Source organism: Xenopus laevis, chromosome 1S (assembly GCF_017654675.1).
Source record: "Xenopus laevis strain J_2021 chromosome 1S, Xenopus_laevis_v10.1, whole genome shotgun sequence".
NCBI classification, from domain to species: Eukaryota; Metazoa; Chordata; class Amphibia; order Anura; family Pipidae; genus Xenopus; species Xenopus laevis.
In genome coordinates, this window is record NC_054372.1 from 152,091,080 (window position 1) to 152,235,258 (window position 144,179).

Below are 144,179 nucleotides of genomic sequence, written 5' to 3' on the forward strand. Positions count from 1 at the left end.
TGATCATAATGCACACAAACAAACCAAATAAGCCATACCTGCTAGGTCACATGAGCCAACTAACACACTTCTTCCTATTACGGTTGGAGCTGCAGTATTTCTGGTCAGGTAATCTCTGCGGCAGCACAGAGGATATCATAAAACTGGGGCTCAAGGGGAAAGATGTAAAAGGGCAATATTTACTCCATATTACACTAGGGTAAGATTCTTTAATATGCCACTTAACATGATGAAAACTATCTTGCTTAAATATTTGTTTTTGGGGTATAGGTTTCCTTTAATCAGCACTGCATTGCTAAAAGGCGGAGAGGAGGAGGCATTTATGCATCCTTCTCCTGCCCCCTACCATTCCCCTAAATTGTGTTTTAGGAGTCATAGGCCAAAACCGGGCTCTGCTGTACCTCCTGACACTGCTGCATCCCACAGGGTGCAAGTGCTAAGGACACTAAAGGGTATGTAGCATCAGGCTGAGTTGTCAGGAACCTGCTGGGCTGCAACCTTAAAGCCCCCCTTCCCAACCTCCGTGCAGAACCACCCCCTCACGAGGCATCTCTTTCTTTCTCTTTTACCTTCTTCCTCAATCACTGTGATTGGGCGAGACATATAATGAAATAACCCTTGTATTTTTTAATAATAGCTTGAATAAAAAAGTAGTAGTTTAAAGGAGAATTAACAAATTAACAGCTGTAAGTCAGCCTGCAACTAAAGCAGTGGTGTAGCTAAAAGCTCAGAACAAAATGATTTTTTATCAGTCTACATCCCACAGGGTCCCTGTATCGACTGGTCCCCTGCAGGCACAGGGTCTGTTTTCACTTCACTTACATCTAAAGAACACATATGTTAAGGTTCATTTTCCCATCTGTTGAAAATGACCCGACACTACTGAAGCCTGTGATAAAAATGACATTGTGTTATAAAATGAGTAATGACACTGTGGTGTCCATTTAATGAACCATAAACAGTATGTCCTAATGAGAGGCATTGTAGAAAATAATGAACATTTATAAATCAAAAATGGTAGTCAATTAGTATAATATGGGTAACTAGTTCAGTTTATTTTTTTAATGTTCTAAGACTGAATTTATTGCTCAGCTATCTGTCATTCTTGGGTTTAAATGTGTAGTGTCAAATCAGTATTGCTACTTTAATTCCCATTTATTTTCTGAAGGCTGGCATTTCTGCTTCATAGACCATAACTGGGGAAGCTTTCTTTCTTATACAGTATCTTCTATGGACATCTAACATGGTATAAACCCTGTCACTTCACGAGAGCGATTGCTACATTCCCTTTCCAGGCATATCAGGCTACACTGTGCCAAGGTCCTGTCTGTAAATGTTAAAGCTGTTTCTCTCTGAATGAAATGTAACATATCATTCATTATGGTTCATTATGTTCCCTGCTTGGTCTGTAATATCATCACCGTTTGTACGGATTGCTGCAGGTGCATTCTTTGGATTAAATCACAGTTGGAGAAGCCGGTAAATGGTAGCCAGTAGTCACAGATTAAACAGGACAACATGGTTCAAAAAACATGGGCAGATTGACAGCTTGTATATCACTCTATTTTATTTCATTATCTGTTATTTTAAATTGACACATTCACACCACACTTTACAGATGTTATACACATTATCATTCAAATCAGTCCCTGCTCTAGTGGAGCTTACAATCTAAGGTCCCTATCACATTCCCACTATGCCAGTGGGAACCCACCATTTTCTAAAATAATAAAAAATGATTAAGCCTATCTATACCAAGAACAGTTCAAAAGCAAAGGCGCAACGTTAAAAACTATCAGTGCAATATAGAGAAACAAACTAGGATTAGAATTCATGTCCATTCAAACAATGTACATCAAATTAACTCAAGGCATGCTTTCATTTAAAAGTAAAATCAGGATGTTAATGCAGCCTTCTGTGTTCTAGGCTTGCGATGCAAGATTCGTAGTTGCGCCAGGCGCAACTTCGCCGCGCTTCGCCGCACTTCGCCAGGCGTAGTTTTGCCAGCGCTCCGCAAATTCACTAAAATCCGAAGTTGCGCACAGGGGTAGTGTAAGGTTGCGAAGTTGCGCTAGCGTTGATTCGCTAAGTGAAGCGAAGTTACGCTAGCGAAGGTTAATTTGCATACGGCGCCAAATTCTAATTTCAATGGAGGAATACGTAGAACAGGGATCCCCAACCTTGTGAAGCCGTGAGCAACATTCAGAAGTAAAAGGAGTTGGGGAGCAACACAAGCTTAAAAAATGTTCTTGGGATGAAATATAAGTGCTGTGATTGGACATTTGGAAGCCCCTATGTGGATTGTCAATTTACATTGAGGCTCTTATTGGCAGTGCACCTGATTTTTATACAACCAAAACTTGCCTCCAAGCCTGAAATTAAAAACTAAGCACCTGCTTTGATGCCACTGTGAGCAACATCCAAGGGGTTGGAGAGCAACATGTTGCTCACGAGCTACTGGTTGGGGATCACTGACGTAGAATCACTACAAATGCCTGGGAAACCTTCAAAACATCAAATAAAAATTTTTTTTTTGCCCTACACATGTGCCCACTGTATAGTTAAGTTGCCATGAGTTAGGAAATGTAGGGGGGAAGGAGGGGAGCCCCAAAAAATTTTTCGATCTTTTTCAGCCTATCACCCATAATATAGAAAACACGCCAGCGTTTTTTGGGACTTAGAAAAAATGTCAACTTTTTTAGAAGCAATCCCTATCTACTCTATTGCGCTTCGCCTGGTCTGAGGTGGCGAAGGAAGTCTAGCGTAAAAGGTAGCGTTCAGTACACTGCGCGCGTTAGTGAATTTGCGTAGTTACGTCCGTAGCAAAAATTCGCCAGGTGTAAGGGTGCGAAGTAACACTAGCGAATCTACGCTAGCGTTCGGCGCTTCGGCGCTTAGTGAATTTGCCCCAATGTGCCCAGAATTTGGGAATAAGAAAGAAAAAAAGAATGATGATATCCTTTTAAAAAACACATTTTCGTGGGAAGGTTAGAAGTAGAGTGTTAGCTTGTATATAATTATTATAATGAAAGCTCTGAGACAGTGTCAATACAGCAAGGTATCTCCATTCCCCTTCTGCCACAAACACAGCTGGTTTCTAGTGGTTATGTAACTGTATTCCTTTTGTAAGAGATGATAAAAATTGTAAAGTGAACTGGTCAAGGAAATGACAAGGTGCTTAGTGCCTCTTTTTGCAGAAGCTTTCCCTTCAACAGAGTTCCCTTTCTTGGCATTTGATGTTCACAATACAGACATTATTCTCGTAGGTTAGGATTTTTAGGTTGTTGCAGAAAAACAGATAACACAAAAGATTGCATGGCATTGATTGCTATCACAGAGGCAGCCATTTGGGAATCCATTAAGGAAACTCAATATTGGAGGGCCTATTTATGAAGCCTTACTTATTTCTGGTCGAGTTTTAAAAGGGGGAAAAAAAAATAGAATTTTTAGAGGGGATAAAAACCTCAACTTTTTCTAGATTTAGTATGCCCTGAAGCTGCTAAAAAACTGAATTCAAAAATACTCCAGTTAAAACCTGTCAAAATCATGTAGAAGCCAATGGCAGATGGTCCCTTTAACAATTGGAACATGTTTTGTGCCCTTATGATTCGCAGTAGTCTCGGGCTGTTTGACGCTGGTTTTCTTAAGATAATCCGATACATTTCAGTTGTCAAGGCGACAATTTGATAAAGTTGAGTTTTCTGGGCTACAATTCGAAAAAGTTGCACGATTAGATTTGGCACACGATTTTGACACAACTTTTTCCCATACCAAATTTTTCAATCAGATTTATTGGTAAAGTAAATCTGGCCATACACAGGTTGATAAAAGCTGCTGACAGACAGAGACGGCAGTTTATTGTCCCCGATGGGCTTCCCCGATCAATATCTGGCCGAAAGTTAGCCAGATGTAGATCAGGCAGGGTTAAAAATCCCATTGGAATGTGGCCGCATCTGGTTGTTGATGCGATCCTGCAATCCAACCTCCCGTAGTGGATACATTATGATTCAATTGTTGGGCTCTAGGGCCCACGATGGATCAGCCCGATATCTGGGAGAGATCCACTCGTTTAGCGAAATCGCCAAATGAGCGGATCTCAGCATGTATGGCCACCTTAAGGGAATTCAGGTTTGGGAGTTGGGGGGAGAGATTTTTTTCATTTTTATTATAGTGTGAAAAAGTCGGGTTTTAGTCAATACCCCCCTAGATTTTGCTCATCCAAATGTAAAGAATGTGCATGTTTTAATATCATTGTGTTTAAATGTTAATGTTTTCATGGGCAGTAATCTCACCCCTCTTCCACTGAACAGGGCAGCCCCTTTAATAATTCATGATGACCTCAATGAAGTTAATCATCAATATATGGATTTTGTTTATGCACTTCACTGCTTGAGTTGAGTCATTTGGTTACAACTCTTTAGTGCTTAATGTCGTTTTTTAATATAATAAAAGGCAAAAGTAGTAACCAGTAGTAATTATTTGCTTTGAAACAGTAGATTTGTCACAAATTCACAAACCATTTTATTGAAAAGCAGGGGTGTAACTATAGAGGAAACAGAAATCACAACTGCTGAATGCCCAGAGGGACTAATCAGTTACAATAGATGTTTATGGAAAATGTCTTGGTCCCAAAGTTTAGGGGCCCAATGATGTCGCTGTGGGTCATTCCACTGCTGAAAATTTCATGTAGGTAATAACTCATATAATTAAGTGAATAGATCACAATGTAAACAGCTGATGTTACCCCATACTTCATATAAATAGATCTATTAACTTATGTGCTAATAAGCCAGTCATTTCTTGAGGGGGGTCAGTGGAATATAATATTTTCTAACTAATTGGGGAGCAGTGGAATTTGCCTTAAGTTAACCCTTACACACACCTGCCTGTCTCTGTCAAGTAGTAATTGTTTGATATGTCAGTTACGTAAGTTTCTATTGAAATTATAGAAGCTTATATAAAATGTATACGCAAATTATGTAATTCATGTAAATTCGCACTACGTGGCTGGGCCCCGCTTCAGTCAAAATTTGATTGTGTCCAGGACAACAGTTCCTCCTGTAACCCCATGATGGCGGCCCTGAATATAGTTTCACTGTTGTGGCAGGAAGAAGTACCAACGATTTTATTATTATTCTTAATATTATTATCCTTTATTTGTATAGTTTAGATATATTCTGTGGGGCTTTATGAAGATTAGGCATCATCCACATAATTCCTACTATTTTAGTACTGTTGTGTGTTATCTCAATAATGGGAAATTATGGCAGACCAAAATGTAATAATGTCCTCTAGCATAAAAACTGCTTATAGCAGCATGTATAGCATATTAAGGACAATCCTGGTTTTATTTAGTTTAAAGCCTGCTCATCATTACTGGCCATAAACTCAAAGACTTATCTGCACACAAAGAATGTGCAGATAAGTCATTAAATTGGTAGATTTGCCAGGAGTTTATTTTTGGTCAGTTACATGGAAAGCTCTGACCTGAGAGACTTGTTGTGTAGTTTCATCGGAGGTGTTTGCTCCTCGGTAAATCAACAGAAAAAGCCAAAACCTCATCGACAATTACTATTTATGCTGTATCCGACTATATTCATGGTGAAATCAATAACCCATCTTCATAAGACTAAATGAATAACATTGAAATCATAAGATTATAGAGTTAGGTAAAATAACTTTTTATAATTACCAGAGGAGGACTTGCTCATTGCCTGTGTTGTCTGATTATTATTTTGCCCTATTAAATTGCATTGCTATATAAAGTATTTCTACTTACTTTCCCAAAGCAGTGCAGTGTGCCATATAGTTTCTCATTGAAGTACACATAATGTGGGATGTAGATGTATGAAAACATGAAACCACGTGATCATAGATCAGATTTTGTAGCATCCCATAAAACCTTGTGCTGTTCCAAGACGAGATGAATAGTTCAGCCTGTATTTTAATTATGCCATAAGAATAAACAACTAGCACACAGTGGACTCAGCATGCAATGCAGCTGATTCACCTGGAGGGAGAACTGCAAGAGGAATCATATACAGGTATAGGGTCTAGTATGCAGAATGCTTGGGACCACAGGGCTTCCTGATAAGGGATCTTTCTGTCATTTGGATCTACTTAAACATGAATAAGTCCAATAGGATTGTTTCGCCTCTAATATGGATTCATGCAGTACCAGGTACTGTTTAATTATTACAGAGAAAAACTAAATTGTTCTCAAAATTTTTAATTATTTGCTTAAAGGAAAACTAAATCCTACTAAAGAAATAGGCTTGAAATGTTTTTCCTATGTTTTAGACTTCTGTACCAGCCCAAGTCGACCACAGCCCTTTAGCAGGGAAGATCTGTGTCTCCAAAGATGCCCCAGTAGCTCCGCATCTTCTTTTCTGCTGATTCACTGCACATGATCTGTGCTGCTGTCACTTACTGAGCTAGAAATATCACAATATAAGGCTGATTAGTAATTGATTAGTAATTAATACAGAAAAGACTACATGTCAGCACAGAAACCAGTGAAACTAACATCAGAATTTAATAACCAGCCCTTTAGCATCAGTTTATATTACAGGGGGAAGCTCATTTTCTGCTGGATAATTAGTGACAACCCCTAAGCTTAGCTTCTCAACAGCTGCTCAGAGCCCACTGAGCATGTGAGTGTCACAGACACTTTCCAAGATGGTGGCCCCCTGTGACAAGTTTGAAGTCCCGGATCATTGCTGCTATTGATAAGCTGAAACTTTAGGCTGATGCAATAAGTTCAGTATATAAAATATGTCATTTTTTGAACCTTATTCATTTTAGGGTCTAGTTCTCTTTTAGGGCTATTCCACACGGGGAGATAGTGACGCGTTTGCGGTCGCGGCGACAAAGCGCCGCGACAGTCGCTGCGACCGGCGCAGGCGACAGTTTTGTATGGGCGCCTATGTAAAAACGCCTGTGCTAACCACACGAGGCGATGCGCTTTTCAACAGTCGCCTGAAAATGCCTCGCCAATTTACACCATATTTTGGAGAATTAACATTGCAGCTTAAGGGGCATGTTTATTATGCTGTGTAAAAAATGGTGGGATAATACACCGCACATCGCCATGTATATGCGCTTTTTCTTATGTGACTCTGCCGGAAGCAATGTAAAATAAAGGCATCAAATCTGGTATTTGCATGGCGTAAAATTACACACACCTTGATAAACTCACCATTTATTTTACACAGCATTTTACAACATTTTTTTTTACAGTGAATCTAGTTTTACACAATATGCCCCATAGTATGCCTGGGACAATCACCTTATACGAGCCAAGGCTCTGGGAGTCCTAATTGGCTGTATTCAGTTCAGGATGATGCCAGGCTCTTCCTTCCCACACATACACAGAACCTCTTCTTATTCCCTAGCATCTTCTAGTGTCATGTTAATTGCAGCTTATAGCTCAGTTAAGCAGCATGTGCTATAGACAATATGTACAGAATATCAACAGAGGATACATTGGGGAGGGGGGGTATATTCTCAGCTCCCGTTGTCAGATGTATTGTGGAATAAACAATTTTAGTCATCCATCAGGCTGACACAGCAGGATTAATAACAAGGCAGCATACATCTAGCATGCTGATCATTTGTGAGCTAACACAACCGTGAAATTTAATTTTAATAGCGTTCATTTATCTTTCACTTGAGCCCCTGTTCATCTCAGGTAAGTAGAATGAAGGGTACCTTGTAATGGCATGCAACATACAGCCCAGTGTCAATAACAGGGCAAAGCCAAGCCTTAGTGCCAGGCCGTCAGAAAACTATTGTGGTCTTCCTGTTCTGTATAAAGAGTATTTAATCAGATCTGTAATTAAGTACTGTTAATTAACTGGACAGTTGTTAGCGCCATTTAAATATACACCCTATTTTATGTAATTACATATGAAAGATAGGTTAGCCTCAGCAGTCCCCTAAAGATTTATTTTCCTGTTTTCCCCCCACATCTGCTGCATCTGTGGATGATTAGTTTGTTTCATAGTGATCATAAATGAATTATGCGCCGTCCCTGGGGAACAGGGGAGCAAGAAAGCTTTTCCAATGCCGCTCACATATTTTATTTATTTTTAGCTCCTGCTAGCTGCGCCCAATCATTAATATAGATCAGGAATGTCCATACTGTGACCCCTCTGCTGCCATTGTACTACAACTCCCAGCGTCCCCTGAAAGCAAAAGGACATTAGTAGTTGTTGTTGGACAAGAGCTGGAGGACAGCGGGCTGTGCACCCTTTTATATTATGGGATGCTTTTTTAGATCCTCTGTCTTTAAAATTCCCCATGCTGAACAGTAATTTACTGGGATACAGGCTGGAAACAGCCTTGATTGCTCTGGATGGTATGCAGTGAAATCAATTCCTAATCAGCCTTTACAGCGTTTGTATTTTTGCAGTTGTCTGGTTTTAAGATGATGTTATGGAAACCCAGTGAGAGGGACTGTGAATGGTGTGCGCTCTCCCATGAGGGCTAATGGTGTGAGAGTCATTCATGCAGCATGGCTAGGCTCGCTCTGCAGTACACTGCTGCTGCTTATGCTGCTACTGGCAGGCTCTATTGATTGTATCACTGCTCCCAGCCCAGGAGAGTGCGCACACATTGCCTGCTCAGCAAACCCTCCAGCTCAAGCATTTGTTGCCTTTCCCAGAGTCAGCTGCAGACCTACCCAACTGACATGTAGTGCTCTAGCACTGATACTGCTCTGCTCTCCCTTTGTATCCTGAATTGCCTCCAACTCTGCAGAGGTTCCTGGTGTTCCATCCAATCCAGGATCCATAGGAGAGGGGTCTGCTGCTACAGATTCCACTGCTGCTGCTCTGCATTACTTTAGGTAAATACAGTCTGCATTCTAGTGGTGTGTATGCTATGGATTTGCTTGCTTATTGTACTATGAATGAATAGGTTAGGGTTTCGTGGCATAACTGGGGACAGGCTATTTTGTGTGCTTTAGGGGCACAAATAGATTTTCAGACTGCAGGACTTAAGGCAGTTTCTCTGCAAACTGACATGTCTTTACAATTTAACGCTGCATGACTTAGAGAGGAGTTCATTTATACCATAGCATACACTTCTACATGTCTACATATAACCCTGATGAACATCCTGCAGAATTGTTACATGCATTGCACGGCAAGATTTTCTACTTCATTCTACCTAAACACAATGAAGTAATATGTTAGACGTATTATGTTGGTTAGTCTATGGCTATATATCTGCTTTAATACAGAGGGTTTGTTGCATGCACTTGTATAATTCCCAAAGAACAAAGCCATACCTTTGCTTGGGTAAAGCTGTTCTTTGGGAGGATAATGAATTAAAACGATAAATGTTTGGGGTATACCTACTTAATACACCGCAGTGGTGATATCAAAAAGCACTTGACAGCCCAATGGTTTTGTCAATATAGTAATCTAAGTTTGCTAATCTCTAGTGGACGTTTGAGCAAAATAAGGAGCCAGCCAACCCCTTTGTCTCTGAATGCCAATTATATAATCTTATTACACCAAAGAGTTAATAGCACAAAGCCACTGCATTAGAACAGGTGAAATGAATTGCATCTATCCTGCCCTTTTGTAAGAGAGTGGGGGGTAGAACTCCAATGCTCTCTGTACTACGGACGGACGCCGATCGCTCATCTCTCATTCATAATGACTTTGTAAACTGTAAACTCCCCTTAACAAGGTTTTTCGCTTAGTGAATATTAAATATTATCACCTTCTTTGGCATAAAAGCCTATGCTGTATATAATAGCCCCACATATTCCTGTTCCATTTCTCCAGTTTTTTTTTTTTAAATGTTATCTAATGCTGTTGTTGCAAAGCCAGTTTTTTTAAATTGTAATGAGAAATAATACCTTTGACACTGCCCTCATTAATGTGACAACTGGTGATTCACAAGTCGAGTAATAATATTTACTTTCAGCTGGTGAATTCATTGCGCTGAATCAGAGAGTGAAAAGATGTAGCTTCTCACAGTTAGAAATGTGCCAATTGCACTAAGGTTGGGCAGTCCTTTTCCTTTTTGCTGCAGAATTTAACACCCTCCCTTAGTTTAACCATTTGCTCTTTACTTGCCCCCCCCATGAGAATAGATTATAGAGCCAAGAGAGGCTAACTTGCCCTTTATTAGACAGTTGCATTTTTCCCATTCAGCCCTGAAGAGTTTATGAATGAATGACTTTTCCAGTATGGATGGCAAAATTGCATGAGATGGCACATATGCTTTACAATTTATTAAGATGATGTTAGAATGGCAAAATGGCTGTTTTGCCTAAAGGGAAATATCTAAAAACAAACAGCAATAAAAAATTGAGCAATTGTAAATCAATCTTTTTGTCTCAGAGTACCCTAGGAAGGTGTGCCTTGCAGCTGATCATAGTAGGGAATGTGGGCCATGGGGTGGGGTTTTATGATGAAGAAGTGAGCAATTTGCCATCAGTGAAGTCCCTGGTGTTGCTTTCTGTCTTGCACCCTTTTAGACTGCAGTGCAGATGTACCTTCCCATGTGGTGAGTGACAGCCACGGGGCAGAATGTAGACCGTATGCCTTTATAGCGCAACCATTTTCCAAAAGTGTTTTGTCTAAAAACACGAATCAAGCCCTTTTTATTTATAAACAAGCATCCTTAAATACAGTAGGTCTGCTGCTGAACTGCTGATCATGAAAGGTCAACTTAAGCCATGCCAGAATATGTGCTACAATGCACAGGAATTATGAGTTGAGGTGCAGCACCCCTAAATAGGCTATGTGCCACCAACCTGACCACCTCTTTAGGTACTATACTGACTGATGGCTCAGACACCCCCTGCAGTCATTTCATGCACTTGCCTGGGTAAATGTGCACTGGGAACCCACAACTTGAGACTGTGCTTTTGGTAGAGAGATCACAGGCATAACTCAGTATTCATACACCTGGGGATCATTACAGTAACCTTATTATTGCAGCTAAATGTTCAAATATTTCATACCAAGATTCCTTGTCAGTTAATAAATACTATCTAATAACTAAACTCTAGTCTGTTCAGTTGGATGGAGGCTTAATGCTGGCAACTGGGCATAGAGGTTCATGGAGGTCCAAATAGTAAAAATCCAAGTAGGACAGTGCCACTTCATGTCGGCAGTTTACCTTTATGGCTAGTCCTGCAATGTAGGCCAAATAGAAAAGGGGGCCCAAGAAGGTAAAGTAAATGCTCATTTGTTGTTATTTATCAATACATTTACTTGAAAAAATCTGATGCAGGAAAAGGCTTGGTAAAATTGTGAAAAAATATGAATTTGTGAAAAAAGACTTTTTTTCGGATTATCACCCGAAAACCACAAATTGACCAGATTATTTACGAAACCCAGTGCAGATCATTATATCTTCCAATTGTAAACGGGACATCTGCCATTGACGTCTACATGACCTCGCCAGGTTTGAGATGGAGTACTTTTTTATTCAGACAGATTTATTTTAACAGCATCAGGGTTCAATAAATCAGCAAAAATTCAAGGTTTTTTTATGAAAAAATTGTTTTTCCCCCTTTAAAAACCCGACCAGAAATTCAGAGTTTAGTAAATATCCCCTTGAATGTGCCCTCTAAGGTGTGAGCTTTTGTGGTCGCACACAAATTTTGAGGGCAGCGCAAACAAAGAATTTTGTGTGCAAAATTGTGTGACAGTACAAATTTTTTTATTAATTTAAGGAATTAAAGGGATTTAGTATTGAAGTGGTTACACCGCACACCTGGAACTTTACTCACTTTTTCTGCTTAAGTGGTGCTGGTTATCCTCCAGCCTGACGAGGCCCTCCAATAGTAGCAATTTCAATTATGGATCCGTACACACCAATTTTCTGCAGTTTTCTTTAATTTTTATTCACCACCAATATCAACGTTTCGGGGGGTACAACCTCCCTTCGTCAGGATATCCTGACGAAGGGAGGTTGTACCCCCCGAAACGTTGATATTGGTGGTGAATAAAAATTAAGGAATTAAAGGGAACATTTCCTACCTAAATAACAATGCCCACAAAATCTGTTTTGCACCCCATGTGTGTTGCTATTAAATATGGCTGTGAGAGTAGATTAATATTAAAGTTATAGTAGCTGTGTGCTTGCTGAGGAAAGAAGATCCCTGATCATTTAACCAGACCACTTATTTTTAAATATTTGCTGTCATCTTTCTAGCATTCAAATGGGGTCATTGACCACTGGCAGCCAAAATGCTAGTGCCCTGGTAGACTACCATTTTCTCATTATCATTAAATCTCTCATTCTCTTATTGAAACCACATGCTGGTTACTAAGGTATATTGGACCCTAGCAACTAAATAGCTGCTATAATTCTAAACTAAAGCCTTTATCACTGTCTTAGTAACCATCAATTTAAAAGGGAGCTACCACTTAAGGGGCTTCCTCAAGGACAATCCTAGTACTAGTTAGTTTATATCACAAAAACTCCCTCCACCACAATTCCATACAGTCTGTACATCTATATCTTGCTGGTTGCCCTTGGCAACTGTACCAGTTGCGGCAGACTGATGTTCTAAGGTCATGAAAAATTACTGTTTTGGTGGTCAGCTCTGTTCGAAATGCTTGTTTAGAGACCATGCACATGAACTCTTTGAAGTGACGTAGTGTAAAATGAGATTAAAGTGCATCTGGTCTGCTTTACCTGTTGGCCAACAGACTTTACATATGCAAGTGCAGATTGCAAATTGCAATGTTTTTACATGTAATGCAACATTTTCCCCATAGCTCAATCATAAGTGTGGTTGTGCTCTAAGTTGCTTCTGCCATAATTGCGCTCTCTGTGCTCAGTAGTGCTTGCATTTTGACACTTATTGGATGCAAATTACATCTAGTATTTTCAGGGCAGGAGCTGACTCACTTTTGTGCATGAAATATGGCATTTGCAGTCTTGGGAGCTTGTAACCTGGGAAGCCTGGAGCTAGTGCCGGGTCCAGGGTTCCTAGCATGAATAGGTATAGTTTTGCACCATTCATCTGAAGATGCAGGTCTGATGCAATGGCAACCATGTGAAAGTTCAGGAGTGTGCTAAGACACAAGTATCTAATGTGGCTACTCACATACTCTCAATTCCAAACTGGCGCACAATTGCCCAGGGGCTCTATCACAACTACTCACTCCTCGTGCCTAGCTTGTGCATTTCCTTTTATAGGCTCCTGAAGGGGTTTTACCCTACAGGTCAAACATATGGGCTGAATTAAATATTGCCTGAACTATTTACACTATTTTGTATTGAACTAGTTACTTTTTTTAAAAAGTTATTTTTCACCTCCATAAAAGTACCTTAATGAATTGTGTCAATTTATACTCTCCATTGTGCTCATTATGTGCATTTGGTTCTCCAAGTTTTACTGACCAGTGCTTTTGTATTTATTGGATTCCTTTGCACCCTTTTATTCCTGTTTCTGTCCTTAGGCAATGACCCAAATGACTTTCTTTCCTGGCTATAATAAGTGTGACAAAGCACCAAGAATTGCCACACATCGCTTCACATTATAATGACGCAATGACACATGATACCTGAGGTTACAAACATTATTATTATATCGGAAATATTGACTTACAAGTCAACAGCATGTGTTTATAAAGGGGCCTGTGGTATGTTGCCATTTGGCAGGCCAATTCCCCATTGATACCCCATCATGCATAGAGACTGTCCTATTTGGTTCTTGAAAAGGAATATTTAGGAATATTTAGGTCCTTGAGAGTTGGATAGAAGTTTATGGCCAACCAGACAGACAGTAAAGCAAGTAAGCATGGCATACTGTAAACTGAGCCAGTAACAGATAATAAATGAAATGCAGTGGTACAGAGGTCCTTTCTAAATGTTACAAGGTCATAATCATTGAATTTACATTTTAATATGTAAAAACAAATTAGTAATTGTGCTGGAAATTCAGGGCTGCTGCACACACAATACGGTACTGTGATAAATGTTCCAACTCTAGTCAATAATTCCGATCGGCACTACTGTACATTTCTTTCAGATGTATTTTGATTGATGGTCTTTCAGCCTCACCTTCTTTCTAGTAGAAAAAAATCCAAGGCCAAAGAAATTGGCAGGCTAACCACACAAGTGAACTCTGCTGCCTTTGAAAGAGGCCAAACCATCTATCATATTTTGACTTTCTCTGTGTTTCACTATTCTGAAAAGAACTTTATTGTAATTTTGCCAAGACCTTGTTCAAATACTTTGGTGTTTTATACCTGACTATTGTGTAAATTTTTTTAGTAACTGGTATTTTTACTACACTTTCGAAACGCTGTTTGCATTTTTTTTTTTGTCATGGCAACTTTTATTTCTTCCAGTGACACCAAATTTTCGAATATAAATATGTATTTACCGTCTAAATGTGTCCTACCAAAGGCTGTAGCCTGAAACACCTGCAACTTTCCCAATGGATTTAGAAGGTCTCCAACAAACAGTCTGAAATTCTGAAATGGAAAGCAATAAGTGTAATTTGAATTGCACACAAAATTTGAGATCCTCAAAGAGATTTCAAAAATTATTTCCTTTTATCTGTAATAATAAAACAGTGTCTTGTACTTGATCCTAACTAAGATATAATTAATCCATATTCGAGGCAAAACTATCCTATGGAGTTTAATGAATGTTTAAGGGATTTATTAGTAGACTATAAGTAGTATGGAGCTCTCAATTACAAAAAGACCCTTTATCTCAAAACCCCCAGGTCCCAAACAATCTGGATAACAGGTCCCATACCTATACAGGTAATCCGATGTTAGGTGGTTAAAAAGAAGGGAAGAACTGAGGGTCAAAAAATCACATTTATTATAAATTGACTGGCAATTTATTAGTCTCTGGGCCTGACTACCCTTGTATATGTGATTGTTTGTGCTCATTGTCTGTGGATCAGTTATCTTCCAATCAGGAATTTCAGGCAGCTATGGATGCTATGGATGAAAGAATTTGCCAGTTTAGATTATAATTGTTAACTGAAGGATGCTGGCCGAAATAAAAAAGCAACAGGGAGTAAAAATAAGCTAGGTAGACAGAAAGGGGGTAACATTCTCTAAAGAAGCAGCCAGCTCAAATGTGCATGAATAAATGAGATGGGAGAGGAAACTGCTGGGAATTGAGCTAAAAATACAGAGCGGGATTATTTTATAATAAGAAGAGAATAAGTGGAAAGCGTGATGCAGCCATATGGAAACTTATGGAAGAAGAAGGATGCAGATGAGATAAAAGAGATGAACAGGGGAATTAATAGAGGAAAATAACAATGATGGTTAATACCACTGTCATGCAATTAAGGGTATTGTACTAGCAGAATTATATATATTATAAAATATACATTCCCTTTATGATGCCATTAGTAGGTCTGAGTGTGACGGCAGTAATGTAACTACTGTGGGCTGGGCCTGAGTGCAGGATGTGAAGCCGGGCCCCCCTCCCGACACAATCTTCGCTCCGGATTTGGAGAAGATCTGGCGGATTTGCCAAAGATCCGAGGCTCCAGCAGGCCCCAAGGGGGTGCAGGCCTGGTAGTTCCGACGCTGCATGATAGTTGTAGTTCACAAAATTCCATCTTCACTTGCCCATTAACTTATCAGGCATCAGATTTTGCAGGCTGGTGACACAAAATTTGAACTAAATAGCCTTCAGGTTTAAACTCAATAAACCCTGGAACTGCACATGTTCCCTGCATTCAAATACTCATCCATTTGCAGGTCGGATTTGTGGAGAGGCAACCAAGGCCCGGGCCTAGGGCAGCAGGATTTTAGGGGGCAGCATGCTGCCCAACAGGGCCGGAACAAGGGGTAGGCAGAGTAGGCATGTCCCTAGGGCGCAAAGCTGCTCTGTTGCCTACCCCATTGTCCGGTCCTGTCTCTCCCCGACTGCCGTGGATATTTTTCCACAATTGCGCTTCTGTTTCCATGCGCACCATAGCAACAGAGCAACCCTAGGTTGCCTAGGGCGCCTGGCTGGGTTGGCCCGGCACTGCTGCCCAGACACACCCACATTGGTTCAGAAACACTGGGGATGCGCAGGAGATATGATAGTTTTTTAATTTCCCGTGTGCCAATCCCCATTGCTCCAGTCCCAATGATGAAAATTTGAGCAAATAAAAGAGGACCAGGGTGGCAAATGACGGGCCTAGGGGCGCCCGCTATGTAAATCCGGCCCTGTCCATTTGATGTGTATTTTTCAGTTGTAATGAATTAGCCAGGCATGAATTATCTTAGATTATTCATTCTCTGATTTTCTTCCAAAGCCCAGCACGTATGAAGCTGTCAGTAATTCGCAGGCAGTTGCAGATACAGTGGCTGGGAAGGGAAATAAGAAATGCGTGACTGAAAGATTTCCCCAGATTCATGAAGCGCTACCTTTAGAAAGATATATTCTAGTACAAAGGCTCTCATAAAATACCAATGAGAATATATTTTATTGTATACGGACTGTTCACTTCTGAAACAATTTTACAGCTATTTCCTTGCAACTTGAGAGATGACTGTGTAACACGAGCAATTTTTTTTCCAAACCTGTATTAATTTACTGCGCTTATGGTTATTATTATTTTATTATTAACATGTATTTATATAGCGCCAGCATATGTCGCAGCGCTGTAAAGTAAATATGTTTTTTACAACTAAATCACATTAATTACATGCATAACACATATGGAGTTACATACATCAGAACCAATACCGGTACAAAAGGCGAGGAAGGCCCTGTGCAAAGGAGCTTACAATCTAAAGGGAAGGGGATAAGACATTTATTAGCCATTTAACATTTTTTACTGGATTCCTGTCAAAAATGACTGCCCCAAAGTGTGTGAACATCTCGCAACATCTCACTCACAGTGTTGCACATGGTAACTATATATTGGTGTGCCTGCTGCTCAGTTCTCTGCCATTATGGTTCATAAAAGCTAAGCTTTTTAGAAAGATTTTAGAGAAACCCTAATTCCTATTGCACAAATCTGTCAAGATTGGAAACTGTTAAAGGAGCAGTAACTTCAAAATGACCTGAGATGGCTGCCTACACAAAATAATACACTTGCTGGTTCAGGAATTAAATTTTATATTGTAGAGCGAAAACATCATAAAAAGAACAGAATCCCTTTAAGATGAATTGCGTAGATATAGATTAAAGGACCAGCAACGTAATTTTTTTTAAAAATTAGTTTGTATATAACGAAAAAAAACACCAAGACATATTTAACTTTAATATCGCAAAGTCTATTAAAAAATAAAATTTCCTCTTTAAAAAAGGCAACAGGGCGATGATCCATCGTGCGGTGCTCGATTTTTCCTCCCTGCCTTCTATAGGAGATAGCCAGGGAGGAGAAATCAAGTGCCGCTCTGTCGCCTTTTCTGAAGAGGAGCACAAGCAGAGTTTCGGTAAGTTATTTTTTAATAAAGACTTTGCAATTTTTAAAGTTAAATATGTCTTAAATATGTGTTTTTTTTCTTAATATACAAACAAATTTTTTATAAAACAAATTTTTTATAAAAAAATGTTGACGTTACTGGCCCTTTAATCTATATCTACACAATTCATCTAAAGGGATTCTGTCATGATTTTTATGATCTTTTCACGCAACAATATAAATATATATTAAATATATATATTATAAAATGTAATTCCTGAACCAGCAAATGTATTTTTTAGTTGTAATATTGGTGTGTAGGCAGCCATTCCCATTGTTCTGTTGTTAGCGTGCAGGGGGAAAGGGAGGGGCTGATATCACTCCAATTTGCAGTACTGCAGTAAAGAGTGACTGAAGTTTATCAGAGCACAAGTCACATGACTGGGGGCAGCTGGGAAACTGACAATATGTCTAGCCCCATGTCAGATTTCAAAACTATATATAAAAAGATCTGTTTGCTCTTTTGAGAAACAGATTTCAGTGCAGAATTCTGCTGGAGCAGCACTATTAACTGATGTATTTTGAAAAAAAACCCCTTTTTTCCCATGACAGTATCCCTTTAATTCAGTTTAATTGTCTCAGTTGGCATCTCCTGCCTTTAATCTACAAAAAGTGGATTCCATGGCATAGGCACAATTCAGTTTGCTGTTTGGGGCTTAAAAGTAAATTCGCTGCTCTTTCTAAAACCTCTGTTTAGGTACTTTCAAATTTGCCACAAATTCAAGGCACAAATTGGCATGCTCTCTCCTGCTTTGATCAAACTGCCAGTGGAAGAGAAACACTCTTTCTAAAACAACCTACAAAGCCGATATCCAGGCTCTAACATAACCTGATAAGGCTACACAGTGATGTACAGTAACGTAAAGGGGAACTATTGCAAAAATGAAAATTTAAATACTGTATAAGCTTAAAAATTCTGTATAGTTTCTGAAATAATCAGGTTTATCTTCTTTATCCCTCTCTCAGCATCTAATTCTCTTCATTCTCTTTTCATGTCAGAGTTGGGTGTCAGTTATTCATTGACAGTTAGATCCATTTTATCTTATAGCGGGGATTTCTTTTCCTAGCAGATAAATTAGAGCTCACTCAAATAACTGATTCCAGTACAAACAAAATCTAACAAAATAACTGCCTTTTGCACAAATTCTGCATGTAGAGAGACACGATGTCTGGTGATTTTAATAGAATAAGTTCTAATACACCTTCTAGGTAAAAGGAGCCCCCCATAAGATATATTGGATCTAACTGTGAATGATTATCTGGCACCCAACTCCTGCATAAAGGGAGAATGAAGAGAAACAGATGCTGAGAGAGGAATAGGGAAGATGAACTTGATTATTTCAGAAACAGTACAGAATTTTTAATTGATTATATTTAGAAAACTTCTGATTTCAGTATGCTGAAGCGTGTATTAAATTCTCATTTTCGCGATAGTTCCTCTTTAATGACTGTATGAGACAGATTAATCCATTGTAAAGTTTTCTATCGGCTCTATGCAACCCCTTTAAACCTCAAAGCAGTAGGCAAAAGGGCCAACGATACTTGCCCTAGGTGCGGAACCCCCCGCGGCTAACTTTCTACATATGATTGGGGCCTGCCCAGTAATAGCCGCCTTCTGGTCTCAAATAATGACTTTCCTAGCAACTACGCTTGATTTCCCACAATTACTTTCCCCACAGTGTGTCCTTTGGGTATAGTGGACCACTTACTGTAGGTTGAGGTTTCGTGTTTTACTGTTTTAAGCCAAAAAATGTAAATTAATGCAATTAAGGCCCTCTCCTCCCACTTAAGACTCCTGGATTAACCTGATGAACTTGGTAATATGATTAATGATTAGGGTCAGTTATAAAGCCAGAGGCAACGCTTTCAAATTTGGAGTCCTTGGTAGGAATCGGGTCCTGGTACACAAGCAATGGATGACAATATCAATGAATACTTTCCTATACCTGTACCGATTATTACTGATCTTTTAAACTGAAAACACTGTTGTGTATTAATGGAGTAAGTTATAACAAAACCAGTGACATGCTTAGATTTGACAGATATGTTCAATGTTTTGTCTTGGTTTATACAAAATAAAAACATTACTTTGCTGGTACAAGCAGTGTAGATGGAGGCTGTGCTTGTGTAGGGGCTTTCCAAATCTAATCAGCAGTATTCTCTAAGCTCCTAACATTTGCAGATCCGTGATTCAGTCATCAGAAATCTGGAACATCTGGCTGGTGTGTAAAGTTATCCCATCAATAGGCACAGGTGGCTGAGTCCAAAAGGCTGAGCTAGTGACTGCCTCGGTGGTGCACAGCTTACAGGCCCAAGGGACATCTGCTTTAACATGAAAATAGCCATAATCTTTTTATGCTACTTGCAATAATTAAACTGTACAAATCAGTCGGGGAGACCGAATCATGTTGTGCTGCGGCTGCGTTTATTATTCAGAAGAGGTTTTTGATGCACCCTTACAGGGAATTCTGGAATGCAGCCCTGACTGTTTGTTTTGTATCTGCAGCTGAGCCTGTTAAACAGATGGGTACGCAGAGTGTTTCCACACTTTGGATTTATATCATTGTGAAACACACCATCCATTAATAATCAGCATCATATACTTCAGTTAACTATCTAATGTCTACACATACAAACACACATCACACAAAACAACAACAATAATATCACATTAATAATTCACAACCAAAGACAAAAAGAAAAAACTTTTTGAAAATGAAAAATCGTAATTGTATCCGTCTGCACAACCTAAATTACGGAAAAAGAACAGACATCAATATTCCAATGCAGTACAAGTGTCTTGCTCTGCCAAAAAATGTCCTCACGCACTGCTGATATAGCAAACAACTGAAAATGCATCAATAATGGGAGAATTACAGGCAGACTTGCATTTTGTTTGTTAAAACTGGATTGTATTTTCATATTTTTAAAATCTAAACATAACGTTGGCCCCAAAGGCAAGAGGTGATGGAAGAAGGCATTTTCAGGCAGATAACACCCCTGTGTTGCACTCTATCCCCCCCCCCTAGTGGCTTGGGTACTACAAATAAACTTATATTTTCTTAACTCTATTTGGACTTATAGTGGCCAACCTAACTCATTTCACCTTTTCCCATTATTTTCCATTCATCATAAAATATAAGAAACCAACATTTTCAATTTACATAATTTCACAATAACAATCAACATTGGTTACTAGGTCTACCACGTTAAAAGTGTAGACTGTGATACAGGGTCTTCTTTCGCTGTAGGGTCGATTTTGTTAAGAATATTAGCTCTCAGGAATACAATAGGTTCAGTAGTTAAGTACTTGCTTCTTAACCTTGGGACCCCTTGGGATGTTGACTAATCCCAACATGCTTTAACCCTTGATTAATTAACCCTCCTCTGATGAAGCGCCCAATAGCGCGAAACGCGTCAGGAGGGTGTGGCTAACAACAGGTAGGCAGACTGGGGGGGAGACACTGCTTTGTGGTGTGTGTGATTTGAACATTGATATGTCATTTTTTGTGGTATATATGCACCAATAAATGTTTTTAAGCGAGAAACTGTGCATGTCTTTGATATTTACTGTTGATTAATGAATTCTAGCATTTGTAGTCCAGCCACATCTGGTGACCCAAAGCTAAGAAACAGGGATTTAAGTGGGGGATAAACAGGGGTCAGATGTTCTTCATGGCTATTATATGAAAATGCAGGACTTTTGCTTTGCAATATATCTACAAATGCATATAAGATGATTTCTTCTTAGCATTACTAACCCTTTACTGGGATTAAGAGTTTCCATGTTTATGTTAATATCCTTACTGTTCTAGACCAATAAAAACTCACTGAGTGCTTATTATTTGTTACGTAAGCCAAAATGAACTTATTTAGGGATTCAAACCAGGCTTTTGAGCTTGAGATGCAGTGTTACAAACACAACCTCTAGGACAATGCCTTCACTATCCATTTTCTTTCAGAGAACATTGAATGAAATGCCTATATATTTTGTTTTACATACATGAAGATGATATCCCCCACATCTTTATCTGATTTAGCTACCCAAGTGGTTGGCCAATTTGTCTGATTCAATAGTTAAACCTTTAGTCCAGTGGATGGATCATATGGGAACATGTGCTGAGCCATCAGCTGCAGAGTAACAGCAATATTTGGACACCAGAAAAAGTATTAAAAGTATAAACACAATTATCGTTATCATCCCTAATACAATATTGCCTCTTTGCTGTGTGAGCTTTCATAACCTTAAATGTACTTTATTAAGACAGTTTGGAACATATTTTAATGGGTAACAATTTGATTATTCTTTTTAGCTACAGACCTCATGCATGGCCAAATGTGATTCTTGGTCAACATTACTTTCTACCCGTCTGATTTTTTTCAAGCACCAATCAAATATTGGTAGGGGATTCCAGTGGCCATTCTGAATTCAAATTTTACCTTGGCACTGTTCTGAACAGTGTGTATGTTCTCCATGTGTCTGCATACTCTTCCTCCAAGTATACAAAATATCATATGGATCCAGTGACTTCTCACTTCTAGAAGGCTGGACTTTTTATATTGGGAGTGGTTGGCTGTCTGTTAATAAGTTCTTTTTGTCAGAAAGGTTAATGGTTTCTGTCTGAGAATAATCAGGTTATATCACACATCTGTTCATACACTGCTTTGTTTATATTTCAGTTAAATCCCAAAACTTGAGCTTTGATATAAAAAGTATTTAACAAAGATTTTGACATCTCTAGTTGTCATTTTTCTCAGTTTGAAGGGCATCAAAACTGAGCTAGCGGCTGCCTTCCTGCAATGAAAACAGCTCATCGTATTTCAAACAGCAGGATCTGCTGTAGATCTTATACATTCCCTAAATAATTTCCAGCAAAAGAGAGTAAAAATGGCATGAAGACTGACCTCACCTTAAGCAAAGGACTCTACTCTAGGCCCATGAACCCAGTTACCATGGTATGTCATAAGTTTACAAAGTAATTTTTATTATTTTTTCAAATTGGTAAGCGCACAATTGGTGCAAAGTTTTGTGCTATTTATAAAGGTACTTGAATGCATATGAACTTCATCATAACATGAGATGAGCATAAATGCGCCTCTATATGAGGAGTTATACATAGGTATATGCATCATAGCAAGAGAACCCTGGAATTAGAATCTGCCAGGTAATTTCCGAATATTCGAAGTGGAAGGATTTACATTCGGCAGTCGAATATCGAGGGTTAATTAACCCTCGATATTCGACCCCATGTAAATCTGCCCCTAGGTGTTGTGCATCATTATATCCCATTTTACAAGCACTAAACATGCTTTTCCCATGGTATGCTATAGCCTAAATTTTTCCTTCAAATTTCAATTATTTCCATGATGGATACTCCCAAGAATCCAATATTTGTTTATTAATGTTTTGTAGTTGTAGTTTTGTGGAAAACAAAAAATAACTTTTTTAAGCAAATATCATATTCTACAATACAACAAGGTTTTCCGGACAGGTTCTGATTCAAAACTATTTAAAGAAGTGCAACCAAGTGTACTTTATTTAAATGTATATGCAGCTCTACCAGTGTTTGACAGTTATTCTGCACTTTATTTATTTCTTTTTTAAATTCAAATTTGCTTGTATTTAAATACAAACAAAAGTACATACATACGTATCGGGTACATTGTGCAAGGACTTTTACATATTCCGACAAGATCCCTTTGCCATTCCAAAGCTTAATGCAAAGGTGTTCCATTAATGTATTGCTTTGTCGCGTTTTGAAATCCAAGGTTATAGAACATAAAAAGTGGGTGATTTGGTTATAGGCATAGAGTTGGTTTTGTGTTAATCCATGCTTTTCCACAAGATCCTCAAATCATCTTAATGTTGATGCGAAATAGAGATCCCTCAGTTGGTATATGTCAGCATCTATCCAGCTGTTGAGAGATATCGATGGTATGAGATATTTAAATGCAGTTAATGGTAACAATGATGAGGGGAAGGTACCAAACTTAAGTTTTGATCCTATTTTATTACAGATGTTCAAAGTTACTATTGCAGTTGGCAGTTATTTATCCGTCGACGGTCTATATTTTTTAGGCATCCAGAAATAGTGAGTTAGGGTTTTATCCCGACCATATTGGTCTCCATATCCACCCAAGTTCTGTGTCCCTTCTCCGCATGCAATCTAACCGCTGATTCAAGTATTGCAGCGATGTAATAAGCTTTCATCAGGAGGGCTGGGTACTCCCAGCCCTCCCGATGCCCTTGAATATTGTGTTGTGGTGAAGGCCATTCTCGGGGGTTTTTGTTCCCAAATGAATCTATTTATACCTTTTTGGAGATTTTCCAGGTATTTAGGGGGAAGTGGTATTTGTAACATTATATACACATATAGTATCCTCGGGAGGAGATTCGTTTTTATTGACGCTATGCATCCAAACTATGATATCATCTTCTTTTGCCATTTATTGCATTCTGATTCTACCAGCCTTGTCAGGGGTGAGTAGTTTAATTTGAAAATTGTTTCCGGGTCTTTGGGCAGTTTAATTCCCAAATAGGTTATATAGGACTCCCTCCATTCAAAATTGTGATGTTGAGATATCCCCTCTAGAGCTTGTTTAGGTATATTGATAGGTAACGCGTTTATTATAGCCATTAATATATCATCTGCAAATAATCCTAATTTTTGCTGTCCTATAGGAGTGGGTATGCCTTTAATATCCTGGTTATCCCTTATACTCTGTGCCAGTGGCTCGACCATCGAAGCAAAGATCAAGGGTGAGAGTGGACATCCCTGTCTTGTCCCATTTGTAAGATGGAAGACGTTTGACAGGGCCCCCTTTGTGCAGACTTTAGCTGTTGGATTAGAATATAGTGGGTATATAGCTTTTAAAAAGGAGTCCCCTAACTGGAATTTTGTTAGTGTAGCTTTCATATAGTCCCAATTTACCCTGTCAAACGCCTTCTCTGCGTCAAGGGACAGCAAAGGGGCTGGTGATTTAGAATTTTTAAGTATGTGCAGGACATTTTGAAACCTCCTGGTCTGCACTTTATTTTTAATGTAATACTGTCCCTTAAGAATTTTAACAGATTATGGAAATTTATCAGACCAATAATACACATACCAGGATTATATGTATGTCAGGGAGATAGACTTTTTATAGACTGAACAGTAGATCACAATTTCTGTAATTAAATGTCCTAGCATCCTTTCATGTTTGTTACAGTGAACTGCTTCTAAATGTTGGTTTATATGTAGTAAATAGATATATTTATGCATTATTTATAAGTAATTTAAATGTTCTATCTATAAGGGTCACAAACTTTGATGTGGCTAATGATTTGATACTTAAGTAATCATTAAAATCCCAATTCTACATCCCAACAAAGGTGATCAATGCCAGTATTCTTGCTGCTGCTGTAACCCCTATACAGTACAGGTTTGGGAAGCAAGGATTACTCAATAAAGCATTCTCCATGGATTGCTACACTTAAATGTACTGTAATGCAGCTCTAACCGATCAGGCCAAAGGGAAAGGAGGTTAATATTTTCAGCTGACTGCAGGGTGTATGAGTCATTTTGCTTAAGCAGAACATTGGACTTAACGGTGCAAGAGGAATTTGTAAAGGGGAATTTTTAAGGGAATTTTGAGCAAAATATTCTTAACTAGCCCAAAGCACCCACATTTTCAATTGCCTGAAAGTGCTTCTGCATGTGATAGTAGCCTGAAAATGTCACTCTCAAAATGTCTGAATGTACCCTGTGTGCCATAACTCTATAGCTGGGTGCCAGTGCTAAACCATAATTCAAACAGTAAGCCTGAGCTTACCCATAAAGCTTGCTTGGCATGTGAATAATGATGTTCCTCCGGGCACTGGCATGGCAAGCTGAAAACCTGGTAGTTCAACTATGGCTCTAGCACACCCTTAGTAAATTAGAGTAACGACACCTGGTGCACGAAGGTAGAGGATCGGCCACCTCCCAAACAGTCCAGCAGAAAGAATCCCAAGGCACACAGGATAATTGCAAGCAAGCATTGAGAAAGGGGCGTGACCCCGAAACGTTGCACTTCGCAATAAACACGCAAGGCAGCTTGCTTGCAATTATCCTGTGTGCCTTGGGATTCTTTCTGCAAGCTGAAAACCTGCCCATGTTGTATAATACATGTCATGCAGTCACTTCTATGTAATAAACATGCATACTGTAAATACATGCGGATGCTAAATTGTGAGTTTAATGTTATGAAAATATATTTCAGTAGATAAAAACTGATGAAGTGGTAAAAATTTAACATAACAATAGCACATTAGAGATACCATTTAAGATTGATGAGAGGAGTAGATCAGCAAATAACAAACAGCCAAAGAAATGCTTTTGACGTACCATGTACAAAACTGAATGTGGCAATGAATCAGCAATGAAAAGGTCACTTCCAATCGTAGCAAATGATGAGAACACTTATAGGGTTTCTGGTCATGGTAAACATAGAAATTACATTCAGTTTACTAATGGGAATAATGCAATGCTCATATTCTCTATCAACAAGCCAGCAGTCTTTCATGGCTAACATGCTAAGGAGATAAAGAGATTTGCTGGTAGAAAGTGCCACAATTGTGGTGACCTGAAGAATGTACCAGGTATTGATAAGCTAATAAATTGTTCATATCAGTGAAAGAACCACTTGTTTGGCAACATTGCTCCCCTATACATAGTCAGTAATTTACAACTCCTCCAAATTTCAGTTTTATAATCCAATAATCCAATATGTACTGGTGATTAGGCAGAATTAAAGCTGAATGTACTGAAGAATGGACCACAGAGTCATAAACTTTAGCCTTGTTTTTCTTCTAAACAATTAGCTAGTAGTAGGGGGTTGTACCATGTTTGCCATAGTTCAGAAAGTTAGTGATTTACTACAACAGGAGGTGTATTAGTGAAAATCAAAGGAATTCCTAATTTGCACCATGAACATAATACCGTTCATGCATTGCTCTCTGCCATTCACTGTCTCAGTTACACAGAGTACTAACTTACAACAAGAGCAGTGTATGGATTTAGCCTCTGCTAACTAGCAGTCAAGCAAATTGGGATTCAAACAGGAAACCTTTTTTAACAAAAAATGTAAACTTTAAACAATAGTATTGTTGTCTTTAGACTGTCCGCAACATTTTTTCTAATGCATTAATGAAAGGCTAATGGAAAACACTTGCACTGGGATTGGGCACTTTTAGGCAATCAAGAGATTTTTGGTTTTATTGGGCTACTTAAGTATATTTTGCTCAAAGTGCCCTTAAAAATTCTGTGCTGAAGGTAAATGACTCATACACCCTGCAGTTTAAAACTTTCCCTTTGGCCAGTTAGAGATGTAATACTGTAAGTACATTTAAGTGTAGCAATCCATGGAGAATGATATATAGAACAATCCTTGGTTCCAAAATATGTACTGTATGGGCTTATGACAGCAACAAGAACACTTAGGTTGGGCTGCAAAATTTAAACAAACATCAGTGTGGCTGCATTGTGGGGAAATCGGTTTAACCATGGATTGTAAAGATAGTATCAGATTATTAGTCACATCACATTTTGTGACCTGTATAGTTACACTCAATTGGATTGGTTTGCTTCCAATGATGATTTATTATATCTTAGTTGGTACTGTTTTATTATTACCGGAAAAAAGGAAATACAAATACGAATTATTTGATGAAAATTGAGTCTATGGGAGATGGCCATTAGTGATGGGCGAATTTATTCGCCAGGTGCGAATTCGCGGCAAATTTCGCTGGCGAAAATGTCCAAAAACGCCGGTGTCAAAAACAGATGCCGGCGTCAAAAACGAGACACCGGTGCTGTTTCGCAAATTCGCCCATCGCTAATGGCCATCACATATTTTGGAGCTTTCTGGATAACCGGTTCCCTGATAACAGATCCCATAACTGTGTAAACCTGTGCAGCTAATTTTTTCAAATGGTAAACCTAAAGGATTCCTAGCCGTTGGATATTACCAATTCATCCAAACATGATACCTGAGTCAATTCATAAAAATGGATTCAACTACATTCTAACGTATTAAGTGAGTGCTACAACCTATCTCAGAATTTGCTGCCTGAAGCATACAGGGAGAACAAATCAAAACAATTATGTGCTGGAATGAATTGGAAAACAAGTTGTTACCTCCGAAGTCGTCAGAAACGTTTTATTGCAAATAAAATTTCTGCATAATGAGAAATCAATTATTGGGTTTTAGAGTTTTGGCCAATGGGTGGCAGCATGAGCAGAATGTGAACTTAGGAGAATTTGAAGACTCGTTGCATTTGTCTTTTCTTAGTTGGTTTTATAGACTGCGTATACATTTTTTTTCCACAATTTTTTTCGGAAACCCAGTGCACATCAAAAAATCATTGGGTTCTCCCCTTGACTTATATGCAACCTCGATGGTCTGAGATGCCAAATTTTCTGATTCTGACTTTTCCATTCTCGGAATTTAATAAACTCCAAAAAATTGGGATTTTTTAAAAGTGTGATTTAATAAAAAAAAAAAATCATGAATTTTTCATGATTTTTGCGTTCTGAGTTTAGTAAATAACCCCCTTAGAATCCAAGGTTATTTACAATGTACAGTACCTGTATTTACGTATGTGAGACATAATAATCACTATGGTCAAAGGCTATTTCTAATACTTGTGTTTACCTACAATTTGTAATGCATTCTGAATAGCATAAGCACTGTTATATAGGTGTTTGGTTACTACTACCGTTATCTTACCATTATATTTTACGTTTACAGTTGTAAGATGGGACCATCAAATTGCTAGTAGAATGGATCCATTATACACATGCATAATTCATTGCATGCTCAGTCACACTATCATTCAAAACACAGTATATAGATTGCATAATGTATAAATGAATATATAAGAGCAATGCTGGGAAAATAAAATGGATGTTCTCTGGGGAAAAGTTACTGGAGGAATTCCCTTGTTCTCCTAGTAGACTAATGGAAATGTCTGTCTTCACATATGGGATACAGTTGTAGTCTTTGAATATATATTGATCAGTTTAATTTCATTCCAGTGGCTTCAATTCATCATGGTTAAATTAAAGTTGAGTTGCAGTTCATTCGACTGAATTGCTTCATTATAAAAGTAAGGACTGCCAGTAAGGACTGCCTGGGGACTCTTTTGGACCCAAATTCCTATAGGGCACTCTTTACCTTTGTCCCTAACACCTGGTTGCTGGAACAGGGACAGGGATACTCTGGATTCCTTTTTGGAATCTCCTACCATTGCTCCATGAAGATTGCCAGTAACTTGGAGGCAATAATGAGAATGAGTGACGGTCAGGAATAGGCTTAGCAACAAACCTTCATATAATTCTGGACATTATGGCAGGGGTCCTCAGACATAAAGTACACTCTTCTCCTTGTCAGTAGTCACACTTTTGGGTGGCTTCAGGATTTGTAAAGCTACTTTAACAATAATACATTTTAAACAGATGGGTATAATTTGACCACTTTTGTGGGTAGAAGTTAGTTATAATGATGTCTTCCATTCACAGGTAGGTTCTCCTATGGCATCATGATTGATGCTTGTCCATAAGGGTGTCTAATGGGCTTCCTGTGATGAACATGCTACAGTCTAAAGTTTAAAGCCCATGTGAGTTCCTCCTGTCACTCCAGATATGTGTACACCATTTTGCCTGTAACCATTGTTAATCAAAATTAATATACCATTACATCACAAAGAAGCCAGTTGGCAAGGTTCTTCAATAACTGACCTATATAAATATTTTGCATGCATTTCTAAACGTAATGCAAAAAAAAAAAAATCAGTGATGTATAATTTGATTGCAGCTCACAGAGCATTCACTGATACACTGTATATATATATATATATATATATATATATATATATATATATATATATATATATATATATATATATATATATATATATATATATATATATATTTTCCTTATGCAAAGAGCAAGTCTTTCTTTTTTGTTACATACTTCTAACGATTGTTAAGTTGTGTAGTGTACATTGCTTATATTTGGTTTTTTGTAGGTACCAAATATCGATTTTCTAGGATCTCATATTGTCTTGTTTGTTTTGGCTGACAGTGCTGGTTACAAATGCTTAGCATTGTCAGTGTAATAGTAATCTACCTGTGACTGCAGATCACAAATGACTGCAGTGTAAGTTTATCCCATAAATGAACAATACAGTCGGAAGTGGAATGTTTTTAGAGCGGAATATTTTCATTATTTCACTTAGAAATACTTTAGTTGTAGAATATTTTTTTTTGCATCAAATAATGCCTTGTATTTTCAGCTCTAATCTGAAGCTCTAAAAGTCTCTAGAGAAAATGAGGGATGCAGTATGGAAAATTCAGCATGTTCCTGAGTACCTAAACCTCTTTAGTTACAGCAGATTATTATTTTCTACTTTTTGTATGGATATGACAGATGGTTAGAAAACTGGTTTGGATCGTATGTGTTTGTCAGTGGTTTACTCTTAGTGGACTAAATTATAGAGTGGGAGTACAAAAAGTATTTATTTAGCTGAATCTAGCTGTGGAGTATTGGTCTCTCATTCACAAAAGACATTATAAAACTAGAGAGAACATAGAGATTGGTGACAAAGCTCCTACAGGGAACGGAAGATCTTACTTACAGAGATAAGTTGGGATCAACTGGAATTTAATCTAATGGGAGATACTTGATATATATACTGGCTATATACATGTAAATGAGAGTGCAATAAATTAACGAACTGATGTGATCCTGCACAAACGAGATCTGGCTATCGCCTAGATATCAATCATGGAAGCCTGTTGGACAGCCCTATACGCTGCCCAATAAGCTGCCAACTTAAGCTGTCAGCACCTGACATTGGTCCATGTATGGGACCTTTAGTTATGGGCAATGCATGGACTATGAATGCATTTGTGTTTCTTTGTCATTAAAATACCATATAAAATGGATGAGCTGTAAAGCTGAAAGAAACATGAAAGGCAAACGAGTGGATCCGATGTTTTATTTAGATTGGTGCTTGCAGTAATAGACATAATTTACAAATGCTTTACATCATTCCCTTTAAAAAAAACATACTATAATTTTTATTGGAATGCTACAAGCAAGCTGTGTCACTGTTTAAAATGTTAATAATGTTTTTAGAATACCAAACATTCTCAGCCATGTCAGCAAGTCCAATTTTGTCTCGTAAATAATAGAAATGGCTTACCCTTTGGTTGCATATACTGTAATCTGTAGCGCATGCAGGAATTGATCAGTGTCTTGCTTCCTGGTCCAAACGATGGTGCTTGGCATTAAAAGGTACAGCCAGCATGTGCAATGCCATTTGCTAGGTAAACATTCCTTTCTTTTCTTTGACAGACATGAATCTTTTGTACCCATTTCTCCTTCAGAGCTGTGAACAATATTTAAATTCGAAAAAAGCATTATTGGGGGAGAAAGACTGAATCAATATTGCTCTTGCTGTGAGTTCAATAAAATGAAATGATTACTACTTGGAATGGTAATTGACCTGTTATTTAGAAACCTTTAGACTTGGGGTTTTCTGAATAAGGGATCTTTCCACAATTTAGATGACCAAACCTTAAGTCTACTAAAAAGTAATCTAAACAATAAAAAAAACAAACCTATAGGCTGGTTTCAATTTCAATAAGGATTCATTATATCTTAGTTGATACAAGGTACTGTTTTAATATTACAGAGGAAAAGGAAAATCTTTAAAAATGTTTAATTATTTGGTTAAAATGGGGTCTATGGGAGATGGCCTTCCCATAACTGGGAGCTTCATAGATAAGGGAAGGGGTTTCTGGGAAAGGGATCCTATATTATAATATCGCCATAATCGATGTAATTATGTATAACAATTAGCTTTAGGGCAGTGGCAGACCTACTGCAGTCGTACATAGAATTCAATTTTTGAGTTGAAGAGTTAATTGTTTCTGCTAAAATGTTCATGAGATACAAGCCTTCAGAATGACTTCTTTCAATCATGAGTACTCTTCTGGTAGCCAAATGATTGCATTAGGCTTTGTGTCTAAGTGAAAACCCCTCATTAGTAGCATTGGCAAATGCATGGACTTGAGGCAGCAGACTTATTCAGTGCTAAAGCTGCATTGCAGAGATTGGAACCTTGGAGAGAGAGTTGTGTGACATAAATTACTCATTTAATTTTTGCTGTGACTTTTGTATGAGCCTTATGTTTCTAGAAGATTATATTTTTTTGTTCATTGCCCTGTTTCTATTTATTCAAATGGCTACGGAGGTTCCATCTAACTATTTTGAGGGTTTTTTTACAGTGAGAGCTGTGAAGATGTGGAATTCTCTCCCTGAATCAGTGGTACAGGCTGATACATTAGATAGCTTTAAGAAGGGGTTGGATGGCTTTTTAGCAAGTGAGGGAATACAGGGTTATGGGAAATAGCTCATAGTACAAGTTGATCCAGGGTCTAGTCCAATTGCTATTTTGGAGTCAGGAAGGATTTTTTTCCTCCTCTGAGGCAAATTGGAGAGGCTTCAGATGGGGGTTTTTGCCTTTGTCTCGATCAACTGGCAGTTAGGCAGGTTATATATAGACTTAAAAAGTTGAACTTGATGGACAGGTGTCTTTTTAAACCTAACTTGCTATGTTTTTAAAGGAGATATTTTATGTAAAAAACAAGAATGTACCAGTGCCTTTTACTCTTTTGGAATGTGCTTTAAAAATTTTTATTTCTGGTTACTTTATTGAAAATTTCTTCAAAAACACTACCAGCCCTGCCCATCTGTTCCACCTCCTGCTGCCTCCTTTACTAGGCTCTGCTGGGGAGCAGACAGCACTTAGCTCACTGCACTGTAGGATAGGAACCAATCAGCAGCTAGGCTGACCTGATAGGGAACTGAAGCCTGTCTTTGCCTGTGTGACTACAGGGCTGTGGTTGGCTGTCCCCCTCCCACTGTGCTTCTGGCAGGGACCTTTAGGATATGTCCACCCCTTATTTGAAACAGGGATAGGGATCAGAGAACATCTATGGGGAGCTCCAATAAAGGGGCCATTTTTAAAGATAATCTAAATGTTAGCACAATGTGAAACCAGCACCATATATTATACATAATCGGCTACAAAAGTAGTTTTTTTTGGTTAATCCTATATGTCTCCTTTAACTTAAATTGAAGAGTTATTAGCCCAGATACCCAATTATGGCAAATAGCATTTTATGTTACTGTGTTTCTGTTTTTTTAAGCTGTTATGTATTCAGGGTTGATTTCAGAAACAATACTGTATTTATTCAAATTTTCCCTGATTTTATTAAAAATTTCAATTTGAATAAACTCCCATTTATTTACTAACTATTTGGACTGAAAACTATCCGTGCAGGAAAAGTCTTGACAAATTTTTGGATTTGGATTTTAGCAGCTTTGGAGTGTAATACATCTAGAAAAAATTGAGGTTTTATTTCCTCTAAAAATTCACTCGACTCATCCAGAAAAAATTGAATAAATAGGCCCCATAATGATACCAATTCTGAGTTTGTGAAATACACCTTGGTATTAAACTAAGAATTGCAATATGGTTTCCACCAACTGCAATTGTTCATGTGCTTTCAAGGTTCCAAGTTCTAACTTTAGAAACCATGCACTAAAAAGAATCTGACTGATGTATGAGGCTTCCAGATGGATCACTACAGTAAGCCCTTTCCTCTCTTTATATTACACATAATAGGATTATACTCAGTAACAATGGCTTGTTAATAATATTTGTGAGAGGAAATTAATAGCAAGAATATTCTAAAAGTTATTGACCTTCTATGAATTGATTGCTATTTAATGCTCATTTAATAAATAAACTGTAATTATTTGTGAGGCAGAAGTGTGTGGTCAGGTTTATAAAGAATTTAGAACATTTTATTCAGAGAAGGTATATAGCTGATTCTGTGATATTATGTGCTATGAAATGGTATGATTTTTCGGTTTTAATATCACTCTGAAGGATGCTCATATCTTTCCCGTATTATTTAAATATTAGAAAGTTGCTAGTATGTTCAAATGTTATCTTTAAGTGACTGCTTTGGGGGTTAAAATGTCCTCGTTTGCGCCATGTCTATATATTGGGCTCTTTCTTGTCCCGAAGTTGAGTCAGAATAATAACGTTAATATGTGCATGGAAGGGGATTTTTTTATTTTTTACTTCTGATGGCACAGGTATGGGAGGCGTTATCCAGAAACTCATTATCCAGAAAGCTCCAAATTATGGAAAGACTCCATTTTATCCCAATAATTCACATTTTTCTCTGTAATAATAAAACAGTACCTTGTACTCAATCCAAACTAGAAATAAATAATCCTTATTAGAAGCAGAACCAGCCTATTGGGTTTATTTAATGTTCACATGATTTTCTAGTAGACCTAAGGCATGAAGATCCAAATTACAGAAAGATACATTATCCAGAAAACCCCATGTCCCGCACATTCTGGACAACAGGTCACATACCGGTATTATTTTCGTAAAAATTGCGTTTGGCTGAATAAATACTATCTGATTTCTCTGTCAAAATGTAGCTGTGCAATTTAATTATTTCTTAATCTATATAGACAGCTATTTCCCCCTCTCTCTCGCAGCAGTGTGACATCCCAAATGAGCTGCAGTAATGTAACTGGAAAAGGGAGAGAAAACGCAATGGCCAGGTGAAACAAGAATAACAGTACATATACTTTCTACTATGTTTAACCCTTTCACACAAGAACATGACTACAGCCATTTGCTTTTCATTGCAATCTAAATTTTGTCCTAGCGCACAGCATCATTCAAATTCTATTTTTCTGTTCTTTCATTTTAACATGATCACCAAAGTGTGTCAAGAGAGAGAACCCTGCCAGGTGCATCGGATCATATAATTCTTCCATTATTGTTTTTATTTGCTCATCAAGAAGTAAGAAGCTTCTAGATCAGGTTGAGCCTTTGGTGCAGTAATGCAGAATGACTGAGATTTCATGCACTGCATTCACTCTCCGATTGTTACCATTTAAGCAATTTGCACGGTCCAAATAGACACTGCATGTGCATTTTGTTATGTATAAAGGCATTTTTTATATTCTGCTGATAAACTCTGTATATTTATATTTATATAACACTACTTATATAAGCAGAGGTATAACAAAGCCAAGTGGTTTATACAAGCCTTTATTTATACACTAATAATAATAATTTACGGTATATTCCTTTTAGGATTATCTTGCTACAGACATCCCATCAATATAAATTCCTTTACTTAGAAATATCTTGTTGTGTATTGTATCTTTGTTATTCAGATATCTAGATCCAATGTTCTTAAAGCCTAACTTTAAACAAAAATTGATCTAGATGTGAGATATATGTTATGCTTTACAATTACAGGTATGGGAACTTTTATAAAGAATGTACGGCACTTGGGGTATTCCGGATAACAGATCTTTCTGTAATTTGGATCTTCATACCTTTATTCTATTAGAAAAATCATGTAAACATGAAATAAACCCAATAGGCGAGTTTTGACTCCAATAAGGATTAATTATATTCCAGAGAAAAAGGAAATTATTTTTAAAAATGCGGATGAAATGGAGTCTATGAGAGAGGGTCTTTCCGTAATTCTGAAATTTCTGGATAAAGGGTTTTCCGAATAATGGATGTACTTACAGATACCTGCAGAAGGAATGATGAGAATAATGATACTGGAATCTGTAACTTTATGAAAGGAAAGATTTAAAAAACTAACCCTTTTATGCTTTAACTGTTCGAGGGTTATGCTTTGTTGTTTGATATTCCAAGAGAACTCTTTTAGAATAAACCTGAAATGATATAAATATATACACATATATGTTGTATGCTTATATTAACAGTGAATGGAAATGTAGCGCCCACAGCTTAGATTTAAACACACACAAAATAATACAATAAATTCAGTGCCGAAAAATGTAAGAAATTGTCTTCATTTAACATCTTGAAGCTTTGAGCAGTTTCAATAAATTTGCTGGGCTTTATACAAATTGGATCAGGAATAAGTGTACAACTTATTTTCACTGTCCTTTCATAATATAATAAACCCTCTATGGTCAACATTATGTGAGAGATGATACTTTTCTAACAATATTATTTCCCTTAAAGGAGAACTAAACCCTAAAAATGAATAGGGCTACAAATGCCGTGTTTTATATACTGAACTTATTGAACCAGACTTAAGTTTCAGCTTCTCAATAGCAGTAATGATCCAGGACTTCAAACTTGTCACAGGGGGTCACCATCTTGGAAAGTGTCTGTGACACTCACATACTCAGTGGGCTCTGAGCAGCTGTTGAGAAGCTAAGCTTAGTGGTCGTCGCAAATTATCAAGCAGAAAATGAGGTTGGTCAGTAATATAAGCTGATGCTACAGGGTTGATTATTAAATGCTGATGCTAGTTGCACTGGTTTCTGTGCTGCCATGTAGTAATTATCTGTATTAATTACTAATCAATGATTATTTATTCTATTATTTATTTATATTCTATGGGTACTGTATATTGTGAGTGGGTCCCTAAGCTCAGTAAGTGACAGCAGCCCAGAACATGTGCAGTGAATCTGCAGAAAAGAAGATGGGGAGCTACTGGGGCATCTTTGGAGACACAGATCTTCCCTTCTGAAAGGCTCTGGTTGCATTGGGCTGGTATAGCAGCCCAAAACATAATTTATAACATTTCTAGCTACATCTTTAGTTTAACTTTCCTTGTCCTTTATGGGCCCACAGTTGGCTGGAAAGATTTGCTGTATGTTTCATGAAGATTTTTCATGCTTATCAGGACTGCCTGAGAACATACATTAAGGGGCCTACGGAAAAGTTTTGATATTTCTTTTTAGTGTTTTCTCCTGTGCCAGGAGCTCAATGTTCCCTATCTGCTGAAACAAGCTTCCTGCAGTTCTTTGCTACTTCAAATGATACCATACTGATATCATCAAATTTCATACTAGGAAATACAAGCTGGCACTAACAACTATCATTTTATGACTGAAAGTATCTGTAGTGGGAGTTAATCATTTCCATACCGTGAGTAATCCCCAACAACAGACATGCCCTGTGGGAGGTAGGTAATCCCAGAGGAATTATGGGTACTCTTAAATGTTTAACAGGGAGGGGTTCCCAGGCCAAAAACTACAAAAAAGAAACAATGAAAACAAATTGAAAAGTTGCTTTCAATGGGTCATTAACATACTACAAGTTAACTTGTGAACCATCCCTTTAATGTATGCTTTCTGTGGAGCCATTGCCCCTCCTACACCAATCTTTACCATTGACATTATGCATTCAGGCAAGTAGAGTGGCATCTGCTGGCATCTGGCAAACCCAGACTTTTCCCTCTGAATGAAAGATGCCATTCATGACCACGCACTAAACTGATGGACATAACCAAAATGTCAATCCATACTCTCAGGCAGTGTTGGACTGGGATGTCAGGGGCCCACCAGAAAACCTTAGACTGTAGGACAACTTTCCAAGCTATCCTCTCCTCACTCAACATATTTATTCTACTAGTCTTTTATATCTACTTACTATAGTCTTCCATTATTAAGATTCCCATGAAGAAATAGGGAATGACCATGAAATAGGCTAAATGGTTAGAAGCAAGAGGGCCAACTGACACCTGGGCCCACCGGGAGTTTTCCTGGTATCCCGGTGGCCAGTCTGACACTGCTCTCAGGCATAATTACAACTGGAGATGGCAGTTAGTGAAAGATAGGAGCAAGAAGTTGAGAGAGGATTTTATAGGTTATTTCAAAGTCAACTTTTAGACTAATGGCACATGTTTTGTTACTCTGCTGGCATATTTCACCATTAATAATAAAAAAAAAAATGAATGAAAGCTTGCTGTCACTTCTTGTGAGGGGGATTTCTGCCCTAAATTGCAGGCAGAGGGGGATTTCTGCCTGGGCTGGAAACCACCTCTCCCCATTGGTTTCCATTCATGAATGGCAACGACAGGTTGAATGGATTTGAAATGCTGTGTGTGCCATTATCCTTGTGAGAAGCTTTGTACTTTACACACTCATAGATTAAATGACATAAGGATAGTTGTTGGATAGAGAACCTTTAATATTTTGGAAGCCCTTTCCATTTTCTGGTGTTACTGGCCCTTTAACATATACTGTAGAACAGATAGCTCATTAGGATCGCAAAAATCATTGATCCCGGATAGGTCTAACCTACTATAACTCCAGATTTAGCTTTACATCAGTTTGCTGTTTTTATTTTTACCACAATCTTTTTTTTTTATTTTTTATAAATGATCAGTTCTTACATCTGATTTATTTTGTCATATTGACTAGAGCTGACAGAGCTTGTCAAAATCCTATAGACCTTCAAACTACCCCAAAGGCTCTCAGCAGAGCATTAGGGATGCTGACTGTACTGTATGTGTCTCCAACAACCTCTTTCCTGCTGCTTGCCATCTTTTCACTGCACACAGATTCAAGTTTAAATTGGGAGAAGAGCATGCAAATGATGTGTTTTATTCTTAAAGGGTAAAAACTCTGTTTTTCTTTACTTCCTTCTGCAGCTTTTTAGTTTTGAATTTAAACGACTATATAGTGGCTTTGGGGACAGAACAAATGATAGAAAACAGCATAAAGGGGTTTTTCACTTTTGAGTTAACCTTTAGAATGACATAGGGAGTGATATTCTGAGACAATTTGCAATTGATTTATATTTTTTATTATTTGCGTTTTTTGAGTTATTTGTCTTTTTATTCAGAAGCTTTTCAGTTGCAGTTTCAGCAACCTGGTTGCCAGGGTCCAGATTACCCTAGCAACCATGTGTTAATTAGAATAAGAGACTGGGATATGAATAAAGAAGGGCCTGAATAGAAAGATTGGCAATAAAAAAGTAGCAATAGCAATAATTTTGTGACATTACAGAGTACTTATTTTTTAGATGGGATCGGTGACCCACATTTGAAAGCTGTAAAGAGTCAGAAGAAAAGGCAAATAATTAAAAAAACTATAAAAAAAAATTAAGGAGACCAATTGAAAAGCTTAGAAATGGCCATTCTATAACATACTAAAGGTGGCTATAGTGTATAAAAGTCAGTGATCTTACTAACCAGATTGGCCGATCATGAACCTGTGTGTGAAGTCAACATGAGAGTATTTTAATTTAATGGCCAGTCTGGACAATCAGAGGATCTGAGGATAACAATGAGTGGTGTTTGAATAAGTTTTGAGTGGGGAACCACCGTAATCAGAAAGAAAAGTCTTAATAGATTAGATTTCAGAAGTGACCCAAAGAAAATATATTAGAAAACAACATTCTTCTATGTACAAATAGAAAGAGAAACAAAAAATATATTTGTATATGAGTGAGTAAAGTAAACAAGCAAGTTGTAGTCACCCTGCCATACTGTTCTATCGGAATTCCTATTGTACAGGACTAGTGATTAAAGTTAAAGTCAACGGGCGTCCGAGTGTTGCTATGCGACTGTTTTGACGCAATCGACTTTTCTGATGCCCGTCCAAAATTGTTTGATGCGGGCAAATTTTCATGGGAGTTTTGTGAATTTATTCGCCGGTGGCAAAACGAGGAAATTCGACACAAATTCGTGCCTGGCGAATTTATTCGCCCATCACTATACAGGACTGAAGCCAGAACTATAGAATGTATGGGAGTTAAACTAAGGAACATATCCTTTGATAGCAGTCTAAATATAAGGAATATCTAGGCACTAGGCATTAAGGGGTGCACCAAATGTGCAACAGCAATTAATTGTAAACCACATGATTATTTGGGGCACTCTTCAAACTAAAATACAACCTTTATTTCTTCCAGTAAAATGTACAGACTGTACAGTAAAGTATACAGCATACAGGGATAAAAAGCTCAATCAGAGTAAGTGTAGGAGTTCACAATATTTATTTCATCAGCGCTATGGCCTAAGCCTTTTCCCACCCCTTTAGGCATCATGATAAGGCATCTGATAATATGTGGCAGATCAGTGGTGGATACATGCAATGCTCAGGTTACTTTATTTCGGGTTCAGGAACCTTCCCTCTTAGGAATTTCTGTCTATTAAAATTAAGGAATATTGTGAACACCTACACTTATCCATATCATGCTTATCCATAAGCACTGAATGCTGAATATTTAAATATACAATTATTTTAATGAAAGAAATAAAGGTTATAATTTAGTTATAATTTATAGGTTATAATTTAGTTATAATTTATAGGTTATAATTTAGTTTGGAAAGTGCCGAATAACACATACTTTACCTTCTAGTTTAAGTTCTATAAATATAATCATGCCATACTATACTATAACTGTACTAATTAAATACTTGTAACAGGTACAGAATAAAAACTAGCCATATTAATGATCAAGACAATAAAAAGAATTATACATGCAAAAAGCTGTTTATTGTATATGTCCATAGCAGCTGACATATGGAAATGTAGTGTTTTCCAGTATCAGCAGCAGTTTGAGGCCATTTAGTGTCAGCCTGTGCTGTGGGACTGTATAATATCACCTATCATGCTAACACAATAAAGTATTCTTATCCAACTTTACAGTAGATTACAAAATGAGCCAGTGCTTTGCTAAGACTAAATTCAATCTAAACCATTAAAGTTGCAATTGATAAAGTAATGCAGATGAAATTGGATCAGGACCACAGATGGACTTTTGCAGCTGTAATGCTGAACACTAAAATGACTTAATGCTAGTCATTCCCTTTGCAATACGCCCTGCTTCTGCTCATAACTGAATTGTACACTAGTAATACAAGCATGTATTCTACTGTGTTCTTGGAATGTAGTACTGGCACTTTACCGAAATGTTCTAAGGTATAAATTGAAAGAGCTTTGAACAGAGGGGGTAGAATTTCCTTAGTCTCTGGATAGATATTGAAGCAGGCTGAGTGACTAAAGAGCACTTTAATACTTTACAGCTAATAATAGGAGAACAATAGGAGAACTACACCTATTTTGGTGCTGGACATGGTTGTGGTCAGGGTAAAATATTACATGATTGTTCTGTTGATGTTTCTAAGGTTCCCTCCACAATATTTATGTACTAATTGTCCTCGTGTAATGGTTATTATGCAATCAAATATGTAAAAAAAAACAATTCCACGGCTGCATAAGAAAAAATAACCTGACAAATAGCAGTGCTGTGTCTGGTTGTTCATACATGTCTCTGGAAATGTTGTTTTAATGCTATAACACTTTTGGAAATGCAGCAAACTGAGATTCAAAAATTTTTCTGTGAATGCTGAACAGCGCATATTCAGTCATATACTCTTTTTATGAATACTGAGTGCCCAGAATGTATGTATTCTTTTAAGGGGCACTCAAAATACCTAACAAAATAATTTTTTTTACTGGGTCCACAGGGGCGGAGGGCAGATTTTTTTTTTGCTGGGTTGGGGTCCTGGGCACATATAGTTATCCAGAAAGCTCTGAATTATGGAAAGGCCGTCTCCCATAGACTCCATTTTATCCAAATAATCTACGTTTTGAAAGGGGAACTATCGCGAAAATGAAAATGTAATATAAGCTTAAACTGAAATACGAAACTTTCTTAATACAATCACTTAAAAATTCTATACCGTTTCTGAAATAATCAAGTTTATCTTCACTATTCCTCTCTCAGCATCTATTTCTCTTCATTCTTTCTTCATTCAGGAGTTGGTGTCAGATATTCATTGACTGTTAGATCCAATATATCTTATAGGGGGCTTTTTTAAGATGTATTAGAGCTCACTCTATTAAAACCGCCAGACATCATGTCTCTCTACATGCAGAATTTTTGCAAAAGGCAGTTATTTTGTTAGATTTTGTTTTTTACTGGAATCAGTTATTTGAAAATTATCTAGTGATTGGCTGATCACCATATCAATCTAATAGCGTCCTGCTCGGTTTTCCTTATTTAAGAACTGGGCAGGCACTTTTGACCTGGACAGCCCTGTCTGGGTGATAACCGGACAGGCCCATTCATTGGCTGATGTAACCTGGCACAATGATGCATGCCATTGGTTTATCAGTCAGTGAGCACAGTGGCTCATATGAGTCAGGGGGAGAATTTATCACAGTGTTCCAATTAAGGATTATCCAAAGGCACATACTAATAGATAGAAAATAATTTTCATTAAAAAGGCTTTATATCAAATTATGTGTTTATGTGTTAAGGTACAGTTTGAGAGATCTCTATCATGCTTAAGATACTACATCTATTTTTTGGGGGGTGAAACACCTGTTTTATGTATAAATCATATTATATTTTTGTGCATTAAAATAAAAATAATAAAACCTGGGAAAAATGCAAAATTAAATTACTACTGTTACTAAAATGCCATATGAAATCGTGAATGACAATGCAATATTCTGCCTAAAGAGGTGTGGATTTTTAAAAGGATTAGGGGAAAACACCGAGGGTAAACACTGTCTTTTGTTATAGAACAATTTCCTTATTCCCATACTCTGTGAGGCTAGATTTCGGTCTTACATGAAATTACAGCTTGCTTTCTATGTGTTTTCTTCTAACAGAGACTGAAATATCAAGGATGACAGATACTGTGATTGGAAACAGTTCTAATCGCTGGATGTGCCCCAATGACAAAATGGCACTTCGTTCCAAGTAAGTTTAATTTCAGGGCCTTAATTAATGAAGAGCTTATTTTTTTTTTTTTGAAGTGATGTATATCAAACATATTTCTACTGATCCTAAAAGACATATATATTCAGTATGTGCCCAAAATACTGCTCCAAATACTCTCTGTGTGTTTCATATTCCGTTAAAGTTTCCATTTAAAACAAATGGTGCTTTCATGAAAATATTTGATTCTATTATGGCTATAACTCAAGTGATTTTCATAGCTATACAATTTCTCCTTTAGACCTAAATACAATTGGATTTCAGGTGAAGCATTCCCATAAGCTCTGTGAAATGGATCATAACAAAATTTATTTGGTTTTTAACTGTATTCGAAAACACTTTTTTTGGAAATCCATATAATGGTCTATTTTACTGTAATGCAAACATCATAACTCTGAATGAATGCAAATCTGCAATAAATTCAATGCTTTCTGTTGAATACTGCAAACAATGAGTGATTATAATGAACGAAATTGGAGCAGCTTTGCAGCTTTAGCATAAATATTGGCATATTTTTTACATGTACTGTAACCCGTTATAGTTTCCAGTTAGTTTCCGCGTAGCAAAAAATAAGCCAATAAATTACTATTACTACTACCACTACTACTACTATTACTATTACACAGCTCACCGGGCCTGAGGACGGGGCCTGGCACTCGCCACAATCCCTTCCATCCCTCCTTTCCCCACGCGCTCACTAGCTTGTCTCACTCCCCACCCACTAACTCTCAGGTAGGAAAGTGGAGGATCTTTACAATCTCTACAGATCAAACAGATCCTGCAGTCCAGGTCTGCTTCCTCTATAGTTACGACACTTACTAAAGTAGTCCCCAATTTGCCTATATTGTGTATTTTGTAATTTAAATAATATCATATGTGTCTTAAAGTTATTTACATTATCTGACCATACAAACTCTTCACTGAAAGGAAAGAATTACCCCATTTTAATATGTGATTTTGTGTTCTCTGGTTCCATAATATTGGTCAGTGCATATATTATATGGGGATGCTGTTTATGGATCAATGCATACCGTAGCTCTGTATTTACTATATTTGTTGAAACTCTACTGCCCCTTAGATTGAATTTGTCCAACGCCCTACAACTATGATGCATATTTTAGGGATTATTTATATGGCACTGTATGAAAAGCCTTGCACGTGGTCTGTAACATGGCTCTGCCTAAATTCCTACTCAAATCATGTTTGCCACTATTTTATTTAAATAACCTAAGCAGAAATACAATATTATTAGACAAAACTGTTATAAAGCTCTCCCTCTCAGCAATATTACTGTCAATAATAATGTCAAACCTGCAGGACTGTAAGTTCTTGGATGAAGATATGGGATCTATTAAACACAGTTTCTCTGGTCTCTTGTGTGTTGTTAACCATGGGCAACAGCCTGTTTGCTTATGGTCTGCAGTTCATAACAGATAACTATATAATGTTAACATATAATTTTTTGTTTCTGTGCTTTTCATTCTGAGAAAATAACACCTCAATTATAGACAGTTTGGACATGTAGGGTTCCATAGGGTAAAGTTATCCTACATAGTTGGAAATCCCCTAGCCAGCTAACAGTTGGACCTAAATTGGATAAGGGAGGGGGAGTGATTCCTTTGTCCCTGTGCAGCGTGCCACGGCAGAATCCTGATTTGGCCAGAAGGTGTCACTGTTGAGCCATTTCTTCAAATAGCTGTCAGTCTACTTCACTCCATTTCACTCCAGTCGGGAGTGCAGGGACTATAGCCAAGATGTAAGGGTCTAAGGAGTTTGAGGGGCCCCTGTAGGTCTTGGGGTGCAGGGCCCCAAGCCTGAGTGAGCTCACCCTGGAGGGTTTAGAGTCAGTGGAGAGACTGTGACAGCAACTGCCTATGGATGGATGCTGATATGAAAGGGGCTTATGAGGTGCTTGCACTATGGATAGTGTTGGACCTGTGCCCTGAAGAATAAAGCAGGTTTGTCATACTTGGCTAGGATTATTTTGGGAGCCAGTCTGAGGATTAAGTCGCTGTGGGTGCCTGACCCTCTGTTTGAGTCCCTGGTGAGTTATGCCTGAGGGAGGGTATTGAAAGGCTCCAACATGTCCCCTGTTTGAGAACAGGCGTTGTTTGTGTGCCTGCTACATACGAGCAAATAGAAACCCAGAAACCCAGAAAAAAATTGCTGTGTGCCTCAAAAATCACAGATTATTGACCAGTTGCTCGACTGGGAACACACCGTTTCTGGGGATCTGAACTTGTATGCTGATGCGAGCAAATACCTCTGTCCATCTGGAGAGGTATTTGGGCAGGTAGCGCTACCTGGGGAAAGTTAAGAGTTCTTGGAGGAAAAGGGACCTTGACTCTCTTTATCCACCAGTAGTGGAGTGTGGGACTTTGCCTGGTAGGGACTGTGCCTGGATTGGGACTACCACATGGGATCCCCGGGGCAGGGGTATTATTACTGTAATTACAAATTGGGTTTCTTGGTTCAGGGGTATTATTAATGTGTAAATGTATTTTACTTTGCATTTTCCATTTATATAAAGTTCTATATTGTTGCAGCACTGGTGTGGTTTAATACTTTGTTTCCTAGTGAGGCCACACCCCATAGGTGTATCCCCACTAGGTGGAGGCACTGCCATAGAGAGAATTTCCCAGTATCCTTTCATTTAGCAAAGGGGATTCAGGACCTGTGGATGGTAAGAAATTAATGGTGTATAGCCTATGGCACAGGGAAGTGGCCAAGATGGGGTTACAGACAATTTACATTTACTTTGCTAATAGCACCATTTGAAACATATTCTTGGATGCTGAGTTAATGGTCTTATCTCTACACCACCATATGTCTTTTGGTCTGGGAGAAAGGAAGGAAGGTTTGCTGCATGATATTTTCCATGATATAACAGTGTTGTGCAGAGAAATGGTGCCTGAATAGAGTCAGGCCACTATCTGCATGGAGTTTGTATGTTTTGCACACAAGACAGGAAAAATTGCGGCTCAATCCCACGAGTAAAGAATTTTAAATTTCCAAATGTGGCTCACCCAGCGTAAAGTTGGACCTGGGTGTACAATCACGTTCAGGTGCAGCATTAACACATCTAAAGCATGAAGTGAAAATTATCGCGGTAAATGACCACACTCACCGATGGCATCTGGTGGCTCAGGTGCAGCGTTTTGCTATGTTTGTGGGGTTTTCCTGTAGGTGCTCCAGTTTACCCCATTTCAAAAACATATAGGCAGGTTAATTGGTTCCTGATGAAAGTGACCTTCGCCTGTGTTTGTGTCATTGTGTAGCTGGGAAAGGAAAATTACATTGGAAATTCCCCTGGACAAGGACTGATTCTGATAAAAGATATCTGTAAAATGCTGCGTTGACAGTGCTATGCAATTATATATATATATATATATATATATATATATATATATATATATATATATATATTAATAATTTTAAAATAGTAATCATGCAATTAAATTTAACTGCCCTTTATATTGTTAACCAATTTTAACTGTAAGCAGCAGTTAGGCAAGTTTAGTCAATATATATAAATATATACACATGAAATACATATCATGCACATTTCATTACATGCATCAGCAGTTTATTAAGTGCTCATCTGTATATTTTGTATTGCACTAATTGCTACTGATTTCTTCACAGAAGAAGCAGCTGTATGAGATGAAGTACCTATTTTATTACTTTCAGAGAAACCTAAGGTTGATATTTCAGGAGACATTCTGTTCCGCCATATTCGAATCTATTTCTACCATATACAAATATCGTATAAATACATTAGTTGTTTGTGCTTTAATTCATGGATGCTCTGCGGGTCAGGCGGCGTTATCTTAAAAAAATGTTTTTCATATTATGAGCAGTAACACTTTAGAAAGGAGCAGAATATTTAATAAGCAGACAGGAACCTGTTACTAACAGTCATATCATTTATTGTCCCAAATATATATATATATATATATATATATATATATATATATATATATATATATATATATATATATATATATATATATATATATATATATATATATATATATATATATATAGAGGTGAGGACATGTCTCATTAGTAACCTGTGTCTTCCAGCTCTCACACTAACTTGCACATCTGAATGACGCAAAAGTTAGGAGGTGGGGTGAGGAATTGCGTAATGCTGTCTTCAGCTAAATAAGATATCTAGTAATAGTCCAATATAAAAAAGGTAAGGCTTTTTGATGGCAACTGAATAAAGGAAAACTATACCCCCAAAATGAGTACTTAAGCAACAGATAGTTTATATCAAATTAAGTGGCATAATCCAGGATTCGGTTCGGGATTTGGCTAGGATTTGGCCTTTTTCAGCAGGATCCGGATTTTGCCAAATTCTTATGCCCAGCCGAAGTGAATCCGAACCCTAATTTGCATATGCAAATCATCAGCAGGGAGGGAAATCGCATGACTTTTTGTCACAAAACAAGGAAGTAAAAACGTTTTCCCCTCCACGAAAGGTTTGGTATTTGACCAAATCTTTCGCAAAGGGTTTGGGGATCGGCCAAATCCAAAATAGTGGATTCGGTGCATCCCTAATATTAAAGAATATTACCAAACTGGTATATATCTTTAAGTAAATATTGTCCTTTTACATCTCTTGCCTTGAACCACTATATATATATATATATATATATAGTAGTAAAGGATGGACCCGCACTCCACAGTTCTTGGTGAAAAAAATGATGTGTTTTATTCACAATGCATATCCAACGTTTAAATCCTCCCCAGCCAGCAATCAGGATTTTAAAGGAAAGATATTCCCAAACAAAAGCCCAATTTTAAAAGCATAGGATCACCACTAGTTTAAAGGGGGGTATGGGGTGCTACAACCACTGAATGCTAGAATGCACATAAAAATAAAATAAGTTAGGGACCACCATTCGGGGTTTACCTTGACGTGGTATGGTGGCTTATCAATTTTATGATCATAACTTTGTAACAAAATAACCCCTGTTTTGGGTACATGTGCAACAGCATTTATTATACTTATATATATACTATAAAGCCTTTAGAGTGCTCCCACAACCCCCCTGTTTTGATATATATTATATATATATATATATATATATATATATATATATATAACAAGGGAAATTAATCTTAATGAATCAGATGAAAATTAAGCGTAGGACTGGCCAGATATGGGATGACTTTGACGTAGTTGTCCAGCTTAAATATATTGCAATATATGGACAAACAATCCCTGTTTTGTTTAAAGGGTAAAGCATTTTTCAGTAGCAGTATGCACAAAATGTCGCTGTCTTAAATATATTGATAATGGGTTGAGTGCAGAGGACTCTTGTATGTGTCTATATACATATTTGAGTTAGTAGAATATCTTTGGGTTAGCAGTATTATATAAATACATGATCGGATTAATATGCAAACCCAAATTAAATTTTTTTATGTATATGCAAAATTCATTTTTTCGAGAACTGGTGAATTGTGATGACAATAATAATGATCAAACAATCAGTGATTTATAAATCCATTCATTCTCTTCTGCATTGATAAATAACTTTAGTTTAATTGAATTTTAACTTAATTGATAGTTGCATTTTAACTTAATTGATAGTTGAATTTTATTGAGTGTTGTAATTGAAACAAGGCATTATTCATGCCTAATCATGTATAGAATGTCTCACACTCATGAATTATTACTTGTAGTCTATTAATCTAACAACATGGAAGAAATGGTCTGCTTTATCCCCACCTGGGAATCAAATATTAATTATTAACCCTAGCTATAAATAGGGTTTCTCCAAATATTCAGTAAAACATATGCCCATGGGTTATTCTGCACAGACTGACATTTATCTGTATAGAATCTTCCCTAGGGTTTGCTCTGTTTCTGTTAAACTAAATATAATTTATAGACTCCAAACTAACAGTGTTTTATTACAATAGCAGTTCACCTTCACAGGACTGGATTTTCAAATTGTACAGGTATGGGACCTGTTATCCAGAATGCTTGTAGCCTAGGGTTTTCCGTCTAAGGGATATTTCCATAATTTGGTTATCCATGCCTTAAGAATACGCAAAAACGAATTATTGCATTGCTCCCCATCTGCACAATTTAAAGAGCAGCACTATGTATACGAGTATCACTATTATGTCTTAATGGTCTAGTGTAAGAGCTTGGCAATATGTTTATTGGGGCATTATAAAGTTTTTCCATTTGCTGTGCCACTAGCATTTTCAAGCTCTTGTTCCGGTTTCGGTCTCGAAGGGTAACATTTAGTGAAGCCAATAAATACTGTTTTTACTGATGCTATTTTTCTCTTTTTTTCTTTGCTTTCGCTTAGTGAACAAACACAGTAAGTATCAATAAGTTTCCTTTCACTTCCTTTTATCATGATTTTAAATACGTTTATAATATAAAGGGTAAATTATTATTTATGTATTATTAAATATTTATTTAAAATTTTTATTTCATTTTTTAAAAGGTATGGGTAAATGATTATTAATCTTTATTTATACAACACCAACATATTATGTAGCACTTTACAGAGCTATGATGAGTACTCGGTTTAATAGGGCAAACAGTCATAAAAACCTGCATGCCATGAGCTGCTAATTACAGATTACTAATTACAGATGTAAATTCCAGCAGCCAGCTACAGAAATCCTACAGTTCCACACTCCAATCAGATGAATTTAAAAAAACCAAATCGCTCGGCAATGGTGGCAGGAAACGGGTTTAAACACAGTTGTTTCTCTACATTCCAAATGTCAGTGAAATCATCTTTGAGCTACATTTATACTATGGCTTATAAGTGATTTACATGGATACTCCTCATCCCTCCTATACTCCATAAACATCCTAGATTTAATTGGCTTCTAATGAATATAAGCCTTGTGTGCATGTATGGTTGAGTGCTAGTGATGAGCGAAACTGTCCTGTATGCAAATAATGATGAATTTCCAAATTCATTGGAGTCCATGTTTTTTTTTTCTTGCATCAAATGCATTAGAGTCAATGGGATATTTTCTATGCAGTTTTTGTTCAGTAAAAAAAAACTCCATAGACTGTATCAGACAAAAAATGTGCTTGTGCCTAGTTAGGTTGTTAGACTGAAAGCTCTACTACAGCAGTAACTGATGTGAATGATAAGCAATCGTTGTTAAAGGAGAAACAAACCCTTAAAAAGAACCCCCCCCAGCTAGCTTCCCCCCCCCAGGCAAATACCCCTAACTCTTTACTTAACCCTCCGCGCAGATTCTGTCCAGTGGAGTTCATGGGCGTCATCTTCAGCCGTTTCAGTAATCTTTAGAATGAGACTGGCTCTTCTGCAATTTTCGTGAGTTTCGCAGAATGCACAGGTGTCGCGAAACAGAAAATGCGCCGCTTCCCCAGTCTCATTCCGAAGAGATTACCGAAGAGACGAAGATGGCTGCCATGAACTCTGCATTATAAATAAAGAGTTAGGGGCATTTGCCCGGGGTAGCAGCTAGGCTGGGGGGGGAGTAGGGAGGGGCGCCTAGGTAGGGTGGGGGGGTAGGGTTTTTTTTAATTAAGGGTTTGTTTCTCCTTAAGTACTGCACATACCTTTTGGCACTATATAAATAAAGGATAATAATATGGTTTGACATCTGTCCCTGCACCATTAGCGTTTCAAATTGAGGTCACTACAATGCACAAATGGTTTAATTTATTAATCTGCTAAGTGTGTATCTAGCACGTATAGAACAGCAATACCTAAAGTACAGGGAGAACATACAAACTTCTTGCACTAGGCACTACACCATTTATATATGGTGCTCAAGTGTTACAATCAATCTGTATTTATTTTGTGTTGGTTGCAACATGTTAATGAATGGTTGCTGTTGCCAGTTTACACTGCACTTTTGTGGATCCAAATTTAGAAGTGCCAATGAATACAGGTTAAATAACGTTAAATGACACAAGTCTAAACAACGCAGCACAGTCAAATTCACCTGTGTGAACGTGGCCTTAGTAAAGTGAAAGTAATTGTTAATATATCTTCCTACTCAGAGCTGTATATGGGCTCCTAGCATTTATTTTGATTTCTTTTCTTAATCATTGCACTATTGCTATATTGAAACACGTGCAACATTTATGTTTTGGTTGCCAGGAGGACCTCTAAATTATAGATTTTTTTAATTATTTTCAAGACAATTAACTTATAGTTAAGTTGTGTTTTGCTATATTAAAAGATAACTAGTTTTTTTTGTGTATGAAAATTGCATGACATTCCTGCATTTCAAGACAGTCAAAATAATCTAGCACCATGCATAATATGCCGCAGCCACAAGCGACAATCCTTTGACTATCCTTTGTATGCATTATAATTCAGCACACCATAAGGCACAGCGCCTACAATTTAAGGTATTGTAACAGTACCAATAAGGAGCTTAAATGTCAGATATTAAAACAATATACTAGTAAGCAATTACTTTGTAAAAAACAATTTGGGACATTGTAGAATACACCACACACCCCACAAAACCATACATACATGTACATGTGACAAAAAACCAAGTCTCTAATAAACTTCTCTATTCTCCTGCCCTTCAATACACTTCACTGGTCTTTTTAATCCTGTTTACACTTCTGGATCTGTGTGTATATGCCTGTTGTGTCTCAGTTGCACAGTCACCCAGGGAAAGAAGTCTCCTAACATTAATGAATGGACCTGTATTTCAATATTTGTTGGGATGGACTTGATGGGTAGGGTAAGAAAAAGCTTTATAAATAAGCGAGAGACTGCAGAAAGTAAGCAGTTGGCAGTTCAAGTTGAAGCAGTAAAATCAATACTCTGTAGGGTGTAATACCCTCATATAAAGAACATGTTCTGCAACTTATATAAAGAATTTGCAGAGGCTGCCATGTATAATGTTGTAGAGTAGCCTCCCTGGAAGGTATATTAACCTACATGCAACAGCCAGTGGGTTAATATAACATGCAGGTGGTGTCCTCAGTGAGAAGCCACTCTGCACATTCTTTGATGTGGTCCTGTTACCTACCCTCACTTGCTGTACATAAATAATTTTCCAAGGAAGAGGTAATGAGTATCAGATCCACTCCACTTCTTCAGATTACTAACAGAATCTGATTTAAAGTGACAGGGTTACTTGCAAATCTGTGCTGTTTAGGAAGGAAGTTGTTTCCTCTCTCCGGCTGTTAACACAACTGGAAAAAGCAAGTGGGTCATGCACTGGATAGAAAGCTATCGTCTTTCCTGTACCTGGAGAAGATGGGCTTGTGCTTAGGTGTTTTACTATTGATAGTATTTATAAAAATCTATGTTTTATTGGTATTAAATCTTCTGCGTACAGTGAGAGGGGTCAAAAGAAGAGATGGGACTGTCTAATGTGAAAAAAAACAATCTGTAGCAGTCAGTTCACACGACTGACTAAAAGAAAAATTCAGAAATAGGTGGGGTTGCTTCTTTGTTATGTAGAGAACTGATTAATGTATTCCCATTTACAGTATATTGGACCCCTTAAAGTTTTCCAATTAAGGGCCCCTCAGTAAAACAGGAGCTAGACTCAATTATCCCAAGATTAGCCACTAGGTGACACTGTGTTACCATATATAAGATGAGCACACGTGCTCAGAGTCCATTTTTGTTAGATTCCTTACCTGAACAGGCAGGAAGGGTGAAGTGAAACCTAGACACGGTCAGGTCTAGCAAGTGAAGGTTAGCTCACTTTCATAGGTTACTCTAGGAGTAATAGATAGTAGGCTATTTAGCCAAGCAGCTGAGGCTCCACTGTTGAGTGGATTGTGAATCCTGGTTCTAATTGCTCCAAAGTAGTGACTAAGCGTTAGAATTTGCTCCATTTAGGGAAAAGGCTGAAAGCTGGGTGTCCCTTCTTAGACGCTGTGCAAGTTGATGTTCCTGCAGGACATATACTGACCATTGGTACTTGTAATATTGGCACCATTGGTACTTGTAATATTGGCACCATTGGTACTTGTATATATCTACTGCTGTTATATGTTCCTACTTTTTTTTGACTGAATGTGGATTAGCTTGTATAGAATCAATCAGTTCTATAATTACGTTGCAAGAACCACTGGTGCCCAATTATTGTGCATTACTGTATACACAATTATAATTGCACAACGTCCGGCCTCCACAACGTTGCGAGGGCTCACTCCCTAAGGAATATAGTTCTAATCGGGAGCAAATATCAGGGTAAAGCTACTAGCTGAGAGTAATTGTGCAGCCTATTTACTATAGCCTAAAAATGACATGCAGCCAACTTGTCTTTGTGTCTTTTCTGCATATTTGCACTGATGCTTTTATGTTTAAGGTGCCTTTCATAAAATTCTTCTGTCTAGAATATCCCTTTAAAGTGAATCCCAACCCAAAAAATAAAATTTTCCTAATAATAGAAAATCTAATTCAAGCAACTTTGCAATATTCATTCATTTTCTATGGTTTTTAATCATTTGTATACAGTATGTCTTGCCACTGAAAGCAATGCTGGTCTGTCACTTTCTATTCTCTGCCCTGGTGGCTCAGACTGTTAATACAATGTAAGGCAAGGCAGCTGATTAAGAACCCAGGCTCTTGCAACATTGTTTAAAAAGTAACAACCAGGAGTTTGCTGCTTTCAATAGCAATTATGTATGTATGTATGTATGTATATTTTTATTTGTAAAGCACTCCTTGAGGGCAAAGCACTGTACAACAAAACAATAAATTAGAAGTAACAAACAGGGGGTCTTTGGAATAAAAAGTAACAATAAGTGCATTATTAGAAATACAATTCACATAAATATAAAAAATATAATTACAATACAGATTAAGTGCTCCGTGTCAAGGAAACAAAAGGCTAGAGGACCCTACCCCGTAGGGCTTACAGTCTTACAAATAACTTTAAAAGCAATTTTAAAATTTCTAATAAACATGTATTGGAAAGTTGCTTAGAATTATGTTTTATTAGACAAATTTTTAATTTTGGGGTTTGACTTGCCCTTTAACTTGACCGATGCAATTTAGTAAAAAGCAGTAGTAAACCTGGCTCATCTGCTATTAGCCACTTCTAGCCTCTTGTATACCACTTTGTAAATCTCTGATTATAGCCAGGACCAATACCAAAATGGTGTTATGAATAGAGCTAAACTTGTAGTTATTAAACCTGTAATACATTGCTGTGTGCATTGTCTGTAAATGTTGAGGTCTTCTTCAAATGTCAAACTTTGCCATGTCTGCAGCCTGTAGATAAGATACAGAACTAATTGTACTGATTCACGAGCTTGTCCACAGAGTGAACTGCTTTAAAATTTGATTCCACTTGTCTACTCTGCCCCTTTAAAGTTATTATAAATGGGAACCAAGTAGACTGACTAGTGGTTAAACAAGATGATATCACTGGGTAATCCAATATATGGTATATGTGGTACAAACTGGTGTATAGATCAGTCAGACACCGGGAAAAAAACAGGTGGGCCCCCGACAGCCCTGACCTGCTCCCCCGGCTGGCCCACTAAAGAAATAAACCGGAGCGACGTGTCAGCACATACAATCGCTGAGTGCCAGGGAATTGGAAGTTGGAAGGGGCCCCCGGGACTGCCAGGAGAGCACTTCATTTACAGCCCCGGTAGGCCCCCAAGGCTCCAGTCCAACCCTGGTGCCTTTTATTACATAACCCCCTAAGTTAAGTCAAAATGATATCTTCATGAGTATACACAAGTCATATTTTTCAGATGCCTATTTTGTGCTCCGGAATATATATAAAAATTCTTTTTCTTTGGTGATAGTTGATATTTAAAAATGTTTGATTCATTTTGTAACTGTCACCAACAAAATATGTGCCTGGTCTAATAGTGTTTTTTTGACCTCCCCCCCCCCACCACCTACTGTATTTGGTGCAGATTGCAAATATTAACATTAAATTATTTATTTCTGTAATGTTATATAAGGTTGTAGCGTACAAAGCTGCAATGTTATGATTCATTCCAAGCATGAAAAAGATAATTATGAGATGAAATTAGGTACAATTATAGAGACAGCAACCAAATGTGTTCAGAGGAGTGAAACTAATGTTTTACGCTCGATTTTTTAAACTCTTATGGCAGTAAAGCAAATACATTATAACAATACAGTTACATTTTTCTACTCCACAAAACATTCACATTATATTTTGCAATAGAATAATGTCATAAAAGACACTGCTATTATTTTAAATGACCCCATTCATGTTTTTTAAAGAACACTCGGTTAAGTCAAAGACAGAATACTCATATTAAACAGGTTTATATACTGTAGTATCACTTGTTTTCATACTCGCGGTACTGCATGAAGAAAAAGTAAGGGTTGACCTTAGTTGGCCTTAACAGTGCCGTTTCCAATGCCGGAGCCGCCTGAGGCCCCTCATCACTTACCTTTTGCTGCACCGGAGTAGGTTTGAGGGGTGCAGAGAGAGCGGAGAGAGCATCGAGCTTGCTTGCACTAGAAAGCAGATCTTTCAGTTTAAAAAACAGAGGCAACTTTTTTGCCTTCCCTGGTACCCTGCTTGGCACTCTCGCCTGAGGGGATATTTTAAAATTCGCCTCCTTGGAGCAGTGCCCCTGGTTGGTGAGAACATTCAAATATAATGTTGCATGCAAACACATTTTTATCACAAGTACAAGGCAAAGATATAGACATACATTCCAGGCCAATATACATAAGCCAGCATATATGTTAAACATTTATTTACTCTTCAGACTATTTAAAACATAGGGGTTGCATACTGTATTAATACAGTAGTATATCATTATGCACATGCCTGAATGATTCTACTACATGCCACAGGCTGTTTTATAGTAAATCATAATACAAGTATGTGACCTGTTATCCTAATTCTGTAATTTGGACCATCATACAATAAGGCTAATAAAAATGATTTAACTACTAAATGTAGCCAATATCATTGTTCGGCATCAAGTATACAATACTGTTTTATTATTACAGACTAAAAACAAATTATTATTAAAAAAAAAAAAATTATTTATTTAAAATGAAGCTAATGGAAGATAGCCTTCCTTTAATTCACAGCTTTCTAGAGAATGAATTTCTGGATAATTGATCCTATACCTGTATAAGCAGTTTGTAGCCCTCCATTTCAGAATTTGTGCAGTGGTAAATGGCAAAACGAGGGGCAGATTTATTAAAATAGGGGAAAATATTTTTTTCTATGAATATATTTTATACTATATTACTATATTATATTATATTAAACACTATAGTATACTTTGTTCCATTTTATTACATCACACCTCCTCCTCAATTCTGACTTTTATTCCACTTGCTCCCAAAAGACCTAGTAACTCCAAATTGGACAGGTAGTAAATAAAAAGTCGAAAACAAAACATTTTTCAATATTGTGAATTGTCTTTCAATACCTTTGAATCTACATATTGCTCAGAGTTAAAATGTAAACTGCCCTTTAAAACCTGCCTTACCTAATATATGTAATTACTGCTGCATCTGGCTACTGCTTTCTATAGAGGGCTGGTTATTATAATGTGAATAGAAAGTTAAAAGTCCTATCTCCACAATGCAACCACCATTTATTCTCACTGTATACAGGAAGGGAGAGCAAGGCAAGGTTAGTTAGAGAAGCATAACTTTTAGAGATGCTCTGGGCTGCAGTCTAACCTCAGTTGAGGGCCATAGAATTATATCACATGATGTGTCTTAATACAATAAGAAAATATTTGTTAGTGTAGTGGCTGGTGGGCTTGTGTATTCTGGGCAAATATTTTTTATGCCTTCTTATTTCACATGGCTGTCCTGTGCATATGTGCATGCCCACATTTAAACTTTATTTTACTGTAGCGCTAACTACTATAAATGGCTATTTATATTATAAGATTCATGAGGAGATTATTACCTTGCTCTGTTTTGCTCGGTTTTTTATAGCCATTTAAATTTTTATAATCACAGGATTTTAAAGATCGTACGGCAGCAGCAGGCAGATTACTGTGCATTGTTGAACTGAATGTGTCTGGGGATAGATGAAAAGGACCTGGACAGAAGTAATGCCTTGTTACACACAATCAGTTGATTTCTCTTTTCAAACGTCAACAGCTATTTTCATGCTGACAGATCTTACGTAAGGACTGGAAATAATAGATGCTCTGGGCAAAGTAATGATGCAGGTCAGCCTGAAAAATGTTGTGTTCTCTTTGTTCCATTAAAAATAAAAAAGACTTGTAATGTTGCTACTCTGGGCTTGAGTGGATTTTTTTCCCATCTATATCTGCATGTAGCATTGGAAGAATGAAGGTGGGGCGAGGGTATCTGTTCTTTTGCAATATAATATTTAGAATATCATAGCAAAAGTCAATGCGTTTGAGTGTAGTACAGAGATCTGATTGCATATGATTGGAGTACAGACATTTTAAGCATACCGATTTAGTAACATGGGCAGTTTTTTGTCCCTACTGTAGAGTTGGTTTATCTATATTGCAAAAAAGACTAATGCTAGTAGGAAATGATTGCCTCAAATTTTATACAAAAGGCAGTAATGTTTAGCATGGAGACACTAGACCTCACTCTGCTCAGTGGTGGATGCCAATATACAGATCAAGCCAGCAAGCAGGCAATGCTAGCTCTCAAAATGTCTCTGTGACCCTTACTTATTTTTTTACTAAAATTATACTGTATTATGGTGCAAATTTTGAAAAACACTTTGATGTGCTTTCCTTCCCCCTCCTGTTTGTTTTCTTGTATAAAAAAATCCTGAATTTAAAAACGAATACTGAAGTAACAATAAGCCAAAACAAAGTAAATTCCGTAACAACAAGCGGAATATAGGAAATATGTCTTTTTCCCACAACATTTTATGCATTGCTGAGCAGATATGGAAACAAGTGGACATATTAGCCCATGGGCTGTACCCAGGAAAGCATAGAGACCATTGTAAATATTTTTCCACACAATATTATGGAAAGGGAGTTGCAGGTTACTATCTGCTGGTGAAGATCTATACACTATATGGGCAAAAACATTGGGGCATTTCATATAAGCCAAACGTATCCAGACAACCTTTCTATAATCATATTCATTGTTTTTGTTTGGGATGAGCAGCTGCACACAAGCCCAGCAAGACCATTGGCAATGCCATGTACAGTTGTGAGTGCTTTAAATATCTAGGCTATTGGACTCTGGAGAGGTGGAAACAGAAGGAACAGATGATTGTTGGTTTGGTCTATATCAAAAGAACTTCTTTCTGCCTGAAACCATGCGGTCTACTGTAAAGTTTGGTGGAGAAGAAATTTTACTTTGGTTACCATATCGACATTCATATTTTGACACATTTTTGCAATGGTCTTCGTTATTTGACTGTTGTGTTTAAACTCCAAACTAGCTGCATTGTAAAGTTCACATTTTCTAAGGATAATCATTTATCATCCTCTTTTCAAATGTGTCACCTTAATAAATACCTAAGTCATAAAGATAAAGAAGAGTATCTGCGAGAGAACAAAGTGCACCATAGTGCCAGCTTTTCTAAAATTGTTCCTGCTTGACTAGTTTTCTCAGGTCAACCATTTGTCAGTTGATTATAATGCAGAGTTGTTGCACATCACCTACTTTGTGACTAATGCTTTAAACTGATTTTCAAGATTCAGTTTCCTTTGTGGAGATCCATTTTTTTTTGGTAACATCTGGCATAATGTCTGGCCCAGTGTAGCTTATACTATTAACAATATAGATTGTAAATAAAGCAAAAAGAATACTAATGGCAAATACTTATTTAGTAAGTATAGGGGTTTTAGATACCCCATCCCCAACTGCTGGAAATGCATTATCCATGTATTAATTATATTTACTGTTAAAGAATTAACAATTCTGAATGTATTCTCTTCTCTTTTATTCATTGTAACCTTCTAGTAAGTTTGAAATGACAACTGTACAGTATCTACTCATTTCATGAAATTGTTTAATAAAATGGACCAGAGTGTATTTATGTGTAATTTCATTGCTCAACTATGAATTGTTCCTCTGGTATTTCAGGCTTGATGCTGGATGGTCAGTACACCCAAATAATCAAGAATGGCAAAGAAAACATGAAGAACTTACAGATGAGGAAAAGGAAATCATTAACAGAGTTATAGCCCGTGCGGAAAAAATGGAAGAAATGGAGGAAGAACGTATTGGGTGAGAACATTTCTTGTATTTGAGCTTAAACATAGAGAATTTGAAAAAAAACTGGGAAATGTGTAAGAATAACGTAAATTTTTTGTAATGATGATGGGAGGGATAAAGATAAAGGTTAATGTTCCAACAGTAAGGGGCAGATTTATCAAGAGTCAAAGTGAATTAGAGGGAATTTTCGAAGTAAAAAACTTTGAATTTGGAAGTAATTTTTTGGATACTTCGACCATCGAATAGGCTACTACGACTTCAATTCGAAGTAAAATACTTAGAATATTCGACCATTCGATAATCGAAGTACTGTCTCTTTAAAAAAACTTAGACTTCAATACTTTGCCAAATTAAACCTGCCTAAGTCCTATGTTAGCCTATAGGGACCTTCTAGAGCAGTTTTCTAAGTTTTTGGAAGTCGATTCGAAGGATTTAATCGCTCGATCGAACGATTTTACTTCGACCGCAAATTGCCAAATTCAATGAAAAAAAAATTCGACTTCGATATTTGAAGTAATTCAATTCGATGGTTGAATTTCGAAGTATTTTGAACTTCGAAATTCGACCCTTTATAAATCTGCCCTTTACGGTTGCCCCAGATTCGAAATTTGATTTGTTATTACTACAGTGATGTGTGACAGGGTTTTATATGAGAAGTGAATAAAAAAAATAGGCTAAGACAAAGCAAGCACTTATATGACCAGTTAATTGATTAAGAAGCTTTAGCAAAGAGAGGAATACTTCTCAATCAGCAATTATGGGATTTATTTGGTGATAAAGGCTCATTTTGTTGGCACACATATCAGTCTAATTAGATGTTACAACAGTCAGTTATCTGATATGGGTTTAGCAAATATTGTTTCTGTATTAAGGGAAATCGTATGTGTGAGTCTCAAGCGTGTATTTCTGCAGCACAACTCCAAAATGGAGATGGAGGAGAAGCTCATGAATTATAGCGGAAAGAAATTGTTTGACTTGACTTTTATTGCTTGTAAGATTTGCCGATATGTCTTTTTTTCTGTGCAATAGAGCATTCAATAACATTAAATTAACTGTAAATCATTTTGAGAAAATCTTTTGCATGCTCTGTGAAACTGTAGTTAATAAAAAAAGGGAAATGAAAAATGCATGAAATACAGTACTGGTGGGCAATTGTTACAAGTATCAGTGGAATCTACACTAGTTATCCACATAACCTAAAGGGGCAAAATATAACAACTGTGATACTTAAATTGCAAATTGTGTCATTTGTTAATAAAACTGATCCAATGTAATAAAACACACTTTTTGCTGTAAAATGATAAGTATAAAACATTGTGCCACCAACTATTCTGCTTTTGTCCCTAATGAAACAAATAATAAAATTAAATTAATTATGTGAAAAATGTAGAAGTCCCAATACAATTTAGTGATCCAAACTTCAAAAATATGTAATTCATACCCATTATTATCAAAGTTCATCCAGTATGCTCATATGTTTGATTAGAATTCAGAACACTACTTTATCACAAATATGATCACAGTTCTATAAATACAATAAATAAATAAAACACTGACAAAGCCAGTGACAGATGGGATATCCCCAATATACTTAACTGTCTTGTATGGGGAGCTCTAAAAGCAACAGGAATTTTGCTGTACTCAAGTGCTGAGGCAGTTCAATGGGTGTGCTAATAGAGTAATATGAGTATTGTGGCAATCAGGCAGTAATTTAATAGTTTTACTAGGAGGATCTACTGAAGTGCAGTCAATCAAGGTTACCTTTGGTTAGAGAAGTAATTAGCAGCTACCATATCAGTTAACCAGTACTCTGTGAACTTCTTAGGCCTTAAATGTTTAGTAACTTCCCACAGGCTAATTATCTGTTGACTTGACCTATGCTTTCTATTTTCTAAGTTAATTTAGCAAGCAGCCATATTTCTTTTATCCTCGATGCTCTGGTAAGCAGCCATATTTCTTTTATCCTCAATGCGCTGGTGTTTTTATTGGGTCTTTGGTTTAATGGATTTCTTAAAAGCACTGATACATATTTGGTTCGGCATACTGCTAATAATGCCAACTCAAATGCTGGCACTTGTCCCCTGTTATATTGTGTTTAGTTGGTTACTGCTCAAAAGGTAGATTGTGGTCTATTAGTAGATCAATAGTTGGTGAGTAGAAGATCACAGCAGCCCACTGTGGTCCAAAAACAACTAAATTAGATGGAGTGGGTATTTTTATTATTGAAATTTTAAAACAATGGCTTCACACACTTCTTCATTCAAAAACAACATTTGTTGTAATGTAATGTTTGCATTTCCAGGACTTTAAAATTCATGAAAACAATCCCAAGAGCATGCATGTTTGTAATAAATATATAGTTTATTAATACATGTTAAAAAGTATCAAAAAATGGCCTCACGCATTTCATGCTTACCTAGCACTTAGTCATAGGCAATCAGGACTTTGTTATCCTTGAGATGGTTTAATCTCTGTAAGTATGAGCATAATCAAAGAAATTTTGGGCTGTTAGTAGCTGTTGTTCTGGTGGCATCTTATAAAATAGTTGTTGCAGCCAATATAAATCTGCTAATGAGAACAAATTCATAGACATCAAAAGCAGTGAGACAAACAAGAGTAGTGAGCGTTGTGGTGTTTCATTAGTAATGTGTCTAATTTTGTTGGAGGGGGGAAAATTGTAACATAAAAATATGAATGATATTTTCTCCCCTTATTTTAAGCATTAATCACAATAATTAACACTTTATGATTATAAGTGTTCACCAGACTTACAAATATTATTAAAACATAAAGGCACGACAATGCTGCTGACCTAAATGATGGTGGTAGATGCCACAGGCAGCTATCAGGCTCTTCCTATGAGATGTATGAACACAACTTATAGAATTGAATCTATGTTGACATTTAGAATGAGATGATGGGGGATTAAGCTAATTACCCATGAGAATCTTTGTGGCTGGAAGGTTATTTGAAATATATGACTGTGAATGGGACCCCATAATATATAAAAAGCCGCAATGAGTATTTTTTTTTTAGAGTTTTTTTTTCCATTGGAGGCTCATAGCCAATGCAGAATAGTATAGAACAGAAGCAAGTTTTAACAATATACTGTTCTGCAGCAACATTCAAAATTGTGAATGCATAAACAAAAATATATTTGTATTATTATGTAATCCATTTGTCATTGCCTTTGTATATGTTTGGGTATTTCGTTTGGATATCAAATATTTTCATCAGTTACAAAAATTGGCAGGGAAACATAACTAAAGGGTAAAATTCCACCTGACCTACCTGCATTGCAGCAGATTTGATTGGAAAGGAGCCTAGAACAGCTTTGCCAAAGATGTTCCAGTGTTGCCTATGGGCATTTATAAACAAACTATCACATATAAAATAAGGTCCCAGAACAATTAAATCCATTCCTGCGCTGCAGGTTTCCTAAAGTATATGACAGACCAAACTGCAGTGAAAGAAAGATCATAAATTGACTTTATTAAAAAGCAAGAAGCCACTGACAGCCCATCTCTCCAGGCAATGAAATCTTTCTGCCATGTCTTAAAGCTTTGCAGTCTTCACCTCACTGCTGTGGCTATCATATATTGCTCTAATACAAATGCAGATTTTAACCTTTTCTTTGTGAATGGCCAGTGTGGGTAGAAGTGTGATCCACAATATATCTTATCTCTTTGACAAGCAGAGAAAATGGAATTAAAATGACTTTAGTGTATTTCCACTAACACAGGCATATGCAATAATTTCAAGTGAATCCAATGTAAGAAAAAAAGTCCATTGTAAAATTAGCTACAGGCACATATGAAGCCAACACTATTTGAAGGCACAAATATTATCATGATTGGATCAACCAATTTTGCTGAAATAAACTAAAATTAGATGCTGTTAGAGTAGAAGGTGTCTCTTGTTAATGTTTTCTAGAAACCATTGGTCATTTGGTTAAAACAAATATATTTGGTGTCCTATGACTGGACCATTCCAAGATGCTGCTCTTCAGTTTGTAATGTTTGGCCATGCTTAGGTTATTATTTATCTACCCAATAATGACCTAAGGACCTTCTTACAAACTTTTATAAAACAAGGGTACAGACTGGATTTTAGACTTTTTTTAATTCCATGCTTTTCAGCTCAAGAGAAGACGCATCCAAAAATGTATCTAGATCCTGGCAGTAAAGCAGTGCATTATTTTCTGCTTTAGAGCGCTTAAAGGAAAACTATACCCCTTGAACAACGTAGGTCTTGATTAAAAGATATTGCATAAAACAGCTCATATGTAAAACCCTGCTTCATGTAAATAAACCATTTTCATAATAATATACTTTTTTAGTAGTATGTGCCATTGGGTAATCATAAATAGAAAATTGCCATTTTAAAAACACATGGGCCGCCTCCTGGGATCATATGATTCACAGTGCACGCAAACAAACCAAACAAACCATACATGTTAGGTCACATGAGCCAATTAACAGACAGAGTGTCTTTTGCTTCCACACTTCTTCCTGTTACAGTTAGAGTTGTAGTATTTCTGGTCAGGTGATCTCTGAGGCAGCACACAGACCATCACGAAATGGTGGTTCAAGGCAAGAGATGTAAAAGGCCAATATTTACTTAAGTATATATACTAGTCTGGTAACATTCTTTAATATGTCACTTAATATGATGTAAACTCTGTTGCTTAAATATTCATTTTGAGGGTATAGTTTTCCTTTTCCCATGCTTTCTCTACTGACATCTACATTTCCAGTGAAGTATTGTGAATTGTAGGCTTCTCTATTGTTTTGTCTTCTAAAGTACTCTAAATTAATAAAATTATGTTTAGGGAATGAGAAAATGTTTGGAAATCAATTAAAAGAAGTACGTACATAGATAATACAAAAACTACTAGATGCGAGAAAAAATGCAACAGACTGGCGGGTTGACCAAGAAGAGACAAATAAAAACAATATGAATCGTAACTGAGAAAAAATAGAGAATAGCAAACTTAAGGATATGACAGGTGTTGCAGGGAATAGCATCTTGCCAGTAATTTAGGGTGGACTGTAGTAAGTATTATATGAAATGCAGGACTACCACATACTGTAATAATGAATCATTTTAGTGTTGTGCCATCCTTGGGCCCAGCAGCAACGGTCTACATTCTGGTCTGGTTCTTTAGCTACTCTTATACTAAAACTTACAGTGCTAGAAATGTTATCCCCCAATTCACTGATTGAGGCCTATGTTTTTCTTTTGTTATGAACTTTTTAGGTTTTTTTTGTGTACACCCATAAAGTTACCACTCTAAGCACATAATCTTGGGGGCCTGTAGGGTAAATATTCCCCAGCCTAATTTATGTTTCTGATAGGCTATTTCCTTTCTGCTTTTATGTAGCCTCCCTATCTCTAATATGAGCCTTGTACTGGCTCAAATACCAATACAAAACTCCACATAGAGCAGGCTAGAGTCATGCAGGAACAATGAACTGTGGCAATATGTAAGTTACCAAAATATACCAGAAAAGACTTTATATAAATATATTATTAACAAGGGGAGTTTATTATTTATGACTTCCATGAAATTGTATTGCAGTGTAAGGAGTGGGTTGTTTCATGGTGTTAAATACATTCTGCCAGTAACCTAGATACATTTTCTCTGCTTCCAGTGATGGCATTTACTCTATAAAAAGCAACTGCAATATGTATACATTATTAATGCTGGTATTTTCCAAAGTAGTGGTTATACATTATGCGATATAGTAAGCAGATTGGCGACCTCACTTTCTATTATGTATAAATATATAATTTCAAGGCTCTCTCAGGTGCAGTGTTGGTGCCAAGTTTGAAGAGAGGAAGTTTAGGCTATAAATTGGTCTCTTAGAGAATTGTGCATTTTTCATGTTCTCTTACCAGGGCATATTTCTGCTCCTTATATAAAAATAACTGTGGCTCACTGAGCCTATTACTGTATTTATATCTGAACTCATCTACATGGATTCCACATTTCTTTATGCCCAATTAGAGGCAACCAGAAACCTTATTGGACTAATGCAAAACACTGGAGGGATTAATCTTGCAATATACAGATAACAGTTGTGGATACATTTTTTTTTTAAAAACAGCAGTAGATAGTGCTTCAAAAGATTTTTTTTAGATATGTCTTTGCAACTTACAGATAACTCTTAGGGGCAGAATTATTAGAGTTAAAAACTCTAATAATAAAAAAAATCAGTTAACTTCAAAATTAGACCTTTGATAAATCTGCAGCTTGATCATTATGTCATTTTCATTATCCCTTTTATTAAAAATAATGTACTTACTATAGTATAGTATAGTATTGGATTTTAGTATAACTGTTGTGTATCCAGCTCAGCTGACCAATAATTTGTCTCACCCACCCTGGATTTGGACCTTTGGGTTACTAAAACTAGAGAAAACTTAAAAAAATAAACAAGATACACATGAAGTAAACTAGAGGTCACCAAAAGGCATAATCTGCCAGTAGAACTCATGCCGGTAACCTGTAGATTCCAGCAACTCAGTATTGTCCTTTACAATTCCATTGGTTCACCATATTGGGCAATTCCCATTATTATGATTTTAAAACAATGGCCTCTGACATGGGTTTTGTTTATTCAGGTACATCCAATGAAGTTACATTTTCAGTGGAGTGTAATGCCTTTACAGACTGTGACATGACAGTTTCATGCAAAAGTAGAACCCATGTCAGTAATTATGGGCACCTCTGCAGTAACAATAGTAATACATTATATTGCAATATTAATCAGAACAAGTAAATGAACAGATGATCATTGTTACAAACAAAAGCAACTAGAGTCACAGGAGTACAAACAAAGGGTTCAAACATGGGCTGTAGTATTACCACCTGACAAGTAAATGCAAAGATTCTGGAGGCTGTTACACCCCTTCTTCTCTTGGGCCATTCATAACTTGGTCTTTCAGGCCACCAAATAAGAAAACAATAATTAATTGCAATTTTATATAATATAAACTAGTAATGCATAAAAGAATACATTTTTATTTTAATAATTGGAATACCAACATGAATGTAGAAGCTCTTAAATTCAGAGATACTAAGTGGGGCTCATTTATCAACACTGGGCAAATTTGCCCATGGGCAGTTACCTATAGCAACCAATCAGTGATTAACTTTTTAAAGCCAGCTGCAAGCAGTACAATGAATGCAGCAATCTGATTGGTTGCCATGGGTTACTGCCCATGGGCAAATTTGCCCAGTGTTGATAAATAACCCCCACTGTATGCTTTAAAATGGAACTAAAGTCCTAAAGTTCAGTGTTCAGCTCCAACAGTGAGTCCTATTAATGATTGAGTTTTGAAAAATTGTTGAAAAACGAATTATCGCTGCCAAGAGGGTTCTGCACCTACAACCGATGCATGAGCCTTATACAGTACATAAGACAAATTACTACTAATCTAAAGTTTGGGACCTTTTATTATTTATTTTGCCAACCCTTTATATGCATCCGATTTACAATGAATTAGTGTTTCTGAGCCCTCCTCCTTCATCATTATATTGTCCTTTGCTCATTTGTCGAATGCACTCACTCTAGAGGTACAGTAAGCAAATGTCGGACAATCAATACTATAACGTTTTTAACCTCAGTCTTGGTAGTAGAGTTGAGCAGTCCTGGGAAAATGTTGTCCTTGTTGGAGAACCAGTAAAGAAAGCTGTTTTTGCAAAATAGATTATTATTTGGCCTATTTAAAGGGTTATATAGAATATGGTTTTCCAACCAACCAACCAATTTTTTATACTGTATTTTTCATAAAGATTTTTGCCATTAAAATGCTTTTCTACCCTAATGTTCAACCAATGACGCACAAGCTGTAAGTAGGTGAACACGTTTTTATGACAAATTGAACCTTATTTTGATTATTTGCCTGTTGTTTGCTTTTTTAATAATTTCGGCATCATTGTGCTTCTAGCTTCTGCATTTCTAAATTAAGATTCTGTCTTGACAATAGAGAGCTATTGTTCTGTATTGCACCTTATCTCGTTCAACAGACCTGCTGTGAATATGTTACACATATGGATTGGTGGGAGCTGGAAATGGGCTAAGTGGGCTCATCACAGTATTTTCCATTTAAAAACAGACTGCAAGCACAGTGGTATCTTTTCCAGTATGCAAGTGCTACACTAATCCAAAATAAAACTACAATATCCAACAGCATTTTTTTTAAATTTGTTTCTAGGGTTGCCACTTAGCCAGTATAGTACACTAAATAGAATTTTCACCTTTACTAGAGAGCTTAGGGTGATTTTAATATAAACATTTTTGGGGGTATTTCTTGAAGAACAACATTTCAAATGTCATAGCTAGCCCAAAGAGATGCTGTCTGGTCTGGGTTTGAAACTAATGGAAGTGGATGTTTTTCATCTACACACAATCACCTGTCTTCGCAGAGGGCATGTAAGGAACATTCTCTTTGATTTGTATTTTAATAGATATCGCTACTGTAGTGGCAGTTTTAAATAGTACTAGCCTTTTCTGTCTGATCATTTTCAAAAGAGTGAAAAATACATTTGCTTATTTAGTGCTGTTACTAGTTGCCTGCTGTTTCTAATTGTACAGTTCCTGTCCGTGAAACACAAATAGCAGTTGGGTTACTAGCAGTTTCCCATCTATACAACAGTTAAATCTTGTATCCTTTTTTTGAAAACCATTAGCTATTCCTGGCATTCAGTTTTGCACAGTATAAATTTTTAAAGACACATCTGGCATGCTTCTCATTTTTTTTTTACCTGACAGGTCTGTTGATGTGGTCTAGCATGGCCTTAATAAAAATTCAATTTATATTCCGCATATTCATCATACAGTGCTCAAAATAGCATAGGCTTTTGCTGGATAAAAATATGCACCCATGTTAGGGCCATTTGTACTAGTTTGTTATTAATAGCACAGCTTGATGTCTTCATAGGATAAATTGAATTGGATAAATTGGATTCTTTTTATAGGGAAATTCAAGTTTCTGCAAATTACCTGAAATAGAATAAGATAGAGTTATACTTTTTGTAAATTCTTGTAAATTCCAGCAGATCTTTGGAAGGAACTGCATTATACAGAAATTATCCTGTAATTGAATATGTCTCTAGAGACTTCTAGGGTCTTTGCTGCTCCCCAGCACAGTGGTCTCCCCCATGAATGACATTAATTCTAGCATTCTTGAAGTGCTGGGTTCCATCAGTTGCTGTAACAAAAACATACCCTGGTGGTCTAGTGGGGGGAATTCGGGGACGCCCGCATGAGCCGCTTCCTCTCCTGCTCCTACCCGGTAACTAAGGGCGCCTGTTTATATAGGCGCATGACGCCAGTGAGCAATGGCGCGAAATTCAAATGTATTTAAAGAGGTATTTTGTATTTTCACACTGCCCGTTATAGGAGTTTGTTCCTGGTGCTTCTGAGCGTTGAGCTACTTTGTATTTTTGTTTCTTGATTCCTGTTGTGACCCCTGTCTGACTTTTCGACTATTCTGACTTCTGGATCCTGACCCCTGCCTGAAATCCGACTACCTCTTCTGCTAATCCCTCTGATTTACTTCCTGGTTTGACCCTTGCCTGCCTGACTTGGTTTCTACTCTGCCTGCCCCGACCCGGCCTGATCTGACTACGATTCTGTCTAACGCCTTGTACCGCGATCTTCTGCCCAAAGACTTTTGCATTCAGTTGTGCCCCTTTGCCTGTCCAGAACCCTTCGCCTTGCACCTCTCATTAAAGACCTGGCGGCATCTGAGTAGCCGGGGGCTCCTCCCGAGGCCAAAAGGCAGCTGCTACAGGCAGAAGCACGAGCCAAGACCAGGGTGCTTGACATCGGTTCTGGATTTAGGGTGCCAACCCTGACAGTTGCAATCTCTATGTTCCTTAAATCAACCTTACATTTTACTTTTCGCTTGCTATTTTTAGCAGTATGTTCTTAATATCCATTGTTAGAGGTTGTACGATAAGTGAGCCCAGAATGGATGTTCTTTGCCTAGACATTCTTAGTGCTGTCAAATGTTCAGTGTTTTAAAATGTCTTATATGTCCAGATTTATAAAAATGAAAATAATAAAAATACAAAATATGGTGGCACTATATTTCAAGTGAAACAGTTGAATAAATTGCACATCATGGCAATAAGAAACGTTTTAAACACAATCACTTTAATTATTATGAAATAGTAAATGAATCTTCACTATCCCCCTCTCAGACAACTTCCCTCTTCACTTAAAGTACGAGCCAGATCTTTATTGATACTGTAGGTGTAATACAGCATTAGGGGTGGAGGGGCTCCTTTGGTTTAAAAGATACTGTATATTAGAGCTTACTCTTCAAAAAAAGGGACCCCGGCACAAAAAACATAAAGGATTTGTGTCGGAATTGTTACTAATATATCATTCTTTGAATGAGTATTTACAGTCTAACACGATGATATACATCTCCCAGTCATTAAATCATTAAATCAGCTATTAAATCTTATGATCTTCCCAATTTCCTACAGATATAGCACTATATTCCACTTTGGTTCAATCGCTGCACTTAACCATACTTATGACTCACTGTGGCCTTAGTCCCTTTGCGGCTCTCTATCACCCTACATGCACTTATTCTACTACTCAGAGGCTGTTCACTTTATGAGCCCCATGATACATTAGTAACACTGGTAATGTGTCTGTTTCCACTATTGATTATGTAAGAAAATGTTAAAGGATGGAAACAAGTAGAACAGTGTTACATTTCGTCTTGTTTATAACCTCTGTTTGTTGCTATGTGTACAAGTAATGATGATGTATATAGGTGAGGATTTTAGTATATGAAGTGTGTGTATCTAAACTAAATGGAAAGCATGTTGAATGTACTTAGCTTTTTAATAAATAAAATTCTCTTATAATTTTAAGACCTGTGAGTGCGGATCTTTCTTAATGGATGGAGGTTTTTCATTGACCCTGCACCCAGGCATACAAATAGTTTTTTTTCAAGAGTGACAGCATCTTGTTGAACTATATATATATATACTACTATATGTATTATATCAGAAAAAATACACTCACATGTCTGTCATGCAAAAGCCACAAAGGCTGTGTTTTTTTTCCTCGACGTTTCGGGGACAAAACTTTAGCTGTCCTGATGACGGCTAAAGTTTGGTAGCTGAAACGTCTATACTACTACAGTATATATATACTAATATATATATATATCGTCGCTGTCTAGGCCCAGATGCAGCAAAATAGGCCCAAACAGAACACTCCCACCACCATGTTTTACAGATGGGATAAGGTTCTTAATGCAGGGTTTTTCTTTCTCCAAATTTAATGCTCCTCATTTAAGCCCAAAAGTTCTATCTTGGCTTTATCCATCCACAAAACATTATTCCAGTATCCTTCTGGTTTGTCTACGAGATCTTTAGCAAACTGTAACCGGGGAGAGCATTAGCTTTCTCCTTGCTACCCTGCCATATACACCATTGCTGCCCAGTGTTCTCTTGATGGTGGACTCATGAACATCAACATTCACCAATGTGAGAAATTACTCTGGGTTCCTTTGCAATCTCTTGGACTATTAGACACCTTGCATTTGGAGTTATATTTGATGGGTGAGCACTTCTAGGTAGGGTAACAACAGTCTTAAATTTCCTCCATTTGTCTGACTGTTTATGGGTGGAGTCCAAACTCTTTAGTGATAGTCTTGTAACCTTTTCCAGCATTATGGGCATCTGAGATCCTCAAATGCCTCCTTTGTTTGAGCTATGATACACATCCACAAATGTGTTGTATGTTTGATCAGGCTTTGCTGGATTCCTGTTCTTTAAATAAAACAGGGTCTCTCACTCAAACCTGATTGTCATCCTAATGAATGAAAACCCCAGCCTCTGATTTTGCCTTCAAATTATATGATAATTACAAAAGGATTAGGATTAAAAATGACAGATTTTGAAGACTGGCAAATTCACATTCTGGACAGGGAGGAGGTTCAAACTTCAAACCAAGTTTGAACATAGATGGGGGGAACAACAACTATTGTCTGCAACATACAATGCTATTTTAGCACCTCTGCCTAGATAGTTTAATAACACCTCTTAGTTCTAATCATGCTAATACAATCAACACCTTACATTCATGAGGTCTCTGATTCGACATACTGGTTTTACTACAGATTATGCTGATTGGAGTAAGACTCCAGCGAATAAAACCACAAATATTCTTGGACAGGTCATTCTGAATTGACAAAAAGCCAGTTGGATGACTATCTTCAAGTGAAAAAGAAAAATGTTAAATTGCAACAAGCGACAAGGCACTGATATGGGCTACCCCTCCTGCTACTCCTAAATCAGAATGACACAATGTTCTGTATTTCTTTAGGAAACTTTTATTGCCATGTAGGGTTGGGTAAAAGTACTCCATCTTGTATGTTGTGATTTGATACTGAATTGGAGGTAGTGATTTCATTTGAATAGTGCTATATTTTTTTCTTTTCTATGAGATACTGTAGAAGTACAATTCACAAGTCCGCGAGAAGCCAAGTCAAAATGTGTTTAAGGATCCTTGGATTATTTTTCTTGTGGATTAACATGTCTCAGAGCTTTATTTTGCTGTAGCTCAAATGGTTCACTATATGGTAACATCTTACTAAGCCGTTCTGTGCATCATTTTATTGTTCTGCTGGATGTAGGTCACAATGCACATGAAGCACAAAAAGCATCTGTGAAATTGTGATTTATACTTTCATCTCCAGAGAAATCCATTGTCAATTAACACGCTGTTCAATTTTGTTTTTCATTTTTAATATTTTTTTTGATATTTTATAGTGTCTGGCTTGCAGTGTAAATATTCATCTTTCACAACCTTTTCCAGTTAAATCGATAAGGACTTGTCACTGCCATTTATTATTGCAATGTAGGTTTTATGAGCGAACTATAACAACTGCTATATTACTTCTTAAATGTGTTTATATCTCTTGACTTCATATGTTTTCTGAAGGCCCCTTGTTAATATTGGTAGCTCAGAAGATTGGTAGTCTACTCTATTGCTTGTACAAAATTATTATGAATATCAGCACTAGGTTGTATAATTTATAAAATGCACTTCCTACATTAGAATAATAATCTCATGCACATATTAATTAAGTGACATACAATGAATAGTCAATATCTGTGAAAAGTGGTGGCATGTAAGTGAATTAATTTTTTATCCCTCTGTTCAATCTATGCATGCTTCTAGATCAATAATAATTCAAGATGTTGTGTGATAAAGGGTTCTAAGGGGTAAATATGCTGCAAGTTATATGCTAGTTATATTTATAATCTTAAAAAAATACACCAGCAGCAGAAAATTGTCCAAGATGGCAGCGCCCATGGCGCATGGGTTTGGGGCTCCGTGTTTTGGCGCCAAATTCAAAATAAAAAGACGCCCACGATGTTGGTTCAATGCCCGACTATAGGATTTGTTTCAAGCACTCCTGGGTGTCCCTAAATACATGTTTATTGTATTCCTGGACTTTTGACCTTGCCTGAACCTTGACTTTGCTAATTATCTGCCTACCTATTGAACTACTGCCTGGATTTGACTACGCTTATTCCTGATCCCTTGTCTGTTGCTGCAAACATGGACATTTACCTGAAGCTTCCTCCTTGGTCCAGACTTTCCCTGCTGGGTGCCGATGGGCCCCTGACATTCATGTTGTTTTTAAAAAGGATTATGTTTGAACCCATTCTCATTGCTTTATAAATTGCAAGCTTTTATAAAATTGCCTTGCTGTGATATTTTATGACAGCCTTTAGCAAATGACCGTGTGCAGCCTCAGGGTACACTTAGAGACAGCTGGAATTTTGTCCAAATACATATATAGATAGCCTGGAAACTCTGCATGGATTTGTCATGTATATAGAGATAAAATCAGAGACTTCATAAAAGCCTAGTAAAATTAGAGGTAACAATCTGAAAACAGGCTGCTGAATCAAATAACTATATCTATGGAAATACAGTGCAATATGCATACTTAATAAAGCAAATCCTAGGAAAGTTACTGTATTCAGGCCTTGCAACTATTCCTAACTGAACCAACACAGCTCTCTCTGTATACTCCCATTACAGCTCTCTGTATAGTCTGATGAATTGCAGTAGCAACAATTTAGTGTCACAGCCTGGATTTCTGAATAATACAGAGGATGCCTTTTTTGGCCCAGGCTGACTTCCATGCTGCCTAAGTGAATGACTGCTCTAAAACAGCTTATATACAGCTAGAGACAACAGGCAGCCTGCCCAAAACACCCCACAAGCCAGCAGTATTCTGAGGAATTAATGTGTATATACTGTAGCTAATAACATTATATTACAGAGAGAGCTCTGCCTCATGTTTCTACCTGCTCAAAAGATAAGGAAGGGAACTGCTCCTTCCCCTTACATCACATCACTTTGTTTCTCCACCTCCAGCCCAGCTTTACCCTGCCTTAACTCATCGTTTCTCACCAAATTACAGCTTCATTTGATTCTGCCAATCTCTAAACATAAACCAGTGCACTCTGGCTGCTGGTCATTCAGAGCCCTTGTCATACAGCCCCATATGTTTTAGCTCCAGGGCTTTAACTTTCTCATTGCTCTATAAATTGCAAACTTTCATGAAATTGCCTTGCTGTAATATTTTATGACAGCCTTTGGCAGTTCCTTTGAAGGATCTCTAAGCTTTATAGTTATGTAATGCTTTCCTATATTTTTCCTCAGCATCTTGCCCTAGTGTATGCTCTTAGTAACCTACTAATATTCCAATACTCATTGTGGCACATTGATGAACACAAACTCAAGTACTAATAACAACTTGTAAAGAACAGTTAACTTAAAATCAAGTGTGAAATTGAAGTGAGATGAACAATATAATGTCAGATTATTGTTGGGATAAATGCCCTTAAAGGGATTATGTCATGATTTTTATTGTGTAGTTTTTATTTCTAAATTACACTGTTCCCACTTTAAATCAGTCACTGTACCGAATAAAATTTCATTCCTGAACCAACAAGTGTATTTTTTTTAGTTGAAATATTGGGGTGTAGGCAGCAATCTTAGGTCCTTTTGCCTGGTCATGTGCTTTCAGAAAGAGCCAATGCTGCACTATGGAACTGCTTTCTGACAGGCTATTGTTTCTCCTGCTCAATGTAACTGAAGGAGTCACAGTGGGACATGAGTTTTTACTATTGTGTGTTGTTCTTATATCTGTCAGGCAGCTGTTATCTTGTGTTAGGGAGCTGCTACAGTATCTGGTTACCTTCCCATTGTTCTGTTGTTGGGCTACTGGAGTAGAAAGGGAGGGTGGTGATATCACTCCAACTTACAGTACAGCAGTAAAAAGGGGCTGAAGTTTATCAGAGCACAAGTCACATGACTGGGGGCTCCTGGAACACTGGCAATATGTCTAGCCCCATGTCTGATTTCAAAATAAAAAAAATCAGTTTACTCTTTTGAAAAATGGGTTTCAGTGCAGATGTCTGCTGAAGCAGCACTATTAACTGATACATTTAGTCCCATGACAGTATCCCTTTAATGTCTAAAGCAATATTCCCTCTGTTACCAATTAAAACAGGTAATTATTTTTATTGCTGCATTATATTTTATGAGTGTTAGCATGCCATTATATGCCAGACTAGTGCATCACAGGTAACTATGGATGGAGCAAACGTTGTTTTTCGCACACATGATGAACTATATAACAATATATCACCCTAAATTATCACCATAAATTTCAGTGGAAAAGGGTATAATACTTATTTATTTGAATAGCGTGCCACTGTGATATGTGGTGGTCTTTGCTTTATATGTAGGTTACACACTGTAGGGCTTTCTGATTTACATTATATATCTCAGGATTTAGAAAAGAATAGGGAGAAAGGTAGGAATACCTATGCAATGATTATTATTGTCGAATTTGTCCTTATATTGACATACTTGGGGAGCACCCCCTTTTCAGGGTAAGCACCATATGCTGGGATACAGATTTTTTAACTAGTGAGCATTGCTTGACAGACTCCAGTATAATCAAAAAATTGTGCGTTAGACCATATTAGAACAGAAAACTGGAGACTTTCATCACTAACTGGGCAGTGTTTTTCAAGGGCAAGTAATTTGTTTAATTCCAAGACTAAAGGGTTAAAGAACAATCTATCTGATTTAAATGAGTCATTTATTTTTATTAATGGTTGTAATTATGTATAATATATACTGTACATTTTAGCTACAACGTTATTTTTTCTGCCTATTACTTTGTAGGTTTTGGGACATTTATTCCTGATATCACTAGCTGAAATGTTTGCCTTTTTTTCTGCAGTCGATTGGTTGACAATCTTGAAGATATGCGGAAAACGGTGTCTGGTGATGGGGTGAATCGTTGTATCCTCTGTGGGGAACAATTAGGGCTGCCAGGAGCAAAGTGTGTAGTATGTGAAGATTGCAAAAAGGTAATGATAACACATGCCATCTAAGAACTATCCATCTTTTTATTACATGTTAAATGTCATTTAAGGATATGGAAGATCTCAGTGCAGCAAACTAAAAGGACATAAGAACCACGCATCAGCACAGAAGTGTAGTAGTTATCATTGCTGGCTTGCCTCCGTTTAATTCTGATTAAATCTTCATAGAATTGATATGTTCTCCTTGTGCATATATTAAGTAGATCTCAAGCAAATCAGCCCTAGTGTTTGTATGTGCATGTGTTTTATGGGTTGTATGAATGTGATAGGAGATGAGATGATATTGTAAGCTCCACAGGGGGCAGGGACTGATGTGAACAGTATGTTGGTACCTCTATAATTAAAGGATAATAATGCTCTTCTTTTTCTTCTTCATCATCCGTTCTCTTAAATCTACAGTACCTCCTTCTCTCTGATTTACACTGAGACCTTTACATTTATTCCTGTTGTTGCACTCATCCATTTGATTGGATGTATAATGATATTTTGTCAGTCCTAACTGTGTAATTCCAACCCCTCCCTATGCTCAAACATTTCTATATATTTAAGGGATAGAAGACAAGGTTGCTAGGATACCTTTTCCATCCAGCTTTACTGCTTCTTAACCTTCCTAACCTTTCCTAACTAGTTAAAATGATGATTCTTCCTCGTTAATCTTTATTCTGATAAAGTAACTTTCGCTTGGCATGCTCCCTTACAATAGGATCACACTCCCTTAGACCTGGTACTTTTATCTGCTTGTAACTTGTCAACCTGTGAATTCTCTGCCGAAATTTGGGATTTTACAGAATCAGAAAACTTTGCACATTGAATTTTGCTATCCATTGAATTCACAAGACTTTAAGGCTTAAGATTCAAATCCAAACACCATTAAGGTGTTGGCTGAATTTATATCTCACATAAAAGTGTTCTTATTTGTCTAAATGCTAAACCAAATTCTGGTTTCCATGTATCTTATACTTTATTAATTACAACACCTACATTTAACTACTTACTGTATGTGTCTTTCAAATTCATGGCCCTCCAACTGTTGTGAACTACTGAACATCTGTAAGCTGTTATTGAATGCTCTGACTTGTAGTTTCTAATAGCCACAGATCCCTAACCTTAAAATATCACATAATATGAGAAATAAAGCTTTGAAAGAAATAAAGCTATACATTCTGCATAGTAGCACCATGAATACTGAGCCTGGGCTGATGCTTTCCACAGTGAGGTTGACTCATGGATAATGAAGATAATTTATTAAAATGTCAACATAGATTAAACCCCTTTCCTTAATGCTTTTGCTGTATTTGTGACCTAGAAAATGTCCCTTAGCAGAATATCTACATATACAGCTAAGGATTTTATTATACAAATGAAATGCAAGGCTGCAGTTATGTAATACAAATGAAAAACTGTTGACACTAATGGGGTTATTTATCAAGGTCCGAATTTATCTCAGTATCGGCTGCTACAGACTCTGATCTAACCCCCTCGGTTTTCCACGCTTATTTATTATTACATTTTCCCGAAAATTACCTTTGCGGAAAAATCTCAGAATTTCACGTTTTTTTTCGTGAATTTTCACTGAAAACTCAAAATTTTTCGACGTTTTCCTCCGAAAGCTCCAAAAACATTGTGAAATTGCCCAAAAACCCCCGACACAACCAAAAGTCAATGGGACTGTTCCCATTGACTTTTATGCAACCTCGACAGGTTTGAGATGCTGTAGTTTTATATTCGGGCTTTTTAGCCCTCGGGGCTTAATAAATTCCGAAAAATTTGTGATTTTTATTTTAAGCCTATTATAACACAATTTGGAGCTTAGTAAATAACCTCCTAAGGGGCATTTTTTAAGACAATTGTGGTTGTGCAAACAAAAGGAATAGCAATTCATGTACTGATTATTGGAATGCAGAAATGTTATTGGCCAGATCTCTAGATCTGCAGCCAACCTTTGTTATGAGCTTAAACACAAATTCTTTTCTTCTTTATCGTATTGCACATAAATGAAATTAAATATACCTAAAATGATTGTTTGCTTTATTGGCAGAATGTTTGCACAAAATGTGGTGTGCAGACCAACAGTCGTCCTCATTCCATATATCTGTGCAAAATATGCAGTGAGCAGCGGGAGGTCAGTATTGATTTATGTGCAGATGGGGAAGACAATGGTTTTAAAATATCATGAATTGGTAGAGTGTTGCAGAGTATTTTGTGACTAGTTTATCATTTAAACGAGCCTGTGCAAATATCTATGGCTATACCCTTTCTCTCTATGATCAATCAGTTTACCCCTATGCTTAAGAAATGTATTGGCCCGACACTGAAGCAATGTTTTTGACAAAATAATATGGGTGGCTAGTGATGGGCGAATTTGTTCGTCAGGCGCGAATTCGCGGCGAATTTGCGCAATTCGCGAAACGCCCGCGAAAATTCGCCGGCGCTATTTCGCAAATTATACGCCGTTTCGCGAATTTCGCTAATTTTTTGGCGGAGCGAAACGGCGCAAATTCGCCCATCACTATGGGTTGCGGGTTTGATGTAGTAACCCAGGCAATGGATTTCACAAGTGCAACATACCAGGAAAACTCCCAGTGAGCCCTCCTCCTCACCCTATCATCTGCCTTGTATGCCCATACCATGTCCATTCCTCATTTCTAAATGTGAACAAAGAGGGAAGTTTAGATGGCAGTAGGTAAGGAGAAGCAATTAAGAGAAAACAGAAAGTCAAAGAAGATTAAATAGTTTGGAGAGTAGGCCTGCAGTCAAAGTTTTTATAGTTGGCCCCTGGCACCTCAGTCAGATACTGGGGAGCAGAATGTTCTTACTAGTAAAATATTGTTTTGTGTTCAGTACACCATTGATGATTTTAAAAGCTACATAAGCTGGACAGCTAGACAGATAGTTCAGTAATTTGGCCAGCACTATCCAAAAACTTCTCTGTAGTTATAAATCAGTGCCTTAATGGTATGATGGTATGTAAAATGGCATAATCCAATACTAATAGAATATATAAATTACTTTTATGTTTAATGTTGTGTACAGCCTGAATTCAGAAAGATCCTTTATTTGGGATAACTCTGGGTCCCGAGCATTCAGGATAAGGCATTCCATCTTTTTTGCTGCCACTCTCTCTCTCTCTCTCCCTCTCTCTCTCTCTCTCTATATATATATACTGTATATAGGCTCCATTTTCATTTAAGATTGTAAGGCTAGAGTGATCTATAAGCTTTACCATACATTTGCTTGGATGAGACTCAAGACACTCAGGTGTGGGCCGGGTGTTACAACTGTATACGTATAGTTAAACAGTTAAATCGGGTTGAAAAAAACAAAGTCCATCAGGTTCAACCCCTTCAAATGAAACCCAGGTATCACAATTGGCTGATCGCTACATCAATCTCGGGGAATCCTGCCCAGTTTTCCTAATTTGGAGAAACAGGCAGGCAGTTTTGACCCAGACATCCTTCCTGAAAACCGGGCTGTCCTGGTCAGAACTGGACAGGTGACGTCACAAACTTGGAAACTTGGAAGTTGACAGCTCTGCCTTCAGTTGCCAAATCTAGGGGATTGCACAATAAATGAGGACACTATTCATCAATCCCCTATAATTGTAAATGTTTGAAATAACCTTACTTTCCTACATAAACAGTTAAGTAGTAATGATTTTTAAAAGTGTTTAATTGGTCTAATTTTCCTTTCTAGGTGTGGAAAAGATCTGGGGCATGGTTCTTTAAAGGTTTCCCCAAGCATGTTCTACCACAGCCAATGCCAGTGGACAAGTCAAAGACCCAGAAGGCTTCTGCTGTATCAGAGGAGTCTGGTCCAGAGCCGAAACGCTATCCTCGCACTCAGAGTCGAGGTGACTGATTGCTGTTATTATTCCTGGTAACATGTTCTATGCGTGGAAGGCTTCGCAACAAGGAGTGCCATGTTGATGGTTTCAATCACTGGGCCCTACTTGTGAAATATTTGCCACAGAAGATTTAGATACTGAGTGACATGCTGCAATTGCTGTGTGTGTATTTACAGTATATATATAAAATATATGTAGCTACACACCACTCATGGGTGTATATATAGTATATTTGTACCTTGTGAGTTGTATTGCAGACTAACGCAGGCTTAATAAACTGCAGGGTGTGTTGCCATAAATGAATGCAGTTCAGCTAAAGTCGATATTAACATATAGGATGGGAACACACAGTGCAGATGGGGCTTAAAAAAGTTCATTCATAAAAAATCTAGCTAGCTATGAATAAGAAATATATTAAAGCATGGCTTGCCTCATTGTGTAATTTATTTTTTTTAAAGAACACAATCATAGTTTTTTTTAATAGGACGAATTAAGAAGCAGAACTATTTTTTTTTATAGCCTCTAATATCTTTGTGAGACCTTTTGTATGGTGAATTATTTGTTGTAGCTATGTTATCTGTTCACAAGTTATTTTGTATATAACACAAAACAGAAAGGAACTGGGTTAATATAAGTAATTAACGTTTGTTTTGCCTTAACTTTTAAAGATAAACACAGGTTTATTGGGTCATAGTGGCTCACCGCAATATATGTCAGGGACACTGACATTGGAAAGTGATTTGTTGTCTACATTGTACAAGAACCAGTAAATCCCATGTCGTTTGCATTAATAAATATCCCCTGCTAGACATGCCTCACAACCCAGCTTTGGTGTGTGATCCTGATGTGACATTTGCAATATAAATACAAAAGATTTACTGTGGAGTGTAATGATGCTAATTATTTGTTTTACTTTGTTTCAGCCCAAATGGAGCTTGCTGCACAGCCAGACCAAGAACCCTATGGTAAGTGGAATTAGTTTGCTTACTGTACAATACAGAAAGCGGAAAATCTTTAAATGTAAAACCAAATACATTATTAACTTCTGCTTCCCACTATTACCATGGTAACCAGCTCTAAACCTAATGTGCACGCTTTTGTGTGATTAAATCTGTCGCTGCTCATTGAAGCCTTATCGCATATCGGTCTGTTCCGTACAGAAAAACAATTGTGAGGATTGGATTATGCATTTCTGGGGACTCTTTTTTTTACTTCCCCCTTACTAAGAAATGTTTACCATCCTGCAACTGTTGTCAATTTGCTGGTGCTTAGACAACTAAGAGGACTGAGTAGTATAGCAATGAATCATATAATGCATGTATAGGGAAACACATGGCTTTTTATTATGCCGGAATGCAATGTTTAGCAGAGGGTGCACAGAAGGTAAGCAGTGAATGGAGAGAAGGAGGCAAGCAATTTTTCTATGCTGACATGTTTACTGCAGTTTGTTGCACAGTATGATTTTTTAATATTATGACCTACTTTTATGCCTGAAATCAAAGTTCCTAGTAATGTGTTTACCTTATCGATCAACATGAAAGGACCGATAGTTCTGATGCTAACACTATACATGAAAGAAATTACACGGCTGCAAATCAATAGGAATGGAATGAAAAAAAGTCCAGTATGAAGGATATGGTTATATGCACACAAATGTATTTATTTGAAGTTTTTATGTTCTCAAGAAAACCACTTTTCATAATATTACAGTCGGCTCAGCTTTTCATGGCAATGGCACTGATGGAGGCAGTGTTTGGTGCAATAATTATCCATGGGGGGGGGGGGTTCAGCACAGCATTGTCCATTAAAGGGAAGCTATCCAAGGTGGCTAGCAGGGGTTATAAGCAGCTTTAATGAAAGCACTTCATGGGTCATGGACCATAAGGGCAATTAGACACAGGCATTTTGTAGCTCTGTGGCCAAAGGAGAAACAATTGAATGTAATTTACCTATAGGAACAATGGCAGACAGGGCTCAGCATCAACCCGGTTATGGTTATTGCTCAACAAAGCTGAATTCTGGTGTGCGGATTGAGTATAACATTTCCCTCGCTTGCACCAAACCTCAACCCAGCCCAATGTATTAATACTTCCTTTATGGTTTCCATAAAATCTAACTCTTCTTTTTTACTGCAGTCCTCAGGTCTTGTGGTAATTAAACTCCATGACAACTTTTTGTTTCTCATTATTTTGACAAGGTTATCAGATTCATCAGAGGTCATATATGAATTATAGTAATCCATTTAATAAAAAAAAGGCATCTATCACAACACATACATCTACCTCATGCTGCTATTGAGAAAATGTAATCCTTTTAATCCCCCCTGGAGAAACAAAAGGAATTTCTTAATTATTTGTCTTTATTTTATCATGGAAGGTATGGACCTGTTCAGGAGATGCTATCTGTGGATTAACGCTTGTTTTCAATATCTGTTTTTGCCTCTGTTCACCCAACACCCACATTAAAAGAAACTTAGCTGTACAATAAAAGTTATTTTCAAATGAAACATGAAACCCAAATTCTTTTTTTTATTAAAATATCCATACCAATTATAAACTTATTTAATCATCCCAGCTGTCAATTATATGTTGCCTGCCCCTCCTCTATGCCCAATGCATAAATGTGGTGCAGGCTATTAGTTTCATCTCTCATTCTGCACTTCCTATATGTAACTGCCCTCCATTGATTCTCCCTCCCTTCTTACTATCTAATTGTATAGCTAGTGTATAGGCGCGGGTATCAGTTGCCCCTTTCTGGTACATACACAATATATTTTGTATATAATGCAAAGCTTGACTTATTAACAGTATCCACTAAATAGCGCCTGCCTGCTTTCTGTGATTACGAATGCCAAGTCTAAAAAAGAATTTAATAATGTTTAAAGTGTTAGAGTTGGAATTATTTCTTAAAGTGAGTCCCCTTTAACCTTACTTGTATCACTGAAATGTAAGAAATATTCACAATAAATCCGTTCCGTTCGATTAAGCTATTTAAACGCTAGAATGATCAATAATACTCTTGAGAAATGGTTGCCAAAATTGACTTTCTGGTGCTAAATCGTTTAATGAATTCGCTGTAATGGCATGTAAGTGATTAGTTTAGTCTGCCTATTTTCCTTTGCAACACATTGATTGCAGTTCTTATTTCTCCACCATTTGATGACAGTGTTTCTGAGACAAAGAATTGGTTAAAATACTAGCAGGCAATAAAGCAGAGCAGGGCACAGATTCTGTGTGTTTCACATTCAGTATTTTGCAGTTAGTTTGCCTTGCTGGATGTTGTGTACTGGACATAGCATTCCTTGAATAATTTGATATGTTTAGGTTTGCATATTTCTGGCACATAGCTGTTCTTGCACATGTAGCTGGAGCAGAAATAAAAGAAAGCATGTGATATTGTATTCTAGTATGTACAGTATGTTAAGGTTAATCCTCAGTCACTGAGAATATACTGTATATAATGTTGTTGTACTGTTTGCCTATTGCTGGCTTACTTACAGTTGCACTTATTGCTCTTTGTTAAAGGAGAACTAACCCCCCCTACAAAAAGCCCCCATAAACTGCCAGCCATTGCCCCCTCCCCTCTCCCTCCCTGCAATGTGCTTTAGTGCTTAGGAGAACTAAACCCTCAAAGTAATGACAACCCCTACCCTCCATAGTCCCCCCTCCCTGTTCCCCCCACACAGGTGGTAATACCTGTAAATGCCCCATAGTCTTTAATTACCCCTCAATGCAGAGTCAGTGCAGCGGAGCTCATGGGCGCCACTTTCACTGCCTCTGGAAACTTCAGTAAGTAAGAGGTGTATCGGCGCATTTGCAGCTGCAGCAATTTTCCGGTCCCTAACAACTGTACATGCGCCCTCAGCCACAGAAACTGTGAAGGGACCTGAAGATTCCCAAAGCGGTGAAGATGGTGCCTGTGTGCTCCGCTGCGCTGACTCTGCATCGAGGGGTAAATAAAGACTTAGGGGCATTTACATATATTAACATTTGTGCGGTAGGGGGGAACAGGGAGGGGGGAATGTGGAGGGTAGGGTTTTTCATTAGTTTGAGGTTTAGTTCTCGTTTAAATGCAGAGGAGCGCAGGGGAGCTCCCAGGCGCCATCTTTCAGCTCTTCTTATAATCCTTGGGTCTCAACGCCGATTAGTGCAAGCGCAGTTGAAGCTGATTCCTGACTTGGCCCTACTGCGCAGCTTCTCTGCAATTTTAGGGTCAGAATTTTTTAAAGGTTTTTTTTACACTAAAGCACATCGCAGGGTGGGAGAGGGGGCAATTCCTAGAAGTTTAGGGGGGCTTTTGGTAGGGGGGGTTAACTCTACTTTAAATACCTTTGCAGATGACTGATAACAATAGTAGAAGAGGGTTGTGAAATTAAAATCATGTGATGGTTGTCCCTTGCTTTTGCAGAAGCTTTTCTAATTCTGCTGTGCCTTCCCCATAGGAGCCATTGTTTTCTTTCAGCATCAAAGTTATATTTTTATCATCTCAATTGCCTCTTGTCAGGAAAATAATTGTAGAAAAAGTAGGAAAGGTGCATGGATACCTCTAATTTTCATCAATTTTTAAATATATTGGCTTTCATTCTTAAAGGAATTGTTCAGTGTAAAAACAAAAACTGGGTAAATAGATAGACTGTGCAAAATAAAAAATGTTTCTAATATAGTTAGTTAGCCAAATATGTAATGTATAAAGGCTGGAGTGATTTGACTTATAACATGTCAGTCAGAGCACTACTTCCTGCTTTTCAGCTCCCTTGGTTTACACTGACTGGTTACCCTGGCTACCAGGCAGTAACCAATCAGAGACTTGAGGGGGGGGGCCACATGGGTCATATCTGTTGCTTTTGAATCTGAGCTGAATGCTGAGGATCAATTACAAACTCACTGAACAGAAATGTACCATGTGGCCCCCCTTCAAGTCGCTGACTAACTCAGAGTTATAGAGCAGAAAAGCAGGAAGTTGCATTCTGGCTGTTTTATTAGACATCTGTTCACTCCAGCCTTTATACATTACATTTTTGGCTAACTAACTATATTACAAACTTTTCTTATTTTGCACAGGCTATCTATTTACCCAGTTTTTATTTTCACACTGAACTATTCCTTTAAATAATTCAATCAATATTTGTAAAGAGAGTATCATAAAACTGAACTAATACAATTTAATGAACAATTATGAAGAGAATATACCGTATGGGAATGCTGCAAAAAAAAAAAAAAAAAGAAAAAGGAACACTGTGTATGTATGTAGACATACAGTATAGAGAGTATATACTGTAGATGTAACCTTCAGACCAGCAGAAAATCAAAGTGTACTGAAGGAAGAGCAAGATGGCGCATTGCATAGTTGGTTTTGAAAGGATACTGATACCATTATTTATGAAATATAAGAATATATCTGTATAACTTCACAAAAGTTAAATACAATTATTCTGTATTTCTATTTTTTCAGGAAAGGAATCAACTGCTACCAATCCAGGAAGAACTAATTACCCTCCTCCTGCTCGTAAGACAGAGACAAGAATGGCACCAAGTGGTAATGAATATGAATATGAGGGAGAAGAAACCAGAGACAACTCATACAGTGGTGCAGACAATGACATAAACAGAAGTCCAGGAGGTGAGTAAACTTATAATTTTTTTTTTTTACAATCTGTTAAAATAATTATCTTATAGGAGCAAACGTTTTAAAAATGTAGTTAACTTGAGTTCTAAAGTTGTACAGTGTAACTCATTTAAAGGGTTTGCTATGGTACAAATGTAAAAAAGAACAAAAGATTAGTTGCTAGATGTTTTGAATGGAAAGACCACTGGATATGGAGGGGCATCTCCGCCATACCCATACACTAAGGGGCAGATTTACCAAGGGTCGAAGTGAGTTTTTGAAGTTAAAAACTTTCAAGCTATTTTTTGTGTACTTTGACAAGGGAATAGTCCAACTTCGAATCGAAGTTGAAAAAAACGTTGTAATTCGAATATCGAAACTTATCATGTACTGTCTCTTTAAAATTTCGACTTCGACCATTCGCCACCTAAAAGCTGCCAAAGTGCTGTTTTATCCTATGGGGGACCTCCTAGAACCTATATGGAGGCAATTAGTGGAGTTTGAGAGATCAAAGTTTTTTGGGGGAAAAACTTTGAATAAAAGTAGATCGAAGGCGCTATTCCTTTGATCGAACTATTCGAAGTAGGCCGAATACAGACCACTTCGACCCCCAAAAACCTTCAACCTCTATTTGGTTGGTCTTTTTGAATTCGAAGTTCGAAGTTTTTTTAACTTCAAACTTCGACCCTTGATAAATCTGCCCCTAATTGTATATTTTAGTATCACAGTAGCCTTTGATATTATGCTTGTTCAAGAAATCATTTAAACCCCTCTTAAAGTAAAGCCCTCTTAAACTAAAGCCTAAAAATTAATATGGCTAAAAATGCCATTTGCATATACTGAACTTATTGCACCAGCCTAAAGTTTCAGCTTGTCAATAGCAGCAATGATCCAGGACTTCAAACTTGTCACATGGGGTCACCATCTTGGAAAGTGTCTGCGACACTCACATGCTCAGTGGGCTCTGAGCAGCGGTTGAGAAGCGAAGATTATGGTTTGTTGCAAATGAGCAGAAAATGAGGTTTCCAGTTTGGCAAGATTCTTTTATATGCCACTTAATTTTATATAAACTGTTTTTAATCTGTTGTTCACCATAAACAAATACTTTTATTCAATTGCTTTCCATCTTTTATTTTTTAACGTAATGTAAGTTTAAAGTATAATTTTCCTGTTTCTAGTGTTTCAGTCTGGCACTAGATTAAATTAAAAAATTTAATTTACACTTCAATATTAGAAAAACAGTCACAAATAGAAAGTAATTGGAAAAAGTCTTTATTTTTGGTGATCTATCTGAAACCAACTTAACTGAAAAAATATTTTGAAGGTGAGCAACCCCTTTAAGTATTAATTTTGGGGTATAGTGTTCCTTTCAGCTTTAGTTCTCCTTTTAGGCATTAACACAGCCAGCCATCACAATATTATCCGGTAGGGCATTCTACAACATCAATGTGAAGAACTACCTATGCAGCTTCAAATGAAACGTTATTTTCCTCTAGTTTAATGCAGCAACTTTAAATTGTCATGTGCTTTGTTATAATATCTCTCACTGCGACATCAACATTTTTTTCTAATAAACTATCGCCATCAAGAAAGGAAATAACTATTCCTGTGCTCTATAAGGCTTATGAATAGGGAATTTTTTTCTCTGCTGGAATCTTGCAGATGGCAGAGAATTGCCCACACCCAGCCAAGGAGCCTGCAAATACAGTATAATTAATAGAAATAGCCTGTCATACAGTAGTGACAGGCCAATTACAGCCAGAATATTCCTGCCTGTCACTTCTGATGAAAGGTGTTTGCACTTCCACTTCTTCTCAGAAAGATTCAGCTGCATCTGTAATAGTGAAAAAAATGTACCATGAACTTAAATGTGCAAAAGAAAGAAACATTTATAGGAAACCAACATAAACAATTTCGACAAGCCCTAATCAATAGCAGCGCTAGAAAGGCGTTTTTAAAACTCTTTATTAATATATGTGCAAACTATAAATCAGTTGAGCCCATCATTGAGATAGAATCAAACAAACTAATCAAGACAGGCAGCAGAGAATACCAAACTCTCTCCACCTTTACTAATGCCAGAACTAAAACACTTTGGTAAATACAGTACAGGTCCGGAAACCCGATATCCAGAAAGCTCCAAATTACGGAATGGCTGTCTCCCATAGACTCCATTTTATCCAAATAATCCAAATTTTTATAAATGATTTCCTTTTTCTCTGTAATAATAAAACAGTAGCTTGTACTTGATCCCAACTAAGATAGAATTAATCCTTAATGGAAGCAAAATCAGCCTATTGGGTTTATTTAATGTTTAAATGAATTTCTAGTAGACTTAAGGCATGAAGACCCCAATTACGGAAAGATCCGTTATCCAGAAAACCCCAGGTCCTGAGCATTCTGGATAACAGATCCCATACCTGTATAACCATTTCGACATAAATCCAATAACAAATGGAGATGAATGAAACCACTCATGATTTGTTTCTATCTATTAAGTGGAATAAAGAAAAAGCTTCTTTCCCTATTTAAAAACTGCAAAAAATGCAACTTGCTTTAACCTAAATCTCTACCATTTTGTTCAGGAAACAGTAAACACAATTTAAATGAACCAAGATTAAGGGGCAGATTTATCAAGGGTCGAATTTCGAACTTAAAAATACTTCGAAATTCGATCATCGAATTAAAATATTTTGAATTCGAATATCGAATTCAAATTTTTTTTCATCGAATTTGGCTATGCTGTGGTCTAAGTAAAATCAAATGATCGAACGATTAAATCCTTCGAATCGAACGATTCGAAACAATTTCATTGTACTATCGAATGATTTTTACTTCGACTTCAAAAACTTAGAAACACGTTGTAGAAGGTCCCAGTAGTCTAACATAGCACTTCGGCAGGTTTAATTTGGCGAAGTATTGAAGTCAAAGTTTTTTTTAAAGAGATAGTACTTTATTTCGAATCGAATTCGAAGTCGTAGTATCCTTTTTGATGGTCGAAGTATCCAAAAATTTTTTTACTTAGAAAATTCCCTCTAATTCACTTCGACCCTTGATAAATCTGCCCCTAGGTGTCAGCTATGGAATATACAATTAATGATATACAATGAAGCGTTTTACCTGTTGCCTATGTTTTCCAATCAATTACTGTATTTCTGTATTTGAAATGAATGTGTAGCCGGCACAGGAACTCAACATGGCCCTTTCTTCTCACCTACTAACAAACTGGACAGATAAAACCGAATATTTATTAAAATGTGACACAATGAAGAGAAAAAGAATTATTGATATAGTGCTATTCTTCCATGGGAATCAAAGTGCTTTAACAGCAAGCAAGGCAGCCATTATAGGTGCACTAAGTAGCCGTTACATCAGGGTAAAAAGGAAATGCCATAATTGAACCAGGGTCTCTAGCATGATATTGCACATCGAAGGGTCTGCTCACATAGGGGCAGATTTATCAAAGGATTGAGTGATAGAGGTTGTTTTTTTTTTTTTACCTCAAATGACCTTAAAACTCAAATGATATCTTATTTAAGAAAAATCGTGAACATATAAAATTTGAACAAGTACTACCGACCTGAAAACGTGAATAGAATTCGAACGCAATTCGAATCAAGTTTTTTCCGAAGAAAACCTTAACATCTTCAAATGGGTCAACGGACCTCTGCCATTGACTTCTACATGAACTCAGCAGGTTTTAGTTGGCGACCAATCAAATTCAAGTTACTTCCAGGATCGAGTATGATAAATCTAAAATTCTAATTAGAGTTTGGATTATTCCCAACTCAAATTTGTGAGTTTTTACCAAAAATTCAACTCGAGAATTTGAAATTTACTATTCAAACCTTAATAAAACTGCCCCTTTAAAGGGGTGGTTCACCTTTAAGTTCATTATTAGTATGTTATAGAATGACCAGTTCTAAGAAATTTTTCAATTGGTTTTCATTATTTATTTTTTATAGTTTTAGAATTATTTGCCTTTTACTTCTGACTCTGTACAGCTTTCAAATGGGCGTCGCTGACCCCATCTAAAAGCAAGTGATCTGTAAGGCTTCTTTTTATTTCTCATCTTTCTACTAAGATCCTCTCCTATTCCAGTCTCTTATTCAAATCAGTGCATGGTTTTTAGGGTAATTTGGACCCTAGCTATTATTTCTTTTTAGTGCAATGATCTGAATGTTATAAGATGAAGCTATAGGTTCTTTAGCACTGAATAAAATGTTAAAGGGATACTGTCATGGGAATTCTTTTTTTCCAAAAATGAATCCGTTAATAGTGCTGCTCCAGCAGAATTCTGCACTGAAATCCATTTTTCAAAAGAACAGATTTTTTTTATATTCAATTTTGAAATCTGACATGGGGCTAGACATATTGTCAATTTCCCAGCTGCCCCCAGTCATGTGACTTGTGCTCTGATAAACTTCAATCACTCTTTACTACTGTACTGCAAGTTGGAGTGATATCACCCCCTCCCCCCCCCAGCAGCCTAACAAAAGAACAATGGGAAGGTAACCAGATAGCAGCTCCCTAACACAAGATAACAGCTGCCTGGTAGATCTAAGAACAACACTCAATAGTAAAAACCCATGTCCCACTGAGACACATTCAGTTACATTGAGAAGGAAAAACAGCAGCCTGCCAGAAAGCATTTCTCTCCTAAAGTGCAGGCACAAGTCATATGACCAGGGGCAGCTGGGAAATTGACAAAATGTCTAGCGCCATGTCAGATTTCAAAATTGAATATAAAAAAATCAGTTTGCTCTTTTGAGAAATGGATTTCAGTGCAGAATTCTGCTGGAGCAGCACTATTAACTGATTCATTTTGAAAAAAAACATTTTTTCCGATGACAGTATCCCTTTAATAATAATCCTTTCAAAAATAGAAGTGATATGTACTACATTTTAAAGCCATTAACAAGGTTTCTACAAAGATTTGCAAATCATGCTGCTATTTAAGGCACTAATTAAGAGTATAATAATAAAATATAATAAATGTGATTGTAAATTGCTCAATTAAATACTTTGCATTAAACTGTCAAACCAGTGAAATCATCTGCTAAATCATAATTAATAACGTATTCACAATGGTTTGCAAATGACTCAGGAATTGCTAAATTAATGGTTTAAGTTTTGATTCATTGATTGCAGGATATGCTTTTTTAACAGCTCTTTACTGTACCTGGAATTAGAATTATTTCTAAATGTAAAAAAATAAAATGAACTGAGCTTGATGTATAGGATCCATTTTTTAAATCAAAGTTGTTCTAGTTGAGTATGGCTAAACTTATAACTACCAAGGTTATATCCTGTGTTTCTGTTGTTTCTGCTAATGTTGCAAACTTGTAGAAGGTGGCTGCTTTTGTTAATATTCATATTTTATATATAAATATGAATTTGAATTGAATTTGAAGAGCAATTTTGTTATGTTTGTCATTTGCTGCATATAAACATGAATCAGTTATTACAATGTGATTAGTGTTTATTGGTGTAGAGATCCCTGAACTGATTGGCTCACTAGTTTTCTTTCTAGTTTTCGCTTCTTGTCCTGTTAGAATGAAAATAATACTCACAAGATCTCCAACAAAATCTGCAATATTTGTGTGATATGAATGATTCATGGATTTGGAATATAAAGTAGGGGCTTCTTCACTTTTAATTAGTTTAATAGGTTTTTAGATATTTTTAACATGTTGTATGTTAAGAAAATGTTCCCTTTGACTATGATTATTATGATTATGTAATCAAATAGCAAAAAACTGTAATGAAACTTGGACATCACTCATTCTACCCCAGCTAGGACATTCCTTCCAACTTCTCTTTTGTCCTGTTTTGGTGCATTGGGGAGGACTGGGAATGATAGAAATGATAACACAGAAGAAGTAAGAAGCGAGATAAAGAATGCTGTATCTTCACCTTTATAATGACTGTTTCTTTACTTGAAGCTATACATCATGTCAGGTTGTTCACAGTGTTCTAAGGTTGTTCTCATGTTACATTCTTTATCTCTATTTGTAGAGCCAAAAAGGGTACAATGGAATGTTGGCTTGTGTACATCTCTACATATTGTACTATGTGAAAGGCCACGGATATGATACGAGTAACTTTGGATGTACAGAATCCCCCCCTCCTTGAATTGTCTTAAAATCTATAAAAACCTATTTAAGTTTGTTGTTAGATCACAAGTGTCTGTCTGTCTGTATTTTTACTGTGTCATTGCCCCAATGATACAGGGCCAAGGTTATAGAATTCTACTGAATTGGAGAGTCCAGTAAACAGATTTAGTAACTACTTATTTCTCTAAGGATATTTTTACATAAAAATGTTAACACGAATAGCAATACCTCTTTTCAACTTTAAATAAGTAATCCAGTAGGTTTTAGCTGTGAAAATAAAAACTCTTAATCCCAAACACTAAATGAAGCATCCATTGACTGCTGAATGCAATCATACCAAAACACTTATTTCCCAAACCAATATGCTGCAGTGTGATAAACAGCCTTATGCGGCTCCTTTGTGTTAGGAAGAAAAAGGACTTTTGTAAAAACTCCATTAACAAAATCACTCTGCCTGAGAGATTGCATTTGTGGAGGAAGGTTTCATTGTGACTAAGGAAATTGCAGGTATTCCTCCCCGAGCCCTTATTATTCTATAGAATAGTTATGTTTAACCTAAACCACATCATTCTATTATGAAGATAAATGGTGACTGGCCTCTTCTACAGCAGGTGCCCTTAAGGACTGTGTAGGTTAACTGGCAAAATGAAAGCCAAATCCTAATTTCTTAAAGAGTAAAACAGGATACATATTGTGTTCACACACACAAAACCCACACACACACAACAACCCTCTTTGGCTGGTATTCAAGCTCTTTTTTCAGTTTTTCTCATGCTGTTTTTCAAATCAAGAATTTCGAGTTGAGCTGGCAGTGATAATCATACAGCTGCATTCTCTTTAGAAGCAAATGACAGAAAGGAAATAATTACATTTTTTGATTGTAGAACTGTTGCAGTTCTGAACTTTGTCAAGTCAAGTGCAGATTCTGTAACTATTTTTACCATTGTTAAAAGAATGACAATTCCTAAGAAGGGAAAAAAGTCTGAATGCTTTCAATCATCACTAGATCAAGTTTAAACAGAGGCAAACTCTGTGTGCTTAAATGAATTACTAAGTACTGTATGTAAGTGTGACAAGGGTGTTAATATTTTTGTAGTAAATGGACAAATGACCCTTTAGGGGACATCCCACCTTTACAGAGCATAAGAAACTAGTTGGAAGAGAATAAACCTGATTCTCATTAGTCACTGTCACTAGCAAAGATTCTCCCGTCTCAATAGTCCACACAGTTTCTAGTAGAAATAGTAGTAATAGTGCAAGGAGATTATACCTGCATCTTTAATCCTTAAACCAAAATTAGGTTGGAGGGAGAGTTGGGGTTTCTACAAAAGCAGGCTCAGTGCATTGGTCCTCACCAATTATTATGGGTGACTTAAATTATCCAGAGATTGATTGTGGTAATGGGGTTGCCAAGTCAGATAAAGCTAGCAGGTTTGTAAATATGCTAAATGGCAATTTAATTTAACTTGTTCAGGAACCTGCTAGGAACTTTTGAACCTTGTAATAACTAATTTTAATAACTAATAACCAAATTTATCTCTAGCATTTGTAGGGGTGAGCATTTAGGGAATAGCGATCCTAACATGGTCTCCTTTGAGATTACAGTATGTTACAGATGCAACTCTATAAGGGTACAAATAAATACTTTGCCAGCATAAGGGCATTTCTGAACAGTATTAACTGGGAAAGGGTTTTCACTGAAAAAAATGGGAAAAAAATGGGATGCCTTCAAACTGCTGCTTAATAAATACACATCCGTAAATTCCCCTTGTAAGACAAGGAATGTTGTCGCAAAGCAAAACCTTTGTGATTTTATAGAGATTTTGGTGTTGAGGTTGGTAATAAAAGACCTGATTTTAAAGCATTCAAGTTAGCTGGGCAGCTGTAACATATATCAAGTACATCATGGAAAACTATTATCAGACAAGCTAAAACTGAGCTAAAATAAATTATTATAAATTATTATAAAATTATTATAAGATATATGTGAATAGTAAAAAAAAATTAAACAGGAAGGGATGGGACACTTAGGGGCAGATTTACATATGGTCGAATATCGAGGGATAATTAACCCTCGATATTCGACTGCCGAATGTAAATCCTTCGACTTTGAATATCGAAGTCGAAGGATTTACCGCAAATAGTTCGATCAAATGAAAAAGTTGTTCGATCAAACGATTAAATCCTTCTAATTGAATTTTAATCCATCGATCGAACAATTTTTCTTCGACCAAAAAATTGTTACAAAGCCTTTGGGAACCTTCCCCATAGGCTAACATTGCACCTCGGTAGGTTTTAGGTGGCGAAGTAGGGGGTCGAAGTTGTTTTTTAAAGAGACAGTACTTCGACTATCGAATTGTCGAATATTCGAACGATTTTTAGTTCGAATTGTTCGATTCAAAGTAGTAGTCGAAGGTCGAAGTAGCCAATTCGATGGTCGAAGTAGCCAAAAAAACATTCGAAATTCGAAGATTTTTTGATCCAATTCCTTCACTCGAACTAAGTGAATGTGTCCCTTAATATCAGGGAGGGGGGTCAGTTGGTCGATGAGAAAAAGCAGAGATTCTGAACTGTTATTTCTCATCTTTCTACACAACGGAGGAACCAACTAATGAAGGTTTCTTCTTGATACTCCCAATTCTTGTAATACAATTACTTATCCATAGTTCATGCAAGAGAAAATTGAAAAGAGGCTAAAACATGTAAACATAAACAGAGGTCTAGATGGTATTCTTTGCTCTATGATTGCCAAACCTTTTTATTAATTTTTTTAGGATTCATTGAGGTCTGGCATGGTGCCTATTGGCCAATTGCTAATCTGGTGCCACTATTCAAAAAGGGATCCTGTTTTCAGCCTCAAAACTATAAGCTGGTTAGTTTGACGTCAGTGAGAGGAAAGCTTATCAAGGAACAAGATACTTGACTTAATGTCAAATAGTAATGCTATGAGTTTGTGCCAACATGGTTTTATGGATGACAGATCTTGCCAGACTATTTGAATTGCCTTTTATGAGGAGGTGAGCAGAAACCTCAACTCTAGGGTGGCAGTGGATGTAATCTACTTTGACTTTTGATACAGTACCACACAGAAGGTTTATGATTAATTAAGTCTTTTCCATCTGGTTAAATGAAAGAATATTGGCTGAGAACATAGTATTTATACTTGCATAGAGAACCGGCTGAATGATAGACTACAAAGATTGGTAGTAAATGGTAAATTTTCTAATTGGACCAATGTTGTATTGAAAGTACTGTTTCTATTTTTGTTAATTATACTAAATTATGCAGAACTATAAGTTCCATGCAGGATGTTGCCACATTGCAGTGATTTTACTAAATTGGAAAACAAACTGGAGAATGAGGTTTTGTGTTCTATAAATGTAAGGTTATGCACTTTAGCAGAAATAATATAAATGTGAGTTATTCACTAAATGGCAATGTGTTGGGGCTTAATTGAGAAGGAACTGGGGATTTTTGTAGATATAGTCTAATTACAGGCAATGTCATTATGTGGCCACTAAAGCAAATAAAGTTCTGTCTTGCATAAAAAGGGCATAAACTCAAGGGATGAAAACGTAATTTTGCCTCTATAGGTCCCTGGTGAGGCCTCACTTGGAGTATGCAGTGCAGTTTTGGCCTCCAGTCTTTAAGAAGAATATCAATGAGCTGATAGAATATCAATGAGCTGGAGAGAGTGCAGAAACATGCAGCTAAACTAAATGCATGGAATATTTAAATTATGAGGGTAGACTGTCAAGGTTATGGTTGTTCTCTCTGGAAAAAAGACTCTTGTCAAGGGGACATGATTAGTCTTTTACAGTACACAATATCTTTTTTTCCTACAAAACAGATCACCACATCACAAGCCACCCCTTTAAAATAGTGGAAAGAACTTTCATTTCAAGCAATGTAGGTGGTTCTTTACATTATGTACATTGTTGTGATGGCTGATTCTATTAATGCCTTTAGGAGCGGCTTGGGGGATTTCTTGGACAAGCATAATATCCAAGGCTATAGTGATACTAAAATCTACAATTGAGTATATATATATATATATATAGTCAACTACAAGAGGTCCTCTGCACTCATAGTGGTGAGCACAACTTTCCCTTGTTTGTTATAGTCCTACAGGAGCAGTGACCAGCTCCATGTTGTAGCTCCCACCCCTCCCAGCTATAGTCAGGTGATCCCACTGGTGTCTAATAAAAGGGCAGCCAAGTTTGGGAGTTTTACTTTGAAAGCAGCAAGTTAAGTTGCAGGTAAAACTTAGTCCCTTTGTAAAATGTATAATTAAGCAATTGAATTCTTAATGAATCGGATGAAAATTGAGCGTAGGACTGGCCAGATATGGGATCACTTTGACGTAGTTGGCCAGCTTAAATATATTGCAATATATGGACAAACAATCCCTGTGTTGTTTAAAGGGTAAGGCATTTTTTAGTAGCAGTATGCACAAAATGTCTCTGTCTTAAATATATTGATAATGGGTTGAGTGCAGAGGACCTCTTGTAGTTGACTATATGTATTTTGTGGTCACACCCTCATTGCACCCCCGCCTAATGGTTTTTAAAAAATAGTGGTGAGCACAACTTTCCCTTGTTATATATATATATATATATATATATATATATATATATATATATATATATATATATATACATACTGTGGTTTGTGTGAGTATATGGAGGGCTTAGGGTGAGTGTGTGTATCGGTGTGTACTGGGTTTCATTTGGAGTGCTTGAACTTGATGGACTTTATCCTTTGATATAACCCAATTTAACTAACTAACTATGTAACCAATACCCCACAGAATACTTTGTTAATCTACCAAAATTCACATCATAGCTTTGCTAACCTTTGAACATTTGTTCTGGGTCCCGAGTCAACTCTGGGGCATCGCACAGTATATAATTTTCACCTCTGATTAAACAGAGCTAGTGGGACTCTCAGCAGCTTTCAAAAATAAAACTTAGCAAAGAAGGCAATAAGGATTTCCCAAATGTTGTAAACTGGAAAGCATTCAACGCTTGTGCCAAACAAATTAACTTTAACTTACCTTGCTACAATTAGCCCCATCGCAAGGGATAGTGACCTTCTTGCAATATAGACCAAATGAAAATTCAATATATACACCTTTGCGTATCTGCAGATAAGACTAAAGAAGACTAAGACCAAAGAAATAAAAACTCTTCTGGTCTAGACACCTCTGAATTGCAAAATTAAGCTTTGAGGTCAGTGCAACCCCTTCTTCACTCAACATGCTACATTTGCAGGACAGGGCTGCCTTTTGCACAATGATGTTGCATCTCGTGATGAATTGCTCCCAGTGCACCACTTAAGCCTTGAGAACAGTTGCTCAAGAAACGTCACAAAACAATGTCATTATTGACACAGGCCCATAGGAATATACTTGAAGATACTTTGCACTGTGAACCGGGCAATGTGTAATAGCATTACTTCTAGTTAATGTAATCTTTTTTTCAGTGAACTGGCAACTGTTAAATCATTAAAAATCCTTAAATCATAAAAGTGTGTTGAATAAACTTCTCGAAAAATTCTATAAAGTTGGATGTAAGTTTCAGAAAATCTTCTAGACAGCACTGTGTCAATAAGCTAATTTTTCATTCAAGCCAGCCTGTGGCCAAAAACATTGCTATATGTTCATTACAAAAATGCCAATTTCAAAACATCTGCAGTAATAACACTTTTGAAAGGAATAGCTTGCATGTGCAACTACTTACACTGTCATTTGTCTCTTTTTCCTAGCACTTTAAAAACTAATTGTCTAGTTCTACACTGTAAGATTCAGTTTACTGTATGTCTCCAAGCAATTCCACTACAATCAGGAAAGGCCAAACCTGTGTCCCTTGAGTCACATCTTCTGAGCATTGCACAGAAATAGGTTGGATTAGAAGTTTTAATGCTTTTTAACCTGTGTGCTATCTTACTGGGAGAATTAATTTGCTGCACTGGCTACATAACCTCGGCCTATACCAACCTAGACAGTGCCTGTCTGCAGGGAGAAATCATTTTCAGTGCTCATTCAGCTGTTCAATTTATATGCCAATTACTGGATTACAGGATCTCCTATTCCATTATAATGATTTGTTTGCTGCAATAGAGTGCATTCACTACTTTATATAACTAAAGAGTCTGCACCCGATTGAGGGAGGAAAAACTACTGGTTGATGAGATGATCCTTGGAAAAGTTCTGAATAAAAAACATATTTTTATGTTTAAAATGGGGGAAAATGTTCTATTTACGCCATATGGCAATTGTTAACAACCAGTCTCTAAATATAACTATTAACTATACATGTGACAACTATTTATACCTTATGTTGGATATGCACTGCATTTTTTTTTAAAGACATGATTTGATATAGTGAATAAAGTACCCCCTCTTGTAAATAATAAAGTTACCGAGGAGTTTCATGACCATATAAAAACACGAGGCCGAAGGCTGAGTGTTTTTATACAGGTCATGGAACTCTGAGGTAACTTCGAATATCCTCATATTTTGCAACTGGGGGTACTTTATTTATTATAATACACAAATTTCAGTGAGTCATGTGACAGAAATGACATCAGAACTCACCGTTTATAACTGATGACATCACTACTCACCGTTTATAAGGATATAATTTACAAGATATTCATGGCTTTTGTGTATTATATACCTAGACAGATTCACAGGAAGCTCATTGGGTATAAATAGTTGGCACATGAATAGTTAATAGTTACGTATATGTGGAGACTGGTTGTTAACGATTGTCACATGGTATAAATAGTATGTTTCACTTTGTATTAATTAACCTGAAAAAGGCCTCAAGCAGGAGCCGAAACGTTTATGGAAGAAAGCATATGGACAATTTTGTGGATCACCTTCATTGTATGTTATAAACTTAACACACACAATATATATATATATATATATATATATATATATATATATATATATATATATATATATATATATATATATATATATATATAACCTGCCCCTTTAATGCCATGGAATCCCTATACTAAACTGCCCTCTTGTGGCCAAACAAAGCAACTGTAAAATTAATTATAATCCCTCTTACATGGAGTCCATGCCACATTAACTATTAAGAAATATCTGGCAGACTTTTCTGTAGGGATCTGACTTAAAAACGTTATCTTTGACATTACATCACAATAAATATGTCAGTGCCTCAGATGTAAGCAATTATAGTTAATGGCCACCTCTTCCTGAACCTCTTACTTTGCTGCCCCAGTTGGTACACGGGCATCAGAAATTCTGATATAAAAACTTTTGCATGAAAGATCATAATACATTTATTTTTCATACCCATATATTTTGTCGTCTTCTACATATACTGTACCTGTGTTTAACAAGCTCTCTCAATTTATTTGCACATGTGTTGGATTTATTATAAGAGGTTTCCAGCAGTGCACATGGTTGGTAAGTTCTGTGTACTGTTTTTGCATGAATGTATTTGTCTAGTTATGGGAATGAGAGGCCTCCTCAAAGGACAAGGCAAATGCAGCAAGCAACTTGTGTAGCAAAGGCCTTCATGTATAAATGGCCTTCATATATAAAAACACAATTTACTAGATGATATAGTATACTTTTTTACACTTAATGGATTTTGATTATTTGCGTCCTTTCTTATTTGCAGGTGTGAAACGTGGAAGCTCAGTGCAGGGAACAAGATCTACTTCTGCAGTCCAAGGAACTAATATGCAGCCTACCCAGCAAGGTACTCACTGAAGCCAGAGGGTGACTGGGCCAAAAAAATGTAAATTATGTAAATTAAATTATGTAAAAATGTTAAATAACAAACAAATTTATGTGCTTGTAGTCTAGGTTTTACACTTTTTTTGTTACTATCATACATATTATTGTGAGGGTAGTGAGATCATATTCTGTATCAGCAGGTCTAGTAATCTATTTTAGTTTGGGTGGACTTTTTTATTAAAACACTCAATTTGGATTTTGATAAATATGCCTCTTAATGTGCCACACTGGTTTATAGTATTTATAGTTGGTGCATGAAGGAAAGTGAATGCATCCAAGTATATAAAGCAATTTGTATAACAAATATGGGACCCATTATCCAGAATGCTCTGGACCTGGTGTGTTCTGGATAAGGGATCTCCATACCTTAACATAGTCACATAATACCATATGATTAATTATATCTTAGGTAAGAACAAGGGCAAGGTACTGTTTTATTATTACAGAGAAAAAGGAAATTATTTTTAAAAAAATGTGATGATTTGCTTAAAATTAAGTCTATGGGAGTTGGGGTTTCTGTAATTCGGAGTTTTCTGGGTTTATGCATAACAGATTCCATAACTGTACTATTAATGAGCCCCCCAGTTATGAAATGCTATTTCTTGGCTTAAATAAGTGCCCATTTTTATTCTATTAGTAAATAATTCAGATATTGATTTAAAAAAAATTCTCTTATTCAACAGACTTTTTTCTATGTACATATAAATTATATGTCCCAGCAGTACATAAAAATGATTCTGAGTTGTTTGTACATAGTTATAATATTGCTATTATTTTCAACTCCTCCAGCAAGTGGTAGACCAGCAGCAAGGCCAGCTCCGGCACACAGGTTTCCTGAAGAGCAAGGTTGGCAAGTTTTTATTCATTAGATTTTTATTTTAGTGTATATGCATCAACTGTTCAAATAAATCTGAGGTCACAGTTCTGAAGTGTCAATTCAAGTGTTGGGGTCCTCCCTTGTTCCTGGAGGAAAGGATTTAAGATTCAATAAGGGGAAATTTGGGGAATTACTTATTAATGGATGCTTCTGCTAGATTCTTAAGGTGTTCAAGGTTATTAACAAAGGGAGAAATATTACTTTGCTATAATTTAAGACAAACCCTTTCCCCGAATGAATATATTGGCTGGGCTTGAGTATGTTGTATTTTCAATCTTCAACCACTATGTCACTGCTTTTTAATAGTACAGGTATAGGATCTGTTATCCGGAAACCCGTTATCCAGTAAGCTCCGAATTACGGAAAGGCCGTCTCCCATAGACTCTATTATAATCAAATAATCCAAATTTTTAAAAAAACGATTTCCTTTTTCTCTGTAATAATAAAACAGTAGCTTGTACTTGATCCAAACTAAGATATAATTAATCCTTATTGGAAGCAAAACCAGCCTATTGGGTTTAATTAATATTTACATGATATTCTAGTAGATTTAAGGTACCAAGATCCAAATTACGGAAAGATCCATTATCCGGAAAACTCCAGGTCACAAGCATTCTGGATAACAGGTCCCATACCTGTACCAATATAGACTGATTTTCATATGTATGACTTATTGTATTGTGTAATGGTCATATAGGTGGCACTACTATTCCTGCTTCTCAGCCTGAGTCAACCTACTCCACGTCAGCTTCTCGAAATGACAAAGTTGATAATTTCGCACCACAAGGTATTAGACAGGACCGTCCCCTTCGACAGACTGCATCATACACGGCATCTGTGCCAACAGCAGCAGTGGTCCCTGCGAGGCAGCCACAAACACAAGAAGAAGAGGAAGAGGAAGCCAATAGCTACGACTCGGATGAAGCAAGTAAGGAGATAGGTTTTGTTTATGTACATGTACAGAAGAAACTGGCAAGCTCTCAGGCAACCTGTTTGAAAGAAGAACTTATATTGAAGCTTTCCCTGAATTTACTGGTTGCTCTGTGAAAAATAACATTACATTAGCTAGTTAACTAGCTGACTGATCAGATATATTCAAGATAGGGTTTTAAGAGGTCATATTAAGGAGGCAATGTACAATGGCAGCTTGACATTTATTTCACAGTTTAATAGGTATTAAATGTGTGCTTACGCAACATTGCATTTATGTCTGAGATTTTCTTATAATGAAAAGTATTATTTTACTTCATTTGCCTTTCTTAGCCACGCTTGGATCTCTGGACTTTAGTCTTTTCTATGACCAAGAAAATAATTCTTTGCAATGCGGCATTATCAAAGCAAAGGTAAGTGTTAATATTATGCAAAGACATACTTGTCTTCCATCATTACCAGCTGATGCAAAGAGCAGGGCAACACTTTCAATGGCAGGTCCTTCAATAAATACTCTTGCTCTGCGCGGGTAGTTTTTTGTAAACTGATAATGTATTGCGTCATTGTTACCTTAAAGATTTTTTATTGTGTTTTTCATTTTATTTGTTTTTCATTTTATTTATGGGGCAGATTTACTAAGGGTCGAAGTGAATTCGAGGGAATTTTCGAAGTAAAAAAAATTGAAATTCGAAGTAATTTTTTGGATACTTCAACCATCGAATGGGATACTACGACTTAGAATTTACTTTGACTTCGATTCGAAGTAAAAATCGTTCGAATATTCGACCATTCAATAATCAAAGTACTGTATCTTTAAAAAAACTTCGACTTCAATACTTCGCCAAATTAAACCTGCTGAAGTGCTAGGTTAGCCTATGGGGACCTCCTACAACCATTTTCTAAGTATTTAGAGGTCGAAGGAAAATTCTTTGATCGATCACTAAAATCGTTCGATCAAACGTTTTTTATTCGACCGCAGGATTGCCAAATTTGTTGAAAAAACTTCAAATTCGATATTCGAATTCGAAGTTTTTTAATTTGATGGTCAAATTTCGAAGTTTTTTGTACTTCGAAATTCGACCCTTGATAAATCTGCCCCAATGTGTAGCCTATGCTACACTATGTACTTTGCGCTTTTAGGCATTTAAAGCAAGTATTTTGAAATAAAAACATCATAGAGACCAAAACCTCATCTATATCTGCTGTATGTAAAATAAATTGTGGCAAACTAATAATAAACAAGTAGCATTTCTTAATAACTGCAACATAAATTCTAAGAAATGATTGAGCAATAATGTTGAGCTGGTTTTTTTTAATATAACTCTCAATACATGACACCCAGTCTCAGTAAACACAAATAATCCTCTACTTTCAAATATTTGTCTGTTCATTATCTAAACTGTAATTTTTTTTTTTTTTCACAGCAAACTTTGGGGATTTTCTTACTAACCACTAGCATGTCAAGTAATATTGTTAGCTTTAACAAGAACAATGCCACATACTCCTTTCTGTGAAAATTAATTCTGTTGCTATGTGATTGTGCAAATTGAATTAAGCATGGGAGCAGGGAGTGTGTTTGTTTCATTACTGAACATATTTCTTTTTATTACTGGGCTCTCATTGGGGAAAGACACCAAGACTTCTGCACAGGGTTCTAGAGTTTTTCTCAGATAATTAGAGGACCAAATGTACACAACACGCAACACATATCAACAAACTAACAAATTTAGTTAGACAATGTCCTATTGATTACTTTTTAAATAATAAAGATATATATTGTTGGATTGATAAATAATTGTTAAGGCCTTTTTTTTACATTCTGCATTATGACACATCAACAAGTTTCCTACTTTTAAATGCGTTGAAACCAGCTTGTACCTTCCTTTACTGCAAACAAATGCTCCACCTAAAACTCTGATCATTTTATTTTTTCTAGGGCCTAAAACCTATGGACTCCAATGGCTTAGCTGATCCTTATGTAAAGCTGCATCTTTTACCAGGGGCGAGTAAGGTAATTTACAGTGGTTGGAATGCTCTGGTTGGTTAATATACCTTTTAAAATTGTGGGATTTTCTTTCTTTTAAGAGCGCATCAAAACTCAGCTTTGTCTGTTCATATTAGAATAGTTTATGTTTGTTCCATTGTGATAATTAAATTGAAATCAATAGTGTCAATGCTAGCTAGTCGGTAGACATACAGTAGATTGTAAATTTCAGGATAAAATTTTGTCTACTGACTCCGTGTCCAAAGCAGCTGACAGTTCTGCTCATCGCACTAGTTTAAACCACTAGCTGAATTATGTCTATTCTTACAAACCCCAACCCGGTATTAAACCTCAGACTCTACAAACATTTCTAGTTTTATTTTGTTACATTTAAACTGGCCATAGATGTTTAAAAGATTTTTAAAAGATCTTTTCGTTATCGTAGGACAAAGCTAATTTTGAAAGATTGTTTCAATGTACTTTAAACAATCAACTAAAAAGACTATTTCAAGCGCTGTTGTCTAGTTGAAGCCACAAAAACTGTAGATAGATTCCTGCTTTTTCCAGCAAACAATTGGACAATGGATAGATTTCACTGTGAATGAGGAAAACAGAAGCCGGCTGAAAATCATTAGTTTGCAGGATTGTTTGGTGCCCACTAACCTCACAATAATTTGATGAATTTGTCAGATCGCACTAAAATCAGTCATGAGAAAACTAGAGAGAGAAAAATAATTTATGGCCACCTTTAGTGACTACAGAGAACCATGTGTATCATTAGAAAAGAATAAACTCAAAATACATTTGATTTGAGCAAGCAATGACTTTTAGGAATTGGACATTTTATGATATACAGGTATGGGATCCAGAAAGATCCAAGTTATGGAAAGGCCATCTCCCGTAGACTCCATTTTATCCAAATGATCCAAATGTTTAAAAATGATTTACTTTTCTCTTTAATACTAAAGCAGTACCTTGTACTTGATCCAAAGATATAATTAATTCTTATTGGAAGCAAAACCAGCCTATTGGGTTTATTTAATGTTTAAATTATTTTCTACTAGATTTAAGTTATGAAGATCCAAATTACCGAACGATCCGTAATCCGGAAAACCCCATGTCCCGAGCATTCTGAATAACAGGTCCTATATCTGTACCAAAGACCAAAGCAGTATGGAACTCATGATCGCTTCTTTTTACTAAAGGGCGAAGTGGCTAACGCTGGCGAAAATTTGCCAGCGTGAAGTCATTTCAGCACTTCGCCGATTTACTAATGTTCGCTGGCGTAATTTCGCCAAGGAGATAGACTCTGGTGCAACTTTGCACTCTTAACGCCAGCCGAATTTCGCTCTGACGAAAGAGCGTTACTATGAAAATTCACTACGTTTTTGATTTTATTGACCATTACCTCTATTGCCAGACTTGCCTTTGCCACCTCAGGCCAGGCGAAGTGCAATAGAGTAGATAGGAGTTCCTCAAAAAAAGTTCCCAAGTCTATTATTTTTCTTTTCCTTTTTACACCTAAATTCATAATATATCTTTCGCATTACAAGCATTTATAAACATCTTGCATGTATAACTTCATACATGTTTTCCAATGTTTATATTCTCTGCCTTTTCAGATATATACTTTTCTCTTTTTATTTAATCTCTTTTTATTATTCTGTATACAGTGCTCACATTTTACAGAGATCATCATTAATGAATCTCCCCTCCTATCTAGTAATCTAGGTTCATTATAACACAACATACATGTTCTACGGTTTATTTCATCAGTAGTTTTTGGAGTGTGGGTAGAGACTTAAGTACCCAGAGGAAACCACTGCACTGTAAGCACAGTAAGAAGCATCTCTGGCATACTTTTCTACAATTGTCATTTATATTCACAAACACTAATTAATGTTCACATATAAAAAAACAGCCATTCCATGTGATTATATTATACATCACCCCCCCCCCAAAACAGTAGAGCATGATTCATAAAATGCATATACATTTTGCTTCTTTGGAAACATGCATCTACCGGGTAAAATTAAAACTGGTATTCTTTATATTTAGGCTAACAAATTACGCACTAAGACACTCAGAAACACTCGTAATCCTATATGGAATGAGACTCTTGTGTATCACGGGATCACTGATGAAGAACTACAGAGGAAAACGCTAAGGTTGGGAGAACAATTTCTTTTATTCCAGATTATTATTGATCCAGTGCTATTCAGCACAGGGTTTGGTATTAAACCCAACGCAGGCCATGCTTTTTCAGCTTTTCTAATTGTACATGAAGTAGTAGCTGTATTGGATTTATCCTATCAGTTTTGTAGTGGCTTATGTAACTGCTTCAGGCTTTTGTTGCTTTAGGAATGATGAAAAGGTCAAACAAACGATTTGATCACAATCATGGCAATATTTATTAAAGTGGTGCTGACATTAAAGCAATCAAAGTGTTGCCCTGCACAGACGTTTACTGGATGTTCAACTACAGATTTAGAATTGACATGTTCATCAATAAAGTGAAGGGTACAGCAACAGATGTTGCAGCAGTAGACCTTAGGGTGTATAGGGTCCACTCCAGTATTGACTGATCCTTATTTCATAAAGTTAATAATTAAATGCATAAAGACACCATAACATGCAATGGTGTGTCCAGGTAGCTGTTTCCAAGGTAATACAGAATGCAGAAACACTGCTTAAAGTAGCCCACATGACATGTATTGGATATTTAAGACCGAACGAAATACTCCAGCACGTGTTTTCTGCTTAAGGGTTAATACCCGTATTTAATGTCAAGCCAAAAGGTTAGGGGGTACGCCCCCCGAAACGTTGTAACCATTTGGCTTGACACTAAACACGGGTATTTAACCCTTAAGCAGAAAACGTGTGCTGGAGTATTTCGTTCGGTCTGAGTAGTGGAGGTGCCGTCCTCCTATGCCCCAAGTCCTAAAAAACATAGTGAGCATTAACAATATCCTTGCTATATACTCCTAACTATAGTTAACAATATATGCTTCTAATCCAAGTTTTGTACAGCTATACTGGTACATTTTTTTTAAGATTGTTATAATGGTGACTTTCAGACACAGGTTTTTTGGTCAACTGGTTGGAGATAGCTCTACAAATTAGGACTCCAGCTCTAGAATTCATCCTGTGTGTGTGATATTATTTGTCACCATGGTAGAAATACTTATAGATTTTTGGGGGCAAATATAAAACCGGAATATGTGGGAAGTCAGTATTCAGATATTTCTTAGTAGGCTCCATTATCGCACTTTTTCTCAAACTTTCATAATTAGGCATTTGAATATCCAGAATTGTAGACTGCATTGAATCTGGAGAATCAAAACTGGGGCTGCCTGGTGCGGCTGAGGCACCAATGGCTATTAGCTTTATTTAGTAATGTAGCAAAATGCATTCGTTATACTGTAACCTTGTATTTTCTGGGCAGCCTATACTTCCCTCTTTAAATAAATTATTACTTATATTTCATAACTGATTATCATACAACTGAATTGCAGAATCTCTGTCTGTGATGAGGATAAGTTTGGCCACAATGAATTTATTGGTGAAACAAGATTTTCCTTGAAGAAGCTGAAACCAAACCAGAAAAAGAGCTTCAATGTTTGTCTGGAGCGCGTGATTCCGGTATGCTGTGGGGAATACAGAATTGGTCCATCACTCCGCTACTTGCTTCACCTCCACTATCTGTTTTACTGTTAGAATTAACATTTTATTACTTTAACTGCAGATGAAACGTGCTGGGACTACAGGATCTGTTCGTGGGATGGCTCTCTATGAGGATGAAGTAAGGCACCTCAAATGTTGAATATTGTTTCTTTGTAGTGTTTCATTATACATAAAATCAGATATTTACTGAACACATCCGTTTAAAATCATTCTAATATCATATCTGATACCCCAGACAGGTGCTCCTATTAGCAGAAAACTGCACTGCCCTGGTGTATTTCTGTGTATTTCTGTAGAAGCTCTTTTGGTCATGATCTTCTTCCTCAGTAGAAAGAATGAAGCTGGCTTTTTTTAGTCTAAGGGTCTTTTTTAGTCTAAGTTTGGCTTTCGTTCTACTGTGTATGTACCTATAGGACCGGAATGAAGAGAAGATGAAAGAAGCCAAGGAAAATGGCGACGAGGAGCTACTTTAGAAGTACCCTTTGTGCAGTTATTAGCAAACAGGAGCACCGGCCCAGGGTATCAGGTTAACAATTATAATCACTGGGGTGGGGAAGCATTTTGACCCCCAGTGATTTAAACATTTGTTCTGATTTTAAGTGAAAACTATCTCTTATTCATCTATCTCACTCATGACTATACCTCCACCAGCATATCTGTTAGATCATAGAGCATGGTTTTATATTTATAGTCGTTAATTGTTTTGCTAATTGAATGCTTATCAGTATGTTGTCTAATTTGCATACAAACACAATGCACAACAGCAAGGTGTTGATTTATTGGTTTAGCATTGATTCTCTATTTCCCTTTCTGTCAATTTACAAAAATATTTTTTTTTTAACCAAACACTGGTAATCACCCCAGTAACTTGAACTGCATGCATTTTAAATCAGTGCTGGGCAAAGCTCATGATTTTTCATTTTTGGGGGTTTTAGAGCACTCTGTTGACACTGAACTCCAGTGCAGCATAGAATGCATGATGTTCAACTACTCAATACAGTCAAACTCTATAGAGGTCACTTTACATAGGGAAACAGTGTGCAAAGTGCACTAAATTGGGAGCTATCCACCATTTTTCTCACACTGCCTTCCTGTTTTAAATAATTTACACATATTGGAGCACAGGAGACCTGCGGCTGCCCCTATAAATACAGAGCTACCTCCTTGTAGTGCTATATTCATAAAGGGCAGTAGGGGGCCCATAGGCAGGGCCCCCCTCTGAAACCCCCGGCCCCTCCTACCATGTGGCCCGTGTGCACTTGTACACAGGAGAGCAGGCATTTGTGCCAGGAACGAAGGCATTGTGGATCTGGGTGCGGATCCGGCCCAGTCCGACCCTGACCATAGGTGCTCCGTCCCTCCCTGTACTCTTCCCCTAATTTTCCCACTGGCACATTGTTTACTGTTTACTGTGTAATGTCAGTTCATTACACAGCTCAGGGAGATTTTCCAGACAGTCAAAGGGTTGGCTCTAAATAAATGTTTACTGTAAATACAAGGTAAATCCCACCCATCCTTCCTAGTATATTAAATTATGACTGACTATGCATAGTGAAACCTACACAACATTTACATCTAAAAAACATTAAATACCACGATGTGAATGATTACAAAAACACAAGACAATGAAAATATCTGTCACAGAAAATATTCAGAGCAATAAAGAACAAAATATCCAAGTGGAAGAAATGATTTCCTGTGTCTGTGTTCAGTTTCATTCACATTGCTTGAACCTTATGACCGCAGCACCTGCTGTAAATTGAAGTGCCATCTGGAGTATTCATCAATTCATCATAAACTATGATTGCAGAGAGCACAGTCAATCAGAGGATTTTTGCATAAGAAATTAAGGAAGCAGATTTACCTTTACAAAAAGAATTCAACACTCTCACTGGTGGTTCATTTCTACTCTCTTGTTAGATGGCTGGAGCCAAAACATTCCATATGCATTAGGAATATTAGAGCATTAAACATCCTTAAAGGATAACTAAACCCTAAAAATGAACATGTCTACACATGCTACCATCTTTAGGGAGAACTAAACCATAAAAATAAACATGTTTAGATATGCTATATTTTATATGCTGAACTTATTGCACCAGCTTTTAAAGGTTCAACATCTAGACTTTTACATTTTTTTTAGGAAGGTCATTGACATTGCACATGCTCAGTGAGGCCTGGGCTGTTGTTGAAAAACCGAGTTTGGGGGTCATCACAAATTATCAAGATGAAAATGTGATTGGCCTGTCATAGAGCTGATGCTACAGGGCTGATTATTAAATTCCGACTCTAAATGGATTCGTTTCTGAGCTGCCGTGTAATCAAAAACCAAATTAATTACTAATCAGCATTGTGTAATGACATTTACTGCATATTCTATGCATACTGTATATTGTATACATATTATATATGACAGCAGCCCAGAACATGTGCAGCGAATCAGCAGAAAAGAAGATAGGTTGCTACTGGGGACATGTTTGGATTGACAGATTTTTACAGGGCTGAGGGGGGCCTTAATGGGCAGCATTTGTAAACTACTGCTTTGTAGTCTTTACTTCTCATTTAAAAAAGGTGTTACCTAAAAATTAACTTTTAGGATGTTGTAGAGCCAGTAACAGTAATCTAAGCAAGGGCAGAACGTTCTACAGTCCACATAACTGTAAGTCATTAGGATTGAAGGTAGAGGTGATTATTAGGTTTTCTGGGTGCAATGGGCAAAAACATACAGGCAGGTTAATTGGCTCCTGACCCTAGAGCTTGTATTCATTGTTGGAATGTGCTGTGGATATAATTATTCATTTCTTGCAATTTGTAATGTGGTTGAATGCTTTCACCCTTTACCCTCACTGTATAATGTTCTGGAAATGCCAATACCTATCAGTGTATAAGGTGCATGGTATGCCTTTATCAATTGCTCTTACGGTATAACACAGTTATAGTGATAGTCTAAGGCCTATGCTAGAATATATTCTATGACTTTTTTACATGTTCACCAAATTCAGAAATCAGTTATGGAACAAAATATGTTATTGTTAAGTCTAATAGCTTAAACAATGACATTTCCAGTAACCATGGCAACCTCCTAGCAGTTTAAATGGATTAAAATATCAATAACAGCATAGTGGCGGTCTCACAGACAATATGCTACATTTTGGCTGTGCATTTTTGTTATTCACAGAATTTCATAGCTTTACACTGATGGAGAAAACACAGGCAAGGCAGGCGTATCTCATTTGAATACGTCCATTACTGTAGCATACTATCAAGACAGATTTTAATTACAAATGTTCCACTTCTGACAGATTTCCAGGTGGCTGCATACAGAACAGGCTGCCACATGGCAAACCAATCCCATGGAATACTTTTTATATATCAGTGGCATCTCCTGTGTTTGATCTTCACGTGCAAAAAAAATGCTGAAGATATGTCACCATGTGATGTGGACTTTATAGGTCAATATCCTATGTAAAACCTAAAGGAGGGACTTGAGAGCCATTGACAATGAAAGGAAAGGGAGCGCAGACAGAATTAAGGCTAAAATGAAAGGCAAACAAACATTAATCACATAACATAGAAGGGAAGGAAGCAAAAACAAAAGGTAAAGAGATATTGAGGACAAAACATAACAGGGAATGGAGCACAAATAAGAGATTGACTGGGTTTGAATTAAGGTTTGAATCATTTCTCCTATCTCCTATCCTATCTCTATGTGTAGTGTAGTAGGGATTCCTAGTAAAGAGAACTGTACATATGGAAATATGATTGGAAAGTTGGACAACCCTTACTGCCTCATGGCCATATAGCCAAATTGATTCGCCGCCAGCGAATAAATTTGCGAAACGCCCGCGAAAATTCGACCGGAAAAAACGGGAAAATTCATGAATTTTCCAGCAAAGCGAAACGGCGCAAATTCGCCCATCACTAATATTTAACTTTTTATGGAAGAATTTTAAGGTATATTTATTAGAAGCACAGAAGAAAGTTCTATTGTGGTGCTTGAGAACAGAAAATTATTTTGACAAACATTTCTACAACTACCTGGCACCATCCTGCTGTCCGCCAGCTCTTGTGTGATTGTTGTTTCAATGTCCCATGCAACACCTTACTGAAGATTATAGGAGTTTAAATGTAAATCAAGTTTGCTCTGGTGAGAGGCACTTTCATAGTCCCTGTCAAAGGCTTTAGATACACATGATGTTACAATTAAATGATTGCCATTTTAACAATCTCGGACTCTAAAAGCACTCAGTAAAGGCACTCAGTTGATCATCTGAGCTAATTCTGTCTTTCTCCAGAATGATCGTGGGGGAGATGTTGAAGAACGAGGGAAGATTTTAGTGTCTCTAATGTACAATTCCCAGCAAGGGGGTCTGATTGTTGGAATTGTACGTTGTGTTCACTTGGCAGCAATGGATGCTAATGGCTACTCTGACCCATTTGTTAAATTGTGAGTATATATATATGGAATAATTATAATGCAGCTTAATATTGCTTTTCATACCAGCAACAAAATACACTGCAAAATTAATGAACATACAGCAGGGAAAGTATTGAAACAGCAATGTTTTTCTCAGTAAATTGATTTCTAATGGAGCTTTTACACCAGATGTCGGTAACAACCCATGTAATCCACAAGTACAAAGAACTCAAAACAAATAAATCCATAGATTAAGTTTTGTGTAGTAAAGTGGAATGACACAGGGAATAAGTGTTGAACACGCTTACTGAAATGTATTTAATACTTAGTAGAGAAGCCTTTGTTGGTAATGACAGTTTCAATATGCCTCCTGTATGGAGAAACTAGTCACATGCTTTGCTCAGGTGTGGTTTTGACCCATTATTCCATAAAACGGTTACAGTGGCCTCTTCGATGAACTTGGAGATTAAGTTCTTTCCTTAGGTTTTTAATTGGATCAAGTTGGGTGTTTGACTGGGCCATTCTAGCAACTTTATTTTAATTCTCTAAAACCAATTGAGTGTTTCCTTGGCTGTGTGTTTGGGATCATTGTCTTGCTGAAATGTTCACCCTCATTTCATCTTCAGCATCCTGGTAGATGGCAGCAGATTTTGATCAAGAATGTACCGGTACATTTCTCCATTCATCCTTCCTTCAGTTATATGAAGTCTGCCAGTATCATATGCTAAAAAAACAGTTTGTCGCGCAGCAAATTTTTTGTTGACACGCGTCTTTTATTTGATCGCACGGGCGTCAATTCTGTGGCGAAACAAGGCAAGGAAATTTGCCAATCCCTAATTACTTGGGTTGTTACCAACATCTGGTGTAAATTTCATGTCAATAGCCCCATTAGAAATATAATTACTGAGAAAAAAGTTGACGTTTCAATACTTATTTTCCCTGCTTTAAATACTGTATACTGACAAGGGCAGCATCAAGCACCACAGGTAAAAGATACCGCCCCAACTGTAATCCCACCCCCCAGTAACGCTTTTACCTGAGTTCCATTCATGATCCCTTCTCCTCAGGACACAATAACAACATCCATTTTTGGGACTAAAAAGGCCACAGATTTAATTACAACTTTTAAAAAACAGATACATTAATAAGAAAATATCACACTTTTTAAACCAACAGGTATAAAATCTTGAAACATAAGGAAATAACCCTGTTTCCAAGGAATGCTTGCCAAGAAACAACTATTCTACCCCTTCCTGGGCTACCTGACATGCCAGCCCTTATGGTTGGGTGGGAAAGTGAAACCAGGCAACCAATTATCACCACTCGTGTGGGACCCATGCTCGTCAAAAACCTACATCACCACCAGTCGGCTACTTAGTGGTAACAATCAGGCAAGCATTCCACCGCCCACTGTGGCAAATGAAAGTCCTGTATACAACTGATGCTGATGCTGCTCCTGCTAAGCAAATATGGTGCTGGCTGGTCTCCCTTTCTCTTTCCCCCTTCCTCCTTCCCTACACTGCATTCTGGTCTGGTGTCCTTAATATAGACATGTACATTACATTATTTTTTCTCCTCCTGAAATGTAATTGGTCCTTGCATGGTTTATACTGCAGGTTGTAATTTTGTAGTCCTGTTCATCTAGGGTAAAATAAGTGATCAAGTATTATATAAAATTATGGGAAGGCAGGCATTTTGGCCACCAAAATGTTAAAACATGACTACCCTTCCTTATAAGATTTCTTGTCTAGACCTTAAGGCTTTTTAAGGCTTCTCTACTGTAATATTTCTTCCTAACTCTATGAATCTCTCTCCCTGAACAACTTACAACACATGTTCTTCTTTGGGCTTCAATTAGTTTATCACTGTAATAAAAATATGTAATAGTTATTTTATAGGTAACACATTTTGATGTTGTATTGTTGTATTAATGCACAGGTGGCTGAAACCAGACATGGGCAAGAAGGCAAAAAGCAAGACTCAAATAAAGAAAAAAACTTTAAATCCAGAATTTAATGAGGTAAGAAGACAATGAGCTGTTTAGACTTGGTAAAGCTTGGCCAAATGGATAGCTAACATGTTAACATTCTGTTATTGGCCACAGCTTTATCAATTTGACTTTAGATAATAAATAGAAAACATAACAATAAATTGTTTAATAAATACAGAATAAACAATAAAACAACCATAAGAAAAAGTAATGCAAGCTTGACTTCTAAGTCCCTGGCAACAGTTTCAGGCCACCAGCCACTACTTTCCCAAGTCCCCACCCCTGTAGGGAGACTTCCACTCCTACACTCAAGCCAAAATTAAAAATATCCAGGCCCACCAGGTGCACCGTATCTAGAATAAAATAGGAGTCTCCCCTTTCAGCATGACAACGTTACCATTGCAAAGTTAACCTTGACGGGATTCTTTCCATGGCATTTTGAGAAATAGCAATACTCCACAAATCTATGCACTTAAACAGTAAAATTCACAGTAAATTAATTCCTGGGGCCAGATGCCACAACTTTAACATGTCTGCTTGATATGCTTTATTAACTCTCTCATGGAAGTCATCATTCCTTCCCTTGTGCAGAAGGAGAATACTCAGGGCCCCTACAATTTGAACATCCCCTTCAAATGGTTCCTAACTTGCAATCATTACATACCTCTTTGCCTGGGCCAAAACATATCCACCATCCCAAAAAGTAGGAGTGGTTGAACACTGATAACACAGCATACTCCAGCTGCAACATTAAGAAAAACAATACAGTATTAAGAAGCCACTCTAAAATCAAGAGTGTTGCAAAGCAGGAAGTAGTGTTGTGGCTATTATGTTAGACATCCAGTCACTCCAGCCTTTATACATTACATTTTTAGCTGCCTAATTATATTAGAAACATTTTTGTTCTAGGGTTTGAAAACATTTTGCAAGACAGTATGTTAAACAAATCTTATGTCGAACATAGGGAGAAAAAGTGTTTATAGTTATTTTAAGCATTCAAATTTCCATATAAGATTAATGGAACTTTACTTTTCTTTGGTAACATTACCTATCTATATTTCCAGGAGTTTTTCTATGATATCAAGCACAGCGACTTGGCCAAGAAGCAGCTGGATATTTCTGTGTGGGATTATGACATTGGAAAATCCAATGATTACATTGGTAAGCTCTTGTAAACTGTTACAAAGCTAGTGGTAAAGCATTTGTAGGGTGCCTCATTGGGTTCCTGTCATCATTTTCCATTTGAGACATGTGGAGGCTTATTATTTAAGGTCAGATTTTAGTAGTTTTAGAGGTTTTTGAAACTACAACTAAACTGAAAATCTCTAAGATCTGAATAGAATATGCACGAACAAAAAAATCATTGAACGATGCTCTAAAAAGTAGAAGTACCTCAAAAACCTCTAAAACATCCAAGTTTTTCAGGCAAAAAAAAATCTCTAAAAGTCTGATTGGATTAAAAGTGGTCCAATAAGATGAGCGCAGCTCAGGGCTGGAACTAGGGGTAGACAGAGTAGGCACGTGCCTAGGGCGCAAAGGTGGGGGGGCAACAGGTACCTACGTTCTCTGCCTCCTACCCCTAGTCCGGTCCCCTCTCTGGCCTACTGTCCACTTGCACATGTGTCAATTTGCACATGTGCACAAGCTTCTATTCACGCATGCACCTGCAAGCATCTATTCGATTATGCGCCCGCCCAGTCGGCGCCACAACCGGTCAGGTTGCCTAGGGCACCTGGCTGGCCTGGCCCGGCTCTGGCGCAGCTTCCATTGACTTCTATAGAACCTCACCAACTTTTACTTAGCGTAGTTTAGTATTAAAGGTTTTGTGTTTTTTTTTTCACTTAATAAATGTCAAAGTAAATGTCAAAGTTTAGAGCTTTTAAGAATATAGGAAAACTAAAAAAAATTTGAGATTCGTGGACAAAATTAAATAAAGAGTGGGTTGCAATATGATATAATGGGGTTATTTACAACTATTGCAGTTTTACAATTCTTAACATATCAGATTTATAGCTGCATACAAATGGTATTTGTGGTACATCACAATGCTGATTCGGGAGAGGTACAGGCATGGTTACAATTTCATGTGTCATCTAAGGGGTGTTAAAATAGGGTTTGCAAGCAGATTGCTTTTTTACCCCCCAAATGCATACTTAAGCAACAGTTTATATCAAAGAATCTTACCAAACTGGTATATACTGTATATTTAAGCAAATTTTTCCCTTTAACGTCTTTTCCCTTGAGGCCCCATTTTATGATATTCTCTTTGCTGCTTTAGACATCACCTGATCAGAAATACTGCAGCTCTGTAACAGGAAGATGGGTGGGAGTAAAAGACAGAACTTTGTTAATTGGCTTATGTGACCTAACATGTATGGTGTGTTTGTGTGCACTGTGAATCATAGGATGCCAAGGGGTGGCCCTTAGTTCTTAAAATGGCAATTCTATTTATGATCACAAAATGGCACCACTAAAACAGTATATTATTATGAAAATGGTTCATTTACATGAAGCAGGGTTTTACATATGAGCTGTTTTAAGCAATATATTTTTTATAGAGACCTGCACTGTTCGCGGGTATAATTATCCATTAAAACAGTTCATCATGCAATGATGTTGTCTTTGTAGGTGGATGTCAGCTGGGCATCAACGCTAAAGGAGAGAGGTTGAAACACTGGTACGAATGCTTGAAAAATAAAGATAAGAAAATCGAACGCTGGCATGTCCTACAGAATGAAAATCACGTGGCAAGTGACTAAAGTGCCATGGAATTGTATCACATTCATTTTCTGTACCAGTTCATTGTAAACTTTTTAATGTCTTGTCTTCCAAAGTCTTCACAATTGAACCTGTAGTATTAGCTATGGAAACAAAACGACTACTAGATGCTCTTAGACTCTTCTATAATAACATGGGGAAAGCAGCATTTGTGTTTGTCAGTGGGCAGAATGCTGACTAAAATGATTCCTCAATGATTCTTGTGCTTGTTGCCATATTGCCGGTTTGAGAACCTGTCGTTTAGAGAACAAATGGTTTACGTTATCTTATATAAATAAAAGCTTTTACTGACGTCGTTCCATAAAAGAAAAACCTATTTCTTAGCTTGATAATAGACAGCCTAGAAGGAAGAAATGTGTACATGTAGCTTTTATAAAAGAAATACTTTGTTGAGGCACAAAGTCTTTTTGTACAGTATTATACAGTTTGTATTGATATGCCAAACAGGTGAATAGTTGTCTTAGAGATAGCTCATCCAACAGGGGCCATTTGAATTCCTGTTCAGTCTTATTGGCTCTTTATATGACATGTATGAGCACAAAACTTTGTGATATGTAACCTAAAATATTTAGTGGTCTCTCTTTGTAGCTTGTAGTTAAACTGAAGCTCATGCCGCCAGGCAGATACCCAATAAATTAACAGGGGATAGCATTTTGCTGTAGCTTGAAGCTTATATTTCAGGTATATACAAATGCTGTCTTTTTTCTTTTTTGCCAGATGTATACATTTACCGACAGTTACTAGTTTAAAATGTCCAACATTACTGCTTTCTTAATGAGCTATACATGGCTGCATTCTGGACAGATAAACCGAAAAGAGAACACAATGAATCTTTCTATAGACCAGGAATTTCTGGTACTTAAAATACAAGGAAAGGTGGATTCAGTGAGGGAAGGGGGGTTATTATGTGATTTTAGTTGTTTACTTCAGACCCCTGACTATCTTTTTGCTTCTAAAAATGCAGGGTTGGGCAGGGTACTGTACCCTCTGTACCTTGTCACCGTATGATTTCAGTGGCCCGGCATCCTCTGAGTTTGTATATGTATAGTAGAGAAATTGATGAAGAATATCTGTACAGAGCTTGTGCTCACCAAGACTGGCATAGAGGATGCCGCAGTTTGGGCTTAATCTATAGTTATGCCACAGGGTCTGTAAGTGAATGACTAGACTCAGCGGTAGGGTACCTAACAACTTGGCACTCCAACCCTTTGTTATGCTTTCATTGTTCTTTAAAATACCCCAGTGTCTTAAATCTGGCATTCCCTAATCTCCCAGTCCTCATGCTAACTGGTCTGCTGGGCAGGAGTTAGGGCAGCATTCAAAGTACCACCCCAGACTAACTGTGTCTGGAAAACACTAGAATACAAATTGCCACTTGGAAATACCTTTCTCACTATAGAAGCAGACGCAGTCAATTAGAGTACAAAATATTCACCAAGTCTGGCACGTGACACAAAGTAACCAGATAACATAACAGAAAAATGAAAAATACTGTCATTTAATTAACATAACATAATGTAATGCTGACACTTTCCTATTATTATGTATGTCACATTATTGTCATTTAGTGGATGTTTTTATATATATATATATATATATATATATATATATATATATATATATATATATATATATATACCAGGTCCAAAGGTGCACACCGTTGACTCCGTAACAGCCTGGGTGCCAGCCAACAAAAATAGGATATTTGCAAGAACAGCGACACTCACAGGATTTTCTTTATGGATGAAAGATAAGTTTATTCCACTCAACGTTTCGATCCCTCACAGGGATCTTCGTCAGGAGATCCCTGTGAGGGATCGAAACGTTGAGTGGAATAAACTTATCTTTCATCCATAAAGAAAATCCTTTGAGTGTCGCTGTTCTTGCAAATATATATAGTTCTAAAATGTGTATTAGTTTTCTTTTCTCAACCAAACCTTTTCCCCACTTTATGATTTATCAAAATCCACCACACTTTGGGTGCTTTTTTTTATAACATTTCCCCTTTAAGTATATGCTTTCCTTTATTATATGTAGCAGTTTTAATCCAAAATGAGTCTTGCAGGTTTAAAGGCTCTGCCAACCTCACAGCCATTCATTTTCATTAACAACAAACCTAAACCTTTTAATAGGGGAACAAATGGCACTTTGAGAGGTTCTCTCATTTCCTTTAAACTGCATCTATTTTATTGCTATATATAACTAATATACTAATATATATATATATATATATATATATATATATATATATATATATATATATATATATATATATATATATATATATATATATATATATATATATATATATATATATATATATATATATATATATATATATGAATAATATCCGCATAGAACATATAAAATTACTAATTTCACAAAAAAATCACAAAAGGTAATTGTTCCCTGAAAATAGTGCATTGCACTAAAGCTGATTTAATTAAAAAGAAGATGCACTTATTAAGCTGACAGAAGACTATTGGTCTTCACTGACAAATGAAAGCATGCTTGGGGCAATTTAATAGCAAGTGCAAAGTTTGTTTCAGGCCTACTAATCAGATGTTTACTTTCATTGTTTTAACTGCATATACTGCAACTGTAATGGAACTAGAGTCAAACTTCAGTATAATGATAAGCACAATAGGGCTCCATACGGCAAGTTTTGGTTTCTGCTGAATATAAAATCCTCCACAAATGATTCAACTGAATACCAAAACAAATTCCAAACCTTAATTTACAAATTAAAATTAAAGCCATTTCTGCTTACCTGGTTTGGGTTCAACTTTTGCTTAGGAATGAAATTCTTTTACAGGTATGGGACCTGTTATCCAGAATGCTTGGGATCTGGGGTTTTCCAGATAAGGGATCTTTCTGTAATTTGGATCACCATACCTTAAAAATTAAAACATGAAATAAACCCAATAGGCTTTGTTTTTGCCTCCAATACGGATCAATTACGTCTCAGTTTGGATCAAGTACAAGGTACTGTTTTATTGTTACAGAGAAAAAGGAAATCATTTAAAAAATATTTAATGATTTGATTATTCTGAATAATGGGATTCTGGATAACGGATCCCATACCTGTATTGACTATTATTAAAATGCAAACATAATGCCCAGAGTTACACAATAAATACCTTATAGTCCCATGAACAGAAAGCACAGACATTACCCTGGCAGTTTGCTTATTTCATTTTACCCCCAGGGCAAAAAAATAAGATGAGAATGAGCTCATTTACCACTTTTTATTGCTTCAATCATTTTGGTTTATTATCTTAGCCCTTTTCTCTAAATCTGTACTTCTTATACATACATAGAGATCAACTATATTAATCATCTGGTGCACTACCTGCAAATTGCATTGCCTTCATTTCTAGTGATGGACGAATAAATTTGGCAGGTGCAAATTCGCTCCGAATTTCTGCGTTTCAATGCTGGCGAATAAATTTTCCCAGGAAATTCGTGAATTTTTCTGCGAAACGAAACAGTACAAATTCGCCCAGCACAATTCATTTCAGTTGTATATGCTTTTTGTGTATTGATATCCCCTTTTGTGTTCTGCAAGTTCTGTTTGAACTGCCACTGTCTGCTATGGATACTTTGCAGACTCTCTTTTTTTTTTTGCTCTTTTCCAGTTGGGAAAGCTGTTATATCTTTATTATAATATGGTGCATCAATTGTATCCAGCTTGTTATAACTTCAGTCTCAGGCATGAAACCTTTAGTGTCTTGTATTCCTATGAATATTACAATTAACACAAAACAGAGCATAAAACTTTGTTATAGGCAACTATTGGCTCCCCAGATGTTGTAAAAGTACAGTCAAAGGCCGTGTGTGTATCGGGGGAATGGGGGGTGGCATGGGTTCTAGGAGTTCATAACAACATCTGGAGGACTGCTGCTTGCCTGTTATTCTTTTAACTAAACTCACTAAGTTTGAGAGATTAGTAGCTGCAGAAGCACAAATTGCAACATACTGACCCCTGTATCATAGCACTGGTGACTGGTGGATGTCTCCTAACTATGAATAACTATACTGTACTGTATACTGTGTGTTTCTTATGTCCAGCTCCATTGGTGTTTATTATTTTCATGGTTCAAAAATATTTATCAGTGTGAGTTGTACTACTATCTCCAAGTGTGCAGATATTTCGGCACGTCCAAAGTGCTCAGAGTCACATTACACAGATCACCCGAATGGCACACCCGTGGGTTTTACTCTGGGAATTTTGTATATTTCTTTTACCAACTAAAAACTGCATTTGAACCAGTGGAAGGATGTGTGCAATTTTGGGCTGCACATTAAAACACTTTGTGTGTGTATATGAGTGTATTGGGGGGGTTAATAGTAAAGTATTTAAAAAAATCCGTAGATTTATGCTAAGAGCCATAATATATTTTAGGTGATGTAATTCCTCTGTGATAAGCAGGGTTTCAGTTTTAGCTTCTCTTAAACAGACAATGACTTATTAGAATATAAATCATTCTTTCTGTATATATTTACATATACCTATTGCAGTACATATGAGTGGGTGCTACCACTTTCACACTAGTTAAAATACCTTATACTGTCTTCACTGGTGTCCATAAGGGAAAGTGTGCTGATACTGCATTCAGTACTCACATTAAATACTTCCCAGTACAATTATTTTACTGCAAAGTTTATTAAATGGATTACTTGAAAGGGTAATTGCACCTGGTTCAATTGTTAATGTTTTGCTCCCCCCCAGCAAATAGTAATTCCATGGGTGGCACTGCCACTTGGAAACACAGCCATGTTTCTGAGTGACAATCACCTAAAAGGCAAGTGCATCCATCCCTGAAAGCAATTGCTATTCAAGTGAAAGTGGGCAATTTTGAATGTTTTGCCCCCTGCCCATGGAACTACATCAAGGAACAAAAGACTCAGAGCTTTCCTGTTTGCTATTACTGTGGAGGGCTCCAGAACTCTTCAAACATTTTGTTGGGTGCCCTTAATTAATAGACCCATAAAAACATGGCTTTAACTGACACTGATGTATGGTTTTAAAAATAACTGAAAAGGCAAATGATCATTCAGCCTCAAATTTTACCCAATTTGACCTTGGGCCAGTGTTTCACTAGAAGAGGCAGCTCTGAATGTTCAGGAACCACTGCAACATTGTAAAGGACATTTTTTTCAGTGGCACTTGATGAAAATCTTCCATATTGTAATACATTTATTAATATTGACATTTCACGCTTTCCAAAAAAAAATATTTATATTGAGTTCTGTTAGCTACTGTGCTTACCTCAGCTGAGGCATTTTCCATAGACAACAATGCTATTCTATACCTAGAAGTGTAGTTACTATTGCAGTCTATAAACAATGTGTGCAAAGGCAACAAAAAAACCAAACCAATCAAAAAATCCTTGTACATAATGTATAATTGCAAATATATCATATGCTCTGTGCATACAGCAAGCAGTTCTCACGGTTACATCAGTCTACTGAAGGTAAAATAAATGGGAAAGAAGCCCAAATTATAATTCTTTTCCAAACTAAAATGTGGGCCATTGTAGGAGAGAATGCAACACTGGCAAGGATGAGTCCAAATACACAACTATCCAAATGTGCATTTTTCCTTCGTTCTGTGCAACTTATTGAAGAAAGCTCCCTGTACCTTATACACAGCAGAAAGCATGTTTCTAACCTCATTTTAAGGCACGGAAACATACAGGGTTTAGGCATATTCTAATAATCATTAACAGGCTGCTCTATAATCCTTGTAGAAAATGCTAGTTAAAGTATGCAAGTATAAATGAGACATTATAGGACTTACTTATAGAAACCATCTGCAAAACAGAGTTATCCAACCCTCCCTCACCTTGTTCCATTGGAAAGTGACAGAACTTGTGATTTGAAATCACTCTGTTTTCTGTAATTAGATCCTCTGGAAGTCAAAGTCCTAGTCAGATAGATTTTATGCACATTTTCTTCATAATCACAACTGGATGAGCTCATGTCAGCAAGGGGGTATATTTTCTCTTTAAGGGAACCTATATAGAAATAATTCAGGCTTTTTAGATGATTTCATTACACTGTGGTCAATTATTTAAGAACTTGATTGTATGATTGGTTTGATCCAGAAACTTCAATAGGAACCATCTCAGTGTAGAGGACTGTGACAAAAATACATCTTATTTTCATTCTCTGTCTCTGCAGGTTAAATCTATTAAGGATATTTAGATATCTAGGATTTGTTGTTTTGCCATTTATTAAAAAATGTGTACAAAAATAAATCCACAATTTGTCTTAAGGGTAATAATCCATTTTGCCAGATGTGATTATTATGTTATCACAATGTTGAAAATAAAGACAATCTTGATAGACATCTTGAAATAATTCATGCAAGACACATGAATAAAATACAGTAGAGCAGTACATCTCATTGATTCAAAAATGTTAATTTTAGTTATTCATGAAATAAAAAAGAGAAAAAAACATTGATTAAAGTTGTGTAGATCCAATCACCCACGAGTTTAAATTTAATTGTCAAAACTTTTGTTTATTTACAAGACTAAAATACTTAAAAAAAATATAAAATGTTCTTCTATTTTTAATAATTGTATAATTTTAATTTTAAGAGGATGATGATTATTATTATCAATAATAACATTTTAAGAAACAACGAAACAAACATTTTCTATAATATGAGTTGAGAATGTTGTTTTTACATTTGTTTTATATGGTAATAAAACTCAGCTTTTTAAATCTCTAATTAAAAAATGTCTACTAATATAGATTACAGTCTTAATTTAATGGATATTTTAAATGTCTGCTCCATCTGTATACCTTTAATTTTACCATCAATTCAGGGGATCATAGTTTAATTCAGATTTAAAAAGTCTGTTCCATCAGCATATGCATATTACTATTAATTTGGTGAGCAGGGTCTTAAAGGGATACTGTCATGGGAAAAAAAAAATTTTTCATAAAGAGTGCTGCTCCAGCAGAATTCTCCACTGAAATCCATTTCTCAAAAGAGCAAACAGATTTTTTTATATTCAATTTTGAAATCTGACATGGGGCTAGACATTTTGTCAATTTCCCAGCTGCCCCTGGTCATGTGACTTGTGCCTTCACTTTAGGAGAGAAATTCTTTCTGGCAGGCTGCTATTTTTCCATCTCAATGTAACTGAATGTGTCTTAGTGGGACATGGGTTTTTACTATTGAGTGCTGTTCTTAGATCTACCAGGCCGCTGTTATCTTATGTTGGGGAGCTGCTATCTGGTTACCTTCCCATTGTTCTTTTGTTTGGCTGCTGGGGGGGAAAAGGGAGGGGGTGATATCACTCCAACTTGCAGTACAGCAGTAAAGAGTGATTGAAGTTTATCAGAGCACAAGTCAGATGACTTGGGGCAACTGGGAAATTGACAATATGTCTAGCCCCATGTCAGATTTCAAAATTGAATATTAAAAAATCCGTTTGCTCTTTTGAGAAATGGATTTCAGTACAGAATTCTGCTGGAGCAGCACTATTAACTGATTCATTTTGAAAAAAATATTTTTTCCCATGACAGTATCCCTTTAAGTTAATTGAGAATTTGAAAAGTCTGCTCCATCTGTTTACCTATTACCATTAATTCATGGTGGTTAAAGTTGCCCATTTTAAATGAAGAATATGCAGTGATGCACATAGACCATTATTTGGTTTAGAGTGAATAAAGGTGTGGCTGTGTGCGCCAGATGCTTCAGTTTAGGCTGCTCCATCTATAAATGTACACGTAACTTGAATGAAAACAAATCTCTGGGGACTTGTATACCTTTCTAGCTCTCTCTGATTTTGCATTTGAAGTTCATTCACGCAGACTGGCAAAGGAATAAAACACAAGATATCAGATTTTAATATCCAACAAAGTGTGACAGGATGGCCTAGCACAGTACATGTATGATTACTCCAGTTCATTTCAAAATGATTCCACATTGACACCTAGAGTTGTAAAAATGTAACATGAGGCAGGTTAACATGGAATTCAATTGTTGTTGGTGGATCTCAAGACCCCAGACTTGAACATGACTAGTTAAATGCATCCAATTTATTACTCGTTTTCCTTCACAGGTCATTCAAAGGTAGTTTAGTCATCTCAACATGTTTATATACAGGATTTCAAATATTCTTCAGTTCTGAGGTCTGAGCATCATTTGTTTCATTCTGTAAATATAGCATGCACATATGGATTGGAATGGTGCAGAGACTTATATGCTGATGCTTGCATTCTAAATCGCATGACATGATTTTATTAGAACCTGTCACATGTCAGATATAAACCTGATGTAACCCAGAAACTAGAACTAATACTGTCTTCCTCTGCATGCAGATAGCATACATTGATCTCTTTCTGTGATGTAATAAAATAAATCTAATAAAATAAAATGCAAGAATCAACGTTTCTGTTTTTATCCTTTGTTTCCTTTTATGTCAACAACTTGGATTGGAGCAATTGCACAAACAGCCTCATGGACTAGTATTGGAGGAACCACTACGTGATTCTAATATTTCTACTTAAAACTAGTGTTAAAGAAAGAAACATTTTTCAAAGAAAACTAAAGCCTATAAAATAATTTGCCTAGAAATGCTGTATTTAATATACTGAACTTACTAGCCCAGATGTTTAGCTTCCAAATAAGAGTAATGAACCATGCCTTTAAATTTGCTTCTGATCTTGTTAGGCCATTTTTTGAGTGTCAATGACACTGCACATGCTCAGTGTGCTCCGAGCTCCTTTGGGAAGCTTAGTTATCATCAGAAAACGAATCTTAGTAAACAGTAGTAAATACAAAAAAGTCTGTAGAAAGGGTCACATTTGTTAGTTACAGTGCTTAATATTATTTGGGTGGTTTCTGAGCTGCTACATAATGTGATTCTGAATAAACTACTATTGTGCCTTACATTGGGAATTTAATATTATAGATATATATATATTTATATGTATTTTATGGTATATTGTAAATCAGTTTCTAAGCTTGGGTAAGTGACACCAACCCAGTATAAGCGCTATAAATCAACAGAAGAGTAGACGGGATCTACTAGTGGCACCTTTAAATGCACAACTCCTGACTGCTTAATCACTGTGGTGGCCTTAAATGCTGTTGCATTTCTGGCCCATTCTTGTTGAGATTTAGTTGTCCTTTAAGGACAGTATTATAATAGACAGTAACTGGTTTTCCCATATACCTAACATAGCACATAGCAAGAAACTCTGGTCACAATCCCCCCTTTATTTTATTACTACAGCCACATAGACATGTAGGGACCCATAGGGTTAAGTTCCCTTTTGGTCTGAAAAGCTCCACATGGTTGGAAATCCCCTGCTGTGTAGAGATGTCGCGAACTGTTTGCCGGCGAACTTGTTCGCGCGAACATCGGGTGTTCGCGCTCGCCGGAAGTTCGCGAACGTCGCGCGACGTTCGCCATTTTGGGTTCGCCATTGTTGGCGCTTTTTTTTGCCCTCTCACCCCAGACCAGCAGGTACATGGCAGCCAATCAGGAAGCTCTCCCCTGGACCACTCCCCTTCCCTATAAAAACCGAAGCCCTGCAGCGTTTTTTCACTCTGCCTGTGTGTGCTGAAGAGATAGTGTAGGGAGAGAGCTGCTGCCTGTTAGTGATTTCAGGGACAGTTGAAAGTTTGCTGGCTAGTAATCGTTTTGATACTGCTCTGTTATTGGAGGGACAGAAGTCTGCAGGGGTTTGAGGGACATTTAAGCTTAGGTAGCTTTGCTGGCTAGTAATCTACCTTCTACTGCAGTGCTCTGTATGTAGCTGCAGTGGGCAGCTGTCCTGCTTCTGATCTCATCTGCTGACTGCTGCAATAACAGTAGTCCTTGTAAGGACTGCTTTTATTTATTTTTTTGTTGTTTTACTACTACTACTACTACTACTACTATAAGAGCCCAGTGCTATTAGTCTAGCAGTGTTGGGGAGTGGGACTGGTGTGCTAATCTGCTGCTCCTAGTAGTTCAGCAGCACCAACTTTAATTTTTTTTTTTAATATTCATTTTTTTTTATTTTACTTTTTTTTATTTTACTACCGCTGTAGTAGTGTATAAGTTGACCTTTTAGGCATTATTTGCCCTGTAGGCATTATTTGCACACTGTTTTCTTCAACCCGCCATCGAGCTGTGTGACCTTGTTCACATTCTGTCTAAATATCCATAATATTACCGTCTCCAGAAAAAACACCGGAGTCACTTTTTTCAAGCAGCCATAATATATTTTACGTAATCCGTATCCACCGCTGTAGTAGTGTATACGTTGGCCTTGTAGGCATTATTTGCACACTGTTTTCTTCAACCCGCCATCGAGCTGTGTGACCTTGTTCACATTCTGTCTAAATATCCATAATATTACCGTCTCCAGAAAAAACACCGGAGTCACTTTTTTCAAGCAGCCATAATATATTTTACGTAATCCGTATCCACCGCTGTAGTAGTGTATACGTTGGCCTTGTAGGCATTATTTGCACACTGTTTTCTTCAACCCGCCATCGAGCTGTGTGACCTTGTTCCCATTCTGTCTAAATATCCATAATATTACCGTCTCCAGAAAAAACACCGGAGTCACTTTTTTCAAGCAGCATTCATATATTTTACGTAATCCGTATCCACCGCTGTAGTAGTGTATACGTTGGCCTTGTAGGCATTATTTGCACACTGTTTTCTTCAACCCGCCATCGAGCTGTGTGACCTTGTTCACATTCTGTCTAAATATCCATAATATTACCGTCTCCAGAAAAAACACCGGAGTCACTTTTTTCAAGCAGCATTCATATATTTTACGTAATCCGTATCCACCGCTGTAGTAGTGTATACGTTGACCTTGTAGGCATTGTTTGCCCAGTTTTTTTGGCCACAGCCACTGAAGCACAGAGGCCAGAAAAAATATGCCATATAAATGCTGAAAATAGTCATTTTTTGCCATACGTTGACTCAACGTATATGGCAAAAAATGACTATTTTCAGCATTTATGTGGCATATTTTTTCTGGCAACTGTGCTTCAGTGGCTGCAACCAAAAAAACTGGGCAAACAATGCCTACAAGGTCAACGTATGGCAGTTGTTTAAAGAGAACAGTAGATTACTAGCCAGCAAAGCTACCTAAGCTAAAATGTCCCTCAAATCCCTGCAGACTTTTGTCCCTCCAATACAGAGCAGTATCAAGCAGATTACTAGCCAGCAAACTTACTATCATCTGTCCCTGAAATCACTAACAGCTCTCCCCCTACACTATCTCTTCCAAGCACACACAGGCAGATTTTTCAGATACATTTTTGCCCTTGATCCCCCTCTGGCATGCCACTGTCCAGGTCGTTGCACCCTTTAAACAACTTTAAAATCATTTTTCTGGCCAGAAATGTCTTTTCTAGATGTTAAAGTTCGCCTTCCCATTGAAGTCTATGGGGTTCGCGAACCGTTCGCGAACCGCTCGCGTTTTTGCGCAAGTTCGCGAATATGTTCGCGAACTTTTTTTCCGACGTTCGCTACATCCCTACTGCTGTGTCCTGCTATGCTAAGTTTTGGACCTAAATTGGATCTGAGAGGGGGGTTGAGTAATTTTTCCCATGTACAATGAGTCCTGGCAGATTCCGTAGGTGTACGGAAGGCGTATAAAAATCCGAGTTGTGCTCAGTGCTTCTTTCAGTTTCACTTCAGCAGGAGTGAAAAGGAACTGCAACAAAAATGTAATGGACCTGAGGAATCTGAGAGGCCCTGGAGGGCTTAGGGTATGGGGCCTCAAGCCTGGTGAACTCAATCATGGAGGGTTTAGAGATTGGAGGCAGTGAAGAGACTGTGACAGCAGCTGCCTGTGGATGGATGCTGATTTGAAAGAGGACTTGTGAGGTGCTCGCACTTTGGATGTGTGTTGGAGCCGTGTCCTGAAGAATAAAGCAGGTTTGTCTTGCTCGGCTAGGATTAGCTTGGGAGCCAGCCTGAGGATTAAGTCACTGTGGATGCCTGACCCATCTGTGTGAGTCACTGGTGAGTTGTGCCTGAGGGAGGGTATGAAAGACTCCAGCATGTCCTCTGTTTGAGAACAGGCATTGTGCCTGCTACATGGGAGCAACTATCTCTGTCCATCGGAAGAGGTATTTGGGCAGATAGGGCTCTCCATCATTGTACAGTAATATGTTACTGATGTTACTGTGCAAGGTACAAGTTATTTATATGGAGAAATGCACTGTTTCCCATATAATCCATTTGGTCCATATAAAGACCATATGTAGGATTGGAGTCCAGATCATCACCTAAATATCAGCCTTAACTTAGAGTATAGTTACATTAAACATTAACATTTGTACAGATGAGGAAGGTAAACTATTAGGGGAAATTAGTTTTGAGGAGAAAAGATTATCTCCTAATTTAATTCCAGATTTTCTTATAAAGCCAGATGCAACTCACTAAGAAAAACTGATCTCACTGTTTTCCATATACATTTATGTGACAGTCTATGGAAAAAACTGGAACAGAATTTATTGACCCCTGTCCAAGTGTGATGTGATAAACCATAAAATAACATTTTCTCATGGAGCCCAATGGGTTTGATTTACCTAGCACAGTTATCAATAGCAATCAGTCAGCAATTTAACTATGTAACTTCAAATCTTGTTACTTAAAATATGTCAAGCACCATCTGCTATGTCAGCTGAAACTGCAGGACACCCATATTAGTGATGTGCGGGTAGGGAAAAACTCGACCCACACCCGACTCTAACCTGCTGTGCCCGCCCCCACACCCGAGCCTAACACAGCGCACGCTCCCCTCTTTATACACCCTGTGTGGGGCCTGCTTGAGTAAATAAGAAGGCACGGGCAGAAGCAGAAGAGGGACAGAAGAAAGCTGCAGGTGGGGAGAATGGAGGCTAAAGTTCTGCTCAAACCCGCTCAAGGATGTTCTGCAGGAGTCAGCCTGAACCAGCCCGACCCACGGGTCCCATGGGCTTTGGTCCGGCCCAAACATCACTAATCCATATACACAAACAGGAAACAGCTATTTACATTTTGATTACAACAAGCCCCTAGTGCACATGGTCGTTTGGTTAAACGGGTTGTAAACCCAAAAATTATAGTTCCAAGCAATTTTCCAATATGCTTAAACTACAAAGTTTCAGTGATTACTTTCCGATGTACTGTAATTCTATTTAAAGCAGTATCTAACTTCCCCTTGCTATTCTTTATTCACTGCTGTAGCAGAAGCTAACTCTCCTACAACCAACATTCCAGTCTCCACAATGCTTTGCATGCTTCTTCACATTGTCTGGAATCTGCTATAATATTCCCAGGTAATCGATGTTTTGCCCTTTATATGGAGTAACGTTACATGTGGTGTAGCACAAGAGTCTGTACTGAAGCATCTAAGTGACAGAGGGAACCTTGTGATATATTTGGGGAGCTAAAAATATGCATAGTGGAAGTTGAAAATATCCTAGATTGAGAATCTATGAATATTATTAGATAATAGTATTTGTTAAAACAAGAAATACTGGTCAGCATTAGGCAGAACCAGCAATATTTTATAAATTTATAAAGGTACGAAGGCATTATAAAGCACTCCTATGGTATTGTTTAAAGCTCCAAAATGGGGCACAGAGGCTCTCATTTTCTTGCTTTTTTGCTTATTTGATGTTCTTGGTTTTTGTATTTTAACTATACACATTATTGTAGAACAGAAACATTGTACTGAAAAGAACTAAAAAAATAGTGGGACTGAGTTTAGTATAGAAAAACATGTTAATATTTCCAGTATTACCAAAAAAGGCAAAGGCTAGTGGACTATATATTTGGGAGAGCCAAAACGTGTTTAGTATAACTTTAAACATCTTGTAAAGAAACATACCAACACTATTAATAAACTTTGGCCAGTCTATATGGAAAGAGAATAAATCTATTAAAAAAGTTGACCTGGATTGACATGTATCTTACAAAAATGGTCTTTTGTGGTGTTAGCTCAAGAGCCTCCTTCCACATTTCGTCATCTGTTTCTTGATTATCATCGTAACATTTTGTGAGAGAAAATGATGCGGTATATGCTCATCCAACTCTCTCTGCTCTCACTTGTGCATTACCCCCTAACCTACTCTCCAGCCTCTTTCCTACTCTTTTTCCTTCTCCTGAGAACTACCATATTACACCCATTACATACTTTAATGCATTACATACATTTTATATATTTGTCTGGCGTCCTTCCCATTTTATTTTTATTTTGTTTCGATGAATTACAAATATCCAATGAACCTAGTCAGGCACATAATATAGAGTATATTGTGTTTAATACACATGAAATACAGCAAAGCCGATTAATAGTCTCACATGACCAGTAGCATGTAAATCTCTATGAAGTTTCATTAGCTGTATACATTACAAAATAAGGGCATGAAAAAAATTGCAGGCATATTATACAAAGAACATGAGATCATACTATCAGTGTCACACACTTGCAATCCAATTTAAATCTATCATCGATGATATTCTTGGCTTGAATTAGATCAATGGGAAGTCCTAGGGATTTTATATGTGAACGTTTGTGTTTTTCTGGTTTGTATACCGTTAAATATCTAGTTGGGAAAAAGTTTAAAACTCCCAATGTAAATAATGCAAAAACATGTGGGTTGATTTATCAAAAATCTAATTTGTAAGGTTGTGAGGTTTTTTCTACTTTGAATAAACGTAGAATTAAAAAAAATTCAAATGTTTGATTATTTAGGAGTAGTGATGGGCAAATTTGGGGCTTTCGCTTCGCCAAAAAATTCACGAATTTCCAGTGAAATTTGCGAAATGGCAAAAAATTTGTGAAACGGCGCCAACGGCTGTTTTTTGGACGCCGGCGTCATTTTTTGACGCCAGAGGCTGTTTTTTTGGACGCCGGCGGCTTTTTTTGTTTTTTTTTACGCTGGCGTCCGGTTTTGGCAATATTGCACTGGCGTAGAAAAAAACGGGCACTGGCGTCCATTTTTTTTTTTTTTATTTTTATTTTTTTCATTTCAGAGACACAACCGGTTGAATTCTCCTTCTTTGCCATGAGAGGGCAGTATCTTCAAGGAAACCTACAATATTCTCATTTCTGTCACTCAGGCTGGGATAAAAAATATTATTGTGTGAATTCCTGACTTTCATATATTTTTACAAATGCCATTGTTTACAGAAACTTTTATAAAATGAATAACTGCATTCTACAAGTGTAGTTTCTAGATAAAATATTGTTTGGGTAATGCAGCTGGATACTTAGAAGGTTGGCAAGCGTGTGTACTCAGCTTTATCCAGAAGATGGCAATCACATTCTTACAATTGTAGTTTTGTGAAAAAGAAATAAAATTGTGATCTTTGTGACTACACAGTTTTGCAGCAAAGTGCATCAAATTCTGGAAATATCAATATTATTAATATATATATATATATATATATATATATATATATATATATATATATATATATATATATAATATATATATATATATATATATATATATATATATATATATATAAAGAATATATATATATATATATATATAATATAATATATACATATATATACATATACACATACATATAAATACTACATACAATACAAATGTAGTAGCGCACTCCTGGGATTTCTTTCTAAAAAATTAATTATTTTATTGGTTCATCATGGTACAGAATAAATGTTTCGGCTCACATCTCGAGCCTTTATCTTGATTTGTATATATATATATATATATATATATATATATATATATATATATATATACATACATACATTTGAATCTATACAAACAGTATCAGCTGTGAGTAATGTGCACTGAAACATAAAAGAATGCTGCTCTTTAAAACTGCCGGTAGCTTGCTGTGAGCAATGCACTGAATCAGATTTGGATGGTTATGTATACCTTTTCTTATACATGCCAGCTCTGTGTTGACAGCTCCTTAAAAAAGCCAGTAAGCCATCATCTGAATAGGCATGTGACTTATTTGTCTTCATTACTGATATATAGATGCATAACTATCAACTGCCCACTTTTCTGCGGGACAGTCCCAGATTTTTATTAAAAAGACCCGAGTTTCTCTTTGATCTCCTGCACTGAAGCCAGAACTTAGATACATTTGTAACAAATTAAGATAAGCAAAGATTCAACAGTAACTATTTAAGTTAAACAAGCCTCTGGGGAAAACTGAGACTAGCAGCTTAAAGGGCAATCTCATCTTCATTAGCAAAACTGTTATAACACATAAAACATGGCCCTAAAACTCCCAGAAATGTGTCCAAACTTTTATAACCTGCCAATTTTTGTAAAATGGACATGGTAATTAGGGGGTGTGGTTATAAAATGGTTGTGGCCAAACATGTTGTCGCAATGTGTGTACCCAATATTTTTGTCCCTCTTTCCATTTTTCAAATGTTAGGAGATATAGTATGTAGTTGTTAGAGTTCCACTGTCTCTAGAAACAGCAGTCACAGACACCAGGCCTCAACCAGTCTGTGGGGCTGCTGTAAGATGTCATAAACAAGTAACTATTTGGGGCCTGTGGGGGGCTGCTTGGGCCTCTGTGTACATGGAAGCCAGAACTGATTATGAATCCCTGGCTTACACAGAAATAGAAATGATAAAAATGGCAATTGTAACACTCCTTGCAATTACTCCTGAGTTCCCAGGTGCGTGTATAGTCAAAAAATGATGTCAATGTGTGCTGCAATTTGCACACACATTAGTGCTTTGCACTTGTGCTTGCAACTATAAATGAGGCTTGATTTCTCAAGCATACCCAGGGGCAGATTAATGAATAGACTATGTTAGGCTATAGCCTAAGGGTACAGAAGGATTAAGGGTCCATCTTGCTTTTTTCACTAATTAATTTTAATTATTATTTTTAATACATATTTTTTAAATTATTTTCTTTCAAAAAATTTATTTTGATCTGCACTGCTGGGCCTGGGTCTGGTAAGGGCAGGTGCACTGTAGCTGCTGGGAGATTATTAGGCAGCCAGTCACTGACATCACAAACGCTCACGGTAGTGATTATTTGTCCCCTGGCGCTTCGCCGCGAACTTAACGAAAAATTATCAACGAGTCAATTTGCGGGCATCAAAAAAAATTGATGCCGGCCTCAATTACGATTTGACGCGCATTAAAGTCAATGGGCGACCATTTTATAGTTGCCAGTGTCGATATTGTCACCAATGTCAGAATTATCGCTGGCGTAAAAAAAACCTTTATTCGACGGCGGCGAAATGCGGAAATTTGTCACAAGTTCACGCCTGCCAAATAAATTCGCCCATCACTAGTAGTGATGTAAAGGCACTTATGTATATATATGCTCGTAGTGCACTTGTTAGAGAGCTCAGGTGCCCGAATGCACACACCTTGCCTTGTCTGGCAGCCTAGTCTTCTCCCAGCAGGTACTGACCCTCCCGACAAGACCCAGCAGCCGCATAAATAAAAATACATTTTTTAAAGAAAAGAAAATACAAACCTGCTCATACCTTTCAATGTGACATTATTTTGCTCCTTAAATTATTGGACAGGTTCATCACAAACAGGCATCTACATAGGGTCAGGCACAAAGCCACACACAAGTATATAACGCAATTCAAATGTTAATAAAAATCAATAGAAATTCTAATATTTGTAAATGGCTGTGTGTACTAACGTAACCTGAAAGGGAAGCTAAAGTTAACAGGAGCTGGAATGTACAAAAACAACTGAAAGCTATTATGGGTTGCCTAGAGTAGATGTATGTCTCTTATCTCTCCATTGCACCCAGTGATCATTAATAACTATCCATCCACTGATATATACAGTCATAAATCATCTCTATGTCCAGCTTTTTATCACCCTATGTATACACCTGTCCTGTCATGAATCTCTTTTAATTGCATCTATCAATCATTTACAGAATTTATTCCAGTGTCAACAAAAGCTGAAGAATTGAAAAAGGCACCTTAATTGGTGGGGGATTGATATTAGTGACTATAGGGAAACGTGGAGCTAATGGACTGTATATTTTCAACTTCAAGTTTAATAAAGAGATCATTCAGACCCCCCTTTCCTTGTAAAGAGAGAAAAATATTACACTTTAATTAGATTAGTTTTTATTTCTAAATTATACTGCAAATAATTCACTCTAAAGTATAAAATGTTACTCCTGAACCAGCAAGTATATATTTTTTAATTTGTAATATTGGTGTGCAGCCATCTCAGGTCATTTTGCCTGGTCATGTGCTTTCAGAAAGAGCCAGCACTTTAGGATGGAACTGCTTTCTGGCAGGCTGTTGTTTCTCCTACTCAATGTAACTTAATGTTTCACAGTGGGACATGGATTTTACTATTGAGTGTTGTTCTTGGATCTACCAGGTTATCTTGTGTTAGGAAGTTGCTGTATCTGGTTACCTTCCCATTGTTCTGTTGTCGGGTTGCTGGGGGAAAGGGAGGGGGTGATATCACTCCAACTTGCAGTACAGCAGTAAAGACTGACTGAAGTTTATCAAAGCACAAGTCACATGACTGGGGGCAGCTGGGAATTTGACAATATGTCTAGCCCCATGTCAGATTTCAAAATTAAATATGAAAAAAATCTGTTTGCTCTTTTAAGAAATGGATTTCAGTACAGAATTCTACTGGAGCAGCACTATTAACTTATGCATTTTGAAAAAAACATGTTTTCCCCTGACAGTAAATTAACTTTAGGTTTGTGATAGAATGGCTAATTATAAGCAAATTCGCAATTTATTAGAGTTTTTGAATTATTTGTCTTCTTCTTCTGACTCTTTCCAACTTTCAAATACATCTTTAAAAAAATGCTGTGTATGGCTATAAATGTATTACTTTTTATTACTCATGTTTCTATTCAAGCCCTCTCCTATTCATATTACAGTCTCTTATTCAACATAGGAACAACACATACACAGTAATTGAAATTGAAAAATTACAGGTTGCACTGGTATGAATTGGATTCTATGAAGGGGCCCCTGGGGGAGATGACTCAGGGATCATTAAGACCCTATTAGCAAATAAGTAAATTCATTTTGGCATTGAAGTTTTGGGGGTGTAGTTCCTTTGGTGGCTATGGGAACTTTTAAAGATGTAGTCCACAGTTCAGAGGCAGGGTGTAGAGAAGAACTTCCCTCACTCCCACCCTTATGGATGAACTGAGATGTGGCTAAATGAAAGGCTGGCAGGGAGGGCTGAGCTGGAGGTAGCCAAAAAAAGGAGGATCACAAGGTTAATGTGTACATGGGAAGTGTGAGGGTTAGACCTGGGACTTAGCTTTAGCAAGGAGTCCCTGTACTGGGCTGTATTGGGGAGATCAGCAGGATGGAGAGTTAGGGGCCTATTAATTATTCTGTGTTAAAAGAAATTCACAGAAAAAAAAACGTTTAAAAATCTGTGTAAATTAAATGGTGAATTTATCAAAGTGTGTTTTATTTTACACCATGCAATTGCCAAATTGCCAATTGATGTTATTTTACACTGCTATAGACCTTTGTAAGTAAATTCCGAAAGAAGTTGATCAAAGAACAAACGAGCAAAAAAATGATGCCATATTTACACGTTTTTTTTTTCCCACTGCAGTGCCTGCTGATGTGTGGCAAATCATCCCACCCTTTTTTCTGCTGCTTAGTCTGAGGCTTGTCAAAGGGTGTTTAATGTAAAACAATACATACTACAGCAATACTTAACTGACAGATTATTTATATACTATTAAGCCTATTAATTTTATCAAATAGACTACGCCACGGGGACAATGGGAAAAAACCCAATGTGCCTTGGCTTTGTGCGCTTAGCGGCCCAGCCTGCTCCCCCATTCAGACTTGTTGGACTTCAGGAGCCTCGAAGAGGGCCCTTCAGTCACAGTTCAGGTAGACCCCAGATGGCCCAGCAGCGCCGGACTAGTCCTAGATCCTCTTCCTGACAAACTAATTACAGCGATGTAATGGTGGGTTTAGGCGTAAGCTAAAACGAAGGGGGCAGTAGTAGGCAGCCCTGGTGGGCAGCCCAGTCCGACGCTGTAGCCACTCTAATGTGCTGGGCACATACTAGTAGAAACATCTATTTTTCAGGAAAATACTTTATTTATATAAAACAATGTTAGCTGTGGACATACTGATTCTGGCTAAAAAGAGTGCTTATGTCAAAGAAAATGCTGCCTTTCCATCTAATTTTAGATTTGGGGTTGTTATGTGGTGTTACTGGAGTTTGCCTTATTCTCAAGTTTCCCTTAGTCACAGTAAAGCATTCCTTTGTCTTTTAAAGGAGAAGGAAAGATGGAAAACGATGAATAGAAGATAACAATGAGCCTCTACAGAAATACCCAGGGCCGGTGCAGTTTTTAGGCAGCCTAAACATTTTGGCAGCCCCTATTGATTGTACCTTTAGTTCTCCTTTAAACTAATATTAACTGTGTGTCACAGACCAAACCCATTTTCTCATTATCAGAGTAAAGGTGCTAAAGGGATCCTGTCATCGGAAAACATGTTTTTTTCAAAACGCATCAGTTAATAGTGCTACTCCAGCAGAATTCTGCACTGACATCCATTTCTCAAAAGAGCAAACAGATTTTTTTATATTCAATTTTGAAATATGACATGGGGCTAGATATTTTGTCAATTTCCCAGCTGCCCCCAGTCATGTGACTTGTGCCTGCACTTTAGGAGAGAAATGCTTTCTGGCAGGCTGCTGTTTTTCCTTCTCAATGTAACTGAATGTGTCTCAGTGGGACATGGGTTTTTACTATTGAGTGCTGTTCTTAGATCTACCAGGCAGCTGTTATACCTTCCCATTGTTTTTTTGTTTGGCTGGTGGGGGGGGGGGGAAGGGAGGGGTGATATCACTCCAACTTGCAGTACAGCAGTAAAGAGTGATTGCAGTTTATCAGAGCACAAGTCACATGACTTGGGGCAGCTGGGAAATTGACAATATGTCTAGCCCCATGTCAGATTTCAAAATTGAATATAAAAAAATCTGTTTGCTCTTTTGAGAAATGGATTTCAGTTCAGAATTCTGCTGGAGCAGCACTATTAACTGATTCATTTTGAAAATTTTTTTTTTCCCATGACAGTATCCCTTAAGAACTGCCTTTAATTAGAAAAACTCAACAAGAGGATATTAGCGATAACAATATTGGTCTCTAACCTTGCAGTTTTGTCCTTCCCAGAATTAAATGTTATGTTTGATATTTCCAGCACTGAATGTTTCTTGTGTAGTGAAAGATCTAGAATTAAGAACATTCAGGGAAATCTGCACAATTTATTCTTTATTAGATGGTGAATGTTGTTAATAATATATTGCTTCCCAAAATGCTGAATCTTGCAGCTGGAGTTGCTGTTTTAGCAAAAGCAGAGGTAATTTCTGCTTCAGATGGCTTTGGAAAAGTGGAAAAAGATTACCCCAGCCTGATAGAAAATAAAGCTTCAGATGTTCCACTTATGAAGACAAATTAGACTCTCTCTCCCATGATTAAACGGAAGAGTGAGATACTTCAACTGAAGTTTCTTTTGCTTTTAAGTGGATTACAATAATCAAGTATGCTATATAACCATATAATAACCATATAATAACCCCATATTTGGTTGGAACATTATTACGTAGAAAGATAATACAAAAAAAGTCATGTATTGAAAACTATCCTTTTCATTCTGGGATGACTTCACTTTTGAATAGAATATGGAGAAGCCGCACACCACACACTCCCAAAGGTTCTTATCCTGGTGCCCAGTGATAGAGGAATCGGCAGCCTCACAACAAGGGTAAGAAGTATTTCACCGGCACACAGGAATTGTAGTAGCAGGGCAAGCCCTTGCAATTTTATTATGCAGTAGTGCAACGTTTCGGGGTCACGCCCCTTTGTCAAGCATGCTTGACAAAGGGGCGTGACCCCGAAACGTTGCACTACTGCATAATAAAATTGCAAGGGCTTGCCCTGCTACTACAATTCCTGTGTGCCGGTGAAATTCTTCTATGACTTCACTTTTGACACTAATGATAGGACTAGAGGCCCATCTAGTGATGTCACAAGGAATGGAGATGCTTTTACAAAGTAAGACACATTTTAAGGCTTTAGATGCTATTGTAACGTTTTTAACTAACCCTTTAGATCAGTGCTGTCCAACTTCTGTGGAACCGAGGGCCAGAATTTTTCTGGCCTACGTGGAAGTCAGTGTTAACCACTCCCTGTTTTTTAACCACACCCATGTTACCACAATAACTCTTAAGACTGTGTCCACATTAATGGTGGTAGCACACCAAAAAAAAACCAAATGGTTGGTTTTCACTGCAGGGATATCACTCATCAAGCCATATTAAAACATACCCTTAAATCCATATGACTCCTCCTCTGTGAATAACACTGCAACCCTCCCCCCAGCACATGATTAAACAACTTATGGGTCCCTAACAACAATTTACAAATGCTAATAAACCCAGAGAACAAACCCTACCAGGCTCACGACTCACAGGCAGAGTATGACACCCACAGGGAGCATAAGACAGGCAGAGTATGGCACACACAGGGAGCATAGGGCAGGCAGAGAATGGCACACACAGGGAGCATAGGGAAGGCAGAATAGAGCAGGAAATAGGGAAACCTATCAGGACTCATAGCCAGATGGTTCATACTGTGCTAAGTACAGTGACACAATGCTGGTGCTCCTCCAGCAGTTTGTATGAGGTGATTAGTGTGGCTGGGTCTGAGGTGTGAACAGTACAATGATTTAGGGGTGTGAACAATAGAGGTGTTATAGGTGTGAACAATGCAGGGGGGATTACAGGTATGAACAATACAGGAGTTTATTGTCTGTATTTGATGTTTACACAATGCAGGGGCCAGTTACAGTGATTTTAATACTGATAATTTTTAAAGTTTACACAAGAGAAGCAGTCACAACAGGGGCCACACACTGGGCAGGGGGGTTTGACAGCTACTTGTATCTCAAACACACCCTAGTAGAGAAGATTGCATCAGAGCTTGTAGTCTTGTGGGGGTGTTGCAAGTAGCTGGTGTGGGCTGCTGGGGGTTAGTGTGGGCTACAGAGTGAGTGATGTGGGTATGAGCCATGTTGTTTTAAGGGGGCTAAGGGTGTCATGTGGTAAGAGACAAGTAGGAAATAGGTTCCTGCCACAAAAGATTACAATTTTTGTGTTAGTTTACATGGAAGAGTCACATGGAATGATGATTTTGTGTAGACAAACCCTCTACATCAGGGGTCCCCAACCTTTTTTAACCATGAGTCACAATCAAAAATAAAAAGAGTTGGGGAGCAATACAGGCATGCAAAAAGGGGGTGCCAAATAAGGGCTGTGATTGGCTATTTGGTCCCCTATGTGGACTGGCAGACTACAGGAGGCTCTATTTGGCAGAATGCCTGGTATTTATGCAACCAAAAGTTGACTCCAAGTCAGGAATTCAAAAATAAGCACCTACTTTGTTGCTACTAGGAGCAACATCCAAAGGGTTGGAGAACAACATGTTGCTCGCAAGCTACTGGTTGGGGATCACTGCTCTACATCAATGTTCTGCTGTTTTGTGGTTTGTCCCCTTTTGGGATCAGTTTTCCATCAGCACCAGGGCTAGCTCATAAATAATTGTCTAAGGCTGGGGTTACACTAGAAGTATCATGCTGACAATCTGCTGACCCATTGCTCCTCCTCTTTTCTTCAGCTGTGTTGCAAGTATCATGGATTTTCGTGCAATATGCAAAATCTTGCATTTCAACGCTGAAAGCGGCGGCATCTGCCTGCACCCTGTGGTAGTAATGAGTGCAGCAGAAGAAGTTTCTCTGCAGGCCAAGATCTGTGTTGTGTGAATTCTCAGGTTCATGGCTATTCATCTCTGTTCACCCTTTTTCACTCACACAAATATACCCCTGAGATGCTACTTGCTCTTCAGTAGAGCTGTCCCTAGAGGGCCCAAATAACATAACTTACTGCTTAATGTGGCCCCGGCAAGAAGGCGTTGGTATTGAAGGTTCAAATGTAGATTTGAATTCTGCACAACTTTTAAAGATGACCAGCACCCAAGTGATTACCTCCAAATCTCTATTAATTTTTGTTTAATTTCTCTACAGTATTAATTTGTAGTAATAATTTGAGTCTGTGAGCATACAGACTTGTAAAATAGTAAAATATGTGTATGCAATTGTGTGTGTGTGGCTACGTGTGAATATGAAGTTATGGAAAACCATGCATCCTTCAACTGTGCACACTTTAATAGCTTCTGTATTGCAGCATATGAGATGCATTGTCAGATTTAATCAACCTCTGACCAGGGAAAACAAAAGAAGCAATTACAATGTATTGCAGGCAATAGCAAATAATAGATCTATTCCTTTCTTTGTCTCCCCAGCATCTTTACTAGAACTGTAAGGAGTTAATGCAGTTTATGACCCCAGAAAGCGAGCAGAATAGAATAATTTAAATGTGAAAGCTTTTTAGTGAGCATTAAGCATATTCAATGCAACACTAAAAGGCTTTGCTATTATTGAAACCAGCTCAGTCATATTTTCTTTTACTTATAAAAGTGAGAACTGCTTGCTTGCCTCACAGGGAATAAACTTTACCCACAAGAACAATACCTTAGCAGATTAAAGAGCCTCATAAATATGTATGACGTTCCCACTGCTTCAGTGTCTGGAGTTTTTGCTTGGGATAAATCATCCTTTTTATTCCTGGACCAAAAATGCTTATGATTCTATCACTGATTTTACCTGGTAGCCCTTTTCTTACCTGGGAAACTGGACATATTCCAGTCACTTTTTACAATCACTGTTCATGAGGCCATGTTCTATTCTACATTACAGTTTGATTGGTAGCATATTTAACTGGAATATAAAAATCAAATCAACCGTGCCAATCTGTTCACTCTTTTTTGGGTCTATCCCCACTGGCATATTTCATTACTTTTGCAGCTTGCCCAATTCTATGAACACTTTCACAAGAGGAAAAGGACAGAAATCATTATAACATATCATAGCTACAAAGATGGCAGAGTGGGAATGATGCATAAGTAAGACCCCTGCATTGAGTGGAGAATGAAGCTTGCATCACTTTTTTCTTTTAAATGAAATGTAAACCCTCAAAACATTTTAATTTGTATTTTTTTTACAGTTTTCAAGATATTAGCTGTTTAACACTGCACATCTGCTGTTCATATTGGCTGGCTGGACATAGTAGGTTGAAAATTAATAAGAAAAGGAAAGTCTTGTGATGTGGGCAGATTAGAGAAACAAGATGATGATTCTATGCTCACTAATTTCATTTTCTGAGCAGAGAAACCCCACAAGACGTTTTCTTTATCAGTAAATAAATGTTCTAGCATGTCCAGCAGGTGAAAAAAACCTACTAATATCTTGAATACTAGAAACAAAATGAATGTATATTGCAAAAGTGCTCAGAAAAACAGTTTGAGCAAATTTACGTTAGTTTGAAAGGTTTACATTTATGTGCACGTATGCCACATGCTACATTTGAATTCACAGCAGTTTTAGTATCCCCCTATGGTGGAGAGTATGCAGAGTGTCTATATAACATGGCAATGCATCAAAATCACTAGAGGGGTTAGGTGTTAAGAAGTAGAGAGTGCAAATAGGTTTTTTTTTATTATACTACTGTTTGTACAACATATTAGACATTGATGCTAAAAGGTACAGGTATGGAACCTGTTATCCAGAATGCTTGGAACCTGGGGTTTTCCAGATAAGGGGCTTGTCTGTAAATTCTACTAAAAATCATTTAAACGTTAAGGAAACCCAATAGAGATGTTTTACTTTTAATAAGGATGAATCTTAATTGGGATCAAGTACAAGGTTCTGTTTTATTATTACAGAGAAACATTTTAAAACATATGCATTATGTCAAATGAGACTGTGGGAGAATTTCGAACCTTCTGGATAATGGGTTTCTGGATAACGCATCCCATAACTGTAATAATATTTTAGCATTACACAGTATATTGCTTTTTCAAGTTTCAGTATTTAATAGTATTATATTGTCTATGTGGATAACCAACACTCAGCATTGACAAAAAGTATGTGGTTGTAGTAGTACAGTATATATCCCTACTGTAAATCCACAGAGAGCTTAGATGGATAATAGACAGACTTTTATTTTTAATCCTGTAAAATTCTCCTGTACAGGTTTATTTATACAGTAGCACAGGACACACAGCACTTTACATAATTGCAGACATGCAGCCGAAAGCTTAAATAGTTACAGAAGATGGAGAGTAAATAAAAGTGCATTAGCAAAGAAAACTGAGCACTAAGTCCCTGCTTTGAGCAATTTACAGACTAACTGGGTTTATGTAAAATGCAAAGGTTATTAAAGGAAAACTATCATGAAACATTTATATATGCTTTGGCTCATGTAAATAAGACTATTTTAAAATATAATCAAGTAAAAATTCTGTACAGTTTCTGAAATAATCAAATTATTTCAGCAACCTGTCTCTTTATATGTAGGCTCTGTGTCAGTGTCCGTTATTTTGGCTCTAATAAATTGTCTAGGCAGAGGAAACACACCAATGTATTTGACCTAACTGTTAATCAAAATTTGACTTTGATTCCTGCATATGCAGTAGATAGACAGGTTGCTAAAAGAAGGTATACTGAAAATTATTTTTGATTACATTTAGAAAGTCCCTTATTTCCACCATGATTATTCATTTTCATATTCGATTTTTAGTTTCACAATATTTTTTTTTAGGAAATATTAGCATTTGAATATAACTTTACATGAAATTGAATAGCAAGCTGACTGAACAATCCTGTGATAAAACTTCCTAGCAGATGGTTTGAAGCCACCTTTATTGAGTGTTTTTATATACTGTACCTATTGCCATTAACCATAGAGTTTACATGAATATGTTCTATCAAGGTGTTATCTAATCTTGAGAGTCTAGGACCCTGCAGTCACATAAGAGAGTCCATATAGTATATACTGGGTAGCTGTTAATGATTTTGAAATAGCTATTAAAAGTACTTTCCTTCTTGATGAGACAAAATTAGGAGAAGCTAAATACTCTAGGAGACCATTAATTGAGTTGTAATAGAATACACCTCATTTTATGTATATTTTGATTCAAAAGTTGAATGTATAGACAATGTATTCACTGGATCTAAAAAAGAGACACAACCATGAGCATACAGTGGGCAGTCTTACATCTGGGTCATGTCCACCATGTTACTTTCCCATGCCACATCATTTCTCCCTCAAAATATTATAAATATTGGTAAAAAAATAAGTTAGGTTGAAAAAAGACACACGTCCATCAAGTTCAACCTTTTAACTCTATATAACCTGCCTAACTGATCCAGAGGAAGGCAAAAAAAAAACAAATTTGAAGGCCCTCCAATTTACCCCAGAGGGGGGAAAAATTCCTTCCTGACTCCAAAATGGCAATCGTGCTTGACTCTTGCTATATATGCTTAATGCATTATCATTTCTCTTCTTCAGATGATGTCAGCCACCATGGAACAAAACCCAACACCAATTCAGGATTTCAACATCAATATGCCTTTACTACTCAGTTTTGTAACAGACTATGATGAAGAAACTGAAAGAGTGAGTTCCGGATGGGCAATAAAGGTCAGTGATTTTATTATTGTTTTAATAAAAGGAAAGTTTACAGCATCATATATTATTTGCATACCATGATGTTAAAGATGTTACAGTAAACTTTCGGCCAGATCTCTGATCAGGGAAGCCCATCGGGCCAATAATCTGCCGACTCGGTCTGTCGGCAGCTGTTATCGGCCCGTGTATGGCCACCTTAAGGCAACAACAAACTGCAGAGATCTAGCTCTACTACAGTACTACCCAGTATCCAGGGCTGCCATATTTTAAGAAATAAGGGGTATTTGTCTAAGGCAATGCTGGTCAGTTTCTCATTTACGAATATCCAGTCAATTTTAGGTTTAAGTAAGTTGAAATGTATAGATGGGGATTTCCAAGATCTCGCTAAAACTTGTCTAACAGCTAAAAAAACAGCTTAAAATATTTGGTTAATTAGTCTTTTTGTGCTTTTGTTGTGTCTCGCGGTGGTGCCCCCATCGACGCCTCATTTGAATTTGATTGTAAGTTTACATTCCGTACTGCAAATATCAAGTTATATACATGTAATCATTATCTGGACACTTGAGGGCAGCTCCACCATTGCCATTGCCATTGTCCCTGGTATAGAGTAGTGATGTGTGGGTCAGGTTTTTCCCGACCTGGACTCGGCCTCCCTCCACCACACCCACCCGAGCCTGACTTCTGGCTTCCTTTGATTGACCCGCATGACCCACCCTGCTGGCGCAGTCACAAAAGGGGTGGGGCGAGCCGGTGCGCGGCTATAAAACTGGAACCCAGATGTCGGAAGTGTAAAGTGGCGGGCGCGGAGAGCAGGAGGAAGAGCTCGAACCAGACCCTCCCCCACCACCCGCCAATTGGGGTGCAAGGTCGGCCCAAACCCGACTGACCCTCCCGCGGGTAAACTTGCGGGAATCAGGCTGGCCCACACATCACTAATGTAGAGCATCTCTTAAAGCAGAATAAAGGTTTATAGAAAATTTCTCACATCAGTCGACGAGATTAGTCTGTCTACTTAAATAGATACATGGGATTTATATTAATTCATAAACTGTACTGAAGTCTATAATTTAATATTAAATAATAACACCAATGAATGTGAATTAATACAGGTAGGGGACCTGTTATCCAGAATGTTTGGGACCTGGGATAACAGATCTTTCTGTAATTTGAATCTTCATACCTTAAGTCTACTAGAAAATCATGTAAACATTAAATAAACTCAATTGGCTGGTTCTGCTTCCAGTAAGGATTCATTAAATCTTAGTTTTGATCAAGTACAAGGTACTGTTTTATTATTACAGAGTGAAAGGAAATAATTTTTTAAAACCTGGACAATTTGGGACTACGGATCCCCTACCTGTATAGTAATTAAGCATAATTTATTAATACATATTTTCATTATTAATAAAACTTTTAATTAGGCTGGTTTTATTTATTTTTTCTAAGTATATACTATTAAACATTGGGATATGTACAAGATATAGTAAATATACAGAATTAATGTATAGGCTTGTAATATGAAAGCATAAATTAATGATTTCTAAATAAAATATTCTGGACCCGTGGAAAAAGTTTCCCTTAAACCTAAAGCATGCATAAAGGGCTTAAAGCCAATGGAGAGTATATCCATTGTATAAGAATATAAACATTTCTCTGATTAACATTCCATAAAGTTTTAATTAGATCTGCTTATTTTTTCCCTACTAGCAGGATACATAATGATGTATTTTGATCCATATCCATTTTCTGGTTTGCTTGCAATTCAAAAGTCAAATCAATTACGCATGAGATGAAAAATGAATACCATTGCAGAACAGAAAAATAATATTAAAAAAAACCTAAAAACGTGTTGAATGTATAAAGGGGTTTAATGACAAAAAAAATTAAGAAATTAGGTAAATGCCAGATGACCAATGCTGTTATCTATATCCAGAGGAC

General features: G+C 37.0%; 1 protein-coding gene across 3 annotated transcripts; it reads left to right on the forward strand.

Annotated features, from left to right (window-relative positions):
• The first annotated feature begins 8,319 nt into the window (after positions 1-8,319).
• rph3a.S (rabphilin 3A S homeolog) lies at positions 8,320-115,988 on the forward strand. Of its 3 annotated transcripts, XM_018237522.2 has the most exons (21): positions 8,339-8,848; positions 41,957-42,047; positions 48,401-48,412; positions 58,076-58,219; positions 74,525-74,654; positions 76,708-76,791; positions 78,363-78,519; positions 79,437-79,478; positions 83,965-84,132; positions 97,901-97,981; positions 98,809-98,865; positions 99,594-99,824; positions 100,160-100,239; positions 101,763-101,837; positions 103,869-103,978; positions 105,326-105,452; positions 105,556-105,612; positions 109,790-109,941; positions 111,850-111,931; positions 112,966-113,062; positions 114,530-115,988. In XM_018237522.2, exons 2-21 carry the CDS (start codon positions 41,974-41,976, stop codon positions 114,658-114,660), a joined length of 2,091 nt encoding a protein of 696 aa, XP_018093011.1. In that variant the 5' UTR covers positions 8,339-8,848; positions 41,957-41,973; the 3' UTR covers positions 114,661-115,988.
• Positions 115,989-144,179: the final 28,191 nt, after the last annotated feature.

What these genes read in the sequence shown, in the direction of transcription:
- rph3a.S (XM_018237522.2), top strand. Translation starts at nt 41,974, where the DNA reads ATGACAGATACTGTGATTGGAAACAGTTCTAATCGCTGGATGTGCCCC. An exon ending in TTTTACCAGGGGCGAGTAAG is followed by an intron (nt 101,838 to 103,868) that starts GTAATTTACAGT and finishes CTTTATATTTAG; the next exon opens with GCTAACAAATTACGCACTAA. An exon ending in AAAATCCAATGATTACATTG is followed by an intron (nt 113,063 to 114,529) that starts GTAAGCTCTTGT and finishes TTGTCTTTGTAG; the next exon opens with GTGGATGTCAGCTGGGCATC.